Source organism: Castor canadensis, chromosome 2 (genome assembly GCF_047511655.1).
Source record: "Castor canadensis chromosome 2, mCasCan1.hap1v2, whole genome shotgun sequence".
Taxonomy (NCBI): domain Eukaryota; kingdom Metazoa; phylum Chordata; class Mammalia; order Rodentia; family Castoridae; genus Castor; species Castor canadensis.
The window spans coordinates 77,564,121-77,690,237 of record NC_133387.1 but is presented as its reverse complement, the minus strand read 5'-3'; the positions used below and the strand labels follow the sequence as shown (position 1 = coordinate 77,690,237).

The 126,117-nt window shown below is 36.7% G+C and overlaps 1 protein-coding gene and 1 long non-coding RNA gene across 5 annotated transcripts; one reads left to right on the top strand and one right to left on the bottom strand.

The window, feature by feature from the left end:
• Nucleotides 1–6,748: 6,748 nt before the first annotated feature.
• Ahr (aryl hydrocarbon receptor) lies at nt 6,749–49,561 on the bottom strand. 4 transcript variants are annotated; one of them, XM_074065084.1, is made up of 12 exons: nt 49,427–49,561; nt 38,838–39,025; nt 26,039–26,142; nt 22,715–22,804; nt 20,465–20,588; nt 19,453–19,583; nt 17,402–17,604; nt 16,554–16,663; nt 15,622–15,763; nt 12,471–13,710; nt 9,886–9,948; nt 9,144–9,279 (listed from the first exon to the last, which is right to left on the bottom strand). In XM_074065084.1, exons 1-11 carry the CDS (start codon nt 49,489–49,491, stop codon nt 9,898–9,900), a joined length of 2,448 nt encoding a protein of 815 aa, XP_073921185.1. In that variant the 5' UTR covers nt 49,492–49,561; the 3' UTR covers nt 9,144–9,279; nt 9,886–9,897. The 4 variants fall into 4 exon arrangements, with proteins under 4 accessions (XP_020040318.1, XP_073921187.1, XP_073921186.1 ...); XM_020184729.2 differs by lacking the exon at nt 9,886–9,948 and having other exon boundaries at nt 6,749–9,279; XM_074065086.1 differs by lacking the exons at nt 9,886–9,948; nt 49,427–49,561 and adding an exon at nt 49,140–49,278 and having other exon boundaries at nt 6,749–9,279.
• LOC141420696 (uncharacterized) lies at nt 49,509–124,191 on the top strand. Its single transcript, XR_012445226.1, has 4 exons — nt 49,509–49,637; nt 120,190–120,312; nt 120,405–120,520; nt 120,991–124,191. It is a non-coding gene; the product is annotated as an uncharacterized lncRNA (long non-coding RNA).
• Nucleotides 124,192–126,117: the final 1,926 nt, after the last annotated feature.

The following is a 126,117-nucleotide window of genomic DNA, read 5'->3' as shown; positions in this document are numbered from 1 at the left end:
TTTCCAAATCAACTTAAACCCAACTGCTAGCCACCAGATAGCACCAAGTCCAGTGTTAATTCTGTTCTTTGGGTCATTCAAGAACTCAGAGGACTTGTGCCTTGCTTCTTTGGCAGGTGGTGAGATGGGAGGTCTGGAGGGGGTGTACTGACCGTGAACCCAGAGCAGCTCCTCATGTCAGCTCTGTGGACACATGGCTGCCACTTCATCCCCTGCACATTCAGCCTCCAGCCCAGCCAGCATGATCCTGGACAGATGGTTTTACTCTGTGGTAGTCTGCTCCTTTTAAGTGGTGAAGAAACTCTTATGCTTGCCTCAGAGAGTCAGCTTGTACCACTAATAACTATCTTGATGGTTTATGTTAAACCCTTTGGACATTCAGTGATTTTTAACTGAAGCATTTAAGGAAAACTGAAGGATCTAGACCCTCAATTGTATATAGTGGCACTATAGAAATCAGAAAAAAAATTCAGCTACCACAAACTTTGTTGACATGAATTACAAACTGAGCAATGAATATTAACCATCTCCCATCACCAGTTATATCTGGTATCATAACTTCTAATAGTTGGGCTTGTAACTGAAGGGATTTGTCTTCATTACTTCATTCTTCATTTTCTGTTCTTTTTTCCAAATCATCTCAAAAATAGGTAATGGCCAAGGTGAGACTTGAATTTGATATAAAATAATATAGCATGAACAGAAAAAAAATTTAAAATAAAACAGATAAACTAGAGTAGGAGGTTAATGCAAGCTAATGAGAAAATAAAATAGAACACAGTTGTGGGGCATTAAGAATCTCAAGCATTTGCTACCTTGTGCCCTGGTTTGGCTTTAAAGTTCCTGGTGTACAGAATAAAAAGTGAGTATTTAAGGTTTGATAAGGAGAAAACATGGTATTTTCCTAGTTCTAACAGTAAAAACAAAAGCATTTGGGCTTTTGTTATGGGGGTTAAATATGATCCCTACAGCAAATCAGTCATGTGACTCATAGACTGCTTTTCCTAATAACTCTCAATGAAAAACTAAGATAAAAACCAAAACAAACCAGGTCAAGCTCTTTCTGCAGATGGCCAAATCTGCATATCTGACCTACGAAGACTTTCTAATGGTCATGTTTGAGCAAAAAGAAGCTTTTGGAGTATATTTATAAATGACATGGAGAAGAGGCCACAAAGTGAAAAGCTGGATTGAGGAATGGGGTAGAAGTGGGTGGCAAATATTTATGAGTGTGCATGTACTGGCAGTGAAATGGCAGACACACTTAACATGGACAGATGCTTTCTATGTGTTACAGAGCATATTTTAAAATAGGGACTCTGAGCCATAAAGAAATGTAGAGAAGAATGTGGGATTTTTCACCGTAGAGGAGATTTTTCTCAAAGTATTTTTCTCAGAACACCAGCACCATGTGATGAGCTCCAAAAATAGAGCTGGTGTCAAGTTTGGGAAATATTGCATACCAATTCTTTTGGAAAACTACAATGTACATTAATGCACAAAAGATCTTTAGTAAAGGAATCTGATTAACTTTTCTTTGCCCAGTGTTTCCCACACTTATTTGATCACCAAATCCACATGCTGACATCTTATGTGATTACTGATCTATAAAACATTCATTAAAAAACACTTTGTAGATTCTTTCTAAAGACAGTAACTCGATGTGCTGTAGAGATTAAAATCACTAAGACAATGTCATCATGAAGAATATTATGGAAAACAAAACATATACATTAACTCAAATTCTATTCAGATAAAAATAGAATAGAATTCTGGTAGACCTACCTCAAACAAGTATAAAATGGAAGTAAGGCTTCCTCAATACCCCAATGTTCTGGTGAAAATTGATACATTGAATGTCTGGCATATGGAAGATACTCAGAAGTGGCAGTTCCTCTCTTTACTATAAAATCTGTTTGGAAACATGACTTTTGAAATGAATTTTTTAGTGCTGTAATTTGCCAATTCAAGGAAAATATGGGAGTCTGTTACCCAAATGTTCTAATAATTTTGTTTTAAACTGAGATATTCTTGCAACATTTAAATGTAAGATCTTAAATGTTTCAAATGTTGCAGTTAAGGATTTTTCTTTGATGCATGCACAAGTATCAGAATAAATTTTTGAATGGCCTTTGTTCAGAGGTTCACATTAATTTTCCAGAATCTATATAAGTCTGGGAAAAACAGAGAGCTGTTCAAAACATCCTCAATGGTATGAAAGCACAGTGGGAGACAATTTTGTATCTCATTTGAATAAAAGAGAGAAAATTGGAAGATTGGTCACATGGCCAAATCTTTCTAAAATCTGATTATAGTAACTTGCTATTCAAATAACAGTTTAGTTAAACAAGCATTATTTTACATTTTATTCTCAAGTTCCTCAACTGCAGGAATAATTCCTCAATAGATGTGACAATGGCATTCCTGTCTTAATATCTGAGATTGATATTAAGTTCAACATCTGAGCTTTAAGAGAAATTGTAAATGCTTGATACGTGTATCTAAGAAATGGTTCAACTATCACTATACCCCATCACAGACCACCTTGAAATAAACTAATTCCCTTATCCAAGGGTTTGCTTTCTGTAGTTTCAGTTGCCCACAGTCAACTGTGGTCTTCAAATATTAAATAGAAAATTCCAGAAATATAAAATCACCTTATAAAAACATCTTATAGTGTAGTAAACAAAATAATTCTAATACTGTATTTGAAACACTATGCAAATAAAATACTGAACACTGCACTGTTAATAAAAGTAAGCATTTCCATAGGCAAAAACATTATTTTTGCATATACAAGAACCTTTGATACAGTTATAAAAGGATGCACCAGAATAGCCTTTCAAATTTTTAATGCAGAAAAATCCATTTAAGATATGTACGTGATGATGGTTGTGTAACTAAAGTAAAGGCACTTTCCATCTAGAAACTAGATAAATTTGTAACTAGTTATTTGCAAAGACCAGACACATTATTAGGACCTGTTTTTTTGCAGTACTGGTGCTTGAATTCAGGGTTTCATGCTTGGTAGGCAGGTTCTCTACTGCTTGAGCTACACCTCCAGCCCTAGCACTCTTCTTCAGAAACACATGTGAGGCTACAAGCAATGCATTTCCTGGCTGCTGACATGAGGTAAACATCTGGACAAGGCAAGGCTGTAATGTGCTCCTCTACTTGTCTCTGCAATGGCGAGACAGGGATGGAGCCCATCATGTACCATTGTCAGTCTTATAAAGTGAGGGCCCTTTTGCAGGTCCAGAACCATCTGAGGGAGGAGAGGAAGAACAGGAAGTACTGCCAAACATTCTTGGTCCTTCCTGCAGAATGGCGAAGCTGTCATAGCAGGGAGAGTACAGAGAACACCTTTCCATTTTTTTCTGTAGAAATTAGTATAATGGAGTAGATGTTTTCTTTCCAAATGCATCCCTTGACTTCTAAGATCTGTAGCCATTGTATTAGTTTTCTATAGCTGGTGCAACAAATTACCACAAACCTAATGGCTTAAAAATTACAAATGTATTATCTTAACAGGGCTAGCAGACACAAGTTCCAAAGTCAAGGTATCAACAGGGCTGTGTTGTTGGCGAAGACAACAGGGGAGAATGTTTCCTTTTCTTTTCTAACTTTCAGGAACTCCTTCATTGCTTGGTTTACGATCCTCATCTTCAACACTAACAGCATAGCATCTCCACACCCTCACCTCCCTCCCTGCCCTCTGCTTCTGTCCTCACTCCTCATCCCTGATTCTCTTACCTTCCTCTGATAAGAATCCTTGGTGATTACATTGGACCTACTCAGATACTCCAGGATACCCTGTTAGTTTTCCTTTACTGTAACAAAATGCCTAGGATAATCAACTTAGTAAGGTAGAAGATTTATATTAACTCCTGCCTAAATCCACTAAATCGTGGATTTTAGTCCACGATTGCTTGGCTCTTTCATGGGCCAGTACCTCATGGCAGGAAGGGGTGGTGGATGAGGCCTTGTTCATTTTTTGTTGGTCAGGAAGCAAAGAGAGAAAGGAGCGATCCAGTCCCAACATGCCCTTCAAGAGCATATCCCCAGTAACCTAACTTCCAATAGGCCTCATTTCCTAAAGGTTCCACCACCTCTCAACAGCATCATAGGCTTCAACACAAGAGTTTTGGGGGACGTTTAAGATCCAAACTAAAGCATCTTCCCATCTCAACATTTTTGTCATTTTGATTGGTTGTTTTTAAAACACAGCTTACTCATTTGTAAAACTGGAAGAATTACACTTATCTCATGGAGATGTGGTGAGTACAGGAGATAACTTGAACAAAGCAACAGGTAGAATGGCAGGCGGAGCAAAGAACTTACACAGTGGCAACTAGAAGGTCCTCTCTGAATTGCAGGTGCAATTACGTCTGTCTCTACCACAGTCTGAGTGGTGTGAGGCCATTTTGCCTTTTTTGGCCTCAGTTTCCTCATCTTTTAGTGTATGTTTTCTCATCAGTATTTATCTTCTCCTTCTATATTCTGTTATTTGGAAGCAAGTCATTGAGTGTAACTCATATTTCAAGGGGGTGCATTGTCAGCTCCATGTAATAGAGGCTGTAGTAACTATCAATATTATTTTTAGGACTCCTCTAGGGAAGATTTGTCCTTTCTCCCCCATTATTTATTCAATCATTTACTTATATCAGGATGGGTTGATGGATATTTTCTTCTTTAGATTATAATCCAATGGTATCATTTGTTTGGTTTGTTTATATTATCCTAGTTTTGGCCATTGGGAGCTTAGTGCTTTTATGTAATTTGGTGAATCTGCCTACAATTCAATGAAGTGGATATTAACTGTTACACTTAATTTTGTAACAAAGAAAACTCAGGCTCAGAGAAATCTTCTTAATGACCTATATCTTGCATATGGGGACTCCACTGTCACCTAGTAGTCTGACTCCAGAGCCTGTGCTCAGCTTTGCTACCTTGCTCCACAAAATGTCAGTCAGAAGTAAGAGAGCCAATCATCAGTTCTTTTAAGATGAAATACAAATTTTGAGGGCATTCACCATAAAGGTGAGGATTATAGAATGGATGAACATGTAGAGAAAGAACCACAAACAGAACCAAGCCTCTTGTCAGATGGGAAGAGGAAATAATTGTTGAGAGACAGAGGGCAGAGAAAGGGAGAGAGGAGGGAGGGAGAAAATGAGAGAGGGGGATGGAGAGATAGAGAGAGAGAGAGAGAGAGAGAGAGAGAGAGAGAGAGAGAGAGAGAGAGAGAGAGAGAGAGAGAGAGAGATCACTGAGGGTGCAAGAAATAATCAGTTGGGTTGTAGGCCATAGAAAATCCCCATGGCAATAAGTGAGTTAAGGGAGCTGCAGTAAAACAGTATAATAGAAAGGTAAAAAACAAAACTAGATTTTGGGAAATCAAAACTACTTCTGAGAAAGTAGGCAAAGTGGTAATTTAACAAAAAAATGGATGGAGGAACAAGAATTTTTTTTCCAGGATGGAAGGTGATCTGTACACAGTGAAGTCCGCAGAGGAGAATCTCTGAAGAAAGGAAGTATAGAAGCTCCCAGCATGAGAATGAAAAAGTATGTTAACCTTAGAGTTTGGGAATCTCTTTCACATACTAGAGGTAAACTAGAGAGACCAGGGATAATGGTATGGAGGAGATAAAGGTAAAGACAAACATAGGATGAGACTCTCAATTATTTTTAGTAAAACTGGAAGCAAAGTCATCTGCAGACACTAAGAGAGCAATGAGAGCTATCACTCAATCCTTTGGGTGGCCAACATGCCTGGGCCAGGGTGTGGCAGGCTTGGTCATGGGGGGCAAGTTGGAGTCATTCATAGTGATGGAAGCCATGGGACTGAGGGCAAGCAGAGATGAGAAATATAGTTATGATTTGCTTAACAGTAGAGATACTTACTGAGAAATGTGATGTTAGGTGATCTCCTTATTGTGTGAATATCAGAATATACTCAACCCTCGGTGGTCTTGCCTGCTGCACAACTATGCTGTATGGTGCAGCCAGCACCCTACATGCTGACTATTGTTGACTCAAGCATCATTATGTTGACTATATCTGGACTTTTTGGAGATCACATAGTTAACACTGAATATTTTAGGTAATTCTTAAAAGACTGCGTTAGACTTTCTAAAATGTTTGGAATTAAGTGTGATGCTCACTTATGATATGGTTATTCAGAGAAGTATCTAACAACTGCAAAGGACAAATATAATCTAAATGTAAATTAATTTTATTACAAAGAAAACTTTATCTTCAGAATCCTTCTTCAATTCTAATTGTAGAATTCTCAGTGAATGTTCAACAAGTAAGGTCAAGGACTTCTGTGACATTTACACTTATTAAAGAGAGACCCTAGGCTTGGGCAGTATTTTTTCTAAGCATAAAATATAGTTAGCAAGGGTTATTTCAAATCTCCTCAGACATATTTTTAACATTACTTATTAAAATGGGGTTTTGGTTTAGTTGAGATACTACTACATTGATAACACTGGTAATACAAGGTTAAAAATACGGTCCATTTCAGAAGTGTTTTAACTTACGAAGTTACTGAAGGAATGCTATTTTTTATGTTCAGGTAAAGGCCAAAATAGCTAGGGGCAGAAATGGATAAGAAATGTATGAATTACTGACTGAACACATCCTAATTTATTATAGACTGCCTTCATCTAACATAGTTATAATGCCATTCTATAGGTAATCATTTCCTTTACATGGAGCAGAAAGAAGAATTTACATTAAGACATTATTCATATTTGGTGATTATTTTATTACCATAGATTATTGCACACAATTTTGTTTGATAAGTAATGATATTATAAATCGTAATTTAAACAAAAAATTATGCATGGCATACATAAGCAGTAACATTTGGAAGGACAGAGAAAAGCTATGGAAAGATTTACCTAAAATTTATTAATACTGAAAAAAACCAATTGTGCTACTTTGTGCACATCAATGACTGAAAATTTCATAATACAGTGAAATAGTAAATCTTCAGATACTATCAGGACAACAAGGTATAGGAAAAACTCAAATTACACATAGACACATCTTTAGATGTGCACATTATCTAAAAATAAATCCATCAACATAGCAGTATACTAAGCATTCTTTCTTTGTTTGGCACTTAGCAGTACAGACAAAAGTATAGTTTAATGTGATTTTATTATTTTTAGATACATTTTAGTTATTTTATATAGATAAAAATATACAATATTGCTCTTAAAACTTTTACTTTTGTAAGTGTATAACTGATTGTCATATTCACAATTTCAAGTCTTTTTTTCGACTAAATAATTCACAAAATAACTCGTGGAAGAGACTTGTTAAAACCATATAAAATGGTTTTATATGAAGCCTTTTAACGAAGAGTTTGTAAATGTGAAAAACAGAATATTAATCTAGACCGCTGGTCTAAATCCATAGTGATTATTCATGTCAGATACAAATTATGAAATGTTTCAGACAATTTTTTTCAATACTTAATCTTAAGATTCAAAATTTTGATTGAAAATGCATAGAACTGAGATTTATTTTAACTGAACCCACATTTATATACATTAATTTACTAAAAAAATGAAATGAAAAACATATTTTAATATTCCATCTCATTTGGAGATTCCATCAGATTTTTCAATAATACATGAAAAACTTGTCTTTGCTCTTCAGATGTTACATCTAAGTAAAACAGTGGCATCTTTTTTCTTTACATCAGGTGAAGACAGTAAATTTGGTAGGATGATAACTTGCCTTATTGACAATAAAGGTTGCTACATCATAAAAACAACTTAATGTATCAAGGTAAACAAATTGTGTAGTTTTCTTTTTTTAGTATCAGTTTAAAAGCAGTTCAATTCATTAACTGATTTCTTAAGAAGAAACACGGATAAAATACATAAAACTCAAATTAATTATGACCATATATAAAGTATGAACATTTTTAAATGAAGGATTAAAAATATTTTACAAATAATTTTGTTCATTGTAGCTATACAATGCACCATTCATTATAATACTTTTGTACCAAACACTGCTATCTTTAATCTTAACACTCCTCAAATGTGAGAAAAAGTTTCCACTGTTTTAAAAGGTGAAATTTATAAAGTCAGTATATCATAAAGGATTAGAGATCCAAGACAGTTTTTGAAGACAATTTATACACATTGAAATATGAGTGCTTTGCTAAGTTTAAAATGCTAGACATAAAGCCACTTCTTTCTTCATTGCAATTTAAGAAACATGGTTGCATATAACAGGAGACTTTCCACTAATCACTATGGAGAGTTCAGTAAATGTTAACAGTGGTTTGTCTTTCTTCTGAAAACACTTCAAATTTAAGTGCCACTGTCAAATATCTATGACATAATTAAGAAATAATTTGGAAAGACATTTTCCTTTCAAATTCTTCAACATAAGGCACAGAGCAACATTTAAAGTCTAGAAGCAACTATATCACATAATAAATATCTTTTCAATCATTATTTGCCCTTTACCTGAAGAAAGTGGGTGAGTAGTGCAGTTAAAACATGCCTGGATTAATAAAAATAATTGGATCTAGGAAATACAAATAATACTTGTGCTCAAAGGAATGTTTTTAATTTAAAAAAAGGAAGAGAATATTTTATATAAAATATACATCCTACAGTGCTATAGGTAGAAAAAAATGTGAGGCACTTAGATTTACAGTGCAGGAGAAAAGCATTGAGATTACCTTTTTATAACAGCACCAAACCATTTACTCTAACATCTGAGATAAATAGGTTAGTTTTATAACTTCGTATTTGGTACACTAGTGAGGAATTCGTGGAATCAAAACTTTTTTCACTTTTATTTCTAACAGAAATAGTTCACATAAAGTTCTCTGAGTTATGAAGTTCTCCTGGATGACCTTCGTGTGTTCTGCAGTCTCAGAATGATGTAAATGCAGATGACACCTCACTACTCTGGCAGCACACTTTGTTTTAATGACCACTATACACGGGTATTATATTCTAAACTCCTTTTCAAAAACAAAGATTAAAATCTGGTTTGTAGTAACAGTGCGGATGCCCGACGACAGTTTTATTAGTTTGTGATCCTCCACATGCTGATTTGATCCAAAAATCAAGGTGCAAACTGGGCTTGGAATCATAGAAACCTGCTGGGTGTCAGATCAGGGAAAGGTCTGGCTTCTGATGGATGATGAAGTGGCTGAAGATGTGTGGCGGGCTGAGTGTTAGTTACGTTGTTTAATTCAGCAGGATATGTTTCACTTAAACCTCCTCCGTTCTGAAACTGAAAACAAAAATAGTAAAGCAACTTATTAAAAGGATAGATCTTCCAAATGTCTTAAAATGACATATTAATATATTTTTAAAATGTGATTCTTGCAGGGTGTTAGACCTCAAATTCCTTTTCTGTTACTGAATTTTAAATCTTTTAAATCTTTCACTTGGTGAAGACATACTGAGAACCTATCATGCATTAGTTACATTTATAACTTTTTGCTTTTCCGTTAATTTGACAAGACGTTTTGAAGATGGCACATCTTATACAACTGTCTCACTCCAATTGCCTTTGGGTCAAATGGGAACTGATGGCACAAAGAGGACCAGTCCTGAATCTTGTTAAATATTCTTTGCTTTGACTTCATTTCAGTCAGGTATTTGGTATAGGGTATCACTGCTACCTGGTATCAACTAATTGATTATATTCAATTACTGCACTGGATTAGTGCACTGGATTCCTGATTATCTAGACCTTACCAAAAATGGCCAATTTTGATTTTCTAAATATTTCTTGATATTCCTAAAATATTACAAAATAAGTATTAGTATTTCTTTAACCAATTTCTTATCTATAAAATACTTTTAATTAACGAATGCCACTAAAAGTACTGACCCAATTATAGATTCAAATCACTAAGCAAAAATGTTCTTTCTTGTCTTCTGGTTTCCAGGATGACTATTTAAAAAAAAAAGAGGACACAGAGGTACATAGTTCTGTAGCATTTTAACCTTTACACTATAGTATATAGTTAGTGAAAGTTGTGGAAACTTTCATACAGATTAAAATCATGCCTTTAGTTGCTTCAAATGAAATCTACTTTTGTAAAGCCCATGTAATATTAGGCATTAGTAACCAAAACAATGATTACTCTGAAGATTGTTCAAAACATATATCCGACGTACAGTAACAATCAAATCTATCTTCTATGAGTAGCAACTCTGTTCTCCAAATGGAAAAAAGTATTATCTGCCCAGATGATGCTGGGCTTTAAGTGAATTTTTCTCATCACTCACAACACAATGCTTTATTCTCTTTAAAAATATTCTATAGAGCAGTGCTGTCCAACAGAAATATGTGAGCCACACTCATGATTTTAACTTTTCTAGTACCTACATTAAGGAAAAGTAAAAAAGAAACAGGCTGAATAAATTCTAATAATAAATTTTATTTAACCTAGTAAGAGAAAAACTGTTATTTCAACATGAAACCAATTTTTTTAAATAAAGTTGAGATTTGTTATAAGCTAAGTCTTAAAATCAGTAAATATGTAACACTTAGAGAACACATCTCAATTTGGACTAGCTACATTTCAAGTGCTCAACAGCCATATGTAACTAGGAGCAATGCTAAGGGAACATGTAGGTTTACAGAATTATTGCCTTATTTTCCACACAGACGCAGTATGAAATTGGGGGGTTTGCTGCAAAGAACCCAAGGTACTGATACCAACCCCTATTTAAAATGCAATTTTACACAATTAACTTCTGTGCAATTTTATTTTACCTAATGGTGAAATAGGCTTATATCAACAGCAAAGTGCTAAGACAGACTGCAACTGAATATTTTTAAAGTTTGTTATTTTTAATTGATATAATTGTTCATATTTATGGGTTACAATGTGATATTTTGATACATCTCTATAATCTGTAATGATCACATCAGGACAATTAGTATATCCATCACCTCAGACATTTAACATTCCTTCATGTTGAGAATATTAAAATCCTCTCTTCTAGCTACAGTCATTCTACTATGCAATAGAAAAACAATTTAATCCTGTTGTCTGCTTATTGTACCAATAACTGTCCTTCTTCCCAGCCTCTGGTAACCCCTATTCTACTCTCTACTTCTATGAAATCAACTTTTAAGTTTCTTCTACATCTGAGTGAGATCATGCAGTATTTGTCTCTCTATGCCTGGTTTATTTCACTTAACATAATGTTCCCCAGTATCATCCATGCTGCCACAAATGATAGGATTTCATCATTTTATGGCTGAATAATATTCCACTATCTATATCTATATCTATATAGATATAGATATATATATCACATTTTCCTCATCCTGAATATTAAAATTTAATACAATTGAAGGATATCAGAAATATCTCTTATATCTTAAAAAGTTTATATATAATCAGACAAACCAAACCTATGAAAAAGCCAGAAGAAACAATTATGGATAAAGATTCAAATCACCATTTTAAATTATATTCAAATACACAGCAAAAAGAGATCAATGAATTTAATTTTAGTCAAAATATTCTTCAAGACTAATCTTAAATATATTTTCAAATGAATTAAATATTTTCCAACAGAAAGGCATTAGTACAAAAACAATATATTCCTGGGTGGCCATACAGGGCTGCAGTTATCATTAAGTCATTTTAAAGTGTACTTGTTGCTAGAAGGGTCCTGATGACACATTTAAACAATAAAACTACAACATCAAGCTTGATTCCCATGACAGAAAACCAGATGAGTTACTTTTTTAAGAATTAAGAAAAAAAAAAAAACCAACAAAACACCACCTTAAAGTACAAAGTGAAGTTTGAGCAGATAACATGGGGGGGACAACAGAGAACGCTGAGCAGCCTACTGCTTGATTCCAAGTGAGGTTTCAAGCACATGTGGGAAAAAAAAAAAAAAACCAAACCTGAACTTTGAAGAAAGTATTTCTAAAAATTCAGATCTATTCTTAAAGCTTGGATTTTTAAAAAGACGTAATTTTTTTTTTCCGTATGAAAATTTTTTTTCTATTCAATCTTTTTTTTTTAATTCATTATTCACATGTGCATACATTGTTTGGGTCATTTCTCCCCCTGCCCCCAGCCTGTACCCTCCCACCCCCCTTGCTTCCAGGCAGAACCTGTTCTGCCCTTTAAAAAAAAAATGTAATTTTTTAAAAATTAAGAAATAAATCAATTTCTCTAGTCTAAACATGATATTTATACAACTAATTCCACTTGGCAATTCAGGTCACCTTATATATTCATACTTCTTTGGCCCCTGATTTCCTTCTCCTTCAAGGAGATCAGAGGTTTATAAATATAGTCACAGATATAACTGGAGATTCTGTCTCCATAAACACTGTAGATAATTGATTAAAATGAGCCACTGACATAAACATTGTATCTATTTATTTATAAGTTAAGAAGAATTACAGAAAGGGTTTCTTCTGCTCTGTAAAACCCTTACCTTGTTTAAAAACGCCTGTGGGCCTGGAATTGTTGGATTGCAGGGCATCTGACCCACAAGGGTGTGCTGAGGCTCTGGCTGACATTGATACATTGACATGGCCCCAGCATAGCACGCCTGTGGAGTTACCATGGTTGACTGAGGATTTATTACATGCTTTTGGCTTTCAGGAACTTGTAAACAAGTGACAAAATCTTCTAAATTAGAAGTGGTAGGGTATAGGGATGGTTCAAAATTCCCCACAGGAAAGTCCAACTGTGTACATTTGGAAGGTTGTGGTAATACAGACTGATCACAGGGAACGAAGTTCTGTGTGTAAGGCATAGTGTCCACCTCAGCTTTGTAGGGAAACTCTTGATTAGTCCCATGTAAGTCTGGAAAGACATGATACTGCTGTAAGTCTTGCTGAGGACAACTGAAAGGCACAGACTGGCTCGAGTTCCAATTTGCAAACATGCTGTTAACTTGCATATGCTTCATCTTCTGGCACAGTTGTTGCTGCGGCTCCAGTACTACCTGCTTTTGCTGGTGCTGCAGCTGCTGCTGCTCTAACTGCAGGGGCTCCTGTAGCATACAACTTGAGCTCAGAGCCATAGGCTGTTGCTCTTGGTAAGCTGAATTCAGGAAGGTAGACTTATTTAAGGAATCCTGGACATATGTCAGGATTTCATCCGTTATGTCAATGTCTCTGAAGTCAACTTCACCAGAAAAGTCACTTCTGAAAAATTCCTCATTCTGCATGCGTTTGATATCCTCAAAATCAATGCCTAGGTTTTTCATAATGCTGTATAATTCACTATTTTTATTATCTGGAAAGAGCCCTGTGTGACTTCCAGAGAGTGCTGAGTTTATTTCCTGAGGCTGTCCAATTTGCTCATGCTTCAGGATATTATCATTTCCCAATGGTGCAATACTGTTTTGCCAATTACTGCATTCACTTATAGATTCACTAAACATTTTTCTTTCTAAAGGTGCAGCAACTGATGCGGGATAGAGATAAATGGACTCATCTTGTTGCATCATGGAACTCAGGAGGGAAGTGGGGTGAGGAGAATCAGTACTTGGAGTCGATTTGGTAGCACAGTCTTTTCCACCAGTGCTGCTCTTAGTCCTTACTGGTAAGGGGTCCAAAACAGGAGGAAAAGGGCTGGCTATCTCGTACAGCACAGCTTCTCCAGTGGTAAACATAAAAGGCAGAGTCATACTTCGTTTCTGTAAGTGGTCTCTTCCTTCTTCGTCTCTAAAATTGTGTATGAGAAAGTCTATGTATTAGGAAGCATTATATGATGAGCATTTTATACAAAGTATTTTAGAAAAGAGAAAAAAGTAAAATATACTAAAACTGAGTTTGATATAAGAACATGGGCTTTATATTTAATTACTCTCATAACTAGTGCCAAAAACTTGTCTCTTAGACAAATATATTTAAATGACTGAGAATTTTTCCCTAAAACTTAGTACAGAAGTTAATTCCATGCTTAGGCATCAAAAAATTAATTTGTGTGTTCTCTAAATAAGAAAACAAATGGGGGATAGTGGTTCTAAGCCAGATTAGGCAAAAAAGTTTGTGAGACCTCATCTCAATGGAAAAAGCTGGATGGTGGTACCTGCCTGCCATCCCAGAGATAGCAGGAAGTTTTCAATAGGACTGCAGTCCAGGCAGGCCTGGGCAAAAAGAAAGACCCTATCTCAAATAACCAGAGCAAAAATAGCTGGAGATATGGATTAAAGCAGTAGAGCACCTGTCTAGCAAAGTCCTGAGTTCAAACACCAGCATTGCCAAAAGAAGATCAGCGTATTACTAACCAAGAGAACACATTTACAAGAGCCCTGAGCTGCTATACTAAAACTGGCCATATACTAGCTCATAATATAAGTCATCGCACATTTCAAAGGACTGAAATCCTTTTAGGAAATGGTCTCTGACTATAATGGAATTAAGCTAAAAGTTAATTCTCAACTTATAACTAGGAAAATATCCTAACATCAAAAAGTATTAACACTATTTCTAAACAATCATGAACAAAAATAAATGAAAATTAGCAAAAATATTTCCAATTGAATAATAAAATTAAGATATCAAGTATGAGGGTTGTAGCTAAAAATTGTACAAGGGGAAATTGATATCTATGTTTATTTAAATATATATTTTTTAAAAAGTTGAAAAATAGTAAGTTATATACAAATAAAAGAAGGAAATAATAATGAGAAGGCATATATGAAAAACAAATGCACAACAAAAAATCCAAAAACCAAAAGTTGAAGCCTGGAAAAGAATAATAAAATTGATAAGTCTTCTAGCAATACTGATCAAGGGAGAAGGCAAAAATCCATAATGGTACATATGCACCCATGTAATATGTGTAGGTATGTTCACACACTCATTGTGTTCATGGGTTGGAAGACTCAGTACTGTAAAGATACTAATTCCCCAATGGTCTACATTTTCAATGTAAACCCATTCAACAGTTTTTTTGGTGGGAAGTGACAAGTAAAGAAGACTGAGGCACTCTTGAAGAACAACAACAACAAAAAAAACAAAATGAAGACATGCACTCAGATATCAAAACTTGTGATAAAGGTAGGGACAATTAGAGCAAGGGAACTAGATCAACAGGGCTTAAAAACAGAACCTCAAACAAAACCCTCTATCAACACACAGTGCAGTGCAGAAAAGAAAGACTTTCAATAAATCATGTTTTCTGTAAGCATTATTGGTCAATTTGATACCCATAAAGGAAAAAAGTCAATCATGATCCTCCCCGGAGCCCACAATTTGACAAAGGGATTCCTTTTCAGGATAGGTAAGAAACTCTTATCGATCACTGTTGTGTTTAGAGAACACATTCTAATCAAGGCATTGTTATGTATTCCTTTTGCTTTAAAGATGGTACTAGCTTTTCATTTTTTCCTTAATCTGGAGGGTAAAACTGAGTTTTCGTTGATTATTTTCTCTCTGTAGCTCTACATATTTAGCTGTTCAATAAATTTTGCAGAGGAGGCTCTCACCTGTGGCATCTTTCCTATACATATTATTTTAACTTCAATTTTTTATTTCCAGGTTCAATTGCCTTAGAGTTATGTTTAAATTTTCATGTAAGAGGACTTACAAAAAACAAGAACAGGACATATTCTAAGACTTTGTGCTTACGTTAGAGGTCTCTGAGTCGCAATGATATAATCCGGTCTTCCATTTTTATAAACTAAGCGTGCATTAGACTGGACCCACGTCCAACGATTGTGTTTCGCAAGGAGCCTGAAAACTGTCATGCCGCTTTCTCCAGTCTTAATCACTAAAATACAATTCAGAAATTAAGTTATCAAATCCCAAAGCAGTAAGATTAATGAAAGCCTTTGAAACTGCCCCTCTCATATTTCTGGATGTACTTCACTTATTTCCAATTAAATATCTTGACAACTTTTAAAGACAGCATATTGAAAGGCACAGAAACAGCTCTTCAGAGATGGGATTTTCCGATTTCAGACTAAACATTAAAAATGTTAAAGGAAGATTAAAGACTAGTCAAATGATTTTGGTAACACATGAAGTAGAAAGAGTTTAATCTGGGGGAAAATAAGGACAAAAGTAATTTTCATTTTAAATAGGGGATATTTTACTATCGCTAAATATTTCACAATTTAAACTTATGTTAAAGGTATTTATTAATATTATTTATAAATATTATTTAATATTATAGTTATTATAAATTAATAATGAGGCCATTAAAAAATTCCTGAACAATACTTTTTAGGTCAAACTGGCCATTTTCATAGTAATTAAACTACTATGTTCCTGTGTAGCAGCTATGGAGGAATTAATGAATTAAAAAGTGTAATCCTGGGTTCGTGGAGTGGCTCAGTAAAGCTCCTGCTTAGCAAGCATGAGACCCTGAGCTCAAACCCCAGTACTGCCAAAAAAAAAAAAAACCCATTATATTTGCAACTATGATCAATGAAAATGTATGCTACTAAGTAGGAATTAATCTGAATAGTTCCTTAAACACATTACCTTATGCAATAACCTGAAATACATAGTAGAAATATGCTTTTTTTCGGTTATGTTCCTAAGGAATTAGAACTTACTCCGGATGTGGAGTTCAGCACAGTGCAGCATGTCGGCAGCATGGACAAACTGATATCCTGATCCTCTGGTGCACAGCTCTGCTTCAGTGTATCCTAAAACTATCTGACCTCTGTTTTTAAAAGAAGGTAAGAGAGTGAATTAAAATTTAACATAAACATCCAAGATAAACTAATTTCTTATATGCTATTTTCTGCAATATTTTTTACTCGACACTCAGAATTTCACATTAGTAGACAGAAAAATTAACCACATCTATATAAAGTGCTCTCTCTTGCTTATGGCTATAAATTTAACTTTTAGCTTGTTTTCTTCTCATGTATAAAACCATGAAAATTAGCATGACTAACAATGAATCCAATGCAGAAGATCACAAAGGTAAAATAGTGTTTCCTAAAAATCTAGAATGCTTACTATATTTTAGGGGACAGGGTTTGTCAAGTTACCTCATTGAGCAATGAGCATTCTCAGATCGGAAAGGAGAAAAGCTCTGACAGGTTTTAATGTGATACAGGAGTTCTTGCTATCACTGCACTGCATAAATTTTGAAAGTTACTAACTTCTAGAGATAAAAATTAAGTAACATTTGTACAAAATATAAAACAAACCAATAGCAAACGTCATTGGAAGAATGAATCTTACAAGTATTGTAAAAAATTATAAAATATGAGGATGATTTGTGTACCTCATGAAATTATTTCACTTTAATAGGATATACTGAAGAAATATGAAACAGTAATAGCTAATATAACAATAAAAATTAGAACCTACACTGTATGTTTCATATAATAGAGACTTATTAAAGCAAACTATACATCTGATGAAATAAGAGAGAAAAAGTTTCACTTACTTGGCATCACAACCAGTAGGTGTAAAGTCTAGTTTGTGTTTGGTTCTAAAGATGAAATTCTTGGTACGAATTTCAAGTATGGATGGTGGTTGAAGTGGAGTTGCAATTGCAAACAAAGCCAGCTGAGGAGGGAGTATGGATCCATCTTTTGCTTTCTTGTTCTGGCCATGAAGATACTTTAACCTTCCTTGGAAATTCATTGCCTTAAAAGCCAAAAACCATTTATTAAAATTGAAAGTATGGGGGGAGGAAGAAGGTAATGAGGAAGAAGGTAATTAAGCAAGCGTAATACAGATAGGGTGAATTTGATCAAAGTACATTATATGCATATATGTAAATACCATCATGAAACCCCTTTTTACAATTTATGCTAATAAAATTTTAAGTAAAATAAAGTAAATAAAATTGACAGTATAAGATAGTTCCATTTTCAATGTTTCCATGATGGCGATTTCCAGGTTCTTGATACTGTAGGAAAGTTCCTGAGGCTGAGAACGGCAGGTTTTTTTCACTGCTCTCTCACAGGAAGCACATTAAAACTATTCCAAAAGGAAGAGTGAGGAATATTCTAAAGAAAGTGGTACGAGGACTACTTCTTGCTTCTACAGCTCACCACAGAAAGATCATTTTTGAGCGTGCATTTGCCCTGTTGTTTTCACCTATCATAGCTCCCTGCATACAGGCACTTGAAATGTATTTCCTGAGGGACTGAATAGTGGCAGAGTCATCAAGTACACAGTAATTTTAAGCATGCATGAGTTATATTTTATAACTCATGGGAATCTTTCCTGTAGACAAAGGCAATTTTATTGAAACACTAAAATGAGCCATTTTGAAATTATATAAAGAATGCAGAGCTCTATTAGAATAAAAATAAGTAATTTTAAAAGACAAGAAACAGACAATTTAAACATGAACTCGATTGACTTAGTTGATCAATCAGCCTGAGATGATTCTGACATCAATCTAATAAGAGCACAAGGTAGAAAAGACCCTTTGCACAAAGAAATTCCACCTCAGAAGCACATACTAATTAATCTTGAGCACTAGTACTAGGAAAGCTCTCAAAGTATAACTCTAATTCCAGGTCAGAAAAACTATCTTCAAAAACATGCACACAAAACCAGGAGATGTGGCTCACATCTGTAATTCCAGCTATTTGAGAGAGATTGGGAGGATGACGGTTTCAGGCCAGGCTGGGCAAAAAGTTAGTGAGATCCCATCTCTATCAATAATCTAGACATGGTGGCACATGTCTGTCATTCCAGCTGTGCAGGAGGCCATAGGTAGGAGGATCATGGTCTAGATAAGGAACATGAGACCCTATTTGAAAAAATAAATAAAGCACAAAGGGGTATGGCTCAAGCAGCAGAGCACCTGCCTAGCAAGTGTGAGGCTCTGAGTTCAAAACCTCAGTACTAGCAAACAAAGAAAAGGAAATAAACAAAAATCATTGCTTAGTAATGTTTAAGATTTGATTATCTGCTTCAAATTCCTGGTAATTCCCAAAAAGAATATGCAACATGCTTTGCATTCTCTTCTTTTGTGGCTGGTGGAGTGTGCGATTAAGGGAAGAAACCACTTTCATTTTGAGTGTCATGCTAAGCTCCTCTCTACCAGGTGTACTATGCAGACTGGGCATGGAGAAATAGCATCTCATGTCACATGGTGATCTTGTAATCATGAATATACACAGTTGTTCCAGACATGGATAATGCCAGAAATTTCCTGTGTAGCAGGCATTAAACTCCAAGGTAGTAAGACTCCTAATAAAGAAGGGCTAGGAATTCCTCTATCCTAGACCTAAGAAGTCTTAAAAATAGTCAAAATGTAAGGTTCCACATTATTTCACTCAATTTCTAGTACTACATCCTAAAAGTAGGGCTTTCTGAGCTATGGAAGATATTCAAAATCTGAAACAATGATTTTTAAAAGTTACTTTCCTTTACTCATTAGGTAGACTTTAAAAACTGAACTCAAATGTAATTGAAGACTATTGGTTTTCTATGCCTTAATAGCAAAAGCCAGTATCATAAGATTTTGCACCTTACCAGAAAACCAGATGAGTTATCCAGCAGACACCTTAGCCGGCATATGAAGCACCGCTCCATAAAAGAAGAATTTTCTGGAGGAAGCTGGTCTGAGCTGTAATAGACTCCTGGCTGTGAAAGGCCATGGGCTTCTGTAGAAATAAAAGCAACACAATTCTACTTTCTACTTTGTTGTAAAACATTTGAATTGTTAAAATTTGTGTTAATTTCTATAAAAGGACTATGCATTCTGAATTTTAAAAAATCACCTTACAAAATAATTCAAATAACTAAAAACTTAATTTCTTTTTTTGGGTCCTGAGGATTGAACTCAGGTCCTTGTGCTTGCTAGGCAAGTATTCTTTTACTTTTATTTTTTTCAGAAGAGGGTCTTGCACTAACTTTGCCCAGGCTGGCCTCAGACCACAATTCTCCTTACCTCCATATTCTGAGTACCAGGGATTACAGATGTGTACCACCATACCTGGTCCCCCAAACTTACTGAGTAATAATACTTTTGTCACACAGTAGAGTTTCAGAACTCTACTGAATTTTTGTTTGTTTTTATTGAGCTGTCATTGTCAATAATTTTTCTATTTTCTAACATCTTTTTTGTTTTCAAACACTTCCACAGATTTATGAAAACACTGCTTACATCAAGAAAAACTTTTTTATACTTGCATATACTAGTTTACTTTTTAGTTGGTGCATTTTAATCAGGAAAATTTACATGCACTCCATTTTCAACTTTGTACATTCCTCCCACCTTTTATGACGGGACAGTTATTTTTATAAAATTTTACTGAGGATGACCATATTCTTCCTGTCTGAAACTCCACGATGGCTCTCATCTGCCAAATGTTCTTTAGGTCATCAGGTTCTGTTACCTGAACGTCTATTGCTGTAGACCTACATCTTTCTAACTCTCTCCCCACCAAAAGCATGGAGTTATGTGCACTATAGGTTCCCAGTCTCCTTTCATAGAAGCATGTTGGAAAACCCACAAACACTATCTTTCAGATAACATTCTTACCATCCATTCCTTGTCCAGAGTCTATAGGCTGGGGAGGCTTTAATGCCCAGTGTAGCTGTCGCTGAAATTCAGCTCGGTCTTCAGTATGGATGAGTTCATACACACTCTGATGTATGACATCAGACTAAAGAAAAATGACACAAGGGAACAAAACAAAAGTACTTATTAAGACATTATTTGGTTCAGTAAAGCAATTTTAAACCTATCTAGATTAGTATGGATAGGTGTTAGTAATGATGAATGCAAACTGAATGATTGTCAAAGCTCCTCAGTCATCCAAAACATGAAAAGCCAGAAAGAGACTAGCATCATAACTAATAAGCTCATAGTTATTTGCCACCGCATCCCAACATGAATGCTCTGCCTCAAATACATCACTTCCCCAGTCCTTAAGTGCACCATATTATAATAAGTGTATGTTACTTATCCATTTACTGAGCCTTTAAATCCTTCATCTTCTGTGAATCTCTCCATGAATATCTCTTTGATTCCTGTAATCTTACATATTTATTCCTTCAATGGTCCATAAGTTTCCATTGTATTAAATTTTCCCTGCAAGTAGACTCCATAAAAGTAAAGGATTGTGCTTTTACCATAACAGAATCCCTCCCTCCTCCTGCCTCTCAACATTTACTGCAGTGCTGAGCCCTCACACTTTAAGCTAGAGTTTTCCTATCTTTTTTTCTTACTGCAACTCATGATGTGAAACACATTTTCTGTCACATGCTCATACACATGTAGAAATAATTTCATGAAACACTTTTATGAGCGATGATATTGTGCATTCTATTTTATTTCATATCATTTGATCCTAAGCCACTAAAAAGAAAGTTTGACGGAGAACCACTCAATCATCTGCATTATTACCCAATGATGGGTTGCAATTTGCAGTTTCAAAAATTGTGACTTAATCTGCCACCCATGTCATATATGAATGTTTTTTTTTAAAGAATACCCAGTTTGTGTGTATGTGTGAGAAAAAAAAATTGGAATGTGGCTACCTCTTACATTTTACAAATTACAGAATCAAATTATGATTAAGATAGTTATGCAACACATTACATTTCAAACAGATTTTTCTATGGACATTAATATAGTTTTATTAAAATCAAAGAAAACCAAAATTTAGGCTTTCAGGCAGTAGCCAAATTCCATTATTTTAGTCATCTATCTTAAATTTCCCTGGGAACTGAGTCTTCTAGAAATAAATCATTTCTATGTCATCTCTTATATGATAGCCAGCTGAAGCATACGCTGAGGCATGTGCTTTACTTTCTCTTTAACAAAAGCCTTCACTAGTTGTCATTGTGTGTACAATGTAGTCAAAACTAAAGTCTACACAACAGTGTTAGACAGAAGACTTATTCTATCTGTAAGATTGTTAGAATGGGCCACATTAAAACCTATTGGATTAAGATATCTGGGAATGAAGTCCAAACATTTTATCAAGTGTTTCAGATATATAAGAATCAAGTGAATCAGATATGCAAGAATACTTAGCATTCATGTGTACTTACAATCTGTTCTCAAACTGTATCAGATGTTCTTGTTCCCCAAACATGCCAAACACTTTACAGCTCCATTTATTCACCATCCACTCAAAGCTATTTAAATACATAACTCACTTCCTTCAAGGATTTTTGTCTACTGTTTTCAGTACTTATATCTTCCCCCTTTGTTCCTGTGTCCCCTGTGTGAACACTGCACATGCTTTTGGCTCAATCTCAATCCATCGTCTTTAGGGTATTTTCCATAATCCACATAAATGAGAATTAATAAACCATAGTATTTTACTTATGCCTTTTCACAGCACTTCATTCATTTCACAGTTGCATGTCCTCTGCGATCCATATGTTATTTGAAGGCAAATGTTTTCTGTCTGCTCTCCTAAACTCTAACTGCCTGAAAATTTTTTCTTTCTTTCTCAGTGTGAGGATCAAACCTTGTCAAGTGCTGTACCACTGAACTGTATTTCCCCAGTGCCCTGAAAGTTTCTTATATATGAAATTATTGGTAAGTACAAGAATAAACACAATAACCATGAATCATATAAACATTGAAAGAAATCAGTGCTATAAACTAGTACTTCTAGAAAATTAGCTAAAAATGTATCATTATTCTTACTGCACATATATTTTAATAGATACTTTACATACACAGTTAACTTTGTTCTTAAACTATAAAATATGTAAGAAATAGAAAGCTCACTTTCTAAAGAAAATATTATAAATAATATAAAAATATATTTACTTGCTGAAACCCCAGGTAATCTTGTATAGTAGAGGAAACATAAAAGACCAAAGCATCTGTAGTGACAACCAATACAAAGCCATTCAGTGCCTACAAGGAGAAAAGTTATAAAATCAGTAATGGAAATTAAAATTGCTACTCAAAAATACTGAAAAGTAAAGACTATTACGTTTCTCTACAAAAAATCTCTTTGAAATAACTGAAATAATTATACCTCACAAACAGAGATACCACACACCTGCAGAGTGAAGGGAATTTTATTCATACCTCTGACTTGTCTGAGGAAGAACTTACAGGTATGTTTAAAGCTCAACCACAGTAACGTTAATAGAATGTTGGTTTCCTCCTTCTTTTATGCTTCAGATTTCCTCTTTTAAACACACTGCACTTTTTAAAAATATAAATTGTATAGAAATCACTCACTGTAATCTATCACACTGCTTTTTTTAGAGGAAGCAGAAGATTGATGAGACACTTAAAAAGAGATAGGAGAAATGATTTTTTCATACAAAGACATTTCAAAGAATTATAAAACATAAGAAGATTTTTATTGGAAAAGAATACACATAAAACATAATATATATAATTCAAATATAATACAAATATAAAAGTATGCAGCAAATAAATTTTTTCATTAACATTTACTGCAATTACAAATATATCTGTGTTTAGAGCAATCATTTTGTATGCACTGTTTCTATCTGTTTCATCTGTACCATGCCTTTTCTCTTCTTGCCTGCCTTTGGCCAATTACTTTTTATTATTCCATATTCTTATCTTCTTTTAGTTTGGAAGTTATTCTCTCTGTTGTTCTAGTGGTATTTAAATTCAGTATTACCTTTATTCTCTTCTTGGACAACAAAATATCTGAGATCAATTTAAGTGTTCATTATATATTTTAACTCGAAAAGCCTTCACTATTTTCTGCTTGAGCTCAATTTGCTTTGTGATCATGGTTTAACCCTTCTAAGTGTAGATATGGTATGGTTTAGGATAAAAACCATATAGTGTGGAGTCAGGCAAATTAGGACTGGACTCCTACAGCTGTGTCTTATGATTATGTGGCTTTGGTTAAGTGTTTAACCCGTTCAAGCTTTAATGTCGTCATTTCAAAAAGTGCCATTTTATTGGATAGATACTAAGGCTGTAGAAAAGAACAAAGACTGTTTTTCACAATCATGCACTGAGAACTATAAAGAGCTATATAAATGATAATTAGTTTATTCCATGCCTTAAAGAGGATGTATGTTAAGTCCTGGGATTTAAGAACTAATAAGCATCATCCCAGTACTAATGACGCTTGCCCAGTTTGGTGCATACCTTCATTGTCTGATGAGGTAAATGAAATATGGCCACTCTCTTTTTACTTTGATCCTTTCACCTTCAAGATCGTTGCTCTGTATCATACTTTTGAAAACTTGATAGCACTTATTATTTAGCTGTCTTTTTCTAAACATTTCTATGTATTAAAGTGGATTAATTCTCCCAAACCAACTCAATGAAGTAGATACTATATTCTAGTTTTATAAATGAGGAAACTGAGGTAAACAACTGTAAAGTAACTTGGGCACATAGTCTTAAGAAAAATCACCGATCCAGGCTCAGTGTGGCTCTATAGCCTATCTACTTAGTTATCATGATATACTGCCTTTATACGTTATTGATTGCAAACTGTGGCTCTCACTCTTGAACTACAACTGGAGTCTGCAGTACTTATTACAGTGATTGTACATAGTACTGGTAACATTCCCAGGATAAAAAATTCCACACCCCACAACATGGCTAGCAATAAACAACCAAATTTGAGTCGCAAATATTGCTGGCAGTAACAATATAAATCCATGACTGTATTGTTTCATTCTGAAAACATCTTTTTTTCTAGAGGACACTATTTAGTTGACCCATCCACATTATTTTGGAGAGTTTTTTAAAATATGAAACAAATTTAGTACAATATCCCAATAAACTCCTTGAGACATGCCAGAGACAAAAGGATAATTTAGGATAAAATATCCCTTTGGACAAATGTTAATTGTCAGAAATAAAATAAAAAGCACACAGTATGTGATGCTTCTTGTGGTAGTCTAAAAATGGTATTCAGTATAATTCATAATGGGGGTGTTATTTGAGCTACCTAAAGATTGCCAATTTCCAGATTAAATATAAACTCTAGTTTTGCATTAATATTATTCTTATTCTGTGTCCTTGACATAAGATATATTATATAATTTGTCTGAATCTTTTAGGAGAAAACAAAAATCACTGTCCCATATTTTAAACCAACTTACCAACTATTATGTCAGTTCACATTTTCACTTGAAATAAAGGACTTCGTTATTACCTTACTATACACCAAAAATTTATTTATAATCACATTAAGCTGCAATTAGAACATTTTTCTGTGACCTAATGAGTCTTCATGCTTTAAATGGTATCAGCTGGCAGTGAGTGGAGGACTCATGCTTGAATATATTCAGTTTATTTAACTTAATGGAAGCACAGTTCATTTTTTCTATCAGGAATTTGGACCTAACTATAGAACATAAAAATATTAAGAATTATTAGGCTACCCTCAAGTAGTCACTGAAGGAATGAATGGAGTTATCAAGGCTTCTGGTACTTGTCACAAGAGCAAACTAAATTCTCCCAGTCAGTTCACTAGCTAGCAGTGAAAAAGTTCACATAATGGTGACAGTACATATCACATCACACATTTATTTCTATCTTATTCAATAAAATAAATAAATCCCTGAAGATGCTAAATGAGAAACAAGCATAGTAACAGTTTTAAGAGAAAGAAAACAGAGCTTTAAAAAATAATTTAAAATGCTTTCACAAACATATCAAAAACTTTCCACACTCTAATGCACAGAAAAGGGACTTGTAGCTGTTGTTAACAAGTCACACACCGGTGCTAAAATGAAGGGGGGCAGGGATAAAGGGGAATGGTGGAGGGTGTGAGTTCAAGTATGATATATTTGATACATTGTTAAGAACCTTTGTAAATGCCACAATGTACCCCCACCCAGCACAACAATTAAGGAGTAAAAAAAAATATTTAAAAAGATAAAATTCAGCTTAGAAACAATTTTAACTATGAAATATATGCACTAACTTTTTAGTTAAGCTACTATTCTGGAAAAAGTACTCATAATCTAATGCCTTAAATGAAAATCTGTGAAATCAATCTAAAGAGTCCTTCCTATTTGAAGAAACACAACACGGAGGGTGATGACTAGACCTTTAATTATCCAGTTCACACAATTTCATTGCAGTTCAAAGAGAAGTGTCCCAAGATACCAACTGGGAACAGTTAAAACTTACCTGTAATAAGAATTCTCCTTCTTGCAAGTTCATGCCATCTCTGAATTGTGATCTGTAGTTATCCTGACCACCATTTCTGTCAGTGGGGGAGGATTTTAATGCAACTATGGAAAAAAGGAATAAACAATGATATAGCAGGTATAATATAAAATAAGCAATATTAAAAGGCTATCATAGAAAACTTGTGAACACCAAAGAGACAATTTGAAATACTGTATGTGTATATGCATTTATAGTTTCTGAGAAACATTAACTAAACAGAAGTAATAATTACAGCTACCATTTACTTAAGCATTTTATCCAGCCTTTTCAAATATTACCTCATTCGAAAGCATATGCGTATTGTGTCTGATAGAACGAGGTAAAAATGTTAGCTGTGTCATTTATTAAATGTGTAAATTCCTTAAGCTTGTTTTCTACTACAGAAAGTGGTAGACTTTAAAAAATAAAGCCCATATTGCTTTATTTAAAGCCCATCTTGCTGGGTTGTTGTGAATAATAATGGGAATATAAATACATAGCAAATCAACAGTTCAATAAATGTTATCTTTAATAATTAGCAGTGTTTCCCAGAGCTTAAGGATTTCCTTGTTATGACGTATGTTCTTTAAAATACTTCCCATTCATACCTTCCCAATTTTTTCTGATCCCCTTTTCACCTATGATATTTAAATACTGGCTTGGCAGTCCTCTTAAGACTTATTTCATTAAATTTTTATGTGCCAAAATAATCTGGCTCAGGGAAAAGCATGACTTACGAATAATCAGGTTTCTCTGTTTGAACAGTACATAAAACATTCCAATGTTTGCAGTGCTTTTCTGGTAAATCATCAGTACATGTGTCACACCAGAATCTTATGCCAAGTTCTTGCCTTTGCAGAAGTTGAAAGACATCTCTCTGAAAGAAGAGACCAGGGCTTGGCCTCTGACTATAAAAATTTCAAAAGGCCAGAGAACATATTTCCTTAGGCCAAAAAAATAGTGTGAGGTAAATTGATCTAATAGTTAATCAAGACCAAAGGAAATACTTAAATGCTTCTCACCAAAAGCTGAAAGAGAAAATGGCCTTTTCTTCCTTTCTGATCTGTGCATTATACTGCTATTGCTTGCTTTTTAATGGCCAAATTTGCTTGTATGTACTAAAACTTCTCAAAGCCAAAGTTAACCACACTCTGCTACTTTTCCAAATGCTTCACTATGAGGCACAATTAAAGAATGACACCAAATAAGACTTGCTAAAAAAAAAAAAAAAAAAGCAACCAAACCAAAAACATTTTGTTTATAAAAAAAAGCAAAAGAAGTCTAAAAATGGACAGATAACAGTGTGAAATTTAAAATACCTAAATTATCATGATGAATCTCATAAAACTATTTTTTATTATGTTATTGTTGTACTGGGGGTACATTGTGACATTTACAAAAGTTCTTAAAATATATCATAGTTGAATTTACCACCTCCATCATTCTCCTTTATCCCCCCTTCTGCCATTCCTGGAACAGTTTCAACATGTCTCATTTTTCCATTTTCATACATGAAAATATAGTATTTCCACTACATTCAGCCTCTTTCACTCTTTCCTTAAACAATGGAATTGATGTGAGTTACAAATTAGAGTCACTGGTAGAAGAAAAATACATAAACATTAAGAAGTAGCTCCTTGACCAAGAAGTTGAGTAAGCAATTAGACTACCTAAGACTAATCTGACATATTATTTGGCTAGTATTAAGGGTATAAGTCAACTAGATAAACTCTGTGATTAAGTTAGATATATGAACTATGAAAATAAATAACTAGAAAAGAAGGTCCAAAACCCCCCCAAAACAAAACAACTAAGTTCCAGGCTAGGATTTATGAAGCATTTCATGAACTTAAAGGTGAGGAAAAAAAAAATAACAGGAGCAAATTCTTCCTAAATGTTTATAATTCTAAATGCTGGAAGTACATTTTGTGGATGATCACTGGCGGGATCTACCAAAAATAAACAGATATTTCTGGCTGACTCTTATGTTAGTCATCAGTACAGAATTGAAGTAAATATTGTGCAAGGATGAGTCCAGGAAGGGTGCACTCGCTTCCCCACATAATCTAAAAAGTTTTTTTTTTTTTTTTTGCCCTGACCTGTCAACCCAGACTATACAATTTTTACCTTTCTGTGAATTTTTCATCTAATTCTTGGTTTTATACTCCTCCCTGTGTTAATTAATACTACTCACTTTAATGTATACATTGCTTACCTTCATTACAAAGCAATGGAAGAATAAGAAGGTGACATGGGGTCCTGTCAAAAGAACAGCTTCCTACTGTCAGAGTGACTTTAAATTAATTATTCAGTAATAATAGATGATACTGAGTATACACTCTCTTTGCCCAGCACCTCCAATACATCCTACTTAATGTCCATAATAATCATACAAGACTGGCATTGTTGTTCTTTCAATATAATAGGAAATGAGATTTAGGGAGGTTAAGAAACTTTTTCAAGGTCACAGAACCTTAAGTGGTAGAGGGTGGATAAAAACCCAGGTAGCATGAGCCCAGTACACATGTGGGCAATGATTGGCCGCTTCCCAGACTTCACAATAATGCTAACCATCTTTCACCTTTACTTTTCTCACCTTTAAATGAAGATAAGGCTATCTCTTGAGATAAATTCTACTGAGGGTAAAATAACATGTAGAGAACCTGGCTAATGCCTGGAATCAATTACAAGACAGTCAAGGATAGAGATAATAAACAGAGATGAGACCTATGAAAAACCTAAAATAAACTGCACACACAGGGTTTAACTGAATGTTTTCTCATCTTGAAATAAAGACTACTGTGATGACTATATGATGCAGATCTGAAGTACTTCAAAACTGTAAGGTGGTATGTATTATATGCATAATCAGATGTGTAAGCCATTTTAAACATTACAGCACTGAAATTAAGTATGCAACAGTTTCATAGAAACAGAATGTAGCACCTGAAATTTCTAGCCATGTGAACTGTGTAGTTCCAACCCAGACCTGATGAATCAGAAATTGCAGTGGAGAGCCCAGCACTAGAATAAGCATTATGGATATTAAAAGTTTAACAAGCACTGTTCTAATTGATTTGTGACATTCTGTTATTCCAAGTGCTGTCACTTTGAATACCACAAGTCATCAGCTAATTCTGCTACTTGGGAAGTATCTGCTGTACTGACTAGACAACTGTTAAAATCCTCCCCATTAGCAGGATATGCACAGCCTTCTTAAGTGAGAGGAACACAAAGACAGTGCAATGTAATGATAGCAAAATGCCAAGGTATTTCAACTATTTCCTCATTGAGAGGCCGATGAAGCAATTACACAATACAAATAGGAATTTAATCTAACCAATAGTGGAATTTAGAGTGTAAATATATCATAGCATTATGAAATAGTCATACTCCAGATGATGCAAGTCTGCTGCCACATGTATTTATCCATATTCATGTTTCCCAATATGGTACTTTCCCTTTTTTTTTTTTGGCAAGACTGGGGTTTGAACTTAGGGCCTTTGCTTGCTAGGCAAGCAACCACTTTTTGCTTTATGTTTTCAATAGGGTCTTGCTTTTATACTAAGGACAACCTTAACACAATCCTTCTATTTATGCTGGAATGACAGGTGCACACCACCATGCCAAGATTTTTATAGGTTGAGATGGGGGTCTAACTTTGGCTGTATGGTCTTGAACAGTGATCCTCTTGATCTCTTCCTTCTTCCTGAGTAGCTAAGATTACAGTGTAAGCCACTGGGCCAAGCTCCTTCCATATTTACAAGCTCAGATTTCCATTTCTCTCTACCAGTCAAATACTTTCTCTTCAAAAAACTTGCTTTAAATTGTTTAAGAAAATTCATGAGGAAGACATATTGGATTATGGTAAATTCTATTCTGTACTTTGTAACTATTGTTTGCATTTAAACAGAAACGTGACATGACACATCTTGTTAGGAAAAGTATATGGCTTTTTAATCCCTAATCTTTGCTATAAAGTAAATTTATTTTACAACAATATTTATCATCTCCTTTATCACATTGGCAGGGAAAGTTAAATTCCATTCTCACATTGATGTAAGCATAAAAGAGAACAAGCAATGTCGTTATAAATTCAACAAAACACATAAACATTTTATACAATAGAAAGGATAAGTAATGCAGTATATCTTAATGTAAGGAAAACATCCCGACTTTAGTTTAGTCTGATATGAATGAGTATAAACAAATAATTTCTAAATAATATATTAAGTGTATACTCCTGCATACTTTATGGTAAGATATACATTTTATTTCAATACATTAAGTTTTCATTTGAAAATTAATGTTTTCCTTTTGAGGGAAGGAAGGAAGAAACTCAAATTAAAGAAAACTATGTTTCCTAGAAAACAAAGATTAGGCCTAAATAGTTTAGCGACTTTTGATAATATTAACAAGTACTTTTTTTTCTGCCTACAAATTTCTAATCATTGAGGCATAATTTGGAAGTTATTTTTTAAAAATGCTAATGGGGTATCCAGGTGTGGTGGTGCAAGCCTAAGGCAGGCGGATGGTGAGTCTGAGGTTAGCATAGGCTACATAGTGATTTGAAGCCAGCCTGGGGTACACAATGAGACCCTCTCTCAAAGAAAACACAAGGGATGGGGATGTAGCTCAGTGGTAATGTGCTTGCCTAGCAAGCACAAGGCCCTGGGTCTGAGTTCAATCCCTAGCACTGCAAAAAAAAAAGAAAGAAAGAAAGAAAGAAAAACCCATAAATACACAGTAAATAAAAGTTCAGTTTATTTGTTTTTGTGATTGTACCTTGAGAAACTGGTAGGTACTACCTTTTTTTTTTAGCAAATCTAAGAAACATCACTTTCAAGCTGAAAAGGTCCTTAAAAACTTTTAAAACAACTCTCAAGTGGACACTGTCTTCCATGTAGTTAGATGCAAACCCTTCTCTAAATATATGTTAAGTCTCTGTATTCAAACAACCAAAAGAGCAGTTAACTTTGCTTTTCAGTGGAGGAATGAGTTGCATTTGTTTTTCAGAGATACAGGAGTAGAACTTGAACAGTAACTTGAATAGCAGAATGCAACTAATCAATCAGAACAGTGATTCTTAAACTTCTGTAGGCATTTAATCACCTGGGAACTTATTCATTCAGTTTCTGATTCAGCAGGTCTAGGATGGAACTCCACAGTTCACCCTGCTAACAATTCTCAGGGGGATATTTGAGAATCAGTGACTAACAATATCAGGATTTAAGAAATAACTCAGACGTGTTCTGCATTTAATTCCCCCAATTTTTCTGAAGTCATAATTTCCATGCTTAAAGAGTATACTTACTAATGTGAATACTGGGAAGTAACTCTAGTAAAGACAGAAACTGATGCACATACTTCAAAAAACTGAAACAGGACAGTAACACAAAAGTGCACTATGTCAGTAGTGCACAGCCTCACCAAAGAGAGCTATCTCTCTGTTACCTGAAATACTGTCTAGATTTGAGTATGTGCTACTTCTAATAACAGAAAACATGTGCCACTTCTACCAAAAAGCTACAAATTTATTAGCAAATTCCTATCTCTAAATCAAAATACAAAATTAACTGAACAGATGAACTCGTAAGTGATACCAGGTCCCTAGAGACCCCTATTCTTACTCAGCTATCACAAAAAAGTCCCCCACTAAAACAAGTAAAATATCAGAATTCTTAAAGAAATAATAATAATACAATAGTAACAATTTGAATTACAAAAGATATCCCCACATTATGTGGGAAAACTTCAGGCTAATAAAAAAACAGAGAATTCAACAGGAGCCATTTTACGTTCATTAAATTGACGAACCCAATTTGACCACTTGTGTCTCAGTCTCCCATTGATGACACAAGAATGGCTTTATGGCTTCTATGGACAATCAAGGACCAGAAATTACCTTCTCCAGTATTCTTATTTCAGTTTACATTTTTAGGTACAAATTTTTGTTTGGCTCTCTAATTTAAAAACTTGACACACCAAATGAAGGGATCTTAAATGAACTTGTCAGCATAGTTTTTTATGCCACAAATTTGTTATTTTCACTGTGTCCATTCCTAAAATGTCCTATCTTTGTTCTTCACTTGAAATATTTAATTCACTTTCATGATTTAAAATATCAGTCCAAAAATGTTCCTAAAAGTAAATTTTTAGCTATGAATAAATGAATCTGAATTATTGACTAAAATTCACTGATCAAGAAGTCAAAAGATTATAATATCAAGATTTAAAAATAATACATAAATATTTTAATAAAATAGGATTAGTAATAATTCAAATGTATTTACAGACTTTAAAGTGATGAATATTATATATGAATACAGTTTCTAAAACACTAAAACAAGAAGAGGCTTAACTGTTTACCAGTTTACAATGTGTCACAAAAGATTAACAGATTTAACTACAGAACTTTAAATATCTGTATTTGAGAATTTAAAAAAAAGGAAAAGTGCTGAATGTTGGCTGGCTTTAATAATTCCGCAATGGTGGTTTTCCCTAATTTTTTCTTTAAATCTAAAGATGTAAATTTATGACTATGACTAATTAGTCCTGTTCATGTCCAAACAATCAAAGATCCTAGAGTCATGCCACATTAGGTAGCAATCACAGAGAAATCCATTGAGGAGTAAATTTAAGACACAGGAAAAGAGCAAAATAGACAATACAGAATGCAGTGAGTTTAAGTTCAGTTTGAATCTCAAGAGTTTTGTCAATGCAAAAAAACTCAGATGAAACTTCTCTGTATAAAATTATATCATAAAATATTTATTCATATAATCCAATCAATCATATACTGTAAACTGGGATACCTGAGAAACTAAATTTCTGACCTAAAGAGATGAGAATATTAAATGTACAAGTCAGAATTTGAATATCCACTCCATAAGAACACTCAACAATTATTTTTATTCATTCATGTTTAAATCAACTTGGATTTTGTTATATAAAGTCATAGATTAAAATCCAAAAGAAGAATATCTGAATTTCTATAGTTTTAGCTATGGAAGTTATCATGACCTTTTAATTAATTAGATCTTCATGTTTTGGAATGTAAATGCAGGGAAAAATATATAGTTAAATCACAGTGTAAGATGGATGATGCTATGGATGAATGAAGCTTAGTAAACAAACATTTTACTTGATTTCAAGCATGCTGAACTGTTATGCAAACAAAACTACTTCAGACATTCTTAGAATTAGGAAACTATGTTTGCTGTGACACTGAGACTTCTGTCAATTGCTTGACATACTGTACACTACTAATAATTTAAAAATCATAAGAAGGATATGAAATTACAGAATTTCCATGAATGAAAAAGATGTGTGAATCCATTAGGCTTTATAAAATATCAATCCTTAAGAAAGCTAGATCATTTCATTCCTTTTTGTTGCCTGTTCAATCTTGCACTGGCATAGAGATATAGACATGTATATACTTTTTCCAATGGTAACTTTTTAAAGAGATACCAAAACAGAACTGAAATTTGGACAAATGCCCAAGCTGAAGCAAGAACTCTCTTTTCAAAACCTTTATGAACCAGGAAGAACAATGAAGGCATCTGCAAAAGGAAGATTGAGAAAAGCACACTTGTAATTTTTAGTTTAACAGAGAGTCAACAAAGATTCACAATTAGCAATGAGGTCAAAAATGTTCGATCACCATATCTAACCTCACATCTAACGTCACACCAAATAAATGTCAGATTGTGACATCTAAAAAGTAAACTGTCATCCCCTTCATTTTCAGATCTCATGAATTTAAAATATTCTAACCTATAAGTGGTTCTATACTTTAGAAAATGGTGATTATTTGAAGCAGGTATAGTGAACCAAGACTCAGGTATTTCCCTGCATTGTCTGGTTTGTGAAATACCCAGAAAATGACCTCCCATGACAGCTGCAAATGCAGGTCTTTGGAATTAGAACCTCAGACTTGCAAATTCAGATCTGTCAGGCTTAATGGAAACCTAGGCAAAAATCATTTTTTTCTTATGTCTAAATCTTCTTTTCCACAAGCTAACTTTATACATTTTAACTTTAAAGATGTTCTTAGGTCTAGCCCATGACTCAGATATGATGGAAGATGTAAAAGATTTCATAGTTAATGATTAAATTTTAAATGGTACAATATTTGCCACAAACATTTTACTGAATTACTAAATGCTACATGACATATAACTCCTGCTATGGTCATAGAAAGAAGCATTTTTCTACCTTTTCTACATTATTAGAATGTGTGTCTTTTAAATAGGAAAGATAATCATTTCCTAATTTTAATTTAATTTTTAGGGTTCAGAACAATCTGAACACAATTCTTATGTGATAAAAATTTAATTTAAAATAAAGGTAAAAAAAGTAAAGGAGAAAACATAACTCAAAAACTCAAGACAATGCTGCAATTTCACTGCCAAAGAATAAAACATTACCACATTGATTAGATTGGTCAACAAGTCCAATGTCTACTGTTTGACAACTGTAAGAGACACAATGTAAGAGGAAACAATCATTTTCTGAAACATCAGTCATTTAAAACATAGGATGTAACCACTCAAATACAACTCTCTATAAATAAATGACTATTGATCATAGCCATTAAGTTATTTAAACTTCTTAAATACTTTCGATCACAGAGATGAAATAATTGAGCTTAATACTCAAACAGTATCAAATAAACTGTTTTGAACTACACTGAACTGAAAAATGACTGAATCCTGTTCAAGCACTTTAAAGTTATATTTTAAAATGTTTCAACTAATTAGAAATGGATAAATATTACTGTTGTACTTAAAACTCAAGTATTGCTTTTCAGACAGTAAATACATTATAGTCGTGGCTCCAAAGTTTAAGAAGATCCATCCAAGTTGGATGATTTAAACTTGAAATAAATAGATGTATTTTCTTGGAAAAATATCTATTGTTATAGTAAAACTTGAGTTTCCTTTCTAACAAGATTGTATGATTACTCGTTTATATTGTCCTTTCCGCAGGAATTTACACACCCCCCCATTTGCATCCTGTTATTCATTTTGAGCTTCCCTTCCCTTCACTACAGTGTTTCCCTAACAGAGGGAGTGAGGGCCCTGCATAAATACCCTGAGCACTGTCAGAATGTGCAAGTCTTCTAATTTGCATTAAGCATTTTTTTCAGTTCATAAGGGTATTACCCTCAAAATTTTATTCTATGGTGCTCTGAAATACTGTATTGTCTTCCTAGAATACCGGTGGTCTGGAGAATCTTTTTCATTTTCAATGATATTTTTCTCTCTTCACCTTCCATCTAATCTGTGCTCCTACACTGAACAACCTAAGATATTGCTAAAGGTGCATGTGCACCACTAAAACCCAAGCAAACACATTTTTATAAGCATACATTAATAGTACAAGGGGGTTTGAATGTAATAATTCCATAGATGCTTACCACATATTTTGAATAAATTCACCCCCTCTGATATTTCCTTAATCCTCCCTCCCCTCCCACTTTCAAACAATATTTGGTGAGATTCATTATCACACCTTCACATATACATACACACACATATAACGTACTTAGATCCTCTTCACCCCCCCCAGTACTCTCCTTTCCCCAGTTCACCTCCCATGATCCCTCCAGACAGTTTCCCTTTTACACTCCTGTCCCATCATCATTATTATTTTCAACATCATCATCATCTTAGGTCTAGATTCCATATATGAGCAAAAACATGGGACATTTGACTTATCTTCCTTAGCATGATCTCCACTTCCATCCATTTTCCTGCAAATGACATAATTTCATTCTTATTTATGGCTGAATATATTTACCACGGTGTCTTTATTTATTCACTGGTTTTGGAGCACCTAAGATGATTCTGCAACTTGCTATTGTGAATAAGGTATAATCAATGCCAAAACACTGCCCCAAACTGTAACATGCTCGTTAAAATACTGATTCTTGGGTATTACATAAAACTGACTGAATCAGCATTTTAACAAGCTTTTCAGGTAATTCTTATGCATGCTGAAGCTTGGAACCAGTTATGCAACGGATCTAAAATTAAAGATAACATAGTTGATGCAGGGATGATACAAATAGGTAATAAGATTCTACTGCTGAATACACTGAACCAGAAAAAAAAGAAAAAAAACCTCATTAAAGGAGAAAATACTTTCAACAAGTAAGAATTCTGTGATGATCCCTATGACACTATAACATTACGTAGACTTTGGAACTTCCTTTATTTGGGGCACTGAATAACAGGACACATGTCAAATCATGCTTATGTATATACATATATGTATATATATGTTTGTTTACAATCACAAACATATACATCTGTCTACAGATTGATAATTATGCTAATACTTACATGTCACATGGGTTGCTCTAAGGAGCTTCAGTTCTGACACCCCCCAATTCCCACCCTTTTTTGTTTTGTTTTGTTTTGAGACAAGGTCTTACTATGTAGCCCAAGTTGGCCAGGAACTTCTTGTCTCAGCCTCCCAAGTGCTAGGATTACAGGATATGCTGCTATACTCAGCCTTTGTTCCCCTGCTTCTAAAGAGGAGACAACCTATACATTCTCTTTTTTTAATATATGTTGTTTGGTTTTCTACTCTATAATAATGGAAGAAATGGAAAGTTAAGGTGACTTAATCAAAAAATCTTTACCAGAATCAAGGACTAATGCCTCCCTGGCTTCTAGATGTAAACTATTATACATCATGGAATTCCATACTGCATGGTAGAACTGTGCACATAGCATGTGAATAAATGCTAAGCAAAAGACAGCATTCTATGAAGCTGGATGTGAGCTCAAGGGTACAATCTATAGCAGTGGCCCCTAGACGTTAACATGCATCTAGCCCACAACCAGTGTGATTCCGCAGGGTTAGGGTGAGGCTCAAGAATTAGCATTTCTGATAAGTTCCCAAGTGAAGCTGAGGATGCTTGTCTGAGGACTACCCACTTGAGAACCAGAGATCTAGGGAAAAGTCCTCAGGGCTTTGCTATTAAAGATTCCCAAAAAAGAGAAGCAATTGAGATATGGTCAGGAAAAACAATATAAGGAATCTAGAAACCTGGGCTCTAGCTGTAGGTATATCACAAAAACACTACATAGCTGATAAACACTCACTCATAGATATGCCCCTGAATGCTGAATAAGGAATCTCCAAAATGAAGGGTTTGGTAAGATGAAACAAAAAATACAAAGGATTTTTATACAGGTCAGAGAAAATTTGGGTGTCTATTATGACACTTTTAAATATATACTCAATCTTCCCTGCAACTACTACCCTTGAGTAGGTATATACTACCCAGACCACAACTGTTAAACTACATAGCTTTTAGTCCAAAAAATTAACATATAAGCAAGCAAACAAAAAGATGCTCAGACATTAAACCATGGAAACAAATCTTAAAGGAAACTGTTTTGCAATATTCTAAACACAAGTTACAAAATTAAGTATTTTGTAAGTATGTTGTCTAGGTAGTTCCTAGGGACCTAGCCTCGCATTATCAGCATCATCTGAGAGCTTTGTTACAATGGAAAATTTCTGGTGACACCCAAACCTACTGAGTGAGAATCTGCATCTTAACTTGATCCCTAGGTGAGGCATAGGCACACTGAAGTTTGACAAGCACTGATATATGCCTTTGAGATTTTACTATTAATTACTTTACTACAGTTTGTAAAATAACACAACATTTAAAAAGGAATATTTTTAAAATTTATAAATAAACAAGAGAAATTAAGGAATCATTTTACATATGAAAACATTATTTTCAATTAAGAACTTCCATTTAAAATACTCTACGATGATGAAATACTGTATGATTAAAAGCTAACAAACAGCTGGGTGCCAGCAGTTGACACCTAAGAGGCTGAGATCAGGAGGATGCAGTTCCAAGCCTGTTTGAGGGGGTTAGAGTCTGTAAGACCACATCTCAATGGAAAAAAGATGGTAACGTGCATCTGTCATCCTAGTGACAGCAGAAAACATAAAGTAGGGGATGACAATCTAGGGCAACTAGAGCAAAAATGGAGACCCTAGCTCTAAAAAGAAACAGAGCAAAAAGGGATAAATGAGTGGCTCAAGCAGCAGAGTGTCTGCCTAGCAAGCATGAAGTCCTGGGTTTAAACCCCAGTACCTCCAGAAAAAAAGGTAACAAAATATCACTTAGCCACTTAGCTCCAAACCCCAACCCTCACAGCAGAGTTTATAGGTGGTAGACAGGGGTACCAGGTTTGGTTAAAGTCAAACAGTGTGTCAATGGCACAACAGAGAGTGAAGTTTAATTTTACTGACTCCTATACTGAAGTGTTCGTTCCAATGGAAAAAAAATTAACTACATTTTCTTGCAGTAAACATATATTAATATAAAGGGTTATATAATTTTGAAAGGGTAAGTGAAATGGCATATCCATATGAACAGAAAACACAGCAATAATACACTAGTCCTAATATGTGTTTCAGTCTTGCCTTCTAAAAAAAGACAGACTTTAAAAACCTGAATTGGAAAAAGGGGAATTTGAACTGAAGACACGTAACTGGAATATAACTTCTGAATATCCGATTTCAAAGAATGTCAGCATATATCATTTAAGTGGCTGCATCTCTTGATGAATGAAACCGGAAAATTGATTTTAAGGATAATTATAAACTTGGCTTTGTCACTCAATTTTTATCTAAACCACAATACATAAAACTTTTTTCACATGTGGTTAATTGTTAGTTATCAACACAGAAAGAGCCATGTTTAATATAAGTATTTTGTAAGCTATTGTCATACCATCAAAGAAGCTCTTGGCCCTCAGGTAGCTGACACTGAGCCTGAGAACTGAGAGTTTGTCCAACTTATTAATAACATCTTGGGGAAAAGGCAGCAGGCTGGCCAATCGGTCCAACTCTGTATTAAGTCGGTCTCTATGTCGCTTGGAAGGATTTGACTTGATTCCTTCAGCTGGGATTGGCTTTACTCTGAAAAAAACAAATGAAATACCACAAAAATCCTTTAGAACATACAAAGCAAAAATTTCTATTGTATTATTACTGTCCTCAAATATTTCTCTAATGTAGCAAACTTTTAAAATCTACTTCAAGTTTACATAAGTCTTACCCAAATCTTCCTATCTTAATTTAAAAGAAAGGAAAGGGTAAAATTCTTCAGCATGTTTTATTAAAATGCTTATAAACTCATCATAGGAAAATGTTAAATACATCTTATGAAAATGCTTATTTATATTTCATACACATGTAGTGTAGTAATTCCCAATTAACAAACCTATGAGAATATTTTTTCTTCATAAACACAGCCATTGTTAAAGGAAGGAAAATAAAAGGCATCTGTAACAAATGACGTAAAAACCATGCTTTTTTTGCTGTCTTTCACAAGAAGCATCTCAGCATCCTTACTGTCATAGATAAACAGAAAAACCCTAAATAAAGTTTATCTTTATCATTCCAAGCTTCTCATTTGTATACACTCTTACCCCACTTCCCAAGCCTCTGATAGAAGATGATCCTCCAGGTGTCTAACGTGGTCCTCAAATACAAAAAGAATAAATCTGACCTTAGCTGTTCATATTTGTTGAGGGACAAATATTGGAGGTTAACTGGAAATGTCTTCTTTCATGAATGGGCATAATCCTACTCAATTATTAGCTTTCATACTTTGTGTCCCAAATAGAAAGTTCTATAAAACCCCAGCAATTTAGCATAATTTCATCTGAAAGGATATTCACAAGTAGGAGAGAAACCTGAGTTCAGAAGTGAGAAATTGATCAGTTTCACATGAAGGCTTTCACAAGATTTCATAGCATACATCAATCAGTTAAAATGAATTTATAGATCATCAGATACCCATGCTAAAATATAAATAGAAAAGATATTGGAAAATTAAACAAGCAATTTTTAGAGTTATCTGTCTCTGTACCTTTTCGGAGTAGTTTTATAACAAAGACATTTTTTGACAAGTCAAATGAAATTATATCATCATATAAGTAGAAATTGGCCTGGGTACAATACTATTAATTTCATTCAACCAAAAAATTTCCAGATAATTTACATTTTCATGGCATATGTGGAGAAGAAATATTTTATGTAGAAAGGTGATGAAAAGGAAGTATGGAATCTTAACATACTTTTCATATTATCCCTAGCCAGTAATTTCTTCAGCACTTGTCAATTTCTATTTTTTTCCATTCCACATCATTTCTATTAAAAAGGTAAAGTGGTAGATAGATAAAAGTCAATTCTTTTTCCAGACTGCTTGTATAACTGCATTTTTAATAGAAATTGGCTGTTTCCCTATTTCCCCCTTTCAATTACTGCATTTTTTTCCTCCAATTAACCAACTGCATTGTAATCTTTGCTTATAATGTGTATCTATCACACTGTGTAGTTCTCTACTGGTTAATAACTTGCTACCAAATACTTATTTGCACCTATCATGCTCAGGACAGCTCAGGATAACACTCTTCGAAAAGTTTTGCGGCAGCTAAATAGAAGGCACAACTGATGGAAAAAAGACTTTACCAAAAAAGGTGCCTGAGATGGATTTGAACAATCAGCAGGATTTCATGAGGAAGCACCCCTAAGGAATGGTGAATTGTGAGAAGTTCCCAGTTTGAAATATGAAGCAAGAGAGAAAGGGGGAAGACCAAGAAACAGAGAAGGGGAAGATGGCTGGGGCTACAGAATTCAACAAACACTGAACACCCACCAAGTGCCAGCTGCAGAACACTTAGTAGTGAACCAGACATACAAACACTCCTGTTCTCATGGAGTTCCTATTCCAGTTGGAGGACAGAGAATTAAGCAAATGAATAAACACAGTTTTTCCAGCTGGCTAGTGTTAAAGAAAAGCAAGATGAGGAGTGATGAAGGTGCTGATTTTGCCTGCCAGGGAAAGTCCCTCTGCTGAGATGTTTTAGTGAGACAGGTACAAAGTGAAGGGAGCACTGTGGGTGGGTGATGAAAAATGTTCAATGAGGAAACCTGTGGCTTCCTTTAAGTCACGGTAAAAAGTTGTACTTTGGCATGTGGAAGTCATCTTAAGCATTGAGCTCGTATCTACACCATCAGTTCTATGTTCTGTGGAGCTGACTTTGGTGACAAGAGAATACAGAAAGCACTCAGTGTTCCCCAAAGTTAGGGTTCTGTCACCAGGAACTTCTTAAACACTCTGATTGAAACTTTTCAGTAGCTTGGGTCTGTCCACATTCCCTAGCTTAGCAAAGAAAACCTTTCATGATCTTTCTAGCCTCCATTTATCCATCTGGCTTCATTTTGTGCAGTGGGGTCTTCTTGTCCGTTATACCCCAGAACTTTGAAAAGTTATACAGTTACGAACACGTACCTTGGTGCTTTCAGGCAACCTTCTTGTTCCTTCTCACTCCCATCAACTCCTTGCTCTGGACTTCATAAAATATTTCCTGACTTGCCTCACAGTAGATCAGCTACTCTTAGAGGTACTTACTGATCTTCCATGAATGTCTTGTACAACCATCCCATTAAGGATACCATACAACTTCACATAAATTGAAAATGTATATTCAATCCAGCTTTGCACTTTTTTGGGGGCATTACTAGGTACTGAACTCTGGGCCTTACACTTGCAAGACAAGAATTCTACCACTTGAACCATGCCTCCAAGTCCTTTCTTTTTAGGTTGTTTTTCAGATTGGGTCTTGCACATTTGTCTGGGCCAGCACTGGACTGTAATACTCCTACCTCTGCCTCGCAAGTAGCTGGAATTACATGCATGCAGCATTATGCCCGGCCTTAGTCACACACTCTTGGTAGCTTTCCAGTCATGATTATGAAAGATTGGAGAAAAGAGACTAACACAAACATCAAAGTGAGACAAGCTAGCATGACACAGGGAGAATTAACTGCAACTTAAAGGTGTTACACCATGTGGTAGGTACTGCTATCTGTCTTGGAGATGGCTCTTTGTAGTATTCAGCCTTGCATTAGATTCTTACACTGTAAAATCATCCACATCTCTAATGTGCTGTTGTGTACCTTATGAAATATTTAGGATTATATATGCTTGTTTGTTTGTCTGTAGCTCTTATTACTATGTGAACAATCATTTTTGTATTCCTAGTGCCCAGCACAGTACTTAATACAGAGCAAGAAGGGTTCTGAGAAGAAATGACCAGAGCCTGACCAAAGGCGGTATGAGAGTAAGGATGGTATGAAAGGAGTGGCTCGAAGAGAGGCTTCAGCCAGACCCAACTGTACGCTGAACTCAGCTGACTTGGTGTGAGAAGTAAGGGAGAGGAAAAACTGAGTGAGAAGAAGCTGCAAATGTCTCTGGGATTTGTAGTTTAGAAAAATACATTTCCTAATGGGAGGCATACCAAATAAGAAGACAAATGGCTTGAGTGGTACTGACATTTAGGAATGAGGATAAGGAAAGGGTTCAGGCAATGATGACCAAGGAGGAGTGATAGGACAAACAAGAAAAGAACCAAGATACAGCATTTAGCGGTCACAGAAGAAAGTCAAATGCAGAGTCACCACACAAGGTGAGGGTGAGAAGCATCCTCTGGACTCAGCAATGCAGATCAACAGTTTCTGTTGGATTTGAAGCTTTTAAAGCATCAATTGTTAAACCTACAGTAATAATTTGGCTCACTTTTTTTCACTGATTTTGTGAGAATTACTCCGAATAATTTTGTGAAAATATTTCATATTCATCCATACACATGCAAGATGAACAGAATAATTATAGAGAATAATCCTATGCCAGCTGCACTTAGCTTGGGTTATGCTAGAGCTTCTACTTTTACATTCATTGTCTTGAAATCTATACAATACACTGTATACTGCCAACCATTATTTAAATAAGAGACTTTTTTTTTGATACTAGGGTTTGAACTCAGGGCCTATACCTTAAGCCACTCACCAACCCTTTTATTGTGATGGGTTTTTTTCAAGACAGGGCCCTGCAAACTATTTCCCTATCCTGGGTTCAAACCATGATTCTCCTGATTTCTGCCCGCCGAGTAGCTAGGATTTTAGGCGTGAGCCACCAGCGCCCAGCCAAGAGGCTACATTTTAAATATGAATAAATAACCCTGTAATATTGGATTTGGGAGGCCTAGAGCTAAGGAAGAAGTCTTCTCCAAAAGACTGTAAAATGTTGATGAGGCAAAGAAGTAGCTCAATATTTGCTTAAACCTTAACTTCAAAAATCCTGTCCCAACCTGTAAATCAAAATTGTTGTGAAGTCAAGGCTCCAGCTGACTGCATGCCATGCTTCTGTTTTAGAAGCCAGGCATGCCTCAACTACTGGTAGTCACAGGCCCAAGGGTATGTTCAATCTAGACTGAATACAATCATGAAAGTCTTCTTAATGACCAATCTTTGTTAGTGAGGCTCAACATTCGTACCTACTATTGGACACAAAGTAGAAAAAAATGAATAATCCAGCTTAATCATAAATTAATATAATTGTAAATGTGTTATGTGATATTTATCATAAACTTCAAAATGACATGCAAAGACAGTTTCAGTAATCCTATAAAATTAAAGTGACATCTCCTAACAAGAAATTACCTCTCATAGTACTGAGCTTGCTCTATTGGCTTTTTCCTCTGGGTGATTTAATCTACTCCCACTGCTTCAGTCTACCTACCAGTAACTGGTTTACCTTTAGTTCTAGTACCTGGACCTGAATGTCTTCATTCATATTTTCTGGAGCTTGGGCCCTCCCTTCTCGGTATCTACTAGGGTGCTACTCTCCACCTACCAGCAAGGAAATGTGAAGTACTCCTCAGTAAATCCCTCTCCTATACTAACTATACCCAACTCCTAACCTCATTCATTCTTCACCTCTTTCCTCAGCTGAGTGTAACTTAAGTTATCTCTGGATGAGAATTCTCAATGTTTACCACCATAAACTATGTGTTTAATATAAAATTACAGAAGTGATAAAATCAGATAAACTCAAAATTTCATTGTTTGAACAGTGCTGAATATCTAATTTCCCTATATAAGGCAAAAGAAAGAGAAAAAAGATCTACAAAAACTTCTGAGAATCCCCTGCTGCTGTCCTGCTGATTCTCTCCAGTTGTGATGAGGCTTTAATAGTGACTGCTCAAAGAAGATACTAATAGTGAAAACCAGGAAAACAAAATATTCTCTAAAAATCACTACTCTTCATAATTCTGAAAAAAATTATTATGAATGTTCTCTTTTCCTCCTTTTGCTATGCATGGGGTCTTTCTCTACAACATGGGCTGATCTTCAACTCACAATGTAGCCCAGGCTGCCCTCAAACTCAGTGAAGGCTGGGATTACAGGTTCATGTCACCATGCCCAGCCACATTTTAAAAAAATGTATTATACCTTAAACTCACATAAATTGATCACCAGAACCACTAAAACATGATCAGGCAAATTTTAAGTGATGGTCAACTGTGACATTTGTAAATCTCCCATAACTGTTACATATATGGCACCAGGAATCTCTGATAGTAGTTACAAAGACAAACAAAAAGTAGTCTTATCTTTAAAGAGCTTGCTTCTTCAGTTAGGAGGAAATGCATTCTATAGCAAGGCAAATGACACCCAGTGTGTTACTCAGTAAAAGCAATGCTCAAAAACTCATGCCGATGCAAGCATCCAAATCAGCTCTGAAAGACAGCAAGACACTTTCCGCTTCATGATGGTAGAACACACTGCCTTCTGTAACCACCCTTCTCTTTCAGAAAACCACACCACAATACGGAAAACAAAGCGACAGAAACACAAATTCTGTCTCCAATAAACCTAACAACAGTTACCTCCAGAAGCAAATAAATATGAAGATGGGAAATAGGTAGAAATCAATGACAGTATAGAACTAGAAGGAAAAGAACTCCAACACACTATTTAGCTCAACAAAAAACAGTATTTGCAAAGTCAAAGACAATGAAACACTAAAACTGGATTGAATCAAAAGTTATGAGGATGAGAAAAGGTGAAAAATGTTAAGGAGAGGTAAGAGAATACTAAAATCCTTAATAATAAAACATCACACAATAATGCCTAACAGGCAAAATTCAATATACCACTGAGTTTTAAATGTATATGCATTATTTTATAGGAATACATTTTTACAGAATATTTCATCCCCCCAAAAGAGAAAAGAACAGACTGAAAAACAGGAAAATATAGGAAAGCAAATCAGTATGTAAAGGGTGCCTCAAGTAGAAAATCTGCATATTCACATACTCTACTACTACACACAAGCACAATCCTAGGATATGGAGCACCACAGGCATCGATGATGTTCACCTAGGCATACTGTGAAATTGGTCAGAACATACAGTTTGGAGCAAAAGACCTGGGATCCAATATAAAAACCCAGGTTCTTCATTTACTACCTGACTAATTCTGAATGTGAATCACAGGTCCTTATCTGTAAAATTTAAATATTATTTCCTTGATACTACTATAAAAGTGAAATAAAAGTGAGCACTGTGCTCAATGCTTACATCAGAGTATGTGCTAATTTGATAGTAATTTTTGTGTGTGCAAAAAGGAAATTACAGAGAAGTGTGGAAGTAGAAAGGTACTGTTGCTAAAGATTTGCACAGTACTTATTTCTAAGTAACTGTTTTAACTAAACACGCAAATAAGCATGTATCATTTAAGTTTATGCACCAGTGAAATGGCACAGTTCAGCTGTGTCTGTAATTGAGAAAACACAATCATGCACTGCCTCTTACTGTTTCTCAGGAGAACTGACTGTTGTGGGGTAATGTGAGCTCACATATTTAAAGAACAGAACTTATGTGCGCATGCATTTGTATCTCTAGTAGTCCTCACAGTTTATGAAATAGCTTTGTTCTCCTAGTTTTACTTATAACAGTGGCAGTGAACTACACTGCCCTGCTTTGTTCATCAAGAAATGGCCAAATCTACAGCAGTGAGGAAATTAGACCTCATCTTTTAGTTTAGATCTGGTGCTTTCTACTTATACCTCACTGTTTCCTCTTTTTGCCATTTACCTATAGCTGAACACTTTTCACGTGCTTCACTTCAAGAGTTAAATGTGCAAGAGCACTTACATCCACAACATATAAGCTCTCTAAATAAGGCTATCTGAGAGAAAATTATGTAATTGAAAACATCTGTCCTGTTTTCTTAGATGCTATTTAGAAAATGGCATCATATCACATTTACATGAAACATTTCATAAGTATTTTATAATGTAAGTATTAAAGTCAGAAATTTTGTGTTATATACATAATGTTTTAAGTAGAATGAACTGCAATTGGCCAAGAACAGAAAGAAAGATGGTGCTTTTATATTATGTTACTATTATTAAGTGTGTTAAGGAATTGAGAGCTTTCATTGTTCTGTGTGTTAACAGGATGTGATCTAACAGTCAGGGAGGGTAAGAGGAGTTACCTCCAGCTCTGACACTGCTTGAGGGCTGGCTGATCACTACTGCAGTGTCTCTGTTAAGTGTACATATCATTTACTCCAGGCCTATTACTTGCCAGCATTCAGTACTAACTTTTTAGAAATATGGTAAAATGAAATACCATTAAAACTTCTGAGGTATTAATAAAACTCCAAAATTATATTCAAAGCTATTATCACTAGAGAAGATTCTATTTCATGCTATAATGGATTTTTCAACTATCTTCCTAAGTCAGAACAACTGAACAAATACACAGAAATGCTTTTGTCTCCAGACAGAATAAAATAAGAACAGTATTTAAATAAAAACATTTGTTCTTTTGAAGAGCAGATTTACTAGGATGGAACAAAATTCTAAGAGTTACAGTAGGTTCCATTGCTAAGGGTCATTTTGGCATTTTCTTCTTGAAGATAAGAACATAGATTGGATGCAAGGTTGCTTCAGATCCTTTTATCGTCTAACTTCATAACTCCACAGAGAAAGGGAAGATTTATTTACAGTCTACTGTATACAACACACTTTACACATTCAAAATGTTATTTCTTAATGAAGGTAATTAGCAATGTGAGACCTGCCACTAGAGGGAGTTTATTTTGCTCAATAAATTCATTTGAAGATGGAAAGGGCTTCAGGTTAAAATTATGTCACCTACTTTACTCCAAAACCTTATGGAAATGTATATTTAAGTGGCCACCTTTTAAAAAGAGAATTCTATAATTACACTACAGCACATCTTCTCTGTAAGTAAAATAAAATGGCTGTCACTTAAAGGACCAAAGTTAAGTAGATCTGGAGAGTATTTTCAGTTCAAACAAGATACATTTTCCCCATGTTGGCACGTTTGAAGTCTCATTACCCACAAACCAGTAATTTGCTCACATTAAAGTTTAATAGCCTCATTCTTAGAGTGAACTTTGATTAACTGCATTATAAACCTAACTACTTTTCATTAAAGTAAAAATAACTTAAAATACTTTCACTTATGTAAATGCCAGCACTAGGCTTTTCTTACACAGCAAGTCAGTGACATTTAAGATATTTGTAGGATTAGAAACAAACGCATGGTGCTCAGTAAAGATCTGATAAACATCTACAATAATTTTACAAAGTAAAACACATGTGAATCAGGAAAATATTTTAGTTATATTATAAGAAATGACTAAATACAAATATACTGAAGTTTGAGGAAGTAATGAAAATATTATGATGATACAATAAAAAGGTACATCTTACTCAAAAGAAAAATGTAATATGTTAAAAGAGACTATTTCTCATAAAATATTAGCTAGGCACCAAAAGTGTAAAACTTTATAATGAATATAAAATTAAGGTATTTAATTTTGTTTACAAAACCGTTTATGTTCTTTTTTAACATAATGACTGAAACTCGGTATCATTGAAGCCCAAAAGGGACATCTTCAATTTTTCTGACCGTATGCATAAATCCTGAGATACCCCTACTATAGATAATGCTAAGTGTATGTTGTATTAGAGGATATGTGGAACCAGCATTGGGAATCACCTCAATTTTAAACACCAAGGACAAAACCAACTTAGACACTAAAATATAAGAAACCATTCCACACAATAAAAAGTATTGTAAATCAGTGTCTCAGAATTGCCAGGACAGGAAATTCCTGAGTAGGTAATATTCCTGCCAGATACACTGTACCATAAAACGTCCAAATCTGATTCATGAACACCCTGGGTTAATGTCAATTTATAAGTCTAATCTGAAGAACTCCTATAACTGAAATTCTTAAAGGAAATGAAAATTCCAGAATAGTGAAACATTTAGATCAGTACCTACTTTTAAATACTGTTCAAATCTTAAGCTGTTATTGTTTTCTGGTTCCCTTCTGTTAAGTTTTAAGCAAAATGCACACTTCTGAATTCCTCTGAGTAAACATTTAAGTGTTCTTAAGATTGTTTATGAAAATTTGAAAAATGATAAATTTTAAAAGCTCAAAAATGATAATTATGACTATGCGTATTGAGATAGACAACTCACAAAAGGAAATCTGTCTCAAGTGTGACTTTTTTCTGAAAAATAAAATTTAAGTTTTTCCCATCTCATACAAACATCCCACCAAAAAGGCAAGTTTGCAATCACTCTATTAGAATTGACAAAACTTCTGAGGAGAAAAAGGAATTACAGGTAGATACTAAAAATGAAAACTTCTCTCAACAAACCCAGTTCCAAATCTTATTTTACAGATCCTAAAACCACCGCAGAAGGAAGCTTCCCAAAAAGGTGACTCAGAATACCACCAATCCCCTAGTGCGCAGTTACCTGCTCACTAGGCTCTCCTACCTGCTCCGCACACCTCACCCACGTGATCACAGATCGCTACAAAATCACTGCCTAACAAGTAAATAAGACAGCACGACAGAAACTCTGTTGCTGTGGACAGAAAAATACCTTCAGAGGCACTCAGCCCCTTCCTTCAAGGCAACACCTGTGTAGCTCTTTAAACATTTCGCCCACCTAGCTTTCTACCAAGAATCAGAATTAACACTGTCCTCTCACCTAACCCATGTGGATATTTGGAGAGGAATTTCAGGGTTTTGCAAGACAGGCTTAGGCTCACTAATCCCGGAGCACCACCAAGCAGGTCAGAGCTGTCAACAAATCAGGACCAGAAAAGAGAGAACAGAGTTGCAAACCTGAGAGCGGGCGTCTGCCCTGGAGTGCGCAGGCATTAGTTGTTTTTTTTTTTTTTTCCTGTAAAAATTGAAAACGGGGGAAAACCCTAAGTTCTTGGTCTCTCCACAGGCTGTCGATCCCGCGGGCTGTGTGCGGAATCGATCTAATTCCCACCCCCACTCCCCCCGGACCGCAGGGCTTTGGGAGCGAGGGAGGCGCCTAGCTACCCGTGCGCTCCTAGCTACCCGTGCGCTCCTTGCGCCCAGCCTCCGTGCAGAGGACGCGCTCGGGTCGGTCGGTCACTCACGTTTTCTGCACCGGCTTCCGCCGCTTGCGACTGGCATAGGTGATGTTGGCGCTGCTGCTGTTCATTGTGTCCAGCCCGCGGCGGCTCCTGCCCGAGCCGACCCCGTGACGGCCGGCGCTGCGTTCCCCGAAGCCGCGCCCGCTCCACCTGCGTCCTCCCGGGACCGTGGCAAGGGCGTCGCGCCCGGCTCACGCTGCCTGCGCTCGTCCAGGTGAGCAGCCCGGGCCTGGCGCTGGGGGGACGAGGGGCGGAGACCCGACAGCGAGGAGGAGCAGGTGCCTTCCACGCCCGGGCAGGAGACGCGGTGCTGCCTGGAGGTGAGGCGGCCCCGGCGGAGGAGGAGCTTGGGCGTCGGTTTACAATCCTGGCCTGGGTCGCGCACGGTGGCGCCGCGCCCCGTGACCGTCGCCGCGGCCCCTAGGGTGAAGGAGGCGCCCCAATCGGGGCTTCTCCGATTCTGGGTGCTTCCCGCCCGCAGAGTTCTGGCGCCGGCCGCCAGTCCTCACTGCCACTCGCTTCTGTTCGTCTACACGGTTGTCCCTGATCTGAGCGGGTGGTCCTGGACACACTCTCGGGATCAAGCGTCGAGCGGACGCCAACGACGCTACCTCCCGTCGCCGCGCACACCGGCTGAATAGTAGAAGCGCCCCCAACCTCTTCCCCGGCTCCGCCCCGCTGGGATCCCTTTTGGCCCCGCCCCTCCTGCTTGGCTCCGCCCCACCACAATCTCCCTTGGGGGCTCCACCCGCATATTTAGTACGTGATGACGTAAACGTAATAACGTCCTTCGGTAGCCATCTTCTTGAGGTCCGGAGAAGGATTTCTCAGTAAGCCTATTTTCCAGCAGGAGAAAGAGGTGTGGCAACAAATTATGCTTAGGCAAATTCTTTGTAGCCGGACTACATCAAGATATGCCAAGCAGTAAGCTTCACCTATTTGATAGTTAAGTCAGCTAATTTTTGGCGAAGAATTAAAGTGACCTGGCAGATAACCAATTGTACTGTGTATGTTGTAGTGAGGAAGGCTTCAGGAAAGCAAGTATGAGGTGAGATTTGAAGGCTATGAGTTTTCCAGGCCTTTTTTTTTTTTTTCAATTTGTCTCTACACAATACAATGTCTTTAGTTAGATTTCAGTAAGGTTAGAAGGAAGGAAGTATATTAGCATTTAAGGTATGAGGTATTTGGGGATGCTCAGTAGTCTGCTATGATTGGAGAGAGGAGCTGAAATCACAGAGGAGCAAGAATGAGTAGTCTGGTGCAGTGTGAGAGAAGAACTGGAGGGGTTAATTCAGAAATTCTAGGAGGAAATCATAAAGCCTTGATGAAGTGTCTAGATTTTATTCTGTAGGCAATGAAAGCCTTTTAAAGGTACTAATTAAGAAAGTGGCTTTCTGTTGCGATACAAAAGTCACTCTGGGAGGAAGGGGCAAACTATTACTGGAGAGCAAGACTTGGTGCAGAGAGTAGTAAGGAAGCTAATGAAATAGCCCATGGGCAAGCTAGTGAAGTAGCAATGAGGATGACAGAAGAGAGAAATTCTAGAGGATGACAGAAAAAGATAAGGAAAGGGGATGAGAGAGTGCCAACGAGAATAGCTCCAAGAATTCTGACTCTTTCTGTGTTATTAACCAAAATAGTTAATATGGACAAGTATATTTGCTTGGGGAGTCAGAGGGCACCCAGCTTTAGAAAGATTCCTACATGATATCTCACACCATATTCGTTACTACATTTTAAAATATCTTCAGGCCATTCTACCTTGTGAGTTTGACACCTAAAATCCAGTGTGTCAAAAGAATTGGACTCATGAAAATCTTTAGCAATTCTGTCATTGGCCCTAATATTCTCCAGGTGCATTTTTCAAACCAACCTAGGTCCTCTATCAGTATATGTAAGATCTGTTAGTAAATGGTATTGAATCTTTTTATAGCATCTGTAAATCATTTCCCTGCACCTGTTCTCCAATCATAACAGAGTGGGCCCAGCTCAACGCCACCTCACTGAAGATTCTAGCTGATTACAGTACCACCCCCCCTGCATATTAATCTATTCAAAACACATTGTGGGAATACCTTCTATGTGCCAAGAATCATGTTAGTACTGGACAGACAGTGACAAACAGAAACAAATATACCATGCTCCCCGTATTTAAGAACATAAGGAATGCCTTAACCGTCATAATGAGGAAGTACACGATCCTGTGTTATGTACTAGTCGATGAAGTTGACCTAGTTTTTGAGTAAAGAAAGATTTTCCCAAGAAAATTATGATTGAATCAAGGTCTGAGTAGCATTATCTAGGAGAAGAATATTCTATACAGGTAATGACCATGTGAAGGAGCCTGTCAAATTTGAGGAGCTAAAACAAGTTCAGTATGAGTAGAGGGGAAGGGAAATAATCTATGTTTCAAAAAATCATGGTATTTGCAGGGTGTAGAACAAACTAAAGAGGGAGCAGCAGAGTGTAATGGATGGAGGTAAGGGTCATTAGGAAACTGTCAGCCAGAAGGTGGCAGTTACTGATATTGGAGTAGAGGTGATGGTGGAAGTGGGAAAAATTTAATAGATTTGATAAATATTTGGAAGATGTTAGAAGAGGGGATATATGACTGCAAGGGAAAAGAATTTATCATGAATACATTCTAATAAAATTATAATAGTTTTCTGGACTATGTGTCTGGCTTGGTAATAATGATATGTACCAACAGTAGAAATTACCAATTTAGCTATATGTTTCTCACGTTTGAGGTACCTTTGAGATATTTAAGAGAAGATGTTGAGTAGGCCAACTCAAAGAAGAGTTATAAACTGGAGATATAAATTCAGAAGTCATTTGCATGTAGACAAAGAAGGATATATGGAGGTGTCAAATAGGGCATGAATATAAGCTAGAAAAGAATGAGTACGACTAAGCCCTAAAGAGTTGAAGAGACTCATATTAAAATTCTGTATCTAATGGCTGTTTAGAAGATGATGGTCCTAAAAAACAGACTGGAGAAAGAGACCTGAAAATGGTAACAGGAAAATAAGATGACTACAGTGTCATGAAGACCAATGTGCAGAAACAGGAGTGGTTAACAGTGTTGAATGCTGTTGAAAGGTTTAACAAAGAGAAATGAAAATGTCATTTTGGCATTTCAACATTCAGTCATAGATGACTTTGTGAATGCTGTGTTTGGTGGGATAGGCACCTGCAAGTCATATTGAAGTAGTTAAAGTATTGAGTTGAAAATGAAGAAATGGTACTGCAAGTTGGTGGTTCTTTTTAAAAGGTTGGTGGTGGATAAAAGAGACATCAAATGGTAGGTAGGGAGTGGAATCAGGCATGGTGGGGCACACTATAATCCCGGCTGCTTGGAAGACTGAGGCAGGAGAATCATGTTTGAAGCCAGCCTGGGCAACATAGTAAGACCCCATTTAAGAATAATAATAATAATGTAACAACAATAGTTTGTTTTGACTTTTTTTAGTGGGAATTACTTCAGCATTTGAGAGAGAAAGAGATGGGACTGAGGGAGGGGGGAGAGAGAGAGAGAGAGAAAGAGGAAGAGAGAGAGAGAAAGAGTGAGAGAGAGAGAGAGAGAGAAAGAGAGAGAAGAACATAAAGTAAAAGTGGTCTGGGAATTGGAACAGCAAGGTGGACATAAGTCCAGGATCCCAGATATGTGATAAGAGAAAATAACTGGACACCGTTGGGAGAGCTTATAGGAAGCAATGTCCTCAGGGAGAGCTTTTAGTTTAAGGCAAAGCAAAAGAATAAATAAAAGAGAAGCAAATTTCCAAAGAAGACAGTGCATGTTTATAGGTTAGCAGTTCCAAGGGCAACTTGTCAGCTGCCTCTATGTTAACTTTCTGTTCCATTTCTTTATTTCTCTTTTAAGGATAGAGTCATTCTATCCTGAAATATATAAAGTATAGTAATTTTTTCCTTGAATAATTTTAAGGATAGAAAACACATCAAAACATAATTTATTTATTCTGTAACTTATAGCTCCCCTTATATATATATATATATATATATATATATATATATAAAATAAACTAATACTATACAATGAACTAATCTTAGTACCGTGATTTAAAAACTGTTTACCCTTTTTAAGGTTTTTAGCTACTTGGTACAATCATTTTCTCTCTCTTACTTTGTCATACTTTCCTACCCTTATTTTTCTGTTTGACTGTAGAACTATTTCCATTATCCAGAAGTTATATCATACTATATTCTCTTACACAGTCTTAGTTAAGTAATGGATCTTCATATAGCCAAGATTACAGTATAATATCTCTCAGATTTCCATAATTCATCTCATTTCAGTAGTGATACCATGAATTTCCCTAAACTTTTTTTTTAGTGTATAAATGAAGGCATTCTTTAGTGTAAAGGTGTTTGCTTATGAGCTGACAATTTCTAGAAACTATTGTTTTCTATTTGTAATTACCACTTCACAACATGGTTCTCAAAGTGTGGTTTGTGGCCACCCACTAAGATTTTTAAGTTTTCTATAATAAGTTTTTAGGTAGTAACATTTTTTTCTTATAACAATTCGTCTATAAGAGTACATAAACATTTGTCTGCCTTATCTAAAGAACACCACCCTTTTAATTAGTTGAGGTGAGTTTACCTTCTGAGTTTTCAGATGCAACTCTTGTCTAAGGGTTCCTTTTCTCATGCTAAATCGTATGAGAACAGTAAATTTGAGGAATGGTATTCTAAATAGCAGCTGTTGTAGGATGAAGAAAAATAACCAAAATAAATGCTAATCCTATTGTCATAGTACATGCATTCATTCATTTAACCAAGACATAGATTTTAGCTTCCTGTAGTATGCCAGACACAGTGTGATATAGTGGTGATATCAGACATATTTAATGAGAGTTTACATTTTATCGGAAGAAACAACAATCAAATAGTTACATAAATAAATATATAATTACAATTGTGATAAGTGTTATAGATGAGTACTCTGAAAATGTGTAATAGGTAGATTTGACTTGGTATGGGGAGGTTGTTCTTAAATTGCTTGAGCTGAGTCCTGAACCAGGGCTAAGCATTTTGTAGGTGAAGTGGGGAAAGAAGACTATTCCATACAGACAGAAAATTGATCACATTTATTTTTTTCCTCCTCTTCAATCCTGAAGCTCCTTATTCCTGGCCCTCAGAATTAGCTACTTCATTTACACGCTGCTTCTACATCTTAGATGACACTTTAGTATTTTAGGGAAGATAGCCCATGCTTCCCAACCTGTGTACTGAGGCTCCCCAGATGTACCATGACAAACTTAAAGGGCACCAGCATGGATGTTTAAATTTTTAAGGTCAACACAGTTGCATCAGTTGGACACCATAGCCTGAGGCAGTTCAGAAGTTGAGCATTAAATTGTATTCCATTCAAAAACACAAGAATTGGGGAAATTAATTAATGCTTTCATTACTTACTTAGAAATTCTACAATAATATCATAGTCAGAAGGCACAAACAAGTAATTAACGGAAGAATTCTGTAAATTCAGTCAGTTTTAGAATAATTCGAATCTTAACCTGAACGAAGGATATACAATAAGATAGAAGAATAATCTGTTAGTAGTCAAAATTAGTTTTATTTATTTAGGGATAATGCTTTATTGTAGAGCATCTAGATTTTTAGCATGAAAAACATTGTTTATTAAAATGTCATTTAAGGTAGATTTTGATTTTTTACTTTCTGGACTACATATTGTAAATATTAAATTTGATTCTGGGGAAGTTTATAAGAAAGCTTTGTGTTTCACATGTTAAGGTTCATATCTGATTTGAATATTTTATTAAAATATATTTATAAATATGGTTTTTATGTTATATCATTTAGAAATCTATTGGAAGTCTATATAACAATATGTACTTTTTGCAATTTAGGTCATAATATAGAAGAAACTAGTGAAAAATCACTTATTTTAAAAAGAGAAAAGTGTATTAATTGTTTTGAACAAGAAAAAAGCTTAAGGAGGGCTGGGGGTGTGGCTGAGTGGTAGAGGGCTTGCCCAGCATCCACAAAGCCCTGGATTCAATCCCCAGCTGAGTTAAAAAAATAATACTAATAAACTTAAGGAAATGTAAATTATTGTGAAACCCTGACCTAAAAACCTACAATTTAAGTTTGTTAAACTTCAAAAGACTATCATATTCTTATGCATATTAAACCCCCAAGCAATGTATTCTTAAAAATTATTTAACCTAGGATCTTTATAAAATACTGAGGTCTAGGTTCAGCTTTCAGAGATTTTGACTGAACTTGTCTGGGTAGTGACCTAGGAATGATGACTTTTAGGGTGTTGGTAGTATTGTGGTTATGTGGGAGAAGATCTCAATTCTTAGGAAATTTCATGTTATACCACTTAGATTGTAGTACATGCATTCACATAACTGTGAAAGGTATAGAAATATTGGTTGTTTTCTTTCAACTTTTCCATATACTGAAATTTTTCATAAGTAAAAACAGAAAAAAATAGCAAAAATAAAATATGTAAAATGTAAAAATAAATTACATTTGCTCTGCAGCTTAAAATTCAGAGAAACAATAGTTATTTAAAGCCTAGAGCTATTTCACTGGGAAGTGAGGTCAGGTCTGATATATAAGGTACTCAGCTTTAGAACTGCTGTAACTCTTGATATTATTGGAAACAGAGGGAAGATAATTGAGAGAATATTCAAATGGCATCTCTGTGTTTCCCCAGTTTAAGGACAGTTAGAAACTTGAATCCCCATGTTGTAGTGGGCTGAAGAACACTTGTAGTTAGTTGTACATTTCAAGAACTTAACTGGCTCATGCCAACCACAAATTTTTCACTTTGCTCTATTCACCAGTTATATATACTATGACACTAACAGTTTCTAATAAAAATACTTTTCATTTGTTCTTATACATAGTAAATTTCTCCTTCACCCACTTTCTTTGTATGTAGTCAGTCTTGTAAGACTATAATGCATAAGTAGTCAAGGTTACATAAGGCTTGCGTATTAAAATAACAGCATTTTTTCTTTCATCCTTTTGATTTAAAAAAAAGTTAACTTTGTACTAAAAGTTAAATCTTTTCAAATTAATGCTATACAGGACAGGTGTTATAGTAATATCCTTAGGAGCTTCCTCAAGCTTTATACCAGGCATCAGAAAAATCTGCCATTACCTAATTGGTAAGTTGATGATGCTGAAGGGACATCTGGTTACATAGTTAATCAAAGGGATGGAGCTAAGGGTGGAGTGTCCCGTGAAACAGCGTGCTCTCCACCCTTCCCTCCTCAAGCAGGCTCAAGAATTTCCCTTGTAAAACTTTAAACTTTAGCCGAGTGGCTTTCCTGCCTGAACATAGATTGGGTTCCCGTCTGCCTTTACAGAGTTAAGGGGGTTCTGATGGAAACAGGTTAGAAGGATTCAATTTATCTCCAGTTCTTGTACAAATTTCTCGCACTCTTTCAGTCTTTTGAGCTGAGTTGAATTGATCCAGGTTATTCAAGTCTATGTACAAAGAATCACGTGAGCTGGGCGTGCAGCTCAGTTGCAGAGTACTTGCCTACCATGGGAGACACCTTTGGTATGATCTCCAGCTCAACATACACATTAATAGATAAACGAACAGAACTACATAAAGCATACGGTTCAGAAAAAATCATGTAAATCAAATAATTATTTTATAGTTCATTGGTATTTAAAACATGCCAAGTAGATTATTTTATAATGCGAGTCAACTTAAATGCCTGAAACTAGGGTTTTCAAATATTTTAACTTTTTATAGATTCATACTTTATTTTCCAACATTTTTTACTTGCTTGAACACATTTGTTAGTGGTCATATTTATGCCAAACCTTTATATGAACTTTTAAAGCAAATCACCAGTGAAAAATAGTCAAGATATATCCTTTTAAAAATAACATTAATCTGAATCATGCTAGAGTGCTTTGACTGTATACCGAAACTATATGAAAGATGTAAAATTTGACTCTTCTTAGCTCCTAAAGAGCTCTGACTCAAATGTTAACTTCAGCAAAAACTGCATTAACAAAATGAGGAGAAAAATGGAGGTCAGTATAGGTTAACATAATCCCCCCAAACCATTTTCTTACAAGTTCAGAATTTATCTAGTTTGGAGTATAAAAATGTTGACATTCAGATAGAATTTCTTCAATATCTATAAACATGCCCTACATGAAATATTAATAAAGGAAACAACCTTAGATATAACAGATTATACTTAAACAGCCAGTTTGTTCATACTCAAGGTATGAACCAATTATAAAGTAGGTTGTGGTTTTTAGACACACAACTCTCAGTCTTTATTACTAAATGTCATTATTACCAGTCAATCTAAAGAAGGCATTTTTCAGCAGAAACATGAAAAAGTACTTAATAGCCATTTCCTCATCTTTTAGCATTCTTTCAAAGAAGAGAAAATATATCAGTACAGGAAGTGAAATGTTATACTTTTTAAACTAAACACTCTGTGTCATATTTTCAGGGTCAAATCTCTAGGTAGCAATTTGTTTAAATTTTGTTGGGAAGCTGAGCAGTTTAGTAAGTGACTACAATAACAATGGCTAATTTGATAACAATAGCTGTCACTTATTTAAGCAGTAATTTCTGAGTTCTATATTACTCATGCTCAGAAAAAGAAATAGGTATCACCACAAGATTAATACTTGATTTTCCATATTTTGCTTAAAATAATTCATACTCTATTTTTCTTTTATGTATAATTAAAATGTAAGAGGATTTTACACCCCAAATCTGTCCTTTTAGAATAATTTTCTTTATGTGGTCCGCAAAAAACACAAAATAAAAGAAAGAAAAGGTTATAAATATTGCCATATTGGTGGCTTTAACCAGCCGAAAGAAAGCCACTAATGCAGCCTGGAATAACATTCTTTTCCCTTTTTAATAAGAAGGTTTGTGTTGTGCTGACATTAAATGGATTAAGCAGCAAGCCTGCTGAGAAAAATACTCAAAGGTATTAGACCCTAGCAGTGTTAGTTTAACTGTAAGTACTGTAAAATAAGATTAAGTCTGATTTTGGAAAAAGAACTAGGTTTGACATAAGACTAAACGGTAAGAATATTTACAGATGCCTGAATTAATGCTTCAGTGAAAAATACAATTATCACAAGATTTGAAAATGTGTCTCCTTTGGCAAATGTCTTCAGAGTAATCAGTGCTGTAGACTGATGTGGTGGAAAGAGCACTGGGCAAATGGCCAATGTCTTTGAGTTCAAGTTTGTTGTTCTAAGCATTAGCAAGTTCCGTGACCTTGGGTAAGATATATCCCAAATCTTTGAATCTCTGTATAATGGTTATGGCTGACTGGTCACCATTCTCACTTCTTTATAGTGTGTAGTTCTGGACTGCAGAGACTGGAGGCTAAAAAGTGCATTTCCCAGATTCCCATGCCATTCAAGTTCCAGATGCAAATAAGGTTCAGCCCATCAGAGACTTATTAAAATGTAAAGGCAAAAAAAAAAAAAAGCCAGTGGAGTGGTGGTCATCTTCCTGCTGCTTTGTGAGATTGTGGAAGCAAGGTTTTTCTGCTCTAGGTCTAGCATCCAAGTTCTAGTTGCATGGATTTGAGAGACAGCTGGGTTGACAGCAGAGCATGGGGGTCAGGGAGATACCAGGTCTCTTTTCTGTAGCTACAGAGGTGTGCTTTTTAGCAAATTCTTTAGTACTTCAGGACTCCTCACCTTTCTGATTGAAGCAGAAACAATAGTTGTCCTATGAGTCAGTTTTACATCTTCTTGAATGGCCAGTCTCAAGCCGCTATCACTAGCCTCTCCAATTATTTCATAAGCTTTTAATTCCTTGTAGTAAATCTCTGTCTACTTAAAATACCTGGAGCTTATTCTGTTTCCTACTGAGTCCTAATTGGCACAAATATGGAAATTTTTAATTTTCTTCCAAGGTAGTTGAAAGGACCAAACAACTATGTTTTAAAAATTTCATCGTTTGAAAAGATATATGATATGAGAAGCAGTGTAGCATTCTCTCATTAGTTTCACTCAAATAATATAGGTTTGGACACATTTTGTGAAGTATTGGTTTTCTTCAGCAAATAACATAGAGAAAACAATTGGATGTTTAAAAGTATCCAGATATTACAAAGCTCCACTTTCCACATTTGGACAATTTTTGCTTTGTGTTCTCTACTACATCATACTTTCTAAAGGAATAAAATAACCCCATCAGTTTATTTGCAGAAACATTTGTTGCTGCATCTGTGGAGCCAAGAGACATTTCACCTTTCACCTTCCCACCACACATGTCCAGGCACCAGTGTTCTTCAATTCTGTTACTTCCTGACCTGCTTCCTAGCTCTTCTGTTCCACTCTAGCTCCTGATTTTTTCCTGCAGTTCTTTCTTTTTTTGACAGAACTGGGGTTTGAACTTAGGGCCTCATATGTGGTAGGCAAGCACTCTGCCACTTGAGCCATGGTTCAGGCTCTTTATTTTACTTTAACTATTTTTCATATGGGGGTCTTGTATTTTTGCTCAAGGCCAGTCTCAGACTACAGTCCTCCTACCTGTGCCTCCCAAATAGCTCATATTGCTGTTGTTACCACCACATCCAGTTTTTTGGTTGAGATGGAGTGAGTCTCACTAACTTTTTTGCCCAGGCTGGCCTCAAACTGAGATCCTCCTGCAACCTGTCTCCCAAGTAGCTGTTATTGCTGGCTTAACATATCTGGCCCTCTTGTTTCCATTTCTGTCTGTGGTTTCTTCTATGCCCTTACACTTGTAATGAATCTTCTATTTTGCCTTTCCTAAAAGGGCTCATCTCAGGCTTGGTCCTACCTACTTCTGGCAGATGTCAGGGAGGAGGAAAGGGAAAGGAAGATCACTTCTTGATTTGATGCTTTCTACAGAGCAGAGGGAAATTTTAAGGAGAAAGAAGAAGCAGTGAGTCTTGTCCACCAACCCTCTGAGAGCCTGGGGAAGAGGTGCAGCTGGATGCCAGAGCTGGGACAGGGGACCTGGATGGCAAACCACCAGGAACTTCTAAATCTTATTTCTTACATTTTAGGGATTTGGAGTTCCAACAACAATAAAAACTTGTTCCATGTTTAGTAAACCTTCAAGTATCATAAAACTTAACTGGGTTTGTTGATATTTAGGACAGTAAATAATTTAGAGAAAAACAAAGTTGTATACTTATTCATCTAGCCAAGTCTCAGTCTTAGTGAGAAGTCAGAGGCTTCTATTCAGCTTGATCAATACTAGAAAACTGCTAAAAAGATATTTAGCATAGATTGGAAAGGAAAAATCTACCTGTGAACTGTTTTATAGTTGCTACTGTTGTTTGTTTAGACAAAGATTTGGTTTATTTCCTTTTGTTTTCCTTCCTCTGATTTTACTTTTTTATTTTTCTATTCTTTTCCCCTCTTTTATTCTTTCCATTTTTCTCTCTTCTTTTCATTCTTCCCTTTTCTTCTCTCTCTCTGTCTCCATCCTCTCTTCTTTACTTTCTCCTTCTCTCTCTTTTTTCGTTCTCTTTCTTTTGCCAGTATTGTGAACTGCCTGTCATAGGACAACCAAGTTAAACCTGGTAATTCAGAAGAAACATATTCTTTTAGGAAATTGGATATGCTTTTATTACTTTTATTTTTTTTGCTTTCCATTCAACCTAAACTTTGTGAACCATTTAATGATCGTGGCTTTCTCTGAATTTTACTTTTCAGTTTTTACTTCCAAAGTATCCCTACAAGCTATGTAACATTATGTTTCTTCATCATTAAACTGAGGAATTATAGAATGTTTTTCAAAATTATATTCTTGAGAAAGAGTCATTCCTTATAAATTCCATACCCTAGAGCCAAGCATGGTAGTACATATCTTTAATCCAGCACTTCTGTTTTGGACAAGGACACATTAAAAATTTAGTGCAGCTTGTACATTTTGCAGGAATGTGGAACTATAAACAGTTGTATCCATTCCTGTGACATAGGTGACTTTTACAAAGTGCTGTAGTACTGCTTAAAATTAAATGTTCACTGCCACATATTGCATCTATGAAAAGATTATAGGATGGCATAATTTCATACTAGTAATTTTAAGCTTTTTGTTGCAGGTAATGGCTCCATTAATGATGATCTAAAACTCTGAATTTTTTATGGTGGTTGCATTGTATTTTTAATGTCTGCTATGTAATGCAGCAATCAACAAATTAGTCATAAGAGCAATTTAGTGATTAATTCACTCAACTGTTGGTTGGGGTGCTGTGTCTGACCCTAGGTATTTTATTATAGTGATACTTGGAGTAGCAAAAGCAGCTTGGTGTGCCCACATTAGCAGCAATTGTATTAGTCAGTAAATGTGGCTAATGTGGCCCATCATCTTCCTTTTGTGCCATTACCTCTATAAGAATTATTTCTGGAGGAACCTTCACCAATTTCCATAGTGACTGTGAGGAGGATAAACGTGTGAGGGGGATAAACCAAACTCAGAAAGACAAATATCTCATGTTTTCACTCATATGCAGAATCTGGGTATAAATAATAACAATATGACAGGATTGTCATATGGTATGAGGACTATCTGGGGAGAATATGATAGGAGGACTGTCTGGGGGGAATGTATAGGAGAGGGAGGAACAAAGCAGAGGTTTATGGAGGGAGTAAATTATGTATGAAAATAACATAATGAAACCCACTAAAAACTATTAAAAGGGAAGAGGGTGGTGGGGAGTTAAGAAAGCATAATATAGATGGGGTGAATGTGATCAAAATGTATTATCTGGTTATATAAATATCACAATGAAACTCCTTTGTATGATTAATTTATACAAACAAAAAATTTAAAAAGAATGCAATAGATCATCACTAACTTTAGTCATGCTATAAAATAAAGTTCTTGAACTTATAAAAGAAGAATTTGATTAAAAATTTTAATACATTTGCATTTGCTTTCACTTTATCTTATGTAAATCAATTATTTTGTATTCTGAAAAGTCAGTATAAGCCATCTTTACCATTTAGTACTTTTTAAATACATGACAATGCAACTGCTTTTAATCAAATACAGATCCTGTGCATTTCACATACTTTTTTTTTCAACCTGGTGTTACAATGACCCTAGAAAAGTTGTTAAAAAAATTGAAGTAGAATTCATGCACCATAAAATTTGTCATTTTAAAGTACACTATTCATTGGTTTTTCATGTATTCAAAAGTTTATAAAACTATCAACACCATCTAATTCCAGAATATTTTCCAACATGCCAAAAAAAAAAAAATCCTGTAGTAATTAGTAGTCACTCCCTACTTCCGTTTCTGCCGGTTCTTGGAATCTTCCAGTCTACTTTCTGCCTCTAAGGATTTACCTGTTTGGAAAATTTCATCTAAATGGAATAATACAATAGATGGCATTTGTGCTTCGCTTCTGTCATGTATGATGCTTAAAAAGTTCACCCATGTCTATAGCATGTATTACTACTTCATTCTTTTACATGGCTGGCTGATTTAGCTGTGTGGATAGTCCACATTTTGTCTATTCATTCCTCAGTTGACAGATGATTGGGTTGTTGCTTTTTTGGACTATTATGAACTATGTTGCTGTGACTATTCATGTGCAAGTTTTTTGTATGGACCTACATTTTCATTTCTTATAAGTATATATCTAGGAGTGAAATTGTGGATAACTATGGTAAATATGTTACCATGAAATATGGTAACTATGTTTAACTTTTTGATGAGCTGCCAAACTGTTTTACAAGTGGTTGCATCATTTTACATTCTTGCCAGCAATGAGGGTTCCAATTTCTCTACATGCTTGCCAACATATGCTATTGTTGTTCTTTTTATTCTAGCCATTTTAGTGCTTAAGAAGTGATACCTTACTATAATCTTGATTTTCATTTCCCTAATGACTAGTGATCCAAGCATTTTTCATGTGTTTACTGGCTATTTTTATATCTTCTTTGGAGAAATGTTTATTCAAATCCTTTGCTTCCCCCTCACCCCCGGGCTTGGGATGGATCCCATAACATCTTCAACCATTTTTAAGTTGGGTTATTTTATTGTTGAGTTGTAGGCATTCTTTATATGTTCTGGGTGCTAGACTTTTAGGTATATGATTTGCAAACATTTTCTTCCATTGTGTGGATTATCTTTTCACTTTCTTGATAGTGCCTTTTGATGTACAGTTTTTAAAGTTAGTATGTCTAGTTTTCTTTTGTTTCTTGTGCTTAACATCACATTTAAGAAGCTGTCATCAAATCCAAGTCTATAAAGATTTATCTCTGTGTTTTCTTCTAATATTTTTACAGTTCTAGTTATTACATTACAGATATTTTATCTGCTTCATGTTAATCTTTGTAAGTTTTTTGAGGTAAGGTCTCAATCTTATTCTTTTGTGTCTGGTTATCCAGTGACTCTAGCACTTTTGTTGTAAACACTGTTCTTTTTCACTCTCCCATTGAAATGCATTGGCACCCTTCCTCCAATGTGAATCATTACTATCTTCTTTTTAAACAGATTGTCACTGATTTTCTCATAGCTCTTCCATGTCTTTCCTTGCTTTTTATTTTGACTTTTCTAAATTCTCATTTCCTGCACAAAACAATTCTTACTGAAGCAAGCTAGGAAATTTCATCTTACTGAAATCCTGCATACAACAGTTTTTCCCTCATATTTGAGGGAAAATAACTAAATAGCTAAAAGCAAGCTACAAGAAAATTGTGCAAAATGTCTCGATAAAAATTTAAACTATTATTTATATTTGTGAAACATTTACAAAATATAATTGAAATTGCATACGTCTAGGGGAAATAACTGTATCAAGGTATATTTTTTTGAGCTTTCCTCCATATATAAAGATGCTCAGCATCCAAAGGAGAGAAAAATTAAATACCACTTGATATAGAAATATTTATTGAAGCCAGATGCTGGTGGTTCATGCCTGTAATCCTATCTACTCAGGAGGCAGAGATCTGGAGGTTTGTGGTTTGAAGCTGGCCCAGGGAAATAATATGCAAGACCCCATTTCAAAAATACCCATCACAGAAAGAGCTAGTGGAGTGGCTCAAGGTGAATGCCCTGAGTTCAAGCCCCAGTACCACAAAATAAAATAAAATAAAATAGAAAAGAAAGAAATGTTTATTGAATATTTATCAAATCCCTGCTATATGTTCCAAGCACTGCAGTAGCATCACTAATGCTAGAAAAACAAGTAAGTCATCCACTCAGAAACTCATTTAATAATGGAGAAAGAACAATGAAGAAACAATCTTATCCAAGCCTGTGGTAGAGGCAGAGGTGCTTTAGGAGAATAGGGAGCAACTAATTTTGCCTCAGTAATCTACTTAAAGAGGGACACTCATTTGAAAAGTTCTTGAAAATAAAGCTGTTCTAAGAAGATAAGATGGAAGGGCAAATGATTTTCTAGCCTACTGGATCACATACAAGGCAGAGAAGAATGAGAAAACAGCAGGATCTACGGAGGAAAAGATCAGTGGTTTGGTATAACTAGATGCTAGAATGAGATAGGGAATGTGCCAGCAACTGAGGACTGAGAGGTGGATAGAGGCCAAATTGCAAACCTGGCTAAAGCTCCGAACTCTCTTATAGGAAGGACAGCATAGCACAATAATCAAAAACTCAAACCCTAGAGACCGACAAAGTCAATTCAAATTCAGTCTTGCCAACTAAATAGTCTATTAATTTTAAGTAGGTTATATAATCTGTTTGAGATTTATTATGAAAATGAGATAATACAGTTGAAATCTTTAGCACACTTTCCTAGGACATGTTATGTGTTCAGTAAATGATAGTTATATAAAAATGTCTTTGAAGGCAGAAACTGCCTTGTCTCTCCAATGCTACATGCAATGAGTTGTCCTTCAATCAGTGTTTTGGTATTACATCATGTATTCAAGTGATCAGCCCAGTAGCATGTGGAATTACAGATCTAGAGCTGAAGAGTGACATTAGGAATGGTAGCTGTCAGCTCTAAACAGGATATCATCCTAATATAAGTGGAAAATAAAGTTGACAGTAGTAGAGATTATATATACAGAGCAGGTAATAGAAAAGAAAATATTGCTCAGGAGGGAGTATTGAGAGGAAGGCAACTTTAATGGAGATGTTTTTCAGTTTTTTTTGAGCACCCAGCCTTTAAAAAAAAAATTCCTAAAACACTGCATCATTTTCCAAGGAAACTATGCACATATATAGAATTTTTACATGCAATTCTAGGGGCTCATGGACACCATAGCTCATCCTGGGAACTTCTGATTTAAGAAATGAGGAAAAAACATAAAATGTTAAATAAATAAAATGTGAGTCTTGGAAGGAGAAGATAAGGGAAAAAATTTCCATCCTAGAATATATAAAAAGTTCCATACTGGAATATATATGAATATAGATTGTATCAGTGGTATCTATGAGCCAAGGACTGTTGCTGGTGATATGGAATAGGAAATCAAAGATAATAACTGATTAGGGTTTGGGTGAAGAATCCTTATTTATCCATATAACCTAGTTCAACCAAATATCTGGAAGCCTTAAATTGGGTAAGACAAATCCTCTTGCAGTGTTGACAACTTTATGGTCAAACATTACATGAATGTCCTCCAAGTACACTAGGCCAAATTCTGAAAGTAGACATCTAGCAAAGCATATTGTATCCATGTTGTTTTTTCAAATGCATGTTTATCATCACCGTTAAGATGATAATTGTATAAAATACTCAGAAAATGTTTTCTAATTCTCCAGTTTATGAGAAAATCCTATTTAGACAGAGTTATATAAAGCACTAGAAAAATCTTCTTAAGATGCATGCATTTCTTTCTTTCTTATTTAAAAAAGATTTTCATATTTTATAGCCTCAGTCCTTTTGACTCTTAAAAATACATGGGAAGAATGAATAAAGGGATTTACACTTATATTTCTAACTTGTTCCTGTTGATAGAGTAAAGATATTCCTATTGATTGATTTGATTCCATTCATCTTTGTGGCCCGGAATCCTTCAGTAATTAACAAGCTTAATCCAATGTAGGAAGTGCTAAATTATCTATCTTATTTTAACCAGCAGTAAAGTCAACATAGGGATAAAATTGAATTGGATTTTGTTTCTCCTTTGACACATTCAAAATTAATTGATGTAGGCAGCTGACATGGATGTGGAGGGATAACCTAAAGGCAGGGTTGTGTGTGTGTTCCCGTGTGTTTCAGTAGTTATAGAATCATTTATTACAACCCTACTGTTGTAGGAAAAATATGAGTATTAATAAATGAGTTGATTTTGACACTTTTCCCTTTTGGCAAAAGTTCCCTCTTAATGTAGTTGAGGATCCTTCTTATAAATAGTTATTATGCACAAAGGAGAAAGAGTTTAGTTTCCTTGAGATTGTGAGGATGCTTCCTGATGTCAAGGAAATGTCAAAGAGAAAATAATACCTGAGAAAAAAAATTGAAAGATGGAATATGAACTTACCTAATAAGGAGGACAGAGGAAAAGAAAGGGAAGAGCATGTTCAAATAGTCATAAAAAGTGTGGTGTGTTCCTTGAATCGCAAATATTATAGAGTAAAATGTAGCAAAAGGATGAACGGACTGCCCAATACAAGTAGGCTGCATTTACGATGAGATTGCCATGAATCTGTAAGTAACTGAATGAAAGCTATGATTGATCGGTGACAGTTCTGATGCAATATCCTTTCTCCCATGTGGAAGTCTGTGGTTAATTTGTGATGTCTGCCTTGAGCTTTTGGTTGCAAAGGGACAGACCTGTGTGGGATTTTTTTACTGTTATTGTGATTTTTTTTTTAAACATCTTTACTAGTCCTGGAAGAAGCATTAGCAAATGAAACTGAAAAAATAGGCTGGGAATAGAGCATCAAAGGCTGTATAAACTGTGCCAAAATGTTTTAGTGTCTACAAGGTCTGTAGATTTACACTGAGTAGTTATTAATGTGTGTGATGTTATACAAACTATATTTGGTAAAATACTGATAAAATAGTAAAATGCAAAAACAGGAAAGGAGGTTACTGTTGTACAAACTTAAATACCTGAGCTAAAGTCATACAAATAAGGAAGGAGAGACCAGGATTAATTTAACAAGCATTTCATGGGTAAAATAGATAGTATTTGATGCTCGTCTGGTATAGAAGAAGTTCCCTAGGACAACACCCATGCTTATATTCGTGTTATTTTTTTGATGATTGACCAGACATTGATCCCATTAATGAGATAGGGATTTCAGGGATATATGTGTATAAAAGGGTGAATTTGGTGCTGGATGTACTGAATGTAAATGTTGATAAAACATTAAACATACTCAAATAGGCAATTAGAAAATGACGCCAAAGGCTAAAGAAAGAGAGGTAAGCCAGAAATACTTACAATCACTAACATATATATGTTGTGCATCCCTTATCCAAAATACTTGGAACAGAAGTACTTTTGGATTTCTTGGCTCATTTTTCATAATTTGGAATATATACATATACATAATGAGCTATCTTGGGAATGAGACTAAACATGAAAGTCTAAGCATGAAATTTATTTAAGTTTCACATACACCAGAATTATCCATACAGATTGAGACAATTTTTCTAAGATATTTTAAATAATTGCATTCATGCAACTCAGTTTGTTGATGGCAGCTGAAGGAGTTTGGTGGGGCTTTTCTTTCTTGGGGATACTGAATAAACTATATGTTGTGCTCCTGAATTTTGACTGTGACCTATCATCTAAGGTCAGGTGGGGAATTTTCCACTTGTGTGTCATGTCAGCACTCAAAAAAGTTTCACATTTGGAGCAATTTGGATTTCAGATTTTTCAATTAAGAGTGCTTCTTCTGTAGGTGATAGTTAATTGTTATTTGCGTAAGATAAAATAAGAAGCCAACTAGTCATCCAGATAAGTAATTACAGAATGGCTTTACTTTGGGTTCACCACAATAGATCAGTGGTTTGTTTCCAACTTTGAGGAACCAGACAATTTGTTGCTTTGTGGTTTTTTTCAGACTCGTAGAAATAAAATAATCTCTATTATGTTAGGTCATTACTCTTGAAGGAATATTTTTCTCTCTGTTTTTTAAAGCCTCTATTGCTGAGCCTGATGGCACGTGCCTGCAATCTTCAGGAAGCTGAGTCAGGATGATTGAGTTCAAGGCCAGTTTGGGCTTCATAGCAAGTCCCAGGTAAACCTGGGCTATATAGCAAGAGCCAGTCTCAAAAAAACAGCAAAACACATATGAAAAGTCTTTGTTGTAATCAAATATATACATTTTTAAATTACACAGTGAGTGTACTTTCTAGGAAGGTACTTAAAACATAAAAGTAAACAATGATGAAAACAAAAACCTGTCAGTAGTTTTTGGTACTTTTCTTGACAAAGTATAAGAGATAAAAATTAGGTTTTTCTGACTGAATGAAGGCTGTGATTACCCAATGTGACTGCTAAGTGTTTTTGGAACACTCAGATCTCAGCTGAACAAACTGTGGAAACATTGGCCTATATGGAGGTGGGCCATTTTTACCCTGTTGCCAAGAACACGTTATCATTACTGGAGTGCACTCAGTGTTTCCTCCTCCAGGGGAGTGCTGGAGCAGGCCTGGACCCACTTGCTAGAGTCAACTGCGCACATTTCTTCCCAGCTTTGTGTTCAGTCAGATCATGTTGACAGCTTGAATTAGACCATACAGGTATATTCATGCCACAGAAATCAAGTGTTATAAACTAGAGCCTCCTCTTTTCTCCTAATCTTGACCTCTTACATGTTTTTGTACAAACCCTGCTCTTTCCCATGTTCTCTTTCTCTCTCCCTCACTTCCTCCCTCACTCTGTGCAATTAAGTAAATTTGTATCTCTGTGTCCCTAATTTGACCATATGCCTTGTATAGATTCGTTTTTTCCCCTTGGGTAATACTATGACAAAATAGATTACAATGATGTCTCCCATGTTTTCATTATGAATCAGGAGAACCTTGGTCTTTTAAAAAATGAGTTCTGTAAATATCCTGCTTTTTTTTTTTCCTGAATGAGGCTGAAGGGAAGTTCCTTCATCTCATGTTTACACACACACACACACACAGCCATCTCAGTAATGCTCTTATCCTCACCTCTTTCTCACTTTTGAGGAAAAATGGAAAACAAGTTACATGAAATAGGTGACATCTATTGCTCTGTGTTCTCCACTAGATGAATACAGAATCCTATCCTTATATCTTTGTTTCTCTGCCCTAAACCCATGAGAGACTTACTCACCAGGCATTCATATATACTATTTTAGTTATGCATACATCTTACCCTCTAAGTAGAAATGTATCCAGTGTTTTCTTTCATACCTCTGAAAGGTACATAAGTAATTAGAGTAGCTGTATCAAGAGAAACTAAAGAACAGGATAGGAAGGAAGACTTTTCAGCACCCATTTTTAAATTTTGTCCCATACATCATCTTTTCATAAATAAGTAAGAAAAATTTCAAACTAATAAATAATATAGAATAAAACTTTATTCTAATGAATTTTTTAAATCTATGGGCTATGGTTTGATCAGTAGAAAAACTGCACACTCAAATCATATAAACAACTCAGTTTGTAATTTTTTAATAGGACTACACTTCAATTTTACTGCCATGGACTTCTAATGAGAGTAATTTTGAAAATAGATGTAAGTTACTGTGTATGATGCTGCATTTTCTCAATTACTTTTTTATTCTATAGCATAAAAATTACTCTCAGAAATCTGATCCACAAAAAAATTATTTATACTTTGAAACTCTGAAAGTCTTCAAATTAGATAATCATTTATCAAATTACAAACAAAATAATAACAAAACACAGATTTTCAGATTGTAGTCAGTCTACAGCTGTAACATTATTGCGAAGTGGAAAACAGGTGAGTGTGGAGCCACTTGGATTGACTCGGGAGGAAAGATTCTCAGCTCCTCATTGCCTGTCTTTATTCTTGCTGAATTGGTAGTCATTGTTCTAAATAATTAAAGTGAAAAGTGTCAGGCTTCCTTTTTTTACCTGTGAACTAGAAAACCCAGAGTAATTGTTGTCCTTATGCCAATGTCTTAATAAAATTTTTCTCCTTTCCAGTTTATTTTCTGCAATTATTTCAAATTAGAGTATCTGTGCTTACAGTGCAAACTGCCTCAAAATTGATTGCATATACATTAGTTACTCAGTCTTTCACTTTGTTTCAGTTACAGTTTCCCCAGTAGTTGAAGATTTCCCATTCTGCTGTAGTTCTCCACAAAGCATGTACTCAGAGGCAACCAGGGAATAACATAGGGCAAAGAGACCTCAATATATCTCCAGCAGTCTCAGGTAGGTTCTGGAATCAGAAATAAGAACATAATAGTTGAATTACATATTAAAATACAAATTGTGGATTCTGAATGTTTGTAACAAAATTAATTACATAGGTAATTTATGGCCTTTAAAGTTTATATTTTGAGAAAACCATTTGTCCATACCAGTTCCCACACCCCTAACCAACAGATGACATGTAGAAGCCTGAAGCTAATAAAACTGATGACAGATACATCTATTTAGGACTATGAATATTGACTCCCAGACAACTAGGAAATGCTTTACTGCAACCGTGGCTAAAGACAGTAGATGCCTTTTTCTTATAAACATTACAGCCATTGGTAATAACTGTGTCCACAAAGCAGCATGAATTCAGGAAACTGGCTGTGTCAGGTTCCAAAGCCAGATTTGTAAAGGACATAGAGTAACATTAGAGTGAATAAGTACTAACCTGAAAAGTCTCTATGTGACAACTAACTGTTTCACTTTCCATTTGCCTTTAAGTTGATCTGTAAATTTGTAGTAAGCGCTGATTTGTGAGCAGATAAATGTAATATAAAAAAATCTTCTGTCTTAATGAATAGTCAATTCAGTGATTTCTTTTTTGTAGAGAACCTAATATTTGTTAGACATCACATTAAGGTTCAAAGTTTATTGAATAAGCAAGACATTCAGATAATGCATAGGCCTTCCATGGGAATAAGAAAAATAGTAAGCCTGCCACAGTTTAGGCGTGACTTAAGATCCTTGACTCGTCATGTACCTCATCACTGGCCCTTGGGACTCTGCAAGTCCTGCCTCTTGTGAACTCCTCAGTCCATGGCAAACCAGGAAAGCCAGTCAGCCTAAATCACACCCCAAATGGCCTCAGATAGCCCATTTTTCTCTAATTATACTTAGAACTGGTAGCTTCCATTTTATCACTGATATCATTGCATTCTTAGTGTGTGCTCCATTCTCTAGCCAGTTGAAGTAGATACTATTACTAACCCCACTTTACTAAATGAAGAAAGTTGGCACTGACAGTTTACATAACTGGCAGCAAGTCTCAAGCTAAAACTGATACCAGAGTCTGCATCCTTAACCACTTCGCACTACAGTCTAGAAGTATGCTAAATAAATCATCTACATATTCATTAGTGTGCCTGGTTTCCTTCATTGACAAAACAGATGAACAGGCCTTGCTGTGGCTTGCATTGCTAGATTGAAATAGAGTAGAGTATTTCCAGGGTTCTCAGAGTACTTAGCATAACTTTCATTCTAAAGAATGTGACCGTATTTAAATTGTCATGTATATAATGAGCCTCTTGTAAAATTGCAATAAGTAGTAACTTTTCCAGCTACTTCATAGAACTAGGGAGAAGGTTACTAAAAACACAGTTAAAATTAATCTTTGTTCTTTGCTTATTTTAGGATCTGGGGCTCAAGAGCAAAGCATCACATTTGCCACATTTCCAGGACATTGAGACTAGTTTGTTCTGATTTCATAGCTGAAATCATGTTGTCTTTTGCTGTGATAAAGTCCATTGTATTTTTTTCTTTAAACATATTCATGCACATTCCGAGACCATTTGTGATCCTGTACTTCTTCCTGTGATGATTTGTTTAGTGTCCATCTGTCTTACCAGACCAAGCTTAGAAGTAAAAAAAAAAAAACCAGCTGCTGGGAATTAAGGAAAAAAGTATTTTAAGAAGCGAAAATGAATACAATAAAAGGGTTGTAACATAAAATTACTTATGTTATTGTTGCAATTAACATTTATTGGGTACTAACTATTTGTCAAATACTAAATGCTTTGTAATTCAGTCAGCATAACTAATCTATGAAGCAGGTGTTATTATTGGCCACAGCTTTCCATATGAGGAAATGAGCCTTTAAGATGTTAAGCAATTTATTATTGTGATCTCACTGCCAATAGGTAGTGGAACTGAGCTGATAATATTACTATCTCATGCTTCCACAGAACTCAGTACTTCCCTCATCATGATACATCTTAAAGTGCTTTGTAACTACTGTTTCCCACTCTATGCAGGCAGGGTTTGTGCCTCTCATATTTAACATTTTACTCTCAGAACCAAAGTAAGTACCTAACATCCAATTGTTAGTAGCTCAACTATACTATTCAATGAATGGATGGCTCCAGAAGTCAAAGAATCAATAAACTTATGAAACAACAGGACTTAAAAGTAAGGGGAATATAATAGACTGCTAACATTCTTCAAGGGATAGAACACAGATGCCTATTCTCTGACATGATTACCCACACTTGGCTTTTCAAAGAGGCTGCAGCTATAAAATCCACAGAACGATCCATGTATTTGGCACAGGGCCAGCCTAAGTAGAACAGCCAAATGCTCTATATTGGAAGCAGTGTAACTTGTTGGCAAAAGCTAGAAATGACAACTACAGATTGTGAATTAATACTTTTTAAGAGTGAGGATGGTCTGGCACTAGGACATTCTTGAATAAACTGACATTGTGGTGGGATGCTTTTCTCTACTTTCTTTATTCCTCAGTGAGTTGATCCCAACCCAAATAAGAACAAAGGAAAAGTGTGCTAGGATATGATCTATTTTGGAGAAGGTTCCATGGGCTGCTGAGAAGAATGTATATTGTGTAGAAATTGGATGAAATGTTCTGTAGACATCTACTAGGTCCATTTGATCTATGGCATATTTTAGATCTTGGATTTCTTTATTGATTTTCTTGTTTGGATGACCTATCTATTGATGATAATGGGGTGTTAAAGTCTCCCACAACCACTGTGTTGGCTGAAAGGAATATGAGGTCTCAGCGGGCCCCAACCCCCTTGTTGGAGAAACCAGTACCAAACATCCCATGTAGATAAGATAAGCAATGAGGCAGGGCTCAGTTAGGGCATATAGAATGTGAGGAATGCAAGATGTGAGATACGAGCAAGATGTGAGATACGAGCAAGATGTGAGGTACGAGCAAGATGTGAAGTACGTGCAGGATGTGCTCTGCCTGCTTGTCTAATGTTGATAACAAAAATATGCACGCCACTGCAGTCTATATAAGATTTCCCCCTAAGAGGCTCAGGGTCTTGCTTTCCTAACCGGTCCTGCGTGTCCGTGTGGGAGCTCGACCCTGGCTAGCCAGTCCAATAAACTCTGCTTTGTTGATTGCATTCACGCCTGGCTCTCTGTCTCTCGGGGGAATAGGATTCCGGGTCCTAACATTTGGAGGTCCCACCGAGATTTCATTTTCTCGAGAGACAGAACCTGCCTGCGAGAAAGCAGGGGCGATCCCAAGTCCTAGGCGTTGGGAGGGGATCCCAGACCCTCATTTGGAGGAACTTGAGTGTTCCATTTGGGCCGCGGCGGGGATTCGGCCAATCCCCAGGGAGATTCATTCTGGGAATCTCGCAAGGAGGACCACAGGGTCCTATTGGGAGAGGCTTTCCTCTCATTTGGGCTCGAGCATTTTAGGAACCCTGGCGCCAGGTGAAGAACTAATTGAGCTAGTCGACCGACCACCCGTCAAGTGGACGCCTTTCGGCCTGATATCCCAGTTGGACGGTGAGGAGGTTGAATGGGGTGCGCACCAGTGTGAGAGAAGGACCGGTCCGAGCGAGTGCTGGAGAGTGTTGTGTGTGTGTGGAATTATTGTTGCCTTTACCCTTTTTGTTCTATCTCTCTTGGTGTTTGAGTCTCCTTCCACAATGGGACAGGGACAAACAACCCCAAAGTCTCTGATCCTTTCTCACTTTCCAGAAGTTAAAGAAAGGGCCTTAAATGCGGGTCTGGTCATCAAGAAAGGTAAGTTCGACACCTTTTGTTCTGCAGAGTGGCCCACCTTTGGAGTCGGGTGGCCCATTCAAGGTTCCCTCTTCCTAGACCTGATCACTAAGGTTAAAGCAGTCATTTTTCAGCCAGACAATCGAGGCCATCCAGACCAAGTTTCTTACATTTTGGTTTGGGAGGATCTGGTGAGGAACCCTCCCCCTTGGTTAACAGTTTTTCTGACCCACCCCTCCAGTTCGGCCCCCGGGGCTAAAACCCCAGTCACGCCCGCCTTGGTCATAAAGGAGGAGGAAAAACTTCCTCTTCCCACCTTGACCGGTCCTCAAATTAGGGCATCTCCTTCACCATCTCCGGTCTTACCAGAGAGTTCCCCCCTTTTACCCATCCCTCGCAGGGGCAGAGGAAGATCGGCCGCCTCCATACGTGACTCCCCCTGGCCAAGCCAGTGCCCCGGAGGAGGAAATTTCCTCATCCTCCTCAACAGGACTGGCAGCAGGAGGAGGAATGGGTCGAAGACTTCGCCCCCGAGGGATCCGGGAAAGGGAGGGGGAAGACGGGCCCCCCTCATCAACACAGGGGGAGGAAACTGTCCCTACACTTCCAGTCCGGATGGTGGGCCAAGGGGGACCGGGAGGAGGGCAACAGTTTCAGTACTGGCCCTTCTCCTCCAGTGATCTATATAACTGGAGGACGCAGAACCCGCCCTTTTCTGAAGACCCCAAGTGTCTCATAGATCTCCTGGAGTCCATCATGCATACACACCGCCCCACTTGGGATGACTGTCATCAGCTGCTCAATACTCTTTTTACGACGGAGGAACGAGAGCGCATCCTCAACGAAGCGAGGAAGAATGTCTTGGGGGATAATGGGAGACCCACAACTCTCCAACCGGCCATAGACGAGGCTTTTCCCCTACGCCGGCCTGATTGGGATTTTGGGACCGCAGAAGGTAGGGAGCGTCTTCGGATCTACCGCCAGACTCTTATGGCCGGTCTCCGAGCGGCCGCTAAAAGGCCCACCAATTTTGCAAAAGTAAAAGCAGTCATTCAAGGGGAAAACGAAAGCCCAGCCGGTTTCTTAGAGCGCCTCTATGAGGCATACTGTCAGTACACCCCGATTGACCCTGAGGCGGACCTCCACCGGTCTGCTGTGGTACTCTCATTCATTAATCAGGCAGCCCCAGACATTAGGAGAAAACTCAATAAACAGGAAAACTTAGGGGAGATGACTATAAGGGAAATGCTACAGGTAGCAGAAAAGGTCTTTACCGCTAGGGAAACTCCAGAAGAAAGGGAGGAAAGACAGAGAAAGGAAGACAGGGAAGCCCAGGAGAAATTGAGAAAGGAGGACCGGGAGTTCCAGGCTAAGGAAAACCGAAAGCAACAGAGAGAAATGGCTCGTATTTTCCTAGCGGGTGTCCGGGACCAACCCAGAGGAGGGGGCCACGCCAGGACCCCGGATAAGGAACACTGTTTTTACTGTAAGGAAACGGGGCATTGGAAGAGAGAATGTCCTAAGTTAAAGGGAAGAAGAGGGTTTGGAAGGAGACCGGGGGAAAACAGGGAAAGGGAACGAGCAGTAGAGCAGGCCAGAGTCCTACTAGCCGGAGAAGAGGACTGAAGGAGACGGGGCTCAGACCCCCTCCCCGAGTCCTGGGTAACAATGCATGTGGAGGGGAAGCCGATGGGGTTCATGGTGGATACCGGCGCCCAATATTCGGTTTTAAACAAGGCACATGGACCTTTGAACAAGGCACGAACAAGTGTTGTTCAGGGGGCCACCGGTACGCAGTTATGTACATGGACTACCAAAAGAAAGGTGAACTTAGGAAAACACCAGGTCACACACTCCTTCTTGGTCGTCCCTGAGAGCCCCGCTCCCCTGCTCGGACGGGACCTACTCACCAAAATAGGGGCCCATATCCATTTTGAACCAGATGGAATAATTGTGACTGATCGAGAAGGGAGCCCGATTCATGTCTTGTCCCTATCATTGGCTGACGAGCATCGTCTGTTTGAGAGTCAACAGGAACCAGGAGGGGACATGACTCATTGGGTAAAAAGATTTCCCACGGCCTGGGCGGAGACTGCGGGAACCGGCCTCGCCAAACACCTCCCGCCCGTAGTTATACAATTGAAGGCTTCTGCTCTCCCCATTCGGGTGAAACAGTATCCTATGCCTGAGGAGGCCCGAAGAGGCATAGCCCCTCATATCCACAGGCTAATAAAGGAAGGAGTACTGCGACCTTGTCAGTCTGCCTGGAATACTCCTCTGCTCCCCGTCCGAAAGCCGGGAAGCGGGGACTATAGGCCTGTGCAAGACCTACGAAAGGTAAACGAGCGGACGGAGGACATTCATCCCACCGTTCCAAATCCCTATACCTTGCTCAGCCACCTACCCCCCTCGCAAGTATGGTATACAACCCTTGATTTGAAAGATGCTTTCTTCAGCATTCCATTGTCAGAAATTAGTCAGCCGCTATTTGCTTTCGAATGGCAAGAAGATGGGGGCCAATCCGGACAGCTCACTTGGACCAGACTGCCGCAAGGATTTAAAAACTCTCCCACCCTGTTTAATGAGGCCCTGAGCCAGGACCTGGAACCTTTTCGTCGGAGCCACCCACGAGTCACTCTATTACAGTATGTTGATGACTTACTGTTAGCGGCAGAAACCCGAGAGGAGTGCATCAAGGCTACTGAACACCTGCTAACGGAATTAGGTGAGCTGGGGTATCGGGCAAGTGCCAAGAAAACTCACATCTGTAAAAGGTCAGTGACGTATTTGGGTTATCGGATTGCAGATGGGGCAAGGTGGCTGACTGATGCCATGAAACAGACTATTCTGGCTATCCCATCCCCGACATCCACTAGGGGGGTGAGAGAATTCCTGGGCTCCGCGGGGTTCTGTAGACTCTGGATTCCAGGATTTGCGGAAATAGCCAGACCCCTATATGAGGCCACCAAAGAAGCTCCAGATTGGAGTTGGGGAGAGAGAGAACAACAGGCCTTTGATCAGCTAAAAGACGCTCTTTTGCAGGCCCCTGCCTTAGCCTTGCCAGATCCTACAAGACCATTCACTCTGTTTGTAGATGAGAAAAAGGGGGTAGCCAAAGGAGTCTTGACCCAACAGCTAGGTCCCTGGAAGAGACCAGTGGCATACTTTTCCAAGAAATTAGACGCAGTAGCGGCAGGATGGCCCCCCTGCCTCCGCATCATAGCGGCCATTGCCGTGCTGGTGAGAGAAGCCGATAAACTAACCTTTGGACAGGCCCTCTGGGTAACGGCCCCTCACCCGGTGGAGGGAATCCTTAAACAACCCCCTGGGAAATGGATGACGAATGCCAGGCTCACCCACTACCAGGGGCTCTTGTTGGATTCCCCTCGGATCACATTCACAGATCCCGTAATCCTGAACCCTGCCACCTTGTTGCCTAACCCGGAACTGCAGACACCTGTCCATAACTGCAAAGAATTCCTCTCCGAAGTTACACAGGTACGGGCTGACCTAAAGGATACCCCCCTGTCCGGCTGCAAATTAAACTGGTACACGGATGGAAGCAGTTTTTTCCAAGATGGAGCCCGAAGGGCAGGGGCAGCTGTAGTCGACCAAGAAGGAAATACGGTATGGAGCAGCGCCCTCCCACCCGGAACATCAGCCCAAAAAGCGGAATTAATTGCCTTGGCAGAGGCCCTGGAGAGGGCAAAAGGAAAGCGAGTCAATATCTACACCGATAGCCGCTATGCTTTCGGTACCATCCATGTCCACGGGGCCATCTATCGCGAAAGAGGATTCCGCACAGCAGAAGGAAAACATCTAAAGAACCTAGCCGAAGTCCAGCGTCTATTAATGGCAGTGGAAAAACCGAAGGCAGTGGCAGTGATGTATGTCCCAGGCCACCAGTCTGCCAAGACGCCGGAAGCTGTCGGTAACAACAGAGCAGATCAAGAAGCAAAGAGAGTAGCAATGGTGAGTCCTCCCATGGAGACAGGGCAACCTTCCACGGTTGCGGCGATAGACGTGCCGGTCCCAGAGCTCCCTCCGCTACCCCCCCGACCAGAATACTCCACAGAGGATTTCACTTGGATGAGAGCCCACTCCCCCTTTAGAGAAGGGGAAGACGGATGGAAAAGCGACTTGGAAGGCAAGTTAATTCTGCCTGAAAAACTCGGACGATTCCTGTTGGCTAACTTACATAAGTCCACCCATTTGGGGCGGAGAAAATTACTAGACTTGTTGACATCTGCGCAGCTCCGATTTCCGAACCAGACCGTAGCAGTCCGCCAAATTGTGGAAGATTGTGCCAGCTGCACAATCATGAAACCAGGACGAAGGGAGGGGCACCATACAGGTACTCGGGAACGGGGGAGGGCTCCGGGAAGAAGTTGGGAAGTGGATTTTACTGAGGTAAAACCGGGAAAGTTTGGGTACAAATATTTGCTGGTATTCATAGATACCTTTTCAGGCTGGGTGGAGGCTTTTCCTACAAAGAAGGAGACGAGTCAGGTAGTGGCAAAGGCTTTGCTAGAGGAAATCATACCCAGATATGGGGTGCCCGAGGCAATTGGGTCAGATAACGGTCCGGCTTTTGTTAGTAAGGTCCTGCAGGGACTAGCCCAGACTATGGGGGCCAATTGGAAGCTACATTGTGAATATAACCCCCAGAGCTCAGGGCAAGTAGAAAGGATGAATAGGACACTAAAGGAGACTTTAGCCAAATTGGCCCTGGAGACTGGCGGTGATTGGGTGACGCTCCTTCCCTTGGCCATCTTCCGAGTCCGGAACTCCCCCTATGTCCATGGGCTAACTCCCTTTGAGATCCTGTATGGGGCTCCACCCCCCATCATTCAGAGGACCTTAAGCCCAGAACTAGGTGATCTGGCCCCAAATTACCTGACCATGTTGCAGGCTTTAGCTAAAGTGCAACAACGGATTTGGCCCTTAATTCAAGCATACCACGCTGTTAAGAGGGACCCGGCTCCGGAATATGGCATAGTCCCGGGTGACATGGTATGGGTTAAAAGGCATCAGTCCAAAACCCTAGAGCCTAGATGGAAAGGACCTTATGTTGTACTGTTTACTACCCCTACCGCCCTCAAGGTTGATGGCATCGGACCTTGGATCCACCACTCCCACGTGCGTCGAGCCAATCATCAAAAACAAGAAGGGGTCAAGGAGTGGACTGTACGGCGGCACCCAGACAACCCATTAAAGCTAAAGCTTTTGTGGCCCCGGGAACATGCAGAGCCTTCAGGAGCAGCCACGGATGGGGTGGCTGATCGCTCTGATCTTGCTCAATGCCCAGAGCGGGAGCCTCGCAGAAACCAACCCTCACCAGCCCTATAAGCAAACCTGGATACTCACCGATGGGGAGACTCATACCACCCTCAACGAGACTACTCGCACTGCCCCCATAGGAACTTGGTGGCCGGAGCTTCAGTTCTGCTTCAGAGACATCAATCCTGCCTACAAGTCTACTGCCCCGGAGTCAGCCCGACGTTATGGGTTTTATGCCTGCCCCGGCCACAAAAAGAACCAGGAATGTGGGGGGATACAATACTCCTTCTGTAGGTCATGGGCATGTGTCACATCCAATGATAGTGAATGGAAATGGGGGATATCAAAATCAGACCTAGTCAAATTTGCCTTTGTAAATGGGATATTAAGGGGGCACAGAATTCCAATACCCACCCATAAATGCCAGCCCACGGATCTAGATAGAATCAAGGTCACTTTCACTGAAACTGGCAAGAAGGACACCCCTGGGTGGATACAAGGTAAGGTATGGGGACTTGTATTTTATAAATATGGTGGACATGCTGGCTCGACCATAGTGGTCAGATTAAAAATTGAGCCCATAGGGCCACCGTCCACAGCAGTAGGCCCCAATAAGGTACTTAGGCCGCCCAATGTAAAGCCATCTCCCCAACCTTCCACAACTCACCACCTTCCCTCAACCATAGCTCGGGCTAATGTTACAACTCCAAGACCATCAGAAACGAGCCCTCCCCTGGTGAGGCCCAGTCTCATGACCGCATCTAAAGACCCCCTCTGGGAGCTAGTGGGTGCTGCCTTCCTGACGTTAAACCACACCAACCCTAACATGACTAACTCCTGTTGGTTATGTTATGATGTGAGGCCCCCATTCTATGAGGCAATAGGGCTAAACACCACTCACGATACCTCATCTGAGGAAAACCCTAGTCAATGTTCCTGGGGAGACCGTAAGAGAGGTCTGACCATACAGCAGGTAAACGGCCAAGGAACCTGCTTAGGAAAAGTGCCAAAGAACAGACGGGACTTATGTACTGTTATTAACGCCAGTTCTACCTGGGGAAATGCTATTAAATGGGTAATTCCAAAGGACAATGGGTGGTGGCTATGCTCGCGGTCCGGACTCACCCCATGCCTATCAACTAAGGTGTTTAACAGCTCTAAAGAATTCTGTGTTATAGTGGTTGTGCTGCCCCGCATCCTCTATCATTCGGAGGAAAGTCTATATTCATACTGGAATATAGGAACAGGTGAGAGAAAGAAGAGAGAGCCTATTTCTACACTAACCATTGCTACCCTACTTAGCCTAGGGGTGGCTGGGGCAGGGACCGGCATAGCCTCCCTGGCTACTCAACATAAAGGGATGTCTTCGCTGCGCGCAGCCATAGATGAAGATATAGAGAGAATAGAAACCTCCATTAGCCACCTAGAAAAATCCCTCACTTCCCTGTCTGAGGTAGTACTTCAAAACCGACGAGGTCTGGACTTGTTGTTCCTCCAAAAAGGGGGACTATGCGTTGCTCTAGGGGAAGAATGTTGTTTTTACGCTGACCATACCGGAGTTGTTCGTGACTCCATGTCTAAACTCCGAAAGAGCCTGGAACAAAGAAAACGAGAAAAAGAGGCAGGGGAAAGCTGGTTCGAGTCTTGGTTTAACCAGTCCCCATGGTTGGCTACCCTTTTATCTGCACTGGCAGGGCCAATAATAATCATCCTACTGCTTGTTACCATAGGACCCTGGATTCTAAACCGACTTATGACTTTTGTCAAAAGTTGAATTAATACTATCCAACTTCTGGTCCTCCGCCAACAATATCAGGCTCTTCATCCTCTCGAGGATGATTCCTCAATTTAGGCCATAAGAAAGGGGGGAATGAAAGGAATATGAGGTCTCAGCGGGCCCCAACCCCCTTGTTGGAGAAACCAGTACCAAACATCCCATGTAGATAAGATAAGCAATGAGGCAGGGCTCAGTTAGGGCATATAGAATGTGAGGAATGCAAGATGTGAGATACGAGCAAGATGTGAGATACGAGCAAGATGTGAGGTACGAGCAAGATGTGAAGTACGTGCAGGATGTGCTCTGCCTGCTTGTCTAATGTTGATAACAAAAATATGCACGCCACTGCAGTCTATATAAGATTTCCCCCTAAGAGGCTCAGGGTCTTGCTTTCCTAACCGGTCCTGCGTGTCCGTGTGGGAGCTCGACCCTGGCTAGCCAGTCCAATAAACTCTGCTTTGTTGATTGCATTCACGCCTGGCTCTCTGTCTCTCGGGGGAATAGGATTCCGGGTCCTAACATTCAAGTTTATATATGCTTTTAGGTCTTTCAGGGTATGTTTGATGAAATTGGGTGCATTGACATTGGGTGCATACAGATTGATGATTATTATTTCCTTTTGGTCTATTTCCTCTTTTATTAGTATGGAATGTCCTTCTTTGTCTCGTTTGATCAATGTAGGTTTGAAGTCTACTTTGTCAGAGATAAGTATTGCTACTCCTGCCTGTTTTCGGGGGCCATTGGCTGGGTAAATCTTCTTCCAGCCTTTCATCCTAAGCCTATGCTTATTTCTGTCGGTGAGATGGGTCTCCTGTAAGCAACAAATTGTTGGATCTTCCTTTTTAATCCATTTCGTCAAGTGGTGCCTTTTGATGGGTGAATTATGTCCGTTAACATTAAGCATTAGTACTGATAGGTATGTGGTGATTCCTGTCATTTAGTTGTCTTAGTTGTTTGAAGGTTTGATTGTGTGTACCTAAGGTAAGACACCTAAAAAATTAGCTAGCATTTGTTGCCCTTAACGCAGAGAAACTAAAGCAGATACCTTAAAAGCAACTGAGGCCAATAGGAAAAGGGGACCAGGAACTAGAGAAAAGGTTAGATCAAAAAGAATTAACCTAGAAGGTAACACCCACACACAGGAAATCAATGTGAGTCAATGCCCTGTATAGCTATCCTTATCTCAACCAGCAAAAACCCTTGTTCCTTCCTATTATTGCTTATACTCTCTCTTCAACAAAATTAGAAATAAGGGCAAAATAGTTTCTGCTGGGTATTGAGGGGGTGTGGGGAGAGGGAGGGGGTGGAGTGGGTGGTAAGGGAGGGGGTGGGGGTAGGGGGGAGAAATGATCCAAGCCTTGTATGCACATATGAATAATAAAATAAAATAAAAAAAAGAAAGAGGCAGACAGACAAAAAAAAAAAAAAGTGCGGTTGGTTTAGGATGTACTGATCCCACCCTCCACCCCTTTGTAATAGAGCACAGCCTTGGGAGCATGATGCTTAATTTAATAGAGTGAAGTCAGGGGAGAGGCGGGGGAGGCCTAGCAGTCAGTCAGGTGGAACTGCTTAATATCCTCAACAACGCTTCCTGTACTTTATCAAAAGAAAAGTGGCACTGAGAGTTTTTTGTACAGACCATTTATAAGTAGGTTTGTCTGGAAGAATATTAAGCAGGGGATGATGGTGGATGGATGGATTCAGGTAATGACAGCAGGCATAGAAATAAAGGCTTTCACTAAGAAAACACAGAATAAACAATTCAATTCCATAATTCCTCAAAAAGGCTTGTAAAGTAGGAGCAAAGTTTGCTACATGTTTGAAGTATAAAAATTAGAAATTTGCAGATTTTTTTTTAAATGATGGATTGGTAAGAGCACACTTTTGTCAGTATGATGATGAGTTTGCCTTTGTATATGTTCACATATGGCAAGAGATCTAAGACAATAGCTGGAAATATAAGATTAGAATACTCATGAGAGAGCAGCACTAAAGGTCAGAATTTGGGGATTGTAAACAATGACATGATGATTGAAGCTATGAATATAGATAAATTTGACAAGAGACACAAGCAAGGAGCTCAGGTGAGGTTTAGGAATAGGAAGAGAAGGGCATAAGGCATGATTACAAGGGTGGTCTGTGGTGTCACAGTTTCTTGTTCAGAATTATAGAAGTCAAATTAAGAAAGCATTTCAATAGGGCAATAGTTAAACTTGTTTCATATGACAAAGGAATCAAGATGAGGAAGATCAAGAAAAGACATTTGATTTTGTCTGGAAGGGAAGTCCCTGATACACAGAGTTTTGGTCTGTGGAAAGCAGCCAAAAAACTGATTAAACAATGAGAGGTAAGTTTAAAGGAGGTTGTAAGCATGCACTACTTATTTAAGGACTTTGGATATAAAATGAAGGAAAGAAGTATAATGGTGGGAAGTGTTCAGGGCATTAGGTTAACAAAATCAAAAAGGTAGTGATATAATAAAAAAGAATCTAATCTTCCTGAATTCTCAGCTACTCCCTCATGGTAAGTTAGTTGCTTTGGGACACTCATCTCATTAACCCCAGGAGGGCATGAGGGTATTGTTCCATGTATTGTAACTACAGAGCCTGAAAAAGCCTAGAAACTATTATTCATAGCTGTAGGAAAGGCACTTCCTGTCACATTGTAGTGACTCCCTAAGAAATAGATACCATTTTAAGAGACAGAGCAGCAGTGTCTGCTTTTCCAGAGGAATATATATTTGCAAATAACTGTCAAATCCTTTAGCAAAAATTAGTCTGCCAAGTTCAGATTTTAAGCCCCTGGGACATTCTTGTTTCTTTATGTCTTATTTTCTTCATTTGGAAAATAAAGAATTTGGAATTAATGATCCATCAGGAAAATTTTAGCCCTCAAAATCTATGTTCTCTGATTCTTTCCTTATGACATGACTACCTGTGAACAAAGGAAATGTAACCAGGATATAAAATGCAATAATGCAAATGAGAACAGAGGAAACTTCTTTTTCCTCTATGTTCCTTCATATTCTACCCTTCAGTTCAAAAAATGCACCTTGAAAACTTCCTTATGTATCTTATGAATGCTAATGTGTAAAAGTGTCTACAAAGTAGACATTGACTTTTTGTACATCAGGAAGCCCATGGGATCCTTGTAAATAGAATTACTACCAGCAACAATGTCAGAAAAGTGGTAAGAATAAAACTTACCATAACAATGTTATTTCCTTTGACCTTATTTTTTTTTTAAAAAAACAGAATGTTTATTGTGGAAATGTGTTTTTTCCCTTTTAGGCGTCTGCCTTTGGAATTTATTTGGAAGGGTGTCAGAATTCTACTGTTCTCTATAAACTTACGTTATATAAACTTTTAATGATGTATGTTCAGAAATTAATTGTTGGAATGTTTCTATTCAACACTCATCTGTTGAGGGTCTACTCTTGTGAGATTTTGGAAACATCAAAATGAAGTCAGGACAACTTTCTATAGAGCAAAGTGTCTCACAGGGGAAAGGAATGGATATATTTTTAATAACTACTTTGTAGATGCTAATTTACAGTTTAAACAGTACTTTTACTATCACTCTCATTCGACTCTGACACTTGTGAAGTAAGCAATGCATCATAGTTTCCTGTTTTAAAGATGATGAAATCAAGTAAGAAAGGGAAAGTGATTTATTGTGAGTCAAAGTTACAGAAAACAGACTAAAATCTAAATCTTCCCATTAAACATTAAGTTAGTGCTTTGGGGAGTTGTCTTCAGTGGTAGACACTTGCCTAGCATGTGTTCAATCCCCAGCATTGCAAACAAACAAAAAGATTAAGTCATCAAGCTTTTCATGTATGGGGGCAGCAGGATGCAGGAAATGTTTAAACATTTGCAGTTAGAATAGGTATAGTGGGGGTGAAGTTGGGAGTGGGGAGGACAGTAGAGCAGGAAACAAGGCTAGCAAGCAAAGAAGAATCAATTTAACTAGACAAGATTGAATCACAACCATGAGCGCTTAGGTGTTACAATTTATGGATTATAGTAATCCCTTCCTTCCCACAAGGGGACTTATACATGTTCTAAGACATCCCGCTCAGTGGATGTCTAAACTGTCTATATATTATGTTTTCTCTAAACATGTATACCTTTGATAAAGTTTAAATTATAAATTAGGCACAGTAAGAGATTAACAACAATGACCAATAATAAAATAGAAAATGTGTAAAAACATATTGCACTTAAAGTTATGTGAATGTGGTCTCTTTCAAATCTTACACCCTCCTTCCTGTCCTGATATGAGATGGTATGATGTCTGCATGATGAGATGAAGAGAGGTAAAAGATGTAGGCATTATGACATTGCATTAGGATACTATGTAAGGGTTACTTGAACACCAGCACTAAGATACCATGACAGTTGATCTTTTAACCAAGACTTCTACTAGACTTCTAATGGGAGATAGCATATACAGCATGGATAACTGGAAAGATGGATGACTCATGTCCTGGAGAGACCAAGCAGGATGGCATAAGGTTCCATCATGCTACTTAGAATGGTATACAATTTAAAACAAGAATTGTTTGTTTCTGGAATTTCCATTTAGTATTACTGACTATGAGTAACTGAATCTGTGGAAAGTGAGATGATGGATAAAAGGGAATTACTGTGGTTGCTAACTAAAAGATTTGTGCAGAGGAAAGATAAGGTCAACTCTGTGTTTTAAGAAATGAGCTCTTATGGTTACTAGGTGAACTGTTGAGAGGAGTAAGAGAATAGGACCAGGGTGTAGAGCCTACTGCTGAATCCAGGAGAATGGCAGAGAGAGCTAATAGCAGTGCGAAGTAGATGGTTGGAAAGAAAGGGTACTTTTTGGCAGGATTTACCTAGCAGGAGGCATGCCTAGTTTTGGATTACTGGAGTGTTAGCAGGCCTCACTCCCCAGTCTCTAAAATAAATATTTAATCTCTCAAAACATTTATTGTATAAAGTAGGGGGCTTAAAAATCATTTCTTGATACTAGAACTTACTTGGTTATTTCAATTAATGAACTTGTTTAGCAAGCTTTAATAAGACAACATTCCAGTCATTTCCTTTCTGACAATCTTCCCAAGTTTTCTCTATGTTAGATAAGGATAAGAAATAAGTCTGCTTATTTGATTAATTTCTGTCTAATCACAGTTTATGGTTTTCCTTCAAAACAGAAATGATAGGGATGTTATCAGCAACATGACAGAGTAGGAGATGTCAGCCTTCCTACACCCACAAAAGAACAAGTGTCCACTAAGAATAACAGCCTTATAAGGGCTTAAGAATCCAATTAAGAACATGTAGTGCCAGGTGCCAGTAGCTCATGCCTATAATCCTAGCTACTCAGGAGACAGAGATCAGGAGGACCATCGCTTGAAGCCAGCCTCGGCAAAGAGTTCACGAGACCCCATCTCAATAGAAAAAGCTGAGTGTGGTGGTGTGTGCCTATCATTACAGCTATGGCAGGAAGTGTAAAACAGGAGGATTGTGGTCCAGGCTGGCCTGGCGAAAAAATGAGACCCTATCTCAAAAATAACCAGAGAGGAAAGGGCTATAAGCTTGGCTCAAGTGGTAGTGTGCTTGCTGGGAAGCATGGAGCCCTGAGTTCAAACTCCAATACTGTCCCCACCCCACACACAAAAAGAACCTGTAGCAACATAGCAACTATGTTTAGTGAACTAAAACACAGAGAATACAACACAGAATGAATTTAAGGGGAGATCAGGATAACTTGAGTTATCTAAAGATAGCTAAGATCAAAGAAAGGCAATATAGGCACCAGGTGTAATGGTGTATGCCTGTAATCCCAGCTACTAAGAAGAAGACAGAGATAGGAGGATCATGGTTCAATGCCATCCATCCTGGGCAAAATTAACCAGGCTCTATCTCATGGTGTCACATGCCTAGAATCACAGTTCACTAGGAAGGGGGTAGGTAGGAGGATTGGGCTAAGGGTGACCAAGGCAAAAGTATGAGACAGTATTTGAAGAACAAATTAAAAGCCAAAGGACTGAGGGTGTGGATCAAGTGATAGAGCACTTGTCTAGCAAGCTCCCATAGCTTTCATAGTAGAGGTTTTTGTGTTTGTAGCACAGATTCTAGTGGCCTGCTTCCACAAAGTATCATGCATTGTTAGCCACTAACCAACAACCATCATCACTGTGGTCCTCCCAGGAGAGAGAGATGCTCCTGTGCCCTCCAACTCCTGCTCAAGGAGGACCCATGATTGTGGCTCCAGGATGGAGGCCATCTCTGTCTCTTATTCCTCTGTGTGCTCTGAACCCAAAATTGTGGCCATTCTGTGCATGCCTGCACTTCAAACTCTGGCTCTATGGCCACACCTCTTGTGCCCATGCTTATGACCCTGTAGTCACTACTGTTGTGGTCTAGGGGTGCTCCAGACCCCAGAGGTATTGTTATTCCACATGTACCCACACTACAGCCCCCACCTCCACAGCTGCTCCACCAGCACGTGTATGGTAGATCCACTGCTACAGCAGGAGTGCCCATGTCCCAGTCCTCAGAAAAGCAGCAGCTGTGCACATGCTCACACTCCTGATCCCACCTTATTGGATAGTCTGTTAGCATCTGTACCAAGGACACCAGAGCTACTTCCACAGCAGATATGTCTGCACCCCAGGCCCTGGAGCCTAGCTTTGTGCAAATCTGGTCACTCTGTGCATTCTTGCTCTCCAGACGCCAGCTCCATGCCCAGCACAGAAAGCCACTGCTGCAGGAGAAATTGATAAATTCCTAGAAACATACAACTTGCCCAGACTGATTCATAAAGAGATAGGAAATCTTTACAGATGAATTGAAATCAGTAATTTAAAATCTCCCATCAAAAGAAGTCCAAAACCAGATGGCTTCACTGGAAGATTCCATCAACATTTAAAGAAGACTTACTACCAGACCTTCCCCACTCTTCTAAAAAACTGAGGAGGAAGAAATGCTCCCAAACCTGTTTTATACGGCCAGCATTAGCCTGATAACAAACAAGAACACTAGGGGAAAAGAAAATTTTGGTCTAGTAGTATTCCTGATGAACATACATGAAAAATATTTTCTCAGAAAAATAGCATTTTAAAAGGTCATATACCATTCCACCATTGCAAGTGGAACTTGGAATATCCTAAGATATAAAGATGATTCAGCATATGTAAATTAACAGATGTGATATGCCATATTAACAAAGCAAAGGATAAAAGTCATATATATGATCATCAGCTCAATAGATGCAAAAAAAGCATTTGACAAAATTCAGCATTCTTTCATGATAAAAAGTCTCAACACATCAGGTATAGAAGGTATGAACATCAACACAATAAAGGCCATATGTGACAAAATTGCAGTTGGCATCATGTTTAATTGTAAAAACCTGAAAGAACTTTCTCTAGAATCTGGACAAGATAAAGGTGTTTACTCTTCCACTTCTGGAATAAAATTCTGGAAGGCCTACTTGGGGCAATTGGGCAAGAAAAGGTAATAAAAGACATGCAAAGAGAAAATGAAGAAGCAAAAATGTCTCTGCTTAGAAATTACATAATACCATCTATAGAAAACCCACTCTGCTAATAAATAAATTTAGTAGATCTGAAGTACACAAAATTACTGTACAAAAGAAAATTGCATCTCTATATACTAACAATGAACTTTCCAAAAAAGAAATGAAGAGACTACCATTTATACTAGCATTAAAAATTGTTAGTAATAAATTTACCTGACAAGGTGAAAGATCTATACACTGGAAACTAAAACATTGCTTAAAAAAAAAAAGAAGGCCACACAAATAAATGAAGAAATATTCATGTGCATGGATTGGAAGAATATTGTTACAAATGGCCATACTACCCAATGTAATCACTTAAAATCCCAATGCCATATCTTTCACAAAAATAGTTAAAACAATTCTGAAATGCATCTGGAGCCACAAAAATCCCTGAATAGATAAAGTGATCTTGAGCAAGAAGAACAAAGTTAAAGGCATCATGCTTTCAAAATTATATTATGAAATTATATTTCAAAGCTATAGTAACAAAAACAGACCCAAACAAATGGAACAGAATAGAGAGCCAAGAAATAAACCCTGACATGATCAATTAATTTTCAACAACATTGGAAAAACTAGATTTTGCTCACAAAAGAAATTGGCCCCTTATATTACATCACACATAAAAATCAACTCAAGATAGATTAAAGATTTAAAGATCTGAAACAATAAGACTCCTAGAAGAAAAAACAAGGGAATAGTTCCTTAATATTGATCTTGGTGATGATTTTCTAGACTAGACACCAAAAGTGCAGGCAACAAAAGCAAAAATAACGAAGAGGGGGTACATCATAATAAAAATTTCTGCACAGCAAAGGAAGCAATAAATGAAATGAAAAGGCAACCCATGGAATAGTTGGAAATATTTGCAATTCACACATGTGATAAAGGGTTAGTATCCAAAATGTGTAAGCAATTAATACCACTCCATAGCAAAATAAACAACTAAACACGTAACCCACTAAAAAACATGGGCAAAGAATCTGAATAGATATCTTCCCAAAGAAGATACACAAATGGCTAACAGGTACATGAAAATATGCTCAACATCAGGGAAATGCAAATCAAAACATAATGAGATTATCACCTCACCCCCGTTAGGATGGAGATTTTCAAAAGCTAACAAATGTTGGCAAAGATATGGAAAAGATATGGTACACAGTTGGTAGGAAAGTAAATTTGTACAGAGTTTTCTATAAAGTGTAGAGGTTCCTCAAAAAGTGGAAAATACAACTACTATATGAACTAGCAGTTCTACTTCTGAATATATACCTGAAAAGAATAAAATCATTGTCTCAACGAGACATCTGTATGTCCATGTATCCTGCAGTGTTATTCACTTAGGTGGTCTCCATATTGTGGCTGTTGTGGCCATAGAAACACAGCTAAACAAATGTCTCTCAAAGAAAAAGGTGAAAGAGAATTGGGGTGGGGGGGAGGAGTTGGAGGTAGCCCCTGTATCATTATAAATGCAATGACTTCAAGTCTTTGCCCATGTTTTTTAGTGGGTTACATGTTTAGTTGTTTATTTTGCTATGGAGTGGTATTAATTGCTTACACATTTTGGATACTAACCCTTTATCACATGTGTGAATTGCAAAAGAACTATCTTATAGTTCTTGAGAAGTCCAATGCAAATTTCCTGACTAAAATTAGAGTACAAGGTACAAGTAGGGCTACATTCCTACTGGAGTCTCCAGTGGCTACATTTCCTTGCTTCTTCCAGATTCTAGAGACCTTTTGCATTCTTTGACTCCTGGCCTCCTTCATGATTAAAGCCAGCATTTGTAGTATCTTACTCCATTGCTGTGGCTCTAACAAAATATTACAGATTGGGAAATTGTTAAATTATAAGAATTTATTTTTCACAATCTGAAAGATAAGCAGTCCACAATCAAATTCGCAGCAGATTCAGTGTGGTTAGAGACTGTACCTCCTGCTTCTAAGATACAAACTTCTTGCTGCATCCTCATATGATAGGGGGCAAAAGAAACAAGTGCTATGTCCTCCCATGGCAAAAGAGACCCAAAGACCAGGAAGCAATGAAGCCTATTTTCAAAGGGTATTAATCCTATTCATGAGAGCAGAACCCTTATAACTTAATCAGCTCCACAAAAGCACAGTGAGTATTACATTTCAACTTGAACTTTTTTGGACATGAATATTCAAACCGTGGCAGGTGGGTCAAAACTTATCAAGGTGTATCTTTCTGGCCCTTCCATCATCATCTCTTTCACACCAGCAAGACAGAGAAAGTTCTCTACTTTTAAGGATTGTAATTAGTCTGGGTCCATGCAAAAACTCCAAGATAAATTCCTTATTTTAAACCCAGATGATAAGCAATTTTAATTTTCTGTTCAAGTTTAACTATCTTTTGTCATGTAAAATAATATATGCACAGGTTTCAGGGATTAGGAATTAGGACATAAACCTATTTGGATGAACGTCTTTTTTTTTTTCCTACTGTTTTAAATTAAATATAAGATGCTAACAACCAGGAAAACTTGCTATCATGAAAAGCTGGACAAAAAAATAGATTCTGAAGATATGGATCAAGAGGAAAGTTGATAAATGTTAAAGAAAGGAAGGGATGGGAAAAATTTTCCCATATGAGCATGATTATTTGTTTTGCAGTATTTCTGAGTACAATTTAGGAAGAAATAATGTGTCTTAATTGTCCAGCACTTATTCAAACTTTTCCATGAAATGGAAAGGGAAGGAACACTGCCAAACTCACTCTATGGAGCCAGTGTTACACTCATCTCAAAAATGGACAAGGACACAGCAAAAACAGAGAATTATAGTCCAATCTCTTTCATGAACTTGGTTGCAAAACTCCTCAATAAAATATTGACAAATTGATTTCAACATATCAGAAAGATCATACACCATGATCAAGTCGGTTTCATCCCAAGGATGTAGGGATGGTTCAACATATGAAAATCATTAAATGTAATAAAGCATATTAAGAGGCAAAGAGAAAAAACACATGATCATTTCAATAGATGCAGAAAAAGCCTTCCACAAAATTCAACATCGTTTCATGATGAAAGCTCTGATGAATCTAGGAATAGAAGAAATATACCTCAATATGATAAAGGCTATGTACAACAAATCTATAGCTGACATCATATGTAATGGGGGAAAACAAACCATTTCCTCTAGAGTCTGAAATGAGACAAGGGTGTCCACTCTCTCCATTCTTATTCAAAATAGTCTTGGAATTCCTAGTGAAAGCAATATGGCTGGAAGAAGAAGTAAGAGGAATACAAATAGAAAATAAAGAAATAAAACTATCCTTATTTGCAGATAACATGTACTGATACCTAAATGACCCAAAAAACTCCACCAAAAAAACTCCTAGACACCATAAACACCTAAAACAAAATAGCAGGGTACAAAATCAATTTACAAAAATCAGTAGCCTTTTTATATACAGAATGAAAATACTGAGAAAATATAGAAAAACAGTTTCATTACAATAGCTTCAAAAAAATACCTGGGAATAAACTTAACAAAAGGCATGAAAGACCTCTACAATGAAAATTATAAACCATTGAAGAAAGAAATAGAAGACTACAGAAGATGGAAAGCTCTCCCATACTCGTGATTGGTGAAATCATTATAGTGAAAATGGCTGTATTATCAAAAGCAATCTACATGTTCAACTCAATTCCCGTCAAAATCCTAGTGATACTCTTCACAGAGGTTGGAAGCATAGAAGACCATGAATAGACACAGCAATACTGAGGAAAAAGAGCAATAAGGAAAAAGAGGGATCACAAAACCTGACTTCAAACTATACTACATAGCCATAGCAATAAAAACAGCATGGTACTGGCACAAAAACAGACATGAAGACAAGAGGAACAGAGTAGAGCACCCAGATATGGATCCACACAACTACACCCACCTGACTTTTGAGAAAGTTGCCAAAAACATACCATGGAGAAAAAACAATATCTTCAACAAATGTTGTTGGGAAAACTGGATATCTGTATGCAGAAAACTGAAAATTTCACCCTGTACAAGTAACAACTCAAAGTAGATTAAGGACCTTAACATAAGACATGAAACTTGGAAGCTAGTTCAGGAAAGAGCAGGGAATACAATAGAATTAATAGGCATAGACAATGACTTCCTAAATAGAACTCGAAAGACTTAGCAACTAAGAGAAAGGATTGACAAATGGACTACATGAAATTAAAAAGCTTCTGTACAACAAAAGAAATGATCACAAATTGAAGAAGCTGCCCACAGAATGGAAGAAATTGTTGCCAGGAATACATTTGCCAAGGATCAGAATATACAGAGATCTTAAAAAACTCAACCACCAAAAAAAAAAAAAAAATCAAAGATCCAATGAAGAAATGGCAAATAAACTGAACAGAGCTTTTTCAAAGGAAGAGATCCAAATGGACAAAATATACATGAAGAAGTGCTCAACATCCCTGGCCACAAAGGAAATGCAAATCAAAACCACATTAGGGTTCTACTTCAGTTCTGTTAGAATGGCTGTCATTAAGAACACAACAACAAATGTTGGCGAGACTGTGGGGAAAAACGGACCCTCATACTCTGTTGATGGGAATGTAAATTAGTACAGCCACTATGGAAAACAGTATGGAGTCTCCCCAAAACACTTAAAATAGAAGTGCCATATGACCCAGCAATTCCAGTCCTAGGGTTATACCCAAATAATGTAAGTCAGGTTACAACAAAGGCACCTGCACACCCATGTTTACTACAGCATTATTCACACTAGCTAAGCTGTGCAAACAGCCAAGATGCCCCACTACTGATAAGTAGTGGCACTAAGAAAATATAGTATTTATATATGAGGGAATGTTATCTAGCCATAAAGAAGAATGAAATTTTGTTGTTTGCAGGTAAATGGATGGAACTGGAGGACATCATCTTAAGTGAAGTTAGCCAGGTTCAGAAAGCCAAAGTCCACATGTTTTCTCTCATGTATGGAATAGAGACCTAATAGAAATACAAGCAATATTATAAAAAAACAGGTCACACTAAAGGGAGGTTACATATGAGAGAGGGAGGGTAAAAGAAGAAAGTTAAGAAGGTGAATATGGCTGATACACTTCCTGTACAAGAATGAATATAGAATATTTAAACCTATTGAAATCACCATATGTAGACAGGAGAAAAAAAGAGATGAACCAATTTGAATTATAATACATATATACATGGAAATATCACAAGGAAACTCCCTGCATATCTATCTTAAATAAACAAAAATGTCATTTTTTTTTCTTTTACAAAATTTGAGAAGAGGAGGGCAGAACAGGTTCTATGTGGGAGGGTTGGTACCAATGTGAAGGGAAACGTGGAGAAAGGGCGTGGGAGGTGAATCCGGTGCAAATACTGTGTACACATGTATGTAAATGGAAAAATGAGACCTGTTGAAACAGTTCCAGGAATTGGGGAGGGGGGATAAAGGAGAATGATGGAGGGATGAAATTAACTATATGTGATATATTGTAAGAACTTTTGTAAATACCACAGTGTACCCCTAGCACACAATTAAAAAAAAAACATAAAAAAGAGAAAGTTTTCACATCATACACTTAATGGGAAATAATTAAAATATTATATGAACAGTCAAATAAATAAAATTTTAATTTTTCAAAAATTCTGTGCAGTTTACTGGTGCTTTTGTGTGTTTGATGGGGCAGTTCAGATGGACTTGTTCCTGTCTCATTGCCCTCTCTGCTAAAGAGAAGCCTTGGTGTGTGAATAACGATTGACCTTGGCTATAACACTGGAGTGGTGAGCCTGTCCATCAGACTTGGATCTTGAGCATAGTGGCTGGGACTGGGTCCTCTGCTGTGCTTGTTTTCTTGGGTGCTGTCTGCCAAGAACGAATTCTACCACATCATGCTTGTCAGGCTTGTACTAAAAATATTCCATCAGGGGTGACACTGTGTGGGCATAGATGAATTAGAACTGAAGCAAGCTTCAGCACTGCAGAAGTGTCCTGGAGGTCCCTGGTCACTTACCAACTTATTGCTCAATTGTGAGAAAGGCTACTGTTTCTAGGGAAGGGACTCCAGCAAATAAAGCAGATCGGTAACAACCAATATGAACACAATTGCCAGATAGCAGCCCTGATGTGGGCTCAACAAAGGAGTGGGTAGTTTTTCTTTTCCATTACCAGAACCCAAACGGTTATCTTTTTTTCTTCCTAAGTGAATACTCTGCTAAATGATGCTATCCTTGATGATTGATTCTAAAAGGATGTTCTGTTCTCATCCCATGAAAAGTTAGCACTATTCTTACTAAAAAGGAAAAGTATGCCTTTTATCCTTGGTAGAGTATGCCTTCTACATCATGCTTATCAAAATATTTCCTGAAGGTGTATTAGATTCATAATGCATTTACAAGGTTGATTCCTACTTCTTAAAACCTTCTGGAGATTGAGGCCCAAAGGAGAAGCATGGGATAAAATTTACACCCAATTTTCCAGACCACGTTATCTGCTATGACTATTACTAGCAGATTTATTAATCCTAAATTGAGATTCCTAAAAATAATGGCAAAAAACCAAGTGATATTGATTTTCATGTAAAACAAAAAAGCTGGTAATAGTAACACTTATTTGATCATTCATAGCTATCATCATTGTAAAAATGAATGACAAATATCTAGAAACTGAAGAAATATTTAGGGAAAAGATTAAGGAACAGAATAGTCTCACAGGTACATGTAAGATGGCTCTTCTGAGTCCCCTGAAGGCAGTACTCATCCAATAGACTTTATTTGAAACTACTAAGTCAGCCATCATAATACATGCTGGAAATACCAACAGTACAGGCCTAGATTATTCTAGAGATACTCGGTATACCAATGAATAGTTGTTGATACAGTGATAGTTTAAAATGGTGGGAATGGAAAGGTTTAGTAGAGGAAATGACTAGTCAAGATTTTGTGGGTTTAAATATTTAATGTTTGTATTGCACAGAACCGTTTTACACCTACACTCTCTTTCTAATGATGCATAATCTTATGCCAAGGCTGGTTATCAGTCACTAAGATTAGAATGTCTAGACTAGACTGATTCTGAAGGTTCTTGGCAGAATGACTCATTTAGGTATGAAACCACATACACACAAAATAATCATTCTATGGAGTCCAAGCTTGATAGTCTGGTATTTCTCGACATTTACAGTCTTAGAACTGAGTAACCACAGTATGGCAAATTGCTATTCATGGTAATCTGATAAAGCAGTAAAGGCAAATGCACAGAAATTGAAATCAAATATCCTTTCCCACTGATATGACTGGTACTTCTAGTCAAAATTTTGCCTACTAGTTTTTAAAATGATGAAATCATACAGTTTTCAGTCTACCTTCTGGGAAGCTTTTCAGTGTACAAATCTCAAATTATAATTTTTCCCTTTGGCAAAAATTAATCCAGATTTCCAGTGTTTAAAAGCTAGAGTGGAACCAACTCTACCAAAAGAATTAGGAAAAAAATTGAAACATACGTACTAAAAACATTCATAGGACTTGTCTCAAAATTAAAAATGCAATAGGTAAACCTAATCAAACACCATCAGGAAAATGAAATTTCTTTAACTTTGTAGATAATTCCAGGCAGTGTTCTACAAAGAAGTATGGTCTGGGTTGTGACCAGTAGAATAGATATTTTAGAAGGCAAATATTTGGATTAAAATCAGCATTATTAATTGAAGTGGCCATAAGGAGAATAAACAACACAATGGAACTCAAAGGGCTCCATTTAAATGCTAGTGCGTTTGATCAAAAACTTTCACTAACTGAATTAGGTTTTATCTTTACGATTCAAAAACTAACATAACTACTTAACAATTAAAAGTAAACATATTTTTAGAGCATTGAAAACTATGGAATGTAACACTAGTTACCCAGAAAGAATATAGAAAGATGGAAAAGTTAATGAAAAGAAAGATCACTAGAAATTAAAAAATTCAATAAACCAGTTTCCTCTTAAGAAAAATTTCATGGAGTTTAGAAGTATAATCTAGATATCTGTCCTGGTAGAAGAAAGAATAGACTTGTCAGAGGATACTTATAATGGACATAATATTTTGAGAAATATAATGAGCTTACGTTTTTTGCATTTCCTTGTATGGTTGCTTCATTGTCTTGCTTGGGAATTCAGGAGAGTAGTGACAGAAAAGCAAAGAGAAGGGAAGATACTCCAACCCAATGTGCAGACAGATGACAGTCTTGAAAGCCAGACCTCTAAGAGAAGATTTTCTAAATTTCTTTATTTCTTCTTTTAAAACTTCTAGAAACTGGCCTGGCAAGACTGATCACATAGTTTTGTGAGAAAGAAAGTCTAGTCAAAAAGGAAGAAAGAAAATCTTGCCCTTTTGGTCCCAAGGGTTGATGGGAAGAGAAAGAGGAGCAAAGAGGAAGCTACAGCAAGTCTTATGACTAGATTGGCCCTTCCAAGCCAATGTCCTCTTGGGAGGAGGTGGGTGACATGGAATGGGATGTCCCCAAGGCTCTCACATCAACTTGGACCTGGTGCAGCAGATAAACTTGATAGTAGAAAGTAGGTTATGCAGAGACAAGACCTGAGTGTGCCTTCCTCTTGTGATCTGCTTCTAGTGTGTCAGGGATAAGACCCACAATGGCCCGTGTGCCCCAACAGGGGCATGCAGAAGTAAGTTAGGAGTCAGACTTGGGGCTTGGTCCAGGGAGTCACAAGTCAAGGCTCAGAGACTATATTGACAAGGGGCTGTGAAGCTTACAGAGGTTCTGGGTCAGCAGGCATTGACTGTGCCCTGAGCAAGCCCAGAAATGCCCAGACCCTGAGTTCTGCCAGCTCATACTGCCTCAGCAGATGCCTGAACCTCACGCAGCTGCTCCAGGAGACTTTCCACTACTACTTGGCCCAGGTGGCAGACCAGCTCCTTCATAACAGGGACCGGTGAACCTCTCCTATGTCCTTCTGTAATGTCAATAAACTACACACTCCCAAACTGCAAAAACCATTTAGGAAAAGGAAGAAGAGGGCCTCTTAGATATGGCTTCTTTTACTGGAGACTGATATAATAGATTTAGTTTGGAAATGGTCTAACTTTTAGACTTTTTCTTTTTTTAAACACTCTATCCTGCAGGTGCCTTTCATTACAACTGTCTGATTATTACAGAGATGAAGAGGATCCATTTTCTTTCTAATTCTGAGGGAGGATGTGAGTAAATTTGCAACTTCATGACATGTCTTTATTCACTTCTTGAGAGCCTTCTAGTCTTTTCTTGAGGACCAAGATTATCTTTGCCAGTTTCCCTAATAAGAATCCCATTCTTGTGCTTCTGTGACACTGACCTCCCTTTGTCTTCTCCTTGTCTATCTAGAGTGTCTTGTTTCACTTCTCTTTATTCTCAGATCATTAAGCTTACCCTCACCTCAAGTTCTATTTTTGGCACCACACGTTGATTTTTTTTTTTTATGTTTTGATACGTGGGAAATAGCTTGATATATATCACAGGAAAACAGTTTTACTTTATAGATAATTGTGTTATAACCAACTTATTTTATTGTCTGTAATTTTTGCATTGGATAATTTTTCTGCTTTTGTCCTTAAGCATATTTATGTGGCTATAAGTTGAATTTTATTGACTAATCTAAGTCTTTTAAGAACAGTGACTATTTCTAAACTGCTCTATATACAGTCAGGATTTGTTAGGAAATTGAACTATTTTTCTTATAATGAGTAGACCAAGGGGACAAACAAAAGTAATCAGAAAAAGTATTATTTGTTTTTAAATAAGAAAAATGGCTAACTGTTAATCTCAAAGTAAAGCAACAAGAAATTCATATATCTAAAGGAAAGACATTGACATATATCTGTCTAACCTCAGGGTTGGACAATTTTTGAATGAAATTGCCAGGTCCAATTTTAAGTTTCTGTGTCTAATTTCTTTATTCCAATGAACATTTGAGAAAAAAATCACAATGGAATAATGCTTAGCAAAGTCAGTGACTAAGAAAAACAAATTTTAATGAATTCAAATAAATGAATTTAAATATAACTAGCATTAACTGCGCATAAACCACAGAATTGATAAGTACAAAGAGGAGAAAGGAGCCAGGCATTGGTGGTCATGCCTGTAAGCCTAGCTACTTGGGAGGCTGAGATTGGGAGGATTGCAAAAAGTTCATGAGATCTTGTCTCAATGAAAAAGAGGTGGGCATGGTGGTGTACACCTGTCATCCTAGCTACAGCAGGAAGCCTAAAATAGACAGTTGTGGTCCAGGCTGGTCTGTGAACAAAAATGAGACCCTATCTCCAAAATAATCAGAGCAAAAAGGGCTGGAGGAATGGCTCAAATGGTAGAGCAGCTGCCCAGCATGCATAAAGCCCTGAGTTCAAACCCCATTACCACCAAATAAATAAATAAACAAATAATGTGGAAGAAGACACGAGTCTGTCCTCAAGAAACTTTCAGTAACAAGGAGAATTATTAGACAATTATATGAAATTGAAGATTTATCATATAGTTACAAAAAGGAGACTTAGATTTTCACATGATGGCAGGATGCCCATAAGAAAATAGCAAATGAGTTGTACCTTACGGGATAGGCAGACCACGGGAAATATTCTGAGCAGACAGAGCGAATTGTGCAAAGGCATTTCCAGGAATGTTATTTCCTGCCTCTCTGTTTTTATGAATGGTAATTAACTTTTGTAATATGAAATTAATCCTCTTAACTATAATATAAATGTATCCACATTGTAAACCTATACACATGATGTGGCATTTGTAGTAAAAAATACAATCTCAGTGCAAAGTGTATTTTTCTTCCTCCCGTGTCTTTATTTCCTCCCCTCACCAATGTGTAACTTCTTCTAGCACCAATATCCTTTCAACACAAATCATTTTTAACCCAGATGTCTCTCCTTATTCATGCATTCAGTCTCTTTTGGATATTTCCACTTGAAAGTCCCACAAGGGCCTCATATTCGCACACTTCAAAATTGGAACTAATTTTCTCTTTTTACATGTCTCCTTTCCTATCTTTACTCTAGGTTAGGAACCTAGAGTATCTTTACTCTAGGTTAGAGTTATTATAAATGAGCTCAAGATGAGAAGTCAGTTGAAGTTACTCATACCTGACAAAGCATGAAATTTTTCCCATGAGTATGCAAGGTTTTCATAATTAACCAACCAAAATGTCCTCGATAAACTCTGATTTTTCAGCTCTCAATTTCACATGCAGATAAAATAAGACCTGAAAATTTCATTTCACATTCTGTCTGCTAGCTCCAGATTAGGATAATTGATTTATATGGTTTTCTAAGCACTAACCATTTTGCATTTCAATGAGACTATGATAAGAAATAATTTGATAAATATGGTCTATGAACAAGCTTTGTCTATCTGTGTGTTGACAGTGAACTGAAATCATGGTTGATCGCTGACACTGGTAGAGATTTTAGATACAAATCAGTCCCAGGAAAAGACGTTTATGCTTGCATTTTAAATAAGAGAACTTTATGTGTGTGTTTGTAAAATTTTTAAATTTTTTGAAAAAATCTTTTATTTTTAAAATTATATGTTTTTATTATACACAACATGATGTTTTGAAGTTTATATACTTGTGACATGGTTAAATCTAGCTAATTATCAAATGCATTGCCTCATATCATTATTATTTTTGTATAAAGCCTTGAGTAAAAGTTTTAAGCCACGAGTTGAACTTGGCTTTTGAAACATGAATGGATTGTTCAGAATCTTGGTTGTAAATGTCTTATGCTGCTGTGATAGCACACCCTGCGATTCCAGCACTTGAGCGGTTGAGGTCCACAGGGTGAGATCCTGTCTCAAAAAACAAAAATCAGTCAATCAAACAAACAAAAAACAAAGAAAAATTAAAAAGAAATAAAATCTTATTAATGTGGCCTGTGGCGAGATCATATTTGTAAATTATTTTAGTGAGATTACTGGCAAATTAAGATCTCACATCCTTGTATTTTTGTTCTATTTTGCATTTGAGTTTTAAGAGAGGCCTTTAGGCTCTGGTTGTGAACATTCAGCATGGAATGTTGAAAAAATTCTCGCCAAACAAGTGCAGCAGTTTTATTCAGATCTAGCTAAAGGGCATAACGCTGTAAAAGGGAAAATGAAGCACTCATTAGCTGTCATCAAAAATGAGGAAATGGCCACAGGCAATAGCTGAAGAGTCCTTTTGAACTTGAGAAGTTCACTGATTTGGCAATGAGGATGATCTTGTTTGTCTTGCTTGTTCTAAAGAACTATTTATCCTCAAATAATTCCAGTAAGGAAGGCACAAGGGGAAAATTACGAATCTTATTTTTTCTAAATTTTTCTCATTATAAACATGATTTCCAAAATATAGCCTTGGTTTTTTATATAAATCTTAATATGTGCTGTATCTTTCCATTTAAAATAGATTAGCTCTTTAACCAAATAATGCAAATAAGATAAAATATACAATGATTTCATAATAAAATCAAAATGGAAAAAAATGAGTACCATTTTATGGACTGGCAACTGGGCTGTCAAGGAATAGAAATTAGCATTTTAATATTTTTATTATGCTAAAATATTTCTTTAATGGAAGTCTTCATATTAATGCTTTATAATCTGATAAGTTGTTGATTCTTCTTGTCCCTACCTAGCTAAACAACCATTGTGTGTCAGTCTAGCTGTCTCCATAGCAACTCAGCTATCTCTCCGCCAGCCAAAGGTCTGATTTCTACCCGGCAGTCAGAACAACCATTTTTTGTTTGTTTGTCTGCTTTTCTCCTTTTATTTTATCATTTTTACATTTACTTACATGTGTATACATTGTTTATGCCACATACACCCCCCACTCCCTCCCCCACTTCCGGGGAGAACCCGTTCCACCCTCTTGTTCTCAGATTTTGTTGAAGAGAAAACATAATAAGACAGTAAGAAAGACATATCGTTTTTGCTGGTTTGAGATAAAGACGAGCAACTATTTTTAAAACTAATTCAGATCATTTCTCTCTTCTGCTCAAAATCTTCCACTGGTTTTGCATCTCACCCTTGAAATGTGAGAGAAGGCTTGTGTGACGTGGGCCTTGACCACCAGGCTGCCAACTTCTGCTTCAGTTTTCCTCCTGAACTCTGCTTTAGCTACTCTTGTCTCTCGCTATTCTATGAACACTACAGGCCCAGACACATCTCAGGGTCATTTTCCTGATGCTTCCCCCTTCCAGGAACATGTGGATGACCGTAGGTTCTGATCCCTCACTTCAGTCAGTCCTTTGCTCAGATAAACATTACCTCCAGGGAGCAGCACAACTAAAATTGTAGCTCTTCCCCTTCCCTTAACCTCTTTCATTCTCTGTCCAGCCATGTTGCTTTTTCCCCTCACAACACTTTTAGTTCTCTGTCACTTTCTAGAACTATTGCTTTTTTTAGTGTTTTCATTATTATTGTATTTTAAATTTAAATTTTATTTTATCGTCTTTACATTTACTTACATGTGTTTATATATATATATATTTAACAGTACTGGGGTTGAACTCAAGGCCTTGAGCCACATTCCTGGCCCTTTTTGTTTTAGGTATTTTTCAAATAGGGTCTCACATTTATGCCCAGGCTGGCCTGGACTGCAGATCTGCCTATTTACACTTCCTGTAGCGGGATGACAGGCATGTACCATCGCACCCAGTTTTATTGATTGAGATGGGCTCTCATGCCTGGCTGACTTCAAACCACAATCTTCCTGCTGTCTGCCTCTAGAATAGCTAGAATTACAGGCATGTACCACTGTGAGTGGTCTTATTTTTTGCACATTTTTCTCCAGTGGAAGGTAAGGAGGCTGAGGGCAAGGACTGTGTTTGATTTTTCACTGTTGTATCTCAATGCCATAAAGCACTCCCTGACCCCTCGTGGGAACTCAATATATAAATTTGTGGAATGAATAAATGCAATAAAATGAAAGAAGCAAAGATTATCAGTAAAAGAACTGATTCATACTAAGATTCATTTTGTCAAGTTAACATAGTCTTCATACTTTATTAGTAATGTTCTAGTTTTACATTTATTTTTGGAGTAAGTATATTGCCAGGAAAAAGAAAAGGCACCAAGGTATAACTAAACACATTTATGAGCATAGTTTAATATGTTCAAATTCTGAGTTTTAAACAAATGCAGAGTCATGTAAAATAGAATGCAGAACATTTCTACCAAGACTTCCTCATGCTAACCTTTACGGCCGGGTTCTCCTGCCAGGTCCTCTTCTCCCCTCCCTTCTCCATCAACCTAGTTTTTTTCTTTTCTTTTTTTTTAATTAAGATATAATCATATGTAACTTTTGCACTGCTTTTTTTCACTCAGTATAATGCTTTTGAGATTCAACCAAGTTGAATGTGCATCCCTTTTCATAAACCACTGATTGCTTATTATACTCACCCAGTGAATGACATTTTGACTGATTCCACGTTGGACAATTATGCAGAGTTTCTATAAATATTCATATGCAGATTTGTGAGTGCATATAAGATTTCAGTAAATATCTGTGAGTGGAATTAATGCAGTCTTAATTGATAAGAACCTTCCAAAGGATTCTCCAGAGAAGCAGACCACTTTAATTCCCACCACCCATGTATGGGCTGTTCCTTATCCTTGCCAGTGCTTGATGTTGTCAGTAACTTTTATTTTCTTTTATTTTCACCATTTATTGTGGGTAGCGGTGAACCATCATGTTTTAATTTGCATTTTCCTATGGCTAATGATGTTGAAAGTCTTTTCATGTTCTTTGCCTTCTACATATCCTCTTTGATGAAGTGTCTAATAAAATTTTTCTCATCACTTTTAAATTGGGTTATTTCTGTTGTATTTTCAGAGTAGATTTTTCATTTTTTTAAACATTTAGAAATGCTGTTTATTGTATTGTACCTAAATGGGTTCTTGGTTTAAATCAACAGGGGTTGATTCAGGTTAGCTTAACAAAAATGTCATTGACTGAAAATATACTGTAGAGCTTGTGGAATTGACAGAGGGTTAAGGAATGGGAAGAAGGTCAGTACACAGAAAATATCACAAAGCAAAGAACCAATGAGTCTTGCTCCTAGGACATGACAGTCATCATGGCTTAATAATGGAGCTCTTGTTGGCACTAGGTGAACACTGAGCACTAATACCTCTTTTGGCCCTCCCAATATCTTTAAATACAAGATCTCTCAACAGAAATAAACTCCAACTGTCTCTGCTTTTTTGCATCTTTGGCAAAGAGCATCTAGTTAACAGAGACCAGGGAACTTGCCCATGAGTTGCTAGAGTATGGGAGGAACTTCTGAAATTTTACCAGATTTCAGAATGAACTTCTACTATCTAGGGTTTCTTAAATATAGGGGAGGGGTTCAGATTCCAGGTAGTAGCTTAAAAGAATGCCAAATGCACATCACATGAGTGAATCTTTTTCTTCTCTTTGGTGGGTATTTCACATCTTCAAAAATGACACCAACTCATCACATCAACCAATTTGGGAACCTCAGAGTCCTCACAAGCTTTCCTTCTTCTTGTCACACATCTACTTTGGTGGTGTTGCTTAAGTCATCAACTCTTGCTATTCCATCTACCAAATATCCCTTAACTTGTTTCTACTCGGCATTTTCTCCACTTAGATTGGCCCTATGTCATTTCTAGGGAGGACTTTTATACTTTCAAGCTGTAAATACTGGTTAGGGGTGTGGGCTTCAGGTCAGATCATACTTCTACCACTCATTGACTTATAACCATGGACGTGACATCTGGCTTCACTCTATGCCATGTGTAAAATCAGGGTAGCTATGAGGTCAACTTTTTATTTTGTATGCAAGTACTTGTCAGGTATGTTATTAGAAAATATTTTCTTTCAGTTGGAAATGTCTTTCATTTTCTTAGACAATTAACTTGACAACAATTCAAAGGTAATAGAATTGAGACAGGATAGTCTCTTCCAAAAATAGTCCTGGAATAAGTGAACATCCATATGTTAAAAATGAACTTCCATTCATATATTTCACCACACCCAAGAATTAACTCAAACATTAAATTGAAAACTGTAAACTTCCTGAAGTCTTTGTGATGATTTTGAGTTAGGCAAAGATTTCTTAGGTGCAACACCAAAAATACTATGATCATAAAGGAAAAAAAAGTTGTGATGAAGTGGACTTCATAAAAAATGTAAAAATCTGCTGTTCTAAAGATACTGTTAACAGGATAAAAATTCAAGAATTAGGAAGAAGAGGAAGAACCAGCCACTGAGACTGAGTGAGTAAATATTGCAATAGCAGAAACCCAAGAGTATGACGTGCTAGAAGCCAAGTAAAGAAACTGAGTCAAGGAAGAGAGAACAATCCACTGTGTCAAAGTGCTGATGAAGGGAGGGGGAGCTGATTATTTTATTTTGAGCCAGGGAATAAAGAAAGATAAATGTCTCTAGGTCCATCCTAGTCACAGTCTTCTTCCTAGTTGTGACTCAGCCATTCCACCAAAGTAGAAGTTACAGTACTGCACCGATCCATCTTCTGGAGATATGGACTTAAAGTTTGTGTCCTAGGCTTCCTATCTGGTACTGAATTTAGGCTCTGTGTTCTTAAGGTTCATTAGCATCTCTGTTTTTATTTGTTTATTCATTTAAAATTTATTGAGATCCTTCTCTGTGCCCAACATTGAGCATACAGTTGTGATTTAAAACTGGCTGAATATCCAGGAAATGGAATTCACAAAATGGAGGTAATGAAAAAATTAATCATGTAGTCACACTGAGGGAAACCGCGATGGTCCTCCACTGCATATTGACAATGGTACTTTGTTACTGGTCCTACAGCTGTAATACTATGGGGACTATGTTTGGAATCACTCTGTTATCATCAATGGCATATTTATGTCATCTCACACTGAAGGTGAACATGGGTGTGGATAAGCTGGATATTTTAAACTGGTTTTTCTATTTCTAACTTTGATTTTTCTTTTTTATCCTTTCTTGATTTGAAGTTGCCTTCTACCTGAAGTTCATTCTTTGTCCCCAAGTAGCTCTTCTTTTTACATTTGACTTCTATTTAGAATAACTATGCCAGATATAAATGTAAGGACTAGCAAAAATATTAGTCATGATTAACTGGGGTGAAATTTGTATTTGTATGGCACAAATGTTCACAGGTTTTGCTGGCTCTTGGAAATTACCAAATAAAAAGAATTAGCAATAGAGATGGAAAATAAAGATACTTCTGAACAATAATACTTTATGTCCTAGTTCTGCAAATGCATTTTCATATGGATAGATTTTTATTATTGGAAATGATTTGTTTTTGCTGAGTATTTTTTACAGATAAGAGAATATAATTTTTTTCTTTATTATTGTTGTACTGGAGATACAATGTGACATTTACAAAATTTCTTACAATATATCATAGTTGGATTCACCTCCTCCATCATTAGCATTTAAAAGCACAGAGTCTGGAGCAAAACACTCAGACTCCTAGTTCATCTACCTACCTATTGTGTTAACTTGAGCAAGGTATTTAACCTCAGATTTCTTATCTATATAGAAGACATAATATTTGTGCTTAATACTGAAAGAGAGAGAAAGAGAGACATAGAGAGAGATAGAGACACAGAGAGACACAGAGAGAGAGAGTGAGAGAAAGAGAGAAAACCCTTAATCATAGGGGCGGGGCACTGGAGTTAGTTACTTTTGGTGAATTGTGATTTCACTACTTATCATCTGTATAACCTTAAGTAGTTTAAACTGTCCATGCCTTTCTATAAAACAGAACTTATAATTATAGCATCCATTCCTCATAAAGTTACCATGCAATAGTTCATGTAAAGGAATTAGCACATGCAATCAATATTAATTTTTGTTTTATGACTGCTGATGATATGTTTCCAAAAATGCAGATGAGATTTAGAATTTTTCATGTGAGTCATGTTAACAGAGCTCAATTATTATTTATTTTGCACTCAAAAACTGAAATTAAAAAAGGAGAGATGGAAGATAAGACATAATTAAAGAAGTTTGATGGATTATAGTGATTCTAAGTGAGTTTGGCAACTCAGAGAAATTTCTATGAGATATGCATTAAAGTCAATAAAAATACAAAACATATATGTTTACAGAATGATTTTAGGTTTATCAGATGAGTAAATGATTTGCTAGTTGGTGGTCTGTCTCCTAATTCATTTGCTGTGAATGAAACAGATTTTTCATTTGGGGTTGCTAAATCCACTAGTGCTTTTGATCTGGTGGCATACAGATAGGATATCCAGCTTGTTTTTAGTGAGTAGAAGAGAGGTATTATTAGTTTGTAAGTAGGAAAAAAAAAAAAAAGTGCCTTTTTTTTTTTTGATGTTTGTAAGGAGATTTCCCTAGCTGAGAAACCAATGCACTCTACAAACCAGCTGGCAAGCAGCCATAATGAAAAGAGCAAAGACAGGGCCACGGAGAATTAGGTTACAAGTAGTCACAACCACAAGGACAATCAAAAGACAATAGATGTGTAAAGCACAGAAAGGAGGATCTGGCCACATAGGTCTTTCCTGTGACATCTGCCTATCTAGGTAACATTCTTAGTCAATAACCACCTTCTCAACTGATGGAGCCACCTAAATATTTTTTTTTTCTAATCAATGTACTTGAACTACTTGGTCCCACGTAAACCCAATTTCATTATGACAGAGAAAGAAAGGTGCTTTTCTAAGCAATTTTCTGTCGTGGGGTTTTTATATACTGTAGTTTACCGATGGGGGGAAGGCAGACAGGCTGAGATTTTAGTTTGATAACAAAATCTCTTTGAAAGGAAAACATTCTGGGGGGAGGTGGCAAAAACAATGTATGCACATGTAAGTAAATGTAAAAATGATAAAATAAATGGAGAAGAAAGGAAAGAATTCTACCTCTATGAGAAAATGGACAGTAAGAAAATATGAGGAAGTGTTTACATTAAAGACGTTTTACACTTAGAAGTTTCATGCAATATTACAGCAACATTTCTCCTCAAAACAATGTTATTTAATGACGATTAGAGGACTGTGATTATGTGAAAGTTACTTTGCTTTCATAGTGAAAATTCACCTGAAGACAAAATACAATTTCTTGAAATTGTATTTTGATTTTGGTAGTTATTTACTTAATTACAATTTAAGGGACCAAAATGTTTATGTAAGTTGATATTTTAAAAACCTCTTTCACTTAGTAAAAATCCATAATATTTACTAGTTAAAAAATCAAAGATAGGTGTTTGTATTTTAATAAAAATTCATATGGAACTCTTGGAGCTTTTAGTATTTCTTTGACAGGGCTCTATTATTTGTCAACTAATGGCTGCTGCTTCTAATCTAGGATTAATCTTAAAATGAAAGTCTTTTTTTTTTTTTGAAAAACCATTAACAGTTACAAATTATTAAACCTGATACTTAGGCTTAATTTGTATAAAGTAGCACAAAACCACAGGGTTGAGGGGTAAGTGGAGAGTTAAAAAATTATTTAGTTAAAATTATCTATTTAGCTCAATAAAGCAGTAAATAAAGTTATACTCTACCTCCACTCCTTTCAAGCCTCAAAGATTCCTGATGAGCGTGGTTCTTTCTTCCCTTAAGGACAATGTAACATTAATAACTCCTGTGTCATATTTACTTTTCCAATTCTTATATAATGTACAAGGACTAATGAGTTCTAAGTAGGAAATAACCAGACTAATGTAGTTTTCTTTATTGTAGCTGAAGTTATAAAGTGAGTGTCCAATCCAAATAAAATATGGTTTCTCTATCTTCACAAATTTTTGAACTCTCTACAGCTTGCCAAATTTAGTTAAATTTTCATTGAAATGTAAATATTACTTATCTTAGAATGAAAGAGAGAAATTAATCCAAATATTTTAAGACAGGCAGAAAGTATTTGGTGCAATGTTTTGTTAGGTAGATGTCGATAGTAAACAAATACTGTTCTTCCCCATGAATTCATATACTCCATAAATTTACTTTATGGTGATATTAAGCAGTGGACTGACAGTTCTTAAAAGGTAGTGAGGAGGTCACAGTGATAACATTAGGTTTATAGCCAATCATCATTAGAAATATGTATGAAAAGTAGGAGAAAAAGAATGTCTGTGCACTTCAAAATAAATTTTCTAGCTCTAAAATCCTTTGTGCCGAAAGGTGATCATCGAAACATTTAAAAAATAAAATGTCTGCAAAATTGGATTTTGTGTGAAACACTTACCTTAGTCAGTTACATGTGATACAGAGGTGTAAGAGAGGATATGAGTGTGCACAAATGCTTTTGTTAGAAGCAGCAGAAAATCTGCCAAAGATGAGTCCCACGGTTGAACTTCACACCATCTGACCAACTCTTCCTTTCCCAGGCACTGAAAAATATTTCCTATCAGTCCAGTAGACTTCCTTGTCAAGTTAGGGCTTCATATTTGACAAGAGAGACAGGAGGAAATCATTAATTTAAAAAAAAAAATCAGTGAGATGGATTGTACTGGAATAAATTAGAAGCAGCAGTTTTCTAGAGTCTAAAAATAAGATATTAATAATGTGCACCTGCTTCATGCACCCCTGAATCTAATTCCAGCCTCAAGTGTGAAAGGAGTATTGTTGCATCCTTTTGGAAGAACAGTGGCCATTAAATTCATAACATTTGCTCTAGGTATCAGCATAAGAATCTGTGTTTATAGAATGAAATATTGCACAGAATTTAATCACTAGGCAGGTTCTAAGATCACAATAGGATTTCTGGATTTTTTTTTCAGGGAATAAATATTCTATCTCTCCAGAATATCCAAAGAACAAAAAGGGTAATAAAGTTGTACATAATAGGTAAGTGAAAAAATGAAGATTACACTATTAGCAAAGAAAGAAAAAAAGTATGTTTATAACTGATTCAAAATAAGAGCATTAACTGTCAAAACATAGGTGAAAGGTAGCCAAAGCTTTACTCAGGGGAAAATCTATTATGTTAAATGAATTTATTAGGAAATTATAAAGTTTCAAAATAAAAGAATTAAGCAATCAAACAATTAAGGCAGGAGGATTGCCAGTTTGAGGCCAGTCTTGGCTATATAGGAAGACTCTGCCTAAAAATAAACAGAAAGAAAAGAAAGGAAGAAAGAAAGAAAAAAAAATTATGGCTCAGATTTGTAAGAATAAGAAATAAAAAAGAGTACTAATCACTAGAAGCTTTTTATAAACTGCTAAAAAAAAAAAAGAATAGGAAAGCCTAAATAGATGATAAATAATAATAGAGACTGAAATTGTAAGTAAATAATAGAGACTGAATTGTAAGTAAATAATGACTAAACCAGCCCTAACAAGCTTGTGCACATGCAAAAGGGCTGGGCAAATTTGCTTGCTGCACCATCTTATTTATTTGTTTTGGTGGGCCTGGGTTTTTAACTCAGGGCTTTGCAGTTGTAATGCAGGTATTCTATCACTTGAGCCAAACTACCTTTTTATTTGTAATAACAGCAAAGAAGCGGGTGGAAGTGAACCATGTCTGTGTTTAGACAGCCTGACAGATGAACTGTGGTAGATGATGCAATGCAGTGAAAAAGAAAAAAGGCACAGATAAGGGAAAATCAGGTCTGTGATCTCATGGTAGGCATATAATATTACTTCTAAAAAAGAGAAAAACCAACAACATTATATATTTTGTTTGTAGGTGTTGATTTTTACAAATGCATAGAACAAAGTCTAAAAGTGTCTACATGAACTTGATGGCAATGAGTGCCTCTGTGAAGGGCAGAAGTATGCAGGATTATTGTTAAAAGTGCATTGGCCTGTTTGTAATACTTAAATTCTACATGAAAATGATACATAAAAATAAATGATATAGGTAGATGGAAAGTAAGAAAAATAAGCATTATAAGGAAAAGTTGATCAACCTATTTTATCATTTTCCACAAATGGAAAAGGTAACACAGGGTTAAAAAGTACAATTGACTGATTTGACAGCAGTGAAAATGAGTCTGCTTTACAAATTCAGCTGAAATCCCATAGAATCAAGGCAGTTTTAATTTATTCTCTGTTTTAGCAAAATGAAATGTTTCCAAAATATATCAAAGAATAAGTTATTTCATTTGGAAATAGTTAACTGAAATTTAAGATGCAAATTAAAGTGTTTAAACCATGCTATTTTTATGTTACTGCCTGAGGCAAACTCTTTATCCAAATATTCTTCTTTGATGCTAAAATGCATAATTTCAATCCATAGTCCATATTATTTTAAGTATATTAGTGTATAAATAAGTTCTAGGAATTTCTGTGCTTAAAAATAGTCAAAAGTTGACCATATGGGAATCACAAGCTATATTAATTGAAGGTCACTGGAATGACCTTAAATAGTGTTCCTGAAAATAAACACATGGACCATCTTGTGTACATTTTTAGAAAAACAAGCTCTTGGCTTTTAAAAGTGTGCTTGATCATTTTGTGTATGTTTCAACTCTACCAGGAATCCTATTTTTTTATATCTCCATTTTCTTCAGGAATAGAGAAAAACAGAAAGGAGAATAAAAAGTGACTCTGACTTATATCTCAAATTTTATTAAAACCAATGCCAGAAAATATTTTTTAAAAGATCGTTAACACTGCTGGATTTAGTGAGAAGAAAGTTCTTAAATGCTGTTGATGGGAAGGCAATTTGACAATATTGGTTAAGAATCTTAATAAATATTCAAATGGTTGATCTCACTGGATTCATACCTAGAGATTTATCCTAAAAAATAGCAACTGAAAAAACATTACTATTCCTAGGATGTTTATTATAGCATCCTTTGTAATATTAGAAGCCAAATAAAAGCCAAATAGGGAACTTTTAATTGAATTATGAATGATACATCTGTATTATTGGGTATTTTCCATTTATCCAAAAAGAGATTTTGAGGACTAATTCATAACATGGGCAAATGCTTATATTTGGTGGAAAAAAACAAGATACAGAATTGTATTTATAATAATGAATGCACAAGCATACATAGATATAGACACACATATATAATATCCATCCCTTTATTTATATCTATACTCCAAAGGAAAGAAATAATTACCAAGTGACTTCTGAGATGAAAGTAGTGTATTTTAATTTTCCCTAGCCTATGTCTATGTTTCAACTTAATTGGTTCTTGGTCTCTAGGTGCTGCAAAAGAGAAAACTCTCATTATTGTATAAAGTAAAAATCAAAGAGCAATCAAGAATGGTGTAATTATCTTCGCGGTTGAAGGTGGTTCTGAGGTGTGCAAACTCTGTATTATCTCACAAATCACATCGTAACCTACAGCTCCTAAGTCTGAGAGTTGGAGAGGGAGGACAAAAGGGAAAAGAGGAAAATAAGTTGATAGCTATGGAGCACTGGATCTCAACGGATGTGAATGATCAAGGTATTCCCTGCCATGAGCTTGTCATTAGCTAGGCTCAGCTGGGAACAGCCTGTATTGGAGCATGACTACTAATTTTACTACCATTACTGTCACCTCCCACTGCAGCATTTCTCAAGGATTGCTGTCTCTCAAGACTACTATCCCAAAGTCAGAACCTTATCTTTAATTGACACAACTACTCAGGGAGATAAGGTTTAGCAATATTAGAAATCAAAGCACTTCTCTGGCCACATCGTTCTGGCACTATTTTGTTTTTCTAATCAACTATATCTTTTAAACCAACACATGCTCATTCCATCTGAGCCATACCATCAGTGTGGCCTTTGAGGCTTTGTTTCTAAACTGAATCTGTTGTCTTCTTTACTTACCCTCAGTTCACAAAGGTTAGATAATCACAAGCAGAACTTTTAAAAAAAACCTCTGCTTCAGAAATAGAAAATTAGTAACACAAATAGTTAGATTTTTGGATTGTAGTTAAATTATGTTTTAGGTTTCTGTTATTTTCCAACATTTAAAAAATAATGAGCAGTATTATTTTTCTTCTGAAAGGTAAGAACGACACATAAAACCACATGAATCTTGGATGATGTTTGACCTTTGTGTAAACTATTTTAACTACATTTGAACCAAATCAGGAATTTTACTGTAAGAAATAAAAATATATGCAAATTAAGCAAAAAAAAAAAACCCAAGTCAAACAAACAAAATACCCAAACCAAAAAATAATGCCACTAGTCATTTGCTATATGCTTATGTTTCTTTACTCCTATTTTTCATAATATGGAGTCACCAGACTGGGCTGCACTAGAAGGACCTGCCTAAAAAGATCTCTGGTTCTTCCTCATATGCGATCTTTAGATCTACAGCAAATACAGCAATGTTGTAGAACTTGGGTTACATAACAAGAAGAGAACATATACTGGAGGTACAGGGTTAGATAGAAAACCCAAAACCTGAAAGCATTTGATGTCCCCACTCCAGAGGAACTAATACAGAAACCTTAAAGTGACAGAGGTCAACACAAGAAGGGGATCAGGAACCAGTGTAAAGGTCAGTTAGAGATGAATCAATTTGGGTTGTAACACATTTGTATATGAAAGCAATGCTAGGAATCTCTCTGTATAGCTATCCTTAACTCAACTAGCAAAAATGCTATGTCTTTCTTATTATTGCTTATTTCTACTCTTTAACAGACCTGGAGAAAAGCGCAGAACAGGTTCTGCCTGGAAGGGGGGCGGAGAGTGGGGGCGAGGGCAGGAGGGAGAAATGACCCAAACAATCTATGCACATGTGAATAAATGAAAAAAAAAAAGATCTCTGGTTCTTCCAATAGACTCAACCTTTCTGCTCCCTCTTGCTTGCTAAATCCTTCTACTACAGCCTCCTTTCTCATCTGTGCTCAGGCCATGATTATATTGCCTTCACAGCCTTGCTCCCTGATGTTCTCACTGTCTAAAATGTTCTTCCCCAGTGTGGCTGGCATCTCATAGTCTTTTTGGTTTCTGTTCAAATTGTCCCAGATTACCCTGGGGTTGAGGTAAGGATTAAAGTCAGCCCTCTACTCTCCCAGTCTGGCAGGTCGTATCACCTTATGCATTACTTCTACGGCACCCATCATCACAGCTGTAATTATTTGTTTACTTGTTTATTTTATGTCTCCTTACATCAGTTAGTAAGCCCTGAATGGGGAGAGGAATGTAGGCCCTACTTATAGAATGCTGCTTGGGAAATGAGAATACGCAATAGGTTTCTATAGACTGAATAAGTACGTCATATATTATTTTTACATCTTTGCTACTTTTTCAATTGCAATCAGATATCAATGTAGATCCTAATATACTGCCCTATTTTTGAGGTGATTAATTCATATTCCAATGATATCAAACAAAGGTCAACCCTCCATATGGCAACTAATAATACTTTTCCTAAAAAAAAAAAAGGATAAAAAAACAAGCATTGATTGTGCTGTGATCATATGACTTACTACTTAAATTTCTGCATGCAGTAGTTCTTCAAATTCCAGCTAGAATGGAACTGAAAGTACTAAAATTTTATGAGAAAAGCTATTTCTGTACAATGTCCAATCTGATTTTGCAAACTAAGTATGTTGGGAAAGATTGTGGAGACTATGAAAAAGATTTTAGATACTTGTGCCACAAATATCATAGAACTAGTCTCAAAAATTGATCTCTAAAAACCACTGAATAGTTCCACCTTTTCAACTATAGAAAATGTATTACATATGCTTTCTTTTAAAGTAAATGATCCAGGTTACAATAAAAGCAAACTATTACAAACTGTGCTTACTGAGTATGAAGCACTGTTCTTAATGCTTTATATATATTAATTCATCTAATCTTTGTATAGGTTATTTCTATCATCCTTATTTTATAGGTAAGGAAATTGAGGCACAGAGTAAGGCACATTAGACAAGAAATCCTCCACAGCAGCCATCTATGCTTCCTTCATGAAGTGATTTTTTTTCCTGCTCTAGGGTGATTGTTGATGGTTTGAACATGCCCCTCATAGTTCATGTACTGAAAAACTTAATCCACAAGGCAATTACTGAGAGGTGAGGCCCACATGAATAGGTTAATGTTGTTATTGAGACAGTGGGTTTGCTATAGAAGCAGGTTTGGTCCTCTCTTGCTCTCTGTCATTCATGTCTTCCAACATGTAGCAAGAAGGCTCTCACCAGACGTGGCCACTGAATCCTGGACTTACCAGCCCCCAGAACTGCAAGCCGAACAAATTTCTGTTCCTTATAAATTTCCTAGTCTGTGGTATGATACTCTGTTATAGCAGCACTAAAAAGACTAAGACATCCAGGGTCATGTAGGTAGGCAGAGCCAGGATTTAAACAGTGTGGCTTCAGAAGACGTCTCTTAATTCCTTTTGCTATAATGCTCCTCTAAAATATCTATAATGGAAGAGAAGTAATAGAAAAGCTGTCTGTTATCATTTACATTCAGGCACCTGTGATTAAGTGGGAAGGACAATGGAGTTTGATTCAGAAATCTTGGGATAAAAATTTTAGCTGTCTCTGAAGCTGCTACTGCAACTTTGAAAGACAGTTAAAAGTCTTCAACTATTGACTTTGGGAGCATTCATTGATTAAATGATTGAAGTGCAATTCTAGAAACCTTAATAAGCTATGTGATTACTCAGGTTGTGAATAGTGGTGGCTGGTTTATTAATTTTTTATTAATTCTAAAAACAATGGAGACTATGGAATTATTTTAAAAATTATTGATAACAAACATGCAGTATTGCTGATCTCAATAAGAAACAGGGATACTTCACATGTGTTTTACATTCAAATATTAAACTTAACAAATTTATTGAGTGTGTTCAGGAGTTCTAGTGAGTAGCAGAAGGAAAAGATATGGTCATTGTCCTCTCAAGTCTTGGACGGTAAAGAAGATAGGACACATATCACCAAAAATCAAAGCAGATCACAAGGTGTATTGTGAAGAGAAAATGAAAGATCTGTGATTTCCAAGGAAGAAGGAGTACTTTTGGGTGGAGGAGTTCAAGAAAGAAGACTTTCAACTTTCAACTTATGGATATTAGCAGAGAAAAGAAACAATATCTACAAAGAAATTAGATTCCATCTGATTCACTTTCAGACTTTCCTAAACATTTCCTCTTCAACATACTATGCTAATTGGGAAATCAAAGAGCAGAAAAAGGTACCTGAACTCAGAGATTAGGGTTTTGGAGAGAAGATTTAAATTGGTTTTCTATCCACAATAGCACTACACCAAAAACACACATTAACTAACTATGATCCACAGTGATATAGAAAAAGGAAGCAGGTATAGAATCTCATATGAATATTGATGAAGCATTGAATTCTTCCTGTGGGAGACAGAGGAAGACCCAGGGAATCTGCAAAAAAAAAGGGGATGGTTGAGCAGAAATTGAAGTAGATAATTTATGTGGAGGAAGAAAAGAAAGATGGTTCAGTCACAGAAAACAATGTGACCATGGAGTTTAGATGTATTTTCCTGTCTTGTTCTTAGAGACTCATAAAATTGGGAATGTTCTAGGGTAAAGAGCTAACTCTCAACTTTCTAATTTTTCTTTAAAAAATATAATCTCTTCATGTTTTTTCTGTGGGTTTTTTTTTTTTAATTACCTGGGTTGGCAGCAGGTACTACTTAGTTCTACTTAGTCACTTATCTCAGGTGGCTGAACTAATTCAGCTTTATATGTCAATCTCCGTTTCCCTCTGGACAGAGTCTCAGAAGGTTGGGATGGAGGGCGGGGAGACAGTGATGGATTTAAGCAAAGGAAGAGTGTGTTTGAAGTGGCGGAAGGTGAGGATAGAGTAAAACTATTAAAGTCTTTTAAAATTGGCATTATCAAAACTTTCAAACACATACAATAGAAGTAGGATAGCATACCCCATTCCTTTTACCATCTCTCATGCTCTTTTGAAATACGCTGGAGACAACATATCATTTCGGTCATAAATATTTTAGTACACATCTTGAAAAACAAAAAAACATAACAAAAATATCAGTAACATACCTTCAAAATTTAAGAACTTGAACTAAGGTTTGAACATAGTTTGAGCCTGAGCTTTTGTGAAACATCAAGTTTTGATGCTGGACAGAGAGCTCTGGGTTAGAAGTGAAAGAGATTGGTGGCATCAACATATTGGAGATGCCAGTAATGAGGAAACAGATAGTATCACTTAACAATTTAAAAGGAGACAAACGGCAGAAGAATTTAAGGTTAGGGATAAGTTTAAGTAAAGGCCATAGATATGAAAGGCGTAAAGGACATAAAGATCCGCTCAGGCTGGAATAGTCAGGAAGCCCTGACCAGAAAGAATTTAAGTAGGTGGTGGAAGGTAATTCACAGGCGGGAAATGGTATGAATGATTGCGTGGAGCTTGAATGGTACAGAGACTCACCTCACAGGAAGGAAGGCCTTGGTGGCAAATGAGTTCACACTGGTGAGGGAGGTAACAAGAAGCATGCAAGAGTCCAGGATTTAAGTGTCATTCACCATTTAAGTAAATGTTGATTGGATGGGTACAATGCACCAGATGCCATGCTAGGATCTAGGGACATAAAACCTGTGAGACAGAGCCTCTGTTCTCAAGCAGCTTTAGGTCTAATGGGGAAAAAATAGAAACAGGATTAGCGAAGGTCTTATAATTCATTCAATAAACATTTATTGAAGGGATGGTCTTCAAGGAGCCACTGAACCATGATAGAGTTTTGATTGGGATGCTGACATGAGAATGAGCAGTTTTAGGCTAAGGCATTTTCTCTCTGTACATAGCATGGGGGCAAAGGACAACCTCAGCTGGGAAAACAAAAGTAGCAGTAAACCTTGAAAAAAGATATTTTCAACAGCTATAGAGATAAAGGGATTATATAAGAGATATATTAGTGGGAAAAAATACCAGGAGAAACTGAGTAACTGATGTCCATAAGCCTCAGACAGTTGGTGTGTGTGTGTGCATGTGTGTGTGTATGTTCAGGTGTGAAGCCATATCAATCACTTCTCTTTTCAGGTGTCTGAGAATTGGTTGTGACTAAAATCGAGATCTAGAGAGATCACTTTTCTTCATGCTCAGAAACATTTAGGGTAAATGTGGCAATGCCCTGAATCATCCTGCTGGGGACATTAATTTTCTTTGTAGAAAGGGGACTTCCCCATTGCTAATACCTTGGTGTGCCAATTTGTTCCTCTTCAAATGTGAATGCAGTCTTAAGAAAGAAAGCCCAGGGGTTTTTTAGCTACTAATCTTAATGTCTCATGAAGCATTCAGCATGTTTGTCAAATGATTGACCAAATTGACCAAAGACCTTATGTTTGCTGAGGTGTTCACTTGGACTCAGCAAACATTGCACAAATAAAAAACAATCAGTAAATTATTTCCAAGGATTGGAAACAGAAATCCTCAGATGATTCACTGATGATTCAGATTTCTGTGTATCGCTTCTACTCTACTTGTTGCCAAGGGAACTTGGGGCCTACTTCCTACCACACTACAGTTATAAAAAGTACCAGCAAAAGCCACAAGAGAGTAACTTCTCTACATTTTGTATTAAAATGGCCAACAGACTAAATGTCAGTTACAAAAGAGAGATTTATATTTTATCTGTGAAAGTCACATCCATCAGTATCATGACATACTGAGAAGATACATTATTCTATTTGTTTTTCAAACCACTATTACTCCTGCTGCTTTCCTTATGCCAAGCATTTTGAATAAAGCACTCAAGGCACCCATATAAATTATATTTTTCCTCAACAGCATGTTTTTACAGTGACAGTAGTGGCTTGAGCCAGGGTAAGCACCCCAGTCATGACACCAGCCTTCTGGCCTCTCTGTTTTGTTGTGACAGGAGGAAGATAGAAGGTAGGATGAGGGAGAGAATTTAATACTGCCCAAAGGTTCTGTGTACCTATGCTCTTATAGTCAATGTCTATGGATTTTTTTTTTCCTTTTTACAATCGTCTTCATCAGGCAACCTAAAGATATCATTCCAGTCGGGTAATCCATGATAGGAAACCAGTGATGGATGGATATTTCCCAGTGAAGACATACCTAGGTTTTTTTCTTCAAAGCACACTTTGACTTGAGTTCAGTTGGAAACAGGGATTGGAGACTGTCAGTATGGCCACTTATCAGGCAGGCATATGCAGGATATAAGCTAACAGCACAAACAAACATGGTCTGTACTCATGGGGGAGGGACTTCCACTTAGCAAGAAGGAAGAAACAACTGAAGAAATTATAAGAAGACATTATTTCATTTGTCTGTAATTCTCACTACAAAAATTGTAAAGAAAGAAAGTTTCCTTTATTTGAGATGAAATATTTTCTCTTCACAGTTCCATAGAGCCAGAGGAAAGCTCTCAGCTATTCTTACGTAAAGCCTCACCTTTATGTGAGAGGGATGAGACACCTAGTTTTTTACACTTCAATTTATATAACATTGGAACACCTCTGCTCTTTGAAGGGGCCATATAATCAAATATGAGTTATAATTTAAATGTGTTATTTAATAACTAAATTTGTTAAGCTTACTTATAATAAACAATAGCTTTTTGAAAATGTAAATAAAACCATGTTATCTCTTCCAACTTTAAAATTTATCTTGTTTCCTATTTCTTAGAGGATAAAACCCAAGCTCCTAATCACGAGATACAAAGCCCTTCATAGTGTCACATTGTCTTTGTACTAAAGCAATGTAGAGCTACTTTTAGTTCTTAACTCATGACTGCTCTGCAACATTGTGACTCTGACCATGGATGTTGATGAACCTGGAAAAAGTCTTCTCCCTATTCCTATGTGATTGCCTTTTATTTATGCTCAACACAAAAGTCAACTGCTCTGCTGTGTCTTCCTTCATTCAGTTGCTCACCAAAAACATTCTTATGTAGGATATCTGGCCTGATTCATATTTATAATGTACTCATTTACACTATACTTTAACTATTTGCTCATCCATAAATGTACTTTTTTTTTTCTATCACATGGCATAATTCTTGGGAGACAGATCCACTCTGGACTTTTTTGAAATCTTTGCATTTTCTGTACTTTACACAGTGCCTGGAGCACAGTAAGTGTTTATAACTTTTTACTGAAATCTTTTCTGTTTTGCAAACCTTATGATAATTGCCAGAGAAAATCTGTCCAAAATAAATGCACCATTAGAGAGTATTAATGATATAATAAATAAACATTACATTTCTGTGCTTTAGAATATCCCAAATTTCTAATTCGATAAATAAGGAAATGGTTGAAATGTCACAAGTCTGCTGAACATAAGTGAAAAGAGAATTTGTTCAACAATGAAAGATGACAACATCTTCCTAATCTCTGAGGTTAGTACTAGCTGGTGGTAAAATTAATATAGAATTTTTCTGATTGTCCCAAGAATACTCAATGGGCCCAACATAAATGTCTGCTTTTTTAGGAATTACTAGAGAAGCTTTGCAACAGGCTTGTCGTGAAAGAGTGAGAGAAGAGCTTATTCCATCTACTATTTCTTTCTTCACATCTTTGAGAATTGTCCATCTGTAGGAATGAAAGGTAAGAGTGAATTGGCAAGGGCAGATAGAAGAGGAGTCTTATTTTGAGACAAGACTTATCATTGGTCACTTCTGTAAGATCCTAGATATCAGCAGCATGTGGCTTGCTATAAAGGAAACCAGAATTAGAGCAGGATGCTGTGACTTTACATCAGCAACTTGCCTTGCCCAGAAAAAAACTGTTTTAACAGTGGCTTGAGGTTCCTGGAGCTAAAGCAGGAGTTACAACCACTAAAATGAGAGATGCCAGGACATGCTGAGAAAGCCAAGAGGGGAGTAGCACAACCGAGTCAAATGCAAGAGTATGGTCAGGAAAGGAAGGAAAACCAGGCTGAGATGTAATTGGGGAGTACAAAGATCTCTGAACAAATATCTGGAATATGAACTGGTTCTTGACTAGTGTGTAAACAATTAATCTTAGTGGAAAGTGCTTTGTAAATAATGGGAAAATATCTTCTATTTCCCTTACAGGGATGAAAGTACTTCTCAAAATGAAGAAAGAGTGAAGAGCTTATCTGTGCCAGGATTTCTAAGACCTCAGTGGAATTATTGCTTGGAATTACTGCTCATTCCTTGACAGCAGGCTCCTGGACCAACTCCAAGGAGCCTGGGTTTTCACAAACCTGGCATCTTACAGAAAGTCTAGGAAAGGGTGAGAAATGAAAGGCAGATTGCAGGAAATGCATCAGGAAATGTTAGCATATGCAAATGTCCACAGACCTGTCCAGCGCTTTCCTTGTCTACCAAACATTGGTAATTGGACATCTGTCCTCCATCTGTCTATCTCTCTATTGGAGGCTGGCATCTGAATGTTCTTCCATCTGGATGTTTTCTGGACAACATCCTTATGCATTTGGCAGTCAAGACTTTCAAGAACTCTCAGAGGGATGGTAAATTATCTGGGCTGGTTTCCAGTTCTAGAACAAGATGGTACAACTCACTTTTCCGTGCTCCTCAGTGGCTCTTTCCTTCTAGAAGATCACTCAGTGACAGTAGGTAACCTAGAGCAGAGCCTTCTGCCCCATGGATAGCTCCTGCCCAGCAGGGATTGAACGTTAAGTGCAGTAACATCTGAAGAAATCAACCAGAATAACATTTCAGGGTTCAGAAAACCAAACTGTGAGTGAAACTAAAGCCAACTAAAGTGGGTAAACCAAAAATACCATCTAAATAGGTTGTGCTAACATAGAAGCTATAAATAGGATCAAGGGTTCCTTAAAACATAATAACCAAAATATCCAAAAAAATCGCTCATCATACCAAGAACCAGGAAAACCACATATGAATGAGAAAAGACAATCGGCTGGGTCAAAAACAAAATAAATTAGATATTGGGACATCCGACAAGAATTTTAAAGCAGCTGTCATAATACTGTGCTAAAAATCAATGACAAATCCTCTTAAAACAAACTAAAAATAGAAAAACTTAGCCCAGAAATAGAAGTTATGGGAAAAAAATAAACTTGGGCTAGCTTGTATAGCACCATTTCCAAACCAACATCCATGACTCTGGTTTGTGTTGTGTTTTAACTCATCATAATTATAAGACATGTTATTAACGGTTCCAAGTTGAAATAGCCCTTGGCACAAACAACAAAATGCAGTGACTCTTAAATTTCTCTAGCTCTAATCAGTATTTTATCCACCTTCCTTTTTTCCCAATTTGCTTCAGTAAATTGAACTCTTCAGGAAAAGTCATTGATTTACCAGCCCCTTAATATTCTAAGAACTAAAAATAACATTCCAGCTCTATTCTGGGATGGCCCAGTTCAACCTGCCTTGTTACCTTCAATATTAGTTCTTATCCTACTGGGGCGGGGAGCAGGTCCTCCTTTTGTAAGAAGCTCATGACTTTAGTCTCTTTAAGCCTATACCTTTTATGGAGTTCACCAGTACTGAATTTGGAACAGAAGCAGCAGCTAGGATCAAGACTGCATTTAGGTTCAGGAATACTATCTGAATAAACCATCTATAACCCTAAGTGGATTTTATTCATAGAATATTTTGAATTCACATCTGGTAGGTAGCAAGCAGTTGAAACTGTCAGGCAAACACCCAAAAATGTGAGCAAGATCTCCCACCATTGACAAAAGCATCTTGCCTAGAAAGAGCCATAGAAGAAGACATTTTCAGCCATGCAAATGTAGTTAGTTGCAGTTGACCAAGGCAAAACGGGCCATAGGACTGCCTCATGGGGTTATGAGGATTGCATTAGGCAGTACATTAGTGATGACTTGATGGTGATGGAGCTTGCAATAAAATTGACCTTAACAGAATCCAGAGGAGTGCTGTTCTGCAGGGCTTATGGTAGAAGAGTATAACCACCACCTCCTAACCCCACAAACAGCGAGAGAAGCCATGGCTAAAGGGATGAGCTGAGACAGAGCCCATCACATCCAAATACCAATATTTGAAACGAGGAAAAAAAATCATTGTTTTATTTTAAACATAACATTTTAAAATAAGAATTTCTTGAAACATTATATGCTATCAACAGCTAAAGACTATGTTGGAAGCCATGTTCTAATCCAGCTTTCTAAACTTTTATTTCTTCTAGAACTGTCCATTTAAACCATTTTGTTTGATTAAGCTCTATGTGAAGAAACTTATTTGTTCTTTCTCAGTAAAAGAACTGTTCTTTGAAAAAACAATGTTGCCTCTTATCCTGGCCTACAATGCTGTTTACTAGGGTAGATAAAGTCTCTGAAGCTTTCATATAGAGATGACTTTTAAAGAGTGCATAGCCAGTCTCATATAACCCATCTACCAGCAAAAGGGAGAATAGCGAGTTACTCGGATGGTTTCATTTATAAGCCTTTCCCCCTTTATTCTTTTATGGTTCTACTACCTTCATTTCCCCCCATGCAGCCTACTGATTGATAAAGAATATAAATAACCAGATGTTATTTCATTCAGATTTGCTACTTTCAAAGGAAATTTACATTTTAGTATAATTTCATAATGACTCCTGAGATTCATTTATGATATTTGAAGACAGCTGCTTGTGAAATTTGTAATGTCAAATAGTACAGATTTTAGTTTTTATCAGTAAAATATTTTCTCTGTAATGTCTTGTAGGAAAATAAAAATGATTTAATGATGAATTGTGTAGTCGTAAGCAATATTAATGTTCTTAAAATGATTTTAAATCATGAATATGTAATTCTTTACAAATCTACTTCCAAGTAACACTTATCTTCAGTTTGAATGATTTGGACTATCTAAGTGGAAAGAGGCATGCCTTGTGATCTGATTGCAAATCTTAGCTCCTCTACTGCCTGTCCAACACTGAACTAAGTACTTAGAGTCTCTACATCTAAGTTGTTTTTAAAAGAATTAAATGCAATGTGCACAAAGTAAAGAACATATTGAACATGATAACTGTTTTTTAAATTATAGTTATTATTTCTATTTATAATAAACCTCCATTTTCAAAGCAACTTATTGAAGCTATTTGAAATTCTTGAGTCACTTTATACTCATGTATATTTATATATTGTAGTGTAATATATCCAAGTATCAGAGACATGAAAAGTAATGGATGAAAGAGAACAAATCATGCTGACTAAAAATGAGTATTTAAGACACAAGAATTTCATTAGTTTTAAGATCAAAGTCTTTTTCTTTTTATGGCTACTTTTTGGTTTTAATTTCCAGTTTCACTGCATTATATTCAGAAAATATGGACAATAAGATATTGTGCTTCCTGGAATGTACTGAAGCTTTTTCTGAGGCAAATCACATAGTTTTTGTGACTATCTCATGAATGATACCTTGTGCTACCAGGAAGGAAAAAATATCCCTCAGGATTGCCATTAAATTCATTGGGAAAATTAAAAATAATAGTATTGAGAAGTGGTGATGAGAACATACTGGTTCCTGGATGAAAAGACAGAGAGACAGGACAGTGTAGTGTCTCATTTTCTTCTTGCTCACATTTCAGTATGGTGCTCCTGCTGGGCACCATACTGATTGGAGGATTTGGCTGTTCTTTCACAAGTCAAGACATAATTCAGAAGCTATGCTCTTGGCCTGTCTGCCACAGTGGTGCCTACACAACTCTACCCACTAGCTAGCTGTCTGTCACCTTCACACCAAGCAGCTTTTGCTTTTCCTTCTCCCGGCATCTTTCTCAGTCAGTTCAAAGGACTCATTCTTCCTCCTCCCACTCTTACACAGTGTCTGTAGTATTGATTTTGGGGGGAAGAAACCAAGGTCCTCTGTAGCTTAGCTATCTTGTCATGAATAGAAAGTCTCAAAATCATCAGGGAATTTATCTCAGAGGTCTGTGCCAATCCTTACAAGAGATCCTTCTAGTCCCATGCAAAAGTTGCCATGAAAAGTTTTGAGTTATACATAATGTCTGACACTGAATAGAACATTAAGCGTTCTGATAAAATAAAATACTCACTGACTCCCAAAATATTTAATGTAAATTTTTAAGATGTTTCAAATAACTGGCCAAAAATTCTTGGAAAAGAAAATAATCATTTTATTCTTTGGTACAACTCTATTTCTGGAAAAGGAAAATTAAAAAAAATTAACTGTAAAAAATGCAGTATAATAATTTGTTGGCACGGACTCTCTCTCTCTCTCTGTCCTCTCTCTCTCTCTCTCTCTCTCTCTCTCTCTCTCTCTCTCTGTGTGTGTGTGTGTGTGTGTGTGTGTGTATTAAAGCACATGTAGCAATTCTTTCTGTATAACAGCCTACTAGGGGTTACATCGACATGAGGAAGTGGTAAGTGGGTTTAGGGTAATACTCAGAGGAATAGCTAACTTGATAGTGGAATGCAATGTATGTGTTCAATGTATGTATATGCTGGTGACCACTGTCACTATTCTGATGATGCAAGAACATAGCACATAAGGTAGCTAACCAGACACAGAGAGTCAAATACTTTATGATACCACTTACGTATGGAACCTAAAATAGTCAAGCTCATAGAAACAGAGAGAAGAGTGGTGGTTGCCATGGGGAGGGGAAGAAGGATGTATTAGTAAAGTGATATAAAGTTCTAGTTATACAAGATGAATGAGTTCTAGTTGAGGACCACTGTACTATATTATCACCTTTAGTTAATACTATGGAATTGTATATGAAAATATTGCTAAGATGTTAGATCTTAGGCTGAGATCTTATTACAGAAAATAATATTATACAGAAAGTAAGAGAAAAATTTGAAGGTGATGGATACATTTATGACTAGATTATGGTCATGGTTTTATGGGTATATACTTATTCCAAATTCATTAAGTTATATGTCTTACATAGGTAAGGTTTTTGAACAGATTGTACATATATGTAAATTATACCTCAATAATGTAGTTTGAATAAAAAGAGACTAGAGATGGATAAAATGCTTAGATCAAAAGAGTAAATTTCCTTCTTCTCTTTAACAATATGAAATAAGCATTCCCAGTAGCATAAGAGACTATTCAAAACAGAAACAGAGCAGAGATATAAGGCTAAAGAGAATAATCATTCTCTGTCATGCCCACTGATATGTTTGAGTCATTTCCTATAATTCTGTAACATGTGAAAAGATTGCAAAGCTTCAAAGCCTAGCAGCAGATAAGTTAGCAGAATTACTAGGAAAA

Coding starts and splice junctions, on each gene's coding strand:
- Ahr (XM_020184729.2), bottom strand. CDS start 49,491: ATGAACAGCAGCAGCGCCAACATCACCTATGCCAGTCGCAAGCGGCGG. Junction 22,805..26,038: donor AAGGAGAATTCTTATTACAG/GTAAGTTTTAAC, acceptor TTCTCCTTGTAG/GCACTGAATGGCTTTGTATT. Junction 15,764..16,553: donor TGCTGAACTCCACATCCGGA/GTAAGTTCTAAT, acceptor ATTGTATTTTAG/TGATTAAGACTGGAGAAAGC.